Raw genomic sequence first — 111,951 nt, 5'->3', positions numbered from 1 at the left:
GGGAAAGACTCTGATGCTGGGAGGGATTGGGGGCAGGAGGAGAAGGGCACGACCGAGGATGAGATGGCTGGATGGCATCACTGACTCGATGGACGCGAGTCTGAGCGAACTCCGGGAGATGGTGATGGACAGGGAAGCCTGGCGTGCTGCGATTCATGGGGTCGCAAAAAGTCGGACACGACTGAGCGACTGAACTGAACTGAACTAGTGGTGGCCCCAGGTGTTGTGAACCAGAAACATATGAAACTTAGATGGCCTTTTTTTGAAAAGAATACGGAAATACCTAATTTTTACAAATTTTGCAAACACATACATACACGCAGGTGAACACATTGCCAGCCCCCTAAAAGACCTCTTTGAAGGGATGAGAAGGGCCATGGAACTTAAGCTCATTGGCTTCCCAGGAAGTCGGCCTCTGGGTCATCACAACCCCTTGGGAGGGCAAACAAGCTTCTGGACCCAGAACTCAAATCTGGGCCCTGCTGCACCTCAGATCATCTGAACTTGGGCAAGTCACTGCCTTCGCTGCTCCTTGCCTTCCCCCTCTGCAAAGTGGGGGTGCTGATCATAACAGTTCCTGGCCCAGGTGGTGGGTGCTCTCTAAGGACGGCTGCTGGCTTCTGGTCAAGTTGGAGATTAAATGAGAGGATTCTGTCAAGTGCTGGGCAGGGGTGGTGGGGGGTGGTGGGGGGTGGGGGGGGTGGGGCAGAGAGGAACACGCAGTGAGCTCACTGCTGCCCTGCACTGGGCTCCATCATGTCGGATGAGTCTGCAAGTGGCTCGGCCTGAGGGAGAGTCCAGGCATTGCTTTCCTTGGGTAATCGGAGCAGTCCCTGCTCTAAACAGACAGGGCAGCAGAGTCTCAAATGGGGCGTGCGGTTACCAGGGCAGGGAAGATAGCAAAATGGGGATCAAGACCAAAGTCTGCAGTGGGCAGCGCTTAGAGCCACAGTCCAACCCTAACCAGGCTAATAGGCATCCCCTTCACTCCTACCCACCCCAAATTCCCCCACCCCACCACAAGCCAAGCAAAGCCTTCTATGTTGAAGGACTCCTAGTTAAAACATAAGAAGAGCAGGAAAGAGAAGAAGGAAAAAAGAAAGTCAGGTGGGCAAAGAGAGAGAAAGAAGTCCATGCATGGAGTTCAGTGTATAACCATAGAAATTCTGTGGTTGAGAGGAAGAGCTAGCCTTTCTGTTGGAATGGGAGATTTCCAGTAAATTAAGCGTTAATTCCCATCAAAGGTAGAGTAACTCAGTTTAAAGGCAGGCAAACTAGAGAACACAGAGAGAAGTTAGTTCAGGAGTTTCTCAAGGAGAAGAACCATATGCATCCCTAATCCTCAGCTGGTGCTTAGTGAGATGTTTGTAGAAGAAATGAACAAGTGCGTGAATGGATGAATTTTAAAAATCAGCATTATCTAAAGCCACAAATGGACTCAGGAAGAGAAAATTTCAGTTCTGAATTCTGATTCCTGGTCTGTCCAGTGAGGGCTGTATCCAGACATGGACAGAACAGGGTGGGTTTAGAAAGAGTGTTCCCTTCCGGGTAGAAATTTGGTGGGCTTCCCTGGTGGCTCAGATGGTAAAGAATCTGCCTGCCAATGCAGGAGACCCAGGTTTGATCCCTGGGTTGGGAAGATCCCCTGGAGAAGGAAATGGCAACCCACTCCAGTATTCTTGCCTGGAAAATTCCATGGACAGAAGAGCCTGGTGGGCTACAGTCCATGGGATCATGAGAGTCAGACACAACTAAGCAACTAACACGTTTACTTTCAGTCCCATTGGAGGCAACAGGAAAATAATCAGACAGTCCCCACTCCCCACCCCTACACACCTCAGCAGCCATGGCAGAGCCAAAGCCCCCAGCCCAGCCTCCTGGGGGATCACCTACCTTAGCCAAAGCAGCCCCGATCAGCCCCCCGCACAGCTGGGAGATCCAGTAGGGAAACAGCATCGTCAGCTTGAGGCCTCCGACCAGCATGGCTGCCAGGGACACCGCAGGGTTGAAGTGTCCACCGCTGTCACCCAAAAAAAGCAGAAGGAGTCATGAGGCCAAGGCTTAGAGTCTGGGTCCCCACAGCACCCTGGCGCCAACATCAGTCAAGGGCAGCCCAAGCAGAAAACAGGCGCCAGATCATCCCCACTTTCCCTAAGGTGCAGGGTGGTGGAGGGAGGAGGGTAGAAAGGGAGGGCAGCCCCATTCCTGTCCTACCCCCAGACCCAGGATGGCCCAGAGGAAGACCGTGATGGAAAAGCATCTCGACCCCCGCAGAGCTGTGTCCAGCCCTTCAGAGCTGTGGCCACAGAGCACAGCGAGACCCCAGGCTTCAAATGCATAGGCCAGGAGAGGTATCCCGGCCTCCCCGTAAAAGTAGCCAGGCCCTGAACAATAGCCCCTGACTGGCTGAACTGCTCAACCAATAAAAATCCTAGTTTGGGTCTGAAAGTGTGACTAGCGTTGTGTGTAAAACTTGAGGTTAAAGGTTCCTGGAAATGGCACTGGTAATCGGGAGTGAGGTTAGAGGTTCATGATTATATTGGGGGTTGGGATCTGGGGTTTGGAATGTGCACGGAGGTTAAACAAAATCGAACCTAGGTCCAAGGGCTGGTTCAAGTTGGCTCCGTGGGGCAGTTCCGTTGGTCCTGGGTAAAGAGCCTTCCTCTTGAGCAAGCTGCTCAACCCGTCTGAGTCCCAGGGCCGGGAGGCCCCTGAATACCCTGCTACACCCACTGGCATCCTGTCCAGCCCCACACAGATAGAAGAGCTGTCCTGAAAGGCTGACTCAACAAGCCCTCAGGAGCATGGGATGGACACCCAATGAGAGCGACAGTGACCCCAAGACCCCCCATGTCTCCCCAGCTGTTCAGAGCCCACTAATGGGTCTGCCCACCCAGTGGGCACAGGACACTGAGCTGAGACTGGACAGAGGACCCTGTCTCTGGACACAAGACTTGGCCCAACATGCCGACATTTCAGGACCAGCTGCCCCAACTTGTCTGGCTGAGCCCTGAGCACAGGAAATCAGGGAGCTTCCTGCAGGGTCAGGAAGCACTAGCTGATCTCAGACTCAGTCAATGGAGAGGGGCCTCAATTCGGGTCTATGACCAAGCTTAGCCTGGGCTCTGCCAAAGCAGAGAGGTGCGGGTCAGGGGCAGGGGCAGCCGCCCGCCGGAGACTGCAGAATTAGAAGCCTGTCTGCCATCAGCCCTTCCACCAAATCACCCAGTCCAGAAGGCGTGAAAAACTCACTCAGAGCGTGGCTCGACCAGGAGAGGGCTGGAACACCACACGTGTTGAAGAAACTCACTTCACACTCATTAACAATAAAACGACCATCCATTGTTTGCTCACTAAAGGCTTATTGAACACCTACTCTGCGCTAAGTCCTGTGCTGGGTGCTCCAACAACCTCAAAGTCGGTGCCTGGTTTGGGGCAGGTACTAATAAATATTTGTTGACAAAAAAACAGATGGTTGGATGAAAGGCTGGCATTTCAGATAGGCAGTCTCCTGCAGCGCAAAGCAACGTCCTCTCTGGCCAGCTGGCCTGGGTTCAAACCCCAGCTTGGCCACAGAGGAGCTGTGTGACCATGGGCAAGTGATGAAACCTCTCTGTGCCTTAGTGACCCCTATCTCATAAACTCTGTTGCGAAAATAATTCATACATGTTCCTGTAGAGTAGTGGCAGCTAGTTGGTATTCAACAAATATCAGCTATTATTATCATCTCCCTTTTATTCCATCTAACATAGGTTCAGTTACTTGCCCTGGTCACCCTGCTAAGCAATGACAAATGTTGCCCTCAACCCTGAACCGATGAGAACAGAGGACACTGATTTTCATCGCACCTGCAGCTTCCCTTAGATATTTAAAGAGAAATGTAACAGTTCTCTTTCCATTCTGTTTTTCTGAGAAACAGTATTTTAATTTCCTTACTCAGATCAGTTTTCTGTGAGAGATTAAATACAAATGAACCAGATGCTAGATCTCCCTGCCAGACACCCCATCCACTGGGTCCTTTCTCCTGGGAGTCCACGACCTCCCGGTGGAGCCTCCATTCAGGGGAGGGCTATGCAAGGGGAGCCCCTGGGCTCTCCCTACCCCTCTGGTGGGTTCTTCTGTGAGGCATTGCCTTCCCCCAGGTTGGAGCAAAACCCTGTCCTAATGGTAACAATGGGCTTTCCAGGTAGCTCAGTGGTAGAGAATCCACCTGCCAATGCAGGAGACATGGGTTTGATCCCTGGATTAGGAAAATCCTCTGGAGAAGGAAATGGAAACCCACTCCAGTATTCTTGCCTGGGAAATCCTGTGGACAGAGGAACCTGGAAGGCAACAGTCCATGGGGTTGCAAAGAGTTGGACACAACTTAGCCACTAAACAACAACAACAAAGGTAACAGTAACACAGCAAGCAACAGTGATCGGGCGCTTACTATGGACTAAGCACTTTACAATATTTCATTCTTGTACCTCCACCAAGAGGTACTGGGTTTAGGCAACAGACAGCTTGGGTTTGCCTCCTGGCTCTGGCCTGGGTCCTTGGACGAATTACCTGACCTTTCCCCTTCACAGTGAAAAAATGAGATTAATAATGGTACCAACTGCACAGGGGTGTAAGGATTACATGAATTGCTATACCCAAAGTGCTTGGACTAGTTCATGGTAAGCATGAGCACTATACCTGCATTGGCTTGATAACTAAGATTTAGAAAATACTGCTCCCATTTCATAGGTGAGCAGTTGGGTTTGGAGAGTGACTTAACCAAAGCTGCAGAGCTCATGGACTGAAGAGCCAGGATTCTAACCCAGGCAGTCTGACCCCCCAGCCCACATTCTTATCCACACTGTTCTCGGGATCCTGCGTGTGTACCCCGGGATGCCTGCCCACCACGCCACTCCCCGCCCCCGGCTCCCCCCAGCTGGCACCAGGCTGAGTGCCCAGAGCTGTTCCCACCTGATATTCCCCAGCGTGGCAATGACCAGCCCCAGGGCCAGCCCGTGGGCCAGCGCCGGCTGCAGCCGCCCGGTGTCCGGCCCGTTCTCAATGACCGACAGGCAGCCGATGAAGATGAACAGAGCAGAGCCCAGCAGTTCCACCAGACAGGGCTGCACCAACCGCTCATACCAGCACCCACGCCACCGGCCCCTGTTGCTGGGCTCCTTCACCTTGACGCTGCCCGACTCCAGGTCACACATGGATGCAGCTGCCTGCAGGGGTGGGCAAGAGAGAGAGGGAGCCAGATGAGAGGAGAGCCCAGAAGAAAGCCCCCAGCACCTCCACCTTTAATGAATCCTCAGCCACCCGCCTGGAGGGCCAGGCTGCAGAGGAAGAGGCCAGGAGTGGACACACCTCTGTAAACATTGGGGCGGAGGTAACTCTCGGTGGGACTCTGTCCTGCCCTGGCTGAGAAACCCACACCTGCTGTCCCGGACAGGACACTCTTATCTCCAGAACCCAGGCTGCCAGCCCACTAACAGGCTCTGCCCCTTTTAAAGGGCTCCAGACGTTCCCGAGGGTGCCGAGAAAGCAATAAAGACCAGTGGGAGGTGGCCCTGATGTCATGGAGAGGAAGCCTTTTTTAAAAAAAAAAAAAAATCTCAGCTGGGCAGGGCAGGGGGGTGGTCAAGAATTGCTGAGCTTTCTACCAACAAAGGGAAAAGGCGTTGTCTTCACTGTGTCACCTGGAGAGGACTCTAGGTCTTCCCCAGCAGGAGATGGAGGGGTCCAGAGGAGACCCGCATGTTGTGAGTGAACACGGGAGGCTCCCACCAAATTGGGACCACACATGGGAAGTAAGGCTAAACTCAACTTCAGTGATTTTTTTCCACCAATTTCCAAGGACATCACCTCGTATCTGACGCCCTGACACCTCCACACACTCACACTGACAGGCTGATCCAGGGCTGAGGGTGTAGATGGATGACCGTCCTGGGAGATTGCAGAGGCAATGGTAAAGCCCGCGGACTTTGGAAGCAGGCTGCCTGGAGTTCAACCCCAGCTCCTCCATGAACTCCTGAGTAACCCTGGGCATTTGCTCACCCTCTGTGTACCTTAGTTTCCTCCCCTGTGTAACAGGAGGATAGTGGTGGGGCCAGTGAGATAGAGTTGTGTGGTTTAAATGAGTGAAGATCAGGGGACTTCCCTCGTGGCCCAGTGGTTAAGAATCCACCTTCCATCACAGCAGAAGTGGATTCAATTCCTGGTCGAGGAACTAAGATCTTGCATGCCACAGGGCAACCAAGCCTGCAGGCCACTCCTACTGAGCTTACGCGCCACTATGAAGACCCAGCATAGCCAAAGGAAATTTTTTTAATTAAAAAAAAAATTAATGAGTTAAGATCATAAAGTGTTTAGACACAGATGTTTATGATAGACACGGGATAAGTGCAATACCAGTGCAAGCTGCTTTAGAATATGTATTTATGTGAATTGATATTTACTGAGAACTTTCTACATGCCAGACACTTGGTTAAATACCTTATACATATTATCTCATTTAAACCTCACAATAACCCTATGAGGTAGGTACTATTATTACAGCCACTTGAACAGATGAGGAAGTGGAGATTCAGGAGGGTTAAGTTCCCCAGGATCACAAAGCTTTTGTGACAGCAGAATGTATGGGCTAAATCACAAAAGGACAAATACTGTGTGATTTCACTTATATCAGGTACTGGAATAGACAAATTTATAGAGACAGAGAGTAGAGTGGTGGGCCTGGGAGGAGAGGAAAATGGGGAGTTATTTTTTAATGGATACAGGGTTTCAGATGGGGAAGATGAAAAAGTTTTAGAGATGAATGGTTGCACACCAATATGAATGTACTTAATGTCACTGAACTATATGCTTAAATGGTTAAAATGGTAAATTTTGTGTTATACATATTTTATCACAGTTGGAAATAAAAACTTGTATGTTAAGCCACTACACTCACAATTTAAAAAAAAAATCTTGTGGGTTAAGCCTTTCTAAAGGGATGGATGGATGGATGGATGGATGATGGGTGGGTGGACAGATGATGGAAAAGATGCATGGAAGGTGGGCAGATGGGTGGATGGACGGATGGAAAGAAGGAAGGAAGGGAGGAAAGAGGGAAGGGCAGGGAAGAGAGATGGGTTTCCTTACTCATCCATTCAATAAATATCTAAATATCTACTGTGAACCAGCCACTGTCCTAACAGCTGGTAGGAAGCGTAGCAGTGAACAAGAGAGGCAAAGATGCTGTTTAGTGTTTATAACTATTATCTGCAAGTTGTATATAATCACAGAGAAGTAATATCTGGGGTAAGAAAATTTTAATGAAAATTTCCACCACTAACTGATAACTCTTATGTATCTAACGCTGTGCTAAGCACTCTGCATGTATTTACAGCTCAATAAGTCCTATGACTTCTTATCCCCATCTTCAGATGATAAAAACGAGATACAAAGATGTTGAAGAATCTGCCCAAGGTTGTATAGATTAAAAAAAAGTATCTACTTCAGGACAGAAGCAGATGCATCCGGACAAAGTTTTGACAATTTGCTGAGAACTCGTTTCAGCTCGCCGCCCGGGAACACAGTGCCTCTGTTGAGCATCTGCACGTCTTGCAAAGTTTCAGGGCTGCTCTCTTGCTGGTTATCTTGAGACTTGTTCTCTCCCAGCACATTGTACACATTGTTTCTTACTCCCTTCCTGCCGTGTCCCTGAAGCATGGGATAGCAGTCTAGCCCTCAACTCCCCATCTCCCTCACTCTTTGCTCAAGTCCTGCCAAGCGCTGCTTCCAGAAGATTCCTCTCCTATTTTCACCCAGGCCTTCATCAGTTCTTGCTTAGGCTCTTGAAAAGAAAATCAAATGTTTATTATACGCCTGCCAACTATAGACCCCACACTGGACACCTCTTATGCATTCCCTCGATAGTTAATATTCCCAATAATCTATTATTATCTCACTTCACAAGTGGGAACACCCAGCTGGTATTACAACAACTCCTCATCTGGCCTTCTTGCTTTAACCGATATCTTTTTTTTTTTCCAATTTTTCAATTGAAGTGTAATAGATTTACAATGCTGTGTTAATTTCTGCTGCTCAGCAAAATGACTAAGTGTATATATATACACAATCTTTTTCATATTCTTCTCCATGATAATTTATCCCAGGATATAGAATATAGCTATACAGTAGGACCTAGTGGTTTATCCATTCAATATATAATAATTTGCATCCACTAACCCCAAATTCCCAGCCCATCCCTTCCCCCCACCCTTGGCAACAACAAGTCTGTTCTCTATGGCTGATTTCTCAGCCAATTTCAATCCATTCCTTTAAAACTAGCAGCCAGCAGGGCCGAGTTTAGCATTTGGGTCCAGGTTTGGGGATCAGGTTTCTGGACCTGTGCACCCAGCTATTCTCTCTCAGCCTCAGTTTCCTCCTCTGTAAAAGTGGGCTAATGATGGTACCCATCCCCATAGGATTGATGTGTGGATTGAGACAGAGCCCTTAGCACAGTGCCCAGTCCAGAGCAGGAGCCCAGTAACCTGTAGCTCTTATGGTTTGCATTAGTTAGAGTAGACTCACCTGTGTAACAAATAGCCACCCCCCCCCAACATTTCAATGGCTTAACATAGTGAAAAGTGATTCATTATTCGCAGAATAACAATAGGCCCTTCATCACATGGTGACTCAGGGAGCCGAGTTACTTCCATCTTGAAGATCCACCATCCAGGTCCTCAGATTTTCTCCCACCAGGCTCCCCCATCCCTGGGATTCTCCAGGCAAGTACTCTGGAGTGGGTTGCCATTTTCTTCACCAATGCATGAAAGTGAAAAGTGAAAGTGAAGTCGCTCAGTCGTGTCCGACTCTGAGCGACCCCATGGACTGCAGCCTACCAGGCTCCTCCATCCATGGGATTTTCCAGGCAAAAGTACTAGAGTGGGGTGCCATTGCCTTCTCCGCAAATCTTCTCCACCAGCCAGTAAATTTGGGAAGAGAATGTGGAGGATTGTGCAGGGGGTTTTGTGGGGTAGACCTGTGACTCAGTCATGTCCAACTCTGCAGCTCCTTTGACTGTAGCCCACCAGGCTCCTCTGTCCATGGAATTCTCCAGGCAAGAATACTGGAGTACATTGCCATTTCCTTCTCCAGGGAATCTTCCCGTCCCAGAGATCAAATCCAGGTCTCCTGCTTACAAGCAGATTCTTTACTGTCTGAGCCACCAGGGAAGTCCTGCAGTAGACCTAGAAATGGCAAATACCATTTCCATTCCAGCTGATTAAATAGAACTCAATCACATGGCCACAGAATACTCTGGAAAGGACTTCCCCAGTGGTCCAGTGATTAAGACTCCACGCTTACACTACAGGGGCACAGGTTCCATTCCTTGCTTAGGAACTAAGATCCCGCATGCTGCACAGCATGGCAAAAAAAAAAAAAGTCTGGGAAATCCAGTCTGACTGTGTCCCTAGAGGGAAAAAGAGGCATTTTGTGAGCACTCAGATATTTCTACCAAGTGGTGGCCACTGTTGTTCCCCAGCCTATCAATCTAATCCTATCTTTCCCTGACTTCAAACTTTCTAGCACCTTCTGTGGCAGTCAGGGCAAAACCAAACTCCCTTACCAGTCATATCTGGACTCAATTCCTGCCACACGAATCATAGAGGATTTGTCAGAAGAGCCGTGCACCTCATCCCCTCCCTGCCCAGGCCGTTCCTTCTGTTGGAGCTCTCTTTTGCTCTCTTGGCCAACTTCTGCTCCTAACTCAAATCTCAGATCAAATATTTGTCCTTTCTCCTGGACCAACTACATGCCAAGTGCCCCTCCCCCGCTGGAGCCAGGCTTGGACTCAGGAGCTACAAAACCAGTGGTTCTCCTCAGAAAATCTGAATGTCATTCAAGCAGAACAACGTATCTCCACAACATGAGAATTTTTCTGTGCCTGAGGTCTCCATGTGCAATGTGGTGGTCTCCCCAAACCACCAGGATGACTAGTAAGTACACTGAGGAAATGGTGCCATCCTAAGAAATTGTTTTACTGGAAAACTCTTCAGCCTTCCAATCCCAGGTCTGGTTGACATGACCAAAGCCTCTAATTTTTATCTCTGCTTGGATGGCAACACTTTAAGACATCTCTGCATCCTTAGGTACCTGTCTGCCATCTACCATCAGGTCTAAACAGAGTATAAGAGCAGGTTGCCTTTTTCCTAACAAACCACTTTCTCCTCCTTTCTCATATTGATGGCTGTAATGTAATGTAATGCTGGTGCCATGGCAACCACCTTGGGATCATGAGATGCAACTTGCTAGACAAGTAAATCCTTGATGACATCACCAAGGCACCAGACTGTCCCAAGACCAGCTACTCCAGACTTCTTGTTAAATAAATACACACTTCCCAGAGAACACCCCAAAGAGAGTGAATTCATAAAGGGGCTGTGGGATATTTTAAATTTTCAAGGAAAATAAATTGATGCTCAGTATCTGTCAGACACCATGTAAATTACCAGCTAAGTAGTTCACACTTTTCTATTAGATGGTCCTACATTCCTTTCAATGACATCGTATCTTTGCAACCTGGTTTTATGGGGGTTGCTGTAAAAAGAAAAGTGCCACATGAAAACCAGTGTGGAAAGGAAGTGAGCTTGGCAGTGTTCAATCTGATTTCAAGCCCTGAGAAATTGTGCAGTGCTCAAAGGCATACATATCCCATGGTAAGCAACTGTAGTATTTAAGAATGAAAGTTATTAAAGAGTACAATCAGTTATTTGTGTTATTAAATAACAATTGAGGTATTTAATTATAGTTATTTAAGAATGAAATATTTTTTCTTTCAGTATATGTGAATTTTCTTTAATGGTGACTAAGTAGTTAGGCCATAAATATTGTGTTTTTTTGGACCTAACTAATAAATATAACTATTATATATTCTTTCTGGCCAAGGAACACAGTGAACCAAGAAAGTCTGAGAGCCTCTGAGTAAATAGTACATGTCCTTCTCTTTCAAGCACTGGGGGCTGAATTTTCTATCTTTTGCAGCAGAGAACATTTATTGCTGATAAGCTCCGTCCCAGTATACCAAAGATACTGGGCTTTCAGTTTAATAATTTCTTCTTAAAACAAGTCACTGTCAGTAGTAATGCAGATGCTTGCTCATTCAGGCTGATCATGAGATCTGTGCTCTGTGGACAGTCACAGAAGCACGCAGCAGAACAGTGACCAGCCCGGTTTTTGGACTCTAATCAATGGAAACTGATTAGAGACCAGACAAGAAAATCAGGCAACGCTTTACTGAGAATCCTACTCCAGCAGAAGGGAGTAAAAACAAGTAAAATGTCCCCTTGCTCACTCCCAGGTAGGGGGCTGGGGGGAGAGTGGCGAGCCAGTTCCCTAAATAAGGTGAAGGTAGGGGTGGATTGGTGGGTCAGGCCAGAAGGGCAGCTTAGGTGGTCTGCCCACCCCCTTAGCGGTGCTGTGTGCAGGTGTAAACACAGTACCCTGTTTTGCTCCCAGCACCTCAGAAGTGGCAGTTAGATTTTGGTCTTTTTATATCTTTTGTGACCTTAATTCGGCCCAACAGTGCATGCACGTGGTTATTGTTAGTCCCTTATATTTGTTTCTTTGTATTTTATTGCTCCAGGAGATGTTTGTCCAGGAGCAAGCACTGCAGCAAAGGGTCTCAGGTCCCAGCCTGTCTCAGAACTCCTCAGTGTCTTCTGAAACTGTGCCTTTATTTCTATTTAAATACCTCTGCCAGTTGTTTGCAGCTGATTGCTCACTTGGAGCTCAGGGAGGTTGGTTGGTAGAAATGAGTCTGGTTTTCACCTTTCTGGCTGCTTGGATCACAGATTTAGTTTGAACCTGAGCATCTTCCTTCCCTGGAGAAGCCACCAGCACCCTATTTTCTCCCCTGCCGTGTCAAGTTCAAATATCAATGTCTTTGGAGTAACTAGTAACCAGAATCAGACATGCGGGCCACCTTGTGTCGACTTAACAAAAAATGCACAAGGTGAGAGTTGTGAGTTTAGTTTTATTTGGGGCAACATGCGACTGTAGCCTAGGAGACCCCACCTGTGCTCTGAGAAGCTTCTCCAAAGAGTCAGGGGGAAAGGCCAGCATATATGTGATTTCAGTGAAGGGAGAATACACTGAATCAAGGATGTATTTTCCCAGAAGTTTCCTGCTGTCTCATGAAGCTTTAGCTAGTCACGAGGAACAGTCATCAGCATGAAAGATTTTAGTGCTTTAGAGGAGATACAAGGATTGGGCTCATAAAATCAGCTCCTGAAAATATCTTAACTATCTGAAGACCCATCCTGCAGGATTTTACCCTGAGTACAGACTGCCTCCTTCTGCTCTCCACCTTGAACTCCTTTCAGATAGTGCTGGAGGTCAGCAGCTGCAGCAGCACATGAGTTAATCCTTATAGAAGTAAATGAAGAAGGAAATGGCAGACTACTCTGTATTCTTGCTGCAAGAACCCCATGAACAGTATGATAAGGCAAAAAGTGCCCATTATTGCTGTTCAGTCTCTCAGTCGTGACTGACTCTTTGCAGCCCCATAGACTGCAGCACGCCATGCTTCCCTGTCCTTCACCATCTCCCAGAGCTTACCCAAACTCAAGTGCATTGAGTAGGGGATGCCATCCAACCATCTCATCCTCTGTTGTCCCCTTTTCCTCCCGCTTTCAATCCTTCCCAGCATCAGGGTCTTTTCAAATGAGTCAGTTCTTCGTATCAGGTGGCCAAAGTATTGGAGTTTCAGCTTCAGCATCAGTCCTTCCAATGAATATTCAGGACTGATATCCTTTAGGATTGACTGGTTTGATCTCCTTGCAGTCCAAGGGACTCTCTAGAGTCTTCTCCAACACCACAGTTCAAAAGCATCAAGTCTTTGGCATTCAGCCTTCTTTATGGTCCAACTCTCACATCCATACATGACTACAGGAAAAACCATAACTTTGAATAGATGGACCTTTGCCAGCAAAGTAATGTCACTGCTTTTTAATATGCTGTCTAGGTTGGTCATAGCTTTTCTTCCAAGGAGCAAGCGTCTTTTAATTTTATGGCTGCAGTCACCATCTGCAGTGATTTTGGAGCCGAAGAAAAAAAAAAGTCTGTCACTGTTTCCACTGTTACCCATTCTATTTGCCATGAAGTGATGGGACTGGATGCCATGATCTTGTTTTTTTAATGTTGAGTTTTAAGCCAGCTATTTCACTCGCCTCTTTCATCAAGAGGCTCTTTAGTTCCTCTTCACTTCTGCCATAAGGGTAGTATCATCTGCCTATCTGAGGTTACTGATATTTCTCCTGGCAATCTTGATTCCAGCTTGTGCTTCATCCAGCCCAGCATTTCACATGATGTACTCTGCATTTAAGTTAAATAAGCAGGGTGACAATACACAGCCTTGACGTACTCCTTTCCCGATTTAGAACCAGTCTGATGTTCTATGTCTGGTAATAACTGTCCTGTTCTAAAAGTGCCCGTGACAAGCGCCACCTTGTAGCTGACAGTCAGAACTCTTTACAGCCAGAAAGTCATTGGGCTGAAGGAGAAGTCCACTAAGTCTCAGTGTTGACAGGAGATCATTTGCTCACCATCTGCGTGTTTGGGACAACAATGAAAATGGTAGTAATGGACTTCCATGGTCATCCAGTGGTTAAGAGCACTTCCTCTGTAGGGGCCATGGGTTCGATCACTGGTCAGGGGAGTTCCTCATGCTGTGCAGGTAGGCCAAAAAATAAAAATAAAAAAATTTAATGGTAGCAATAATGTCTACCATTTGCTGAAGAACTTGACACTATGAGCATATTTCATACAAAAAAAATCAGAATGTTCCCATGTTGTCATTTTTTTGCTTTTATCATTTTATCTACTATTTGGGCAGTAATAACTATTAAAATTAAATAACTCTACCCAGTGTCTCAGCAGTAAAGAATCCTCCTGCAAGCCAGGAGCTGGAAGAGACATGGGTTCAATTCCTGACTCGGGAAGATCCCCTGGAGGAGGGCCTAGCAACCCACTCCAGGTTTCTTGCCTTGAAAATCCCATGGATAGAGGAGCTTGGTGGGCTATGGTACATAGGGTCGCAAAGAGTCAGACACAACTGAAGTGACTTAACAAGGCACAGAAGAAGAAATCCAAAATGTCAACAAACATGAAAAGAGAATAACCAGGAAAAAACTCAAAGGAAACAACAGAAGAGAAAATTTAAAAACATGATTAACATCCCATGCTGACAAAGAGGGAGAAAATAGGCAAAACCATATATTTCTGGGAAAAGCGTACCAAGCTACAATATTTTGTAACACAATTTTGCAAGATACATGAAGTCTTTAAATTCACCTACTGCTAGACCCAAGGAGGCTTATGTTTGAAAAGCGATCCTATAAAAACAAAAACTTTAGAACGTTCTTGGTGGTACAGTGGATAAGATTCCACCTGCCAGTGCAGAGGACACAGGTTTGATCCCTGGGCTGGGAAGATTCTGGATGCCGTGAGGCAACTAAGCCCATGCCCCGCAACTCCTGGAGCCCTCACGCTCTAGGGCCCATGAGCCACAGCTAAAGAGCCCCCTGTGGCTCAGCCACTGAAGCTGGTGCGCCTGGAGCCTGTGCTCCTCAAGAGAAGCCACTGCAGTGAGACGCCTGCACACCGCAGTGAAGAGTAGCCCCCACTCACCGCAACTAGGTAAAGCCGGTGTGCAGCAGTGAAATGCCCAGGGTAACCAAAATAAAGAAACAAACACTTACAAACACACAAAAGCTCCAACTGGTGAGGGACATTGATTTCATTATTCTTTACTGGTAGCAAAAGCTAAGGACTATCTGAATGGTCATAACGCTGGAAACAGTTGAACTAAATAGGAACCATCTGCCCCAGAAAGAACGTTTACCTTCAGTGTCCTGAACATCCCATTGCTTCACTCAGGATCAAGCCTCTGGACAGTCTGTTTCTTTTACCCAAACTGCTCCCTAATGCTGACAAAATCTTACTCATCCTTCAAGTCTCAAGATATGATCAGTTCAGTTCAGTTCAGTTCAGTCGCTCCGTGGTGTCCGACTCTTTGCGACCCCATGAATCGCAGCACGCCAGGCCTCCCTGTCCATCACCAACTCCCGGAGTTCACTCAGAGTCGTGCCCATCGAGTCAGTGATGCCATCCAGCCATCTCATCCTCGGTCGTCCCCTTCTCCTCCTGCCCCCAATCCCTCCCAGCATCAGAGTCTTTCCCAATGAGTCAACTCTTCACATGAGGTGGCCAAAGTACTGGAGTTTCAGCTTTAGCATCATTCCTTCCAAAGAAATCCCAGGGTTGATCTCCTTCAGAATGGACTGGTTGGATCTCCTTGCAGTCCAAGGGACTCTCAAGAGTCTTCTCCAACACCACAGTTCAAAAGCATCAATTCTTTGGCGCTCAGCCTTCTTCACAGTCCAACTCTCACATCCATACATGACCACAGGAAAAACCATAGCCTTGACTAGCCGGACCTTAGTCGGCAAAGTAATGTCTCTGCTTTTGAATACGCTATCTAGATTGGTCATAACTTTCCTTCCAAGGAGTAAGCGTCTTTTAATTTCATGGCTGCAGTCACCATCTGCAGTGATTTTGGAGCCCAAAAAAGTAAAGTCTGACACTGTTTCCACTGTTTCCCCATCTATTTGCCATGAAGTGATGAGACCGGATGCCATGATCTTCGTTTCCTGAATGTTGAGCTTTAAGCCAACTTTTTCACTCTCCACTTTCACTTTCATCAAGAGGCTTTTGAGTTCCTCTTCACTTTCTGCCATAAGGGTGGTGTCATCTGCATATCTGAGGTTATGAATATTTCTCCCAGCAATCTTGATTCCATCTTGTATTTCTTCCAGTCCAGCGTTTCTCATGATGTACTCTGCATATAAGTTAAATAAGCAGGGTGACAATATACAGCCTTGACGTACTCCTTTTCCTATTTGGAACCAGTCTGTTGTTCATGTTTTGTAAAGGTGTAAGAGAGAAAGCATCATGAAAATGTAAATCACATGGACGGGCCAGCAATTGAATGAATCTCACAAAGGGAAAGAAGTCAGACACGAAAGAGTGCAAACAGAGAAACAGAAAGTTCAAGGATAAGCTCTGGGAGGTAGTGACTGAGACGGAGCACGTGGAGACTTCCCGGCTCCATCACTTCCTGTTTCTTGATTGGGTTCTGGCTAAGGGTGAGTTCACTTTGTGAAAATCCATCAAGCTGTTAATGATGTATGTACTTTTCTGTATGTACATTGTACTTCAATAAAAAAGTTTAAAATAAACCCAATCTATTATATTTTAAGAAGTCACCTTCCGAACATAACCCAGAGGAAATCTGTAGGTGAATCAACGGTACCTAAGAAGAAGACACTGAATCTCGACATTGTTGCCTACAATGTTTAATCCCCATAAAATACAAAAATGTGCACATTTAGAAATTGCCATTAAGAATCAGAAGCCTTGGACTTTGCTGGTGCTCCAGTGGTTAAGAATCTGCCTGCCAATGCAGAGGACAGGGGTTTGACCCCTGGCCTAGGAAGATCCCACATGCTGCAGAGCAACTAAGCCTGAGGGCCGCAGCTACTGAGCCTGTGCGCCCTAGATCCTGTGCTCCATAACAAGAGCAGCCACTGCAATGAGAAGCCTGCATACCACAACTAGAAAGTAGCCCTTGCTCGTGGCAACTAGAGAAAAAGCCCTTGCGACAACAAAGACCCAGTGTAGCCAAAAAATAAATAAATAATTTTTTAAAAAATCAAAAGTCTTCACTCTGCTGTTTGTCACTCCAATAATTGAATTGTCATCAATAGCAATACAGGTTAACAGCCAGCAGGACCTCTTTCAGGCCTTGTACTGAGCATTTAACAAACATCACCCTGTTGGCTCTCATGACAGTCCTGTGAGGTGGGTGTTGTTTCCATTTTGCAGCTGAGGAAACCGCAGTTCAAAGATCTAGTGACTCACTAAAGGTTAGAGGTGATTAGGATCAGAAATAGCTAACTCCAGAGCCTATGCTGTTACAGGCAAAATGTCTCTGTAAGAGGTGAAAGTGAAAAAAGTTATGAAAGTGTTCATTGTTCAGTCATGTCTGTTTGTGACCCCATGGACGGTAGCCTGTCAAGCCTCTCTGTCCATGGAATTCTCCAGGCAAGAATACTGGAGGGGGTTGCCATTCCCTTCTCCAGGGGATCTTCCCGACCCAGGGATTGAACCCAGGTCTTATGCATTGCAGGTGAGTTCTTCACCATCTGAGCCACCACCAACTAGCAAAAAAAAAAAAAGAAACCAGAAATGCCTTTTGAGAGACTCATTTGGTTTTTTTATTATTTCTAAAAAAGTTTTATTGAGGTACAACTTACAGACAATAAATTACAGGTCAAGTGTACCACTGATGCTTTGACCTATGGTACACCCATGAAACTAGCACTGCAATCCAATTAGTAAACATGAACGTATCATCTCCCCAAGTTTCCTTCTGACCCTGTTCCTGTTCTCAGTCAATCACTAATCTGCTTTCTGCCACCATAAGCTAGTTCGAATTTTCTAGAATTTCCTAGAAATAGAATCTAATTTATAGAGAATTAGTGACAGAGGAGCCTGGTCTAGGATGCCGTCTCTGGGCTCGCAGAGTTGGACACGACTGAAGCGACTTAGCAGTAGCAGTAGCAGCAATGATTAACAGTGAGGAAGTGGGAGAGGAGCAATAAAGGGTTGGGGAGGGAGGTGCAAACTGTTGGGTGTAAGACAGGCTATGAGGATGTATTGTACAACATGGGGAATATAGCCAATATTTTGCAATCACTGCAAACAGAGTGTAACCTTTAAAAATTGTGAACATTTTTAAAAATTAAAAAAAAAAAGAAATAGAATCAAACAGCATGCGTTCTTTTTTATCTGGCTACTTTCATTCAGTGTATTTATTTTTGATTCATCTGTCTTGTTGTGGGTCCAAAATTAATTTCTTTTGGTGGCTGTGTAGTATTCTATTTTTTAATCCATTCATCCTGAATGAACATTATCCCAGTTTGGGGATGTTACCAGTAAAGTTGCCATGAACATTTTTGTATAAGTCTTGGTTGCTGCTGCTGCTGCTAAGTCGCTTCAGTCGTGTCCAACTCTGTGCAACCCCATAGACAGCGGCCCACCAGGCTCCACCGTCCCTGGGACTCTCCAGGCAAGAGCACTGGACTGGGTTGCCATTTCCATCTCCAATGCATGAAAGTGAAATGTGAAAGTGAAGTCACTCAGTTGTGTCCGACTCTTTGCGACCCCATGGACTGCAGCCTACCAGGCTCCTCTGTCCATGGGATTTTCCAGGCAAGAGTACTGGAGTAGGGTGCCATCGCCTTCTCCACAAGTCTTGGTAGTAATATATAATTTCATTTCTCTCTCTTTCTTATTACTTATTTGTTGGTTTTTTTTTGACTGTGCTGGGAAAGACCTGCTTTCTCTGGCTCCACAGTGACTGGGGGCTACCCTTCGTTGCAGTGCCTGGGCTTCTCATTGCAGTGGCTTCTCTTTGTGCAGAGCATGGGCTCTAGGTGCACAGGCTCAGTAGTTGTGGTGCATGGGCTTTAGCTGCTCCTCAGCACGTGGAATCTTCCCAGACCAAGGATCGAACTCATGTCTCCTGCACTGGCAGGCAGATTCCTATTCACTGTACCATCAGGGAAGCCACTTCTCTTGAGTAAATACCTAAAAGTAGAATGGTAGGTGTGTTATATAAACCTCCAAATTATTTTTCAAAGTGATTATAGATTCCCATATGCAAGGCTTTTAGTTGCTAATAGATGGATAGTGGTATCTTATTGTGGTTTTAACTTGCATTAATTATAACTAATTTTGTTGAACATCTTTTCATGTATTTATATGCCATCAGCCTATCTTCTTTGCAGAAATGTCTATTCAACTGTTTAAGTCATTAAAAAAATTTTTTTTTGGTTCTTTGTTTTCTTTTTACTGATTTTGGATAATACTATATATACTCTGGAGACTGTCAATTACATATTGGTACTTTCAAAGATCACTTGCCATCTACCTCTACAAAGATTAAAGCATATGCTGCTACAGCTGCTGATTTTCAGTACTACCTGAAAGGAGCTCAGTGTAGAGAGCAGAAATGAGGTACTCTGTGCTCAGGGAAAAAACTGGCAGGAGAGGTCTTCTGATAGATATTTTCAGGAGCTAATTTTATAGCCCGATTCTTGTATCTCCTCACATTTAGAAAAGCACTAAAATCCTTCATGGTGATAACTATTCCTCGTGACTGGCTAAAGCTTCATGAGACCAGCAGGAAAGTTCTGGAAGAATATGTGCTTGATTGCATGTATTCCTCCTTCACCAAAATTAAACATATACTGATCTTTCATCCTACATCTTTGGAGCAGTTTCTCAGGGCTATTTGAGGTGCTGTCTCCCAGACCACAGTCCTCATTGTGCCCCAAACAACAAACTTGCAGCTCTCACATTGTGCATTTTTTTGTGAACAAGACAAAGACTTCACCAATAATGTGTTTGGCAGCTTTTTCTCCTGGTCTGTGTCTTGTCTTTTCATTGTCTTGTAAGTCAAACTCACTTGGGTTTATCTCACTTGTGAAAACGAACTTCCAGATAAGAGAACTCTGCACTGGGGCCGAGTTAAGGAAAAGGTCTTGGCCTTAATTAAGGATCTTCTCCAAATTTATTTTATTCTCTGTCTTCTCCAGATTTTCTAACTTATTCAGAAAATCTAGCCTGAGTAGAAAAATATGTTTTTCTCAAAAGTTTAGAGTAGTATTTTACCCCAATAATAGGGGAAAAATTGGATGGTAAGCTGAGGGATAAGGTGAAGTTGATAAACAGCAAAAAAAGTTAAGTCTTAAGACCTTTTAAAAAAGGGTCTAGAATTCTGTGACAAACTTAGAGAAAAACATTCAGACTTGTTTTTACACCGAAAGAGGGGGAAAAATTATTTGGTGGGTTTGAAAATGGCTGAGCCTAACTCCTCAGAAGTAATTGGGTGTAAAACAATTAAAAGCAGTAGAGTAAGTAAAATTGTGAAACTTCTTTGATTTTGCTTTTATTTTTATGACTTTGTTGTAAAAGTGAATTTCTGTCAGTCAAATGTAACATTTAACTCCTGACTCTAATAAAAGTGGCAGACTGCAAATAATACCACCTTTCATGAAACATAAAAATGATAATATTTATATATTTCTCAAAATAAAATTGGATAACCATATTGAACATAGTTTTCCAAACAACATATATTCCTCTCCTCACCTCCAGCCCCCTCTCCAGCCTCCAGAAGGTCTGCTTGTGGGCCAAACTTGATTGACTGGTTTACATCTGTCTGTTGAGGTCAGCAGGTTCAAGAGAACTTGGTAGGGAGGAGAGCAAGGTCCTTTTCTGTGATACAGCTAAGTCCAAATGCCATTCTCCCTCCCTTTATCTGCTCTGTTATATATAAAATTCCAGGCACAGAACTAAATTCAAGACAAGTTTACTGCATGGTCCTTTGCTTTAAAGGATATTGAGCAAGAATCTAGTATTAGAAGTTTATTTTTATGCTATAAACTTCCTATAACTCACTGAAAATTAACAGAGACCAGGGAGATGTTTAGGAGGGCATAGGTGATGGTAGGTATGTATGCATGTGTCTGCCTGTGTCAGAGAGAGAGACAGATGGAGTCCTTGGAAAGGATTTCCAGACTGGCTCACACACCACAATATTGACACTTAGCACTGAATATTCTTGGTTGGGGGTTTCCCTGGTGGCTCAGATGATAAAGAATCCACCTGCAAAGCAGGAGACCTGGGTTCAACCCTCGGGTTGGGAAGATCCCCTGGAGAAGGGAACGGCAACCCCCTCCAGTATTCTGGCCTGGAGAATTCCATGGACAAAGGAGCCTGGCAGGCTACAGTCCTTGGGGTTGCAAAGAGTCGGACATGACTGAGCAACTTTCACTTCTCTTCACATTCTTTGTTGGGGGGCTGTTCTGTGCATTGCAGGATGTGTGTGCTCAGTCACATTGTAGGATAATCCCCAGCTTCTCTGGTCTTATACTTCAAAGAGTTGTGACAACTAAAAATGTCTCCGGATATTGCCAAATGTCCTCAGAAGTGGTGGAGTGCGGAACATAAGGGAATTTGAGTTACCCAATACCCACAGGGTGCTGATGAAGCCCCTGTAAGACCAAAGGGCCCAGACCCAAGCATTCAGGGCTGTGATATGGCATTTGAAGGATGATGACCTCAATAATTGCTCAGATATTATTGCTGGCAATGGGGCCCGAACATCTTATGTTGCTTTATAATGTATCCAGCAAATTCTTACTGATTTCTTCTGTTTGCAGAGCGCTGTACTAGGCAAAGTCTAGGAGGCATGGCGTAAAATGTTTCCTTTGTTTAGGAAAGAAGGGAAAAGTTTTCCCAATTATAAGTGGTTCTTTTCTAATTTAATTTTTTATTAAGGTAAAATACACATAACAGGAAATTTAACATTTTAGGGCTTCCCTGGTGGCTCAGTGATAAAGAGTCTGCCTGCTAATGCAGGAGACACAGTTTCCATCCCTGGCCCAGGAAGATCCCACATGCCATGGAGCAACTAAGCCCATGTTCCATAACTATTGAAGTCTGCATGCCTAGACCCCCTGCTCAGCAACAAGAGAAGCCACTGCACTCAGAAGCCCACCCACCACAATTAGAGAGTAGCTCCCGATCACTATAATTAGAGAAAAAACTAAGGTTTTCTCCCTAGTTATAAATAAATAAAATTTAACATTTTAAGGATACAGATAGCAGTGTTAGGTACATTCACACTATTGTGCATCCGTCACTATTATTCATCTCCAGAACTTTCTCAAACTGAAATTCTGTCCCCACGAAACACTAACTTCCCATTTCCCCCTCTCCTTGCCCCTACTAAGCAACCACCATTCTACTTTCTGTTTCTGTGAATTTGATGATCCCAAAGACTTCATATAATGGAATCATACAAGCTTTGTCCTTTTCTGATTGGCTTGTTTCACTGAGCATAATGTCCTCAAGGTTCATCTATGTGGTAGCAGGTGTCAGAATTCGCTCCCTTTTAAAGACTCTATGATATTCCATTGTATAGATAGACCTCATCTTGCTTATCCATTCCTCTGTTTATGGATATTGGTCTTACTTTCACCATTTAATTATTGTGAATAATGCTGCTATGAACATGGGTGTAATAATTCTTTCTCGATTGCTTTCTTTTAAAAAGGCACTTGTTTTCTTAAAATTACGTCTCTGTTTTTCTCTGTCACTGCTTCTTTAACAGTCTCTCTCTCTCTCTTGCTCTCTCTGCTGTCCTATTCCCATTGTGGATATCTGACATTAGTGTCTACTAAAGATCTAATTTCTCCTTCCTTTGGTAATCAGTTCAGTTTAGTCACTCAGTCCTGTCCAATTCTTTGTGACCACATGGACCACAGCACACCAGGCCTCCCTGTCCATCACCAACTCCTGGAGTTCATTCAAATTCATGTCCATTGAGTTGGCGATGCCATCCAACCAATCTCATCCTCTGTCATCCCCTTTCCTCCTGCCCTCAATCTTTCCCAGCATGAGGGTCTTTTCCAGTGAGTCAGCTCTTCTCATCAGGTGGCCTAAGTATTGGAGTTTCAGCTTCAACATCAGTCCTACCAATGAACACCCAGGACTGATCTCCTTTAGGATGGACTGGTTGGATCTCCTTGCAGTCCAAGGGACTCTCAAGAGTCTTCTCTAACACCACAGTTCAAAAGCACCAATTCTTTGGCACTAAGCTTTCTTTACAGTGCAACTCTCACATCCATATATGACGGAAAAACCGTGGACGGACCTTTGTTGACAAAGTAATGACTCTGCTTTTTAATATGCAGTCTAGGTTGGTCATAACTTTCCCGCCAAGGAGTAAGCATCTTTTAATTTCATGGCTGCAGTCACCATCTGCAGTGATTTTGGAGCCCAAAAAAATAAAGTCTGACACTGTTTCCACTGTTTTCCCAACTATTTGCCATGAAGTGATGGGACTAGATGCCATGATCTTAGTTTTCTGAATGTTGAGCTTTAAGCCAACTTTTTCACTCTCCTCTTTCACTTTCAGTCAAGAGGCTCTTCAGTTCTTCACTTTCTGCCATAAGGGTGGTGTCATCTGCATATCTGAGGTTATTGATATTTCTCCCCGCAATCTTGATTCCAGCTTGTGCTTCATCCAGCCCAGCGTTTCTCATGATGTACTCTGCATAGAAATTAAATTAGCAGGGTGACAATATACAGCCTTGACGTACTCCTTTCCCAATTTGGAACCAGTCTGTTGTTCCATGTCCAGCTCTAACTGTTGCTTCCTGACCTGCCTACAGATTTCTCAAGAGGCAGGTCAGGTGGTCTGGTGTTCCCATCTCTTTAAGAATTTTCCACAGTTTATTGTGATCCACACAGTCAAGGGCTTTGGCATAGTCAATAAAGCAGAAATAGATGTTTTTCTGGAACTCTCTTTGGTAATAGCATCTTGATTTCCTTGAAAGAACCACATGTCTTCGACTCTCTGTTCACACAAAATGGGCTTCCCTGGTGATTTAGACAGTAAAGAATCTGCCTGCCATGCGGAACACCTGCATTCGATCCCTGGGTTGGAAAGAGGCCCTGGAGAAGGGAATGGCAACTCACTTCAGGTATTCTTTCCTAGAGAATCCCATGGACAGAGGAGCCTGGCAGGCTACAGTCCATGGGGTCACAGAGTTGGACACGACTGAGCGACTTTCACTTTCACACAATTTGGGTAGAGCTGTCAGCACCGCCCCCCACCCCATCATTTAGCTCCCCAACCCTTCAGGGGCATCAAGCCAGTGAGACAGTCCATCTCCAAGACCATCCTGACTGGTTGAGCACTGAGCATACGATTCAAATCAAACCATGAACATGCAACCCTGAGAATTTTTCTGAAGATTTTGGGGACCTTTCTTTATTTATTGAAAGTCCTCTTTCAATAAAAAAAAGAAGTGCTCTTACTCTGGGGTTACTGAGGGGGACAATAGAGGCCTGGAGCCACTAACCCCCATCTTTGTCACCAGAAGAGATGAGTCCTAAGAGAACAGAGCCACGCAGAGGAAAATAAAGCCGAGAGGGAGACAAGACTGATGACATCTATGTTATGGCCCTGATCCAGACACTCTGGTCTGTCTTCTTAGATCTTTTCCTTTCTGAAGACAGTCAGAGCTGGGTTTCTGTCACTTGAAAGGGAGAAAGAAAGGGAATGAAACAGGAGAAATGAAGGAAGGGAGGGCGAGAGAGAGGGAGGAAGAAAGAAGGAAAGAAAGAAAGAAGCATCCTGCTTCATATACTCTTTTCTTCCACAGTTACTCTTTGCTTTTCAGAATTCTGAAATCTAAGCAAGCAAATATTTCCTTGGTGTTTCAGGACCAGAGAGAATTGTTCCTGTTCACGGGGCGGAGGGGTTGGGGTGGGGCTACATTTCAGTCACCCTGTGACACACCTATCCACCCAGAAAGGAGATGATCAAGAGATAATGTCTCGTGAACTTTACAGTCAAATCAGGGAGGTGTGTCAGGCACAAAAATAACTGTTGTAAAGGAAGAATGGGAGAGCAAAAGCCACCTTCACATGAACTTCCCCGGAGCTTATGGCTGCCCCCGTGTTGACCTGACCCTGGGCCAACAGACAGCGTGCGCCGCCTCTGTCACCATGCCAGAAATTATGACTGTCAGAGTAGTCACCTGCATTCCCGTTCCCTTTGGGAGTACAAGTGCCAAGGTGAGAATTACATATTGTCATTATCCTCAAAGGGAAGGGAAGGGTGGCAGGACCAAGCAGGACTCCGGCCAGCAGCCCATTGCAGCAAGTTCAAAGGTTATGGTGACCTCTGTTAGGAACTACAAGGTCTCGCCCACGGGTGGGCCAGGACTTTCTGGGCTGGGGCAAGAATGGAAGTCAAGTGATGCTGGCCTGTAATGAGAGCAAGACTGCAGGAGTCATGGGGTAGGAATGGATGGGAACAAAGCCAAAGTCAAGGACTCAGCTGGTGTACTCCACCGTCAGGAGCTGGCTTGTTACATAAAGGAACTGAAGCTTTAGGTGTTACTGTGTGTCCTGGGAGGGTTAAATTAAGGCCACAGGTCTGAGGGTACCTGGATATAAATACCCCAGGCATAGTGAGTTCCTGCTTTATTTCATTTAGTCCTCCTAACTTGTGTGAGGCAGGGTTTGTCATTACGAACCCATTTTACAGATGAGAGAACTGAGGCCAAGAAAAGAGAAGGGCTTTGCCATAAAATATGGAGCTGAAATTTAACCAAAACTTCTTCCAAACTGGTGCCTTTTTTATTGTCTGAACTTGGTGAAATATCATCTTACAATTTTTTTAAACTCTTTAGGTGTGGCAACTCACTCTGCAAACTATTTTATATTATTTTTTAAATGAAGCAAAGATGGATATTTTTAATGATAAAAGGTACAATTCACAAAGAAGATAGACATCATAAACCATTAGATACATAACAACAAAGAAACAAAGATACATAAAGCAAAAATCAGAAGAAATATAAGGGAAAAGGAAAAATATATAATTATAGGCATATTAACATTTCTCTGAGAATGTTTTATCAAGTGCAGAAAAAATAAGATTAGGAGCATCTTGAGTGATGTCATTAATAATTTAAATATGATATATATCTATTTATATTGATTTACATGAATCTTATGTCCTACACAAATAAATTTAAAATTTTGTATCTCATACATTGTTATTAGATGTCCATAGGACATTTGCAAAAACTGCCAAATAGATAAACATTACTAAATTTCAAAGAGTAGAATCCTTTTTGTGTGTGTGATTCAGTTATACACATATATTATTTTTGAAATAATTTTCCATTATAGGTTATTACAAGATATTGACTATAGTTCCCTGTGCTATATAGTAAACCTCTGTTGCTTGTTGCACATCTATTTTTTTTAAATTAGAAATCTTCTGCTAACTATTTTATTCCCACAATCATGGTTACACATACAGATAGATAGAATACAAATGGATAGCACTTGTTCAGTTATATTTCTCAATGCTAAATACCCTTATCTTTGTGCTTAGGAGCAATAAAAACAATCCTATCAACCTGAATAATAAGAGTTTTACCTTTGGTATACACATTGCTATTCAGGTAAAAAAGCTTCCAGTTAAAGATAAGCCATACATTGTTTTTTAAGAAATTCTACATGTAGGGCTGGGAGTGAATAACTTGCTGGAGTCATAATATTCAGTTCCTCGATAGCTTATAGGCTTTTAAAATGAATCCTTTTAAACCCAAATATATACATGGAAGGGCTTCCCAGGTGGTACTTAGTCATTCAGTTGTGTCCGACTCTTTGTGACCCCATAGACTGTAGCTCCTCTGTCCATGGGGATTCTCAAGCAAGAATACCAGAGTGAGTTGCCATGCTCTCCTCCAGGGGATCTTCCCAACCCAGGAATCGAACCCAGGTCTCCCGCATTACAGGTAGATTCTTTACCATCTGGGCCACCAGGGAAGCCCTCCCAGGTGGTACTAGTGGTAAAGAACCTGCCTGCCAATAAGGAAGACATGAGACTTGGGTTAGATCCCTGGGTCAGGAAGATCCCTTGGAAGAGGGCATGTCAAACCACTCCAGTATTCTTGCCTGGAAAATCCTATGGACAGAAGAGCCTGATGAGCTGAAGTCCATAGGGTCACAGAGAGTCAGACCCGACTGATGCGACTTAGAACACACACATGTAAGCATATGCATAGAAATATAAATTGGGGTTCAGAATCATGGATTAAAGATACTTAAATAGGAAAACTGGTTAGGCTTATTTTTTTAATAAAATATTTATCTCATTCTATACTTCAAAATAAATTCTAAATGAGCCAAAATTTAACATGTAAAAGAGAGGTCCATTTCTCTACAAGTATGGAAAGACCATATTGTTGAGCTGTAGAAAAGAAAAAATACCTTGTCCAGTTCTTTGATGAAAGCTTCTGGTCATGCATCTGTGATTTCATATGGTTGAAGCATTCATTGTCTCCCTGGGAGTTGCAACTTTCCATAAGTTTGCTTCTGACAAACCAAGGAAGGCGGCATATGCAGATTTCAACAGAAATTATGATTCTATGGAAGATTTTGAGGACATAAGGAAAGCTAATATCTTTCAGAGTGAAAAGTGAGTTTTGAACATAAAGAATTTCTTTGGGTTGAGTTCTATAGAACTTTGTCACTTACCTATGTTTCTGAACTATGAAATGATAAATATCTGGGCTAAGGAATAGTCTCTCTTGATAAATAAATGATTAACAAATACTATGCACACTAAAAAAAAATGTTAAAAAGGGATCATAAAAGCCCTAAAATAAAACATGGGTAAATATTTTTGTAATCATGAGAGGCTTGAAATGCATAGACATCTATTATACTGGAAAAGGAATCAACCTGAAACAGATAAAATATATAATTTCTAAACCAAGAAAGAAAAAAATGATGAGCATAGACAAGAAAAGTGAAAAACTGGGGAAAAATACTGCACATAAATGACAAACGTCACTGCCCTTACTGGGTAAAGAGCTCTTAGAAATCAACGTAAAAAAAATAACCACAGAGAAAAATGGGGAAAAGACACAAACAGGGAATTGGAAATAATAAGTTCACAACAATGTGTGAAAAGAGAGTCATGGTAATTAAAGAAGTGTAAGAACATCAACGAGGTGTCTTTTTTTCACTTATTTGAGTAAATTCCAGGAGATAGTGGAGGACAGAGGAGCCTGGTATGCTGCAGTCCATAGGGTTGCAAAGAGTCAGCCATGACTTAGCAAATGAACAACAACATCCTTTGGAGGTAAACAGATAGGTGTGAAAAGATTTATACAGAAGGATTGTGTATAATTGCTACATATTTATAATATTGAATTAATATGGAAGCAACATAGATATAGGTTCACAAAAGACTACTACTTAAGTAAGTGGCTTTTTATTTATTGGAGTATAATTGATTCACAAAGTAGTGTTAGTTTCAGGTGTTTGGCTTTTGGAATATGATGTAAGAAGCCTTTCACACTTCAAATAGTTATTAAGTACAAAATATCCTCTTGATCCACCGAGTCTAAAATATTAATTATCTGACCCTTAAAAAAAATTGTCCCGCCTCTGTTGTAGATCTCTATGTGTGCTGTGCATACAGAGCTCTATATATTGTTGTAAAACTTTGGGGTAAAAATAGTTTATAATACAGTATGTAGCATATAATTCCATTTTTAGGTAAAATCAAATACATATATTGGATTGGCCAAAATGTTCATTCAGGTTTTCTATAAGATCTTATGGAAATATGTGTCTGCACAGAGAAAGAGAGAGAGAGAAAAATTAATACTTCTATAAATTTTCTGTGAACAGTGACTCTAAATGTTTATTCCTTTATGGATTCAGTTATCATTACAATTATTATTAGCAGACAATTGATTGACAAACCCCAGCTATACTGTACATGTTGATAATTAATGATTAAACATAAAAAATACAATTTTATAGGAAATATATCTTTTAATGAGATGGATAGAGCAAGTTTTGCTTATTTATTCAATGAGTTCATATATTCCAAGATGACTCTAGCATATTTTTGTAAGACAGGGCTCAGCATCAACTCAATTTCTATTTTTCATTTTTACAGTAGGCAAGCAGAGAGGTTTCACAAAAACAAATAGAAAGAGGTTTCTATAGCAATGCTACACATTTCTTTGAACACCTTTTGAGTTATATGCCAAAAATAACCTATTCTTTAAAAAAACTTCTTTCAAATCTATTGCTTTAAAAAAAAAGTTCAAAGCATGCTAAGCTATTATATCCCCCTTCAATTTGGTTGAGAGCAAACAATCCTTCAAATCTAAAAAAGGACTTGTTTGATAGCTGGTCATTATTATTTATTCACTTTCTCAGCGCCAGCCAGTACCAGTATTTCTAATTGTTCTCCCCTCTCCCAGGTTTTAATTCCCAGAGCAAAACAGCAGCACAGATGTGAGACGGAGGAGAAGGATGCTCTTTGGAGAAGTGGGAGGGCGTGGAGAAAGGGAGCAGATTGCGCAAGGTAAGGCCCTGGATATGGATTCCCTTGAAACAGCGTTTCTCAACCATTGTTTTCCATGATCTCCCCTCTGTGGAGACTTTTTTAGCCATTAAAAAAAAATTATCACCCCTCTATTAAGCACTAATACCACAGGTAATATTTCATATCTGGGTGTGACTCCATGGACTATAGTCTTCCAGGCTCCTCTGTCCACAGAATTCTCAGCAAAAATACTGGAGTGGGTGGTCGTGCCCTGCTCAGGTCTCCTGCGTGGATTGGAGGTGGATTCTTTACCGTCTGAGCCACCGAAGCAGCCCACTAATGCCACAGATAATATTTCATATCTATTTACATACTGTGGTTCTTTGGATCCAGGGCTAGTGCTGCTAAGTCACTTCAGTAGTGTCCAACTCTGCAACCCCATAGTTGGAAGCCCACCAGGCTCCCCCGTCCCTGGGATTCTCTAGGCAAGAACACTGGAGTGGGTTGCCATTTCCTTCTCCAATGCATGAAAGTGAAGAGTGAAAGTGAAGTCGCTCAGTCGTGTCCAACTCTTGGCGACCCCATAGACTGTAGCCTACCAGGCTCCTCCGTCCATGGGATTTTCCAGGCGAGAGTACTGGAGTGGGGTGCCATTGCCTTCTCCAGGAGAGCTAATAACCACCCTCTAACCCTAAACCTGGGCTTCCCTGATGGCTCAGTGGTAAAGAATCTGCCTGCCAATGCAGGAGATTCAGGTCGGGAAGATCCCTTGGAGGAGGAAATGGCAACCCACTCCAGTATTCTTGCCTGGAGAATTCCAAGGACAGGGGAGCCTGGCAGGCTACAGTCTACAGGGTTGCAAAGAGTTGGACAACCCTAACCCTAAGCAATTTTTGCTCCAGTGGGGGCAATATCACCTCCATTGAGAATGGATGCCTTAAAAGTACGCCATGAGCACCCTGGGACATCTCCATGACCTCCCAAAGGAAACACTTGCCTTTGGGCAGCACACAGCCGGTCTCTTCTAAATGGTCCCACACTTACAGTCAGGTGCTGTCTCCTTTCTCTCTTTCATCACCCCGCCCTCCAACCCCCGCCTCCAGGGCCCACTCACCTGGCGCATCCTCAGACGTCAGCTCACACATCTCTCTCTCTCCCTGGAGCACCCTCCTGGACTTGCCACAGGGTACTAAAATAGCCAAGTTTTTGTTAGTGGGGAGGCGGGAGGCACTGATGGCTGGTGTTCTGTGAGTGCAGAGAGAATGCCTGCCATGTCCATCATTAGATCTCAATACATGGCAAACAGCTTGACACAGAACAAGCATTTGTGAAGTGAGAAATGGAGTATTTCCTATAAACAAAGGATGTCCCAGTCATCAGCGATTGCAGCCACCATGGATGGTGAGCTGGTGAGCCCTGAGGGAACTTGGGAAGGAAAAAACACCTGCCATCTAGTAGCCATCAGACTGCAGCCACCTCTTGGAGCAGTCTCTCAGAGCTATCTGAAATAGTGTCTCCCAGGATAAAGTGCTCATTTTTCCCCAAATAAAACTCGCAACTCTTACGCTTGCAAATTTTTTCCAACAGCAGGAAACATTCAACTAATACTTTGCCTTCTCCTCCCAACCTGCACCCCCACCTGTATGGGTTAGCTACTGCAGGGTAACAAACTATCCCCAAACATATTGGCTTAAGACAGGAACCAGGCATTTAGCTCACGATTCTGCAAGATGGCTGGGCAGTTCAGGTCAGGGCTCCCTTGTACGTCTGAGATGAGCCAGTGAGCTGCCTGAGGCCTGGGTCTGGGGAGGGCCTCATCCAGACAGCTCATTTCAGCTCCACGTGATCTTCTCATCCAACAGACCCACCCCAGGCTTATTTTCATTGTGGTCACCACGTGGTTCCCAAGAACAGTGAGAGAATGTGAACCCCAATGCACAAGCAACCTGTCAAGTTGCTCATGTTTTCTTTTTTTTTTTTTTTTGACCATGCCATGTGACACATGGGATCTTTATTTCCCCACCAAGGATCGAACCTGCGCCTCTAGCATTGGGAGAACAGTCTTAACCGCTGGACCACCAGAGGATTCCCCACTTACCTTTTCTTATCACCCTATTGGCCAAAGCAAACCATGTGGCCGCTCCTGATGCAAGCAGTGGAGACAGAGATTCTAGAAGTCTTTAGGGCTGTTCTTTGCAATCTACTGCGCTTCACCAGCATCAACATCAAAGCTGCCTTTGTGACTCCATTTCTAGTGGGTTTACTGTAATGTTCCATTTAGCATCATTTCACCAAGGCCATGCTCCCTGGTTCCCACTCCTTAAGAACCATCCCTATTTCTCCCTTCCATAATAGGTCCCCTCTCCTTATATCTCTAAATGATCTTTCTTCTGCTGTCTGGAAGCCATGATCCACCCTCGGGTTTCAGACCCCAGCACTCAAACTCACCCGCAGTTGGGACACAACACGTGGGTAAGACCAGAACAATGGGCTCTCCCTGCGTTCTCAAAGCTCTCCCTGGTAATTTAATTACTCACTTACCACTGAGTTCAGCAAGTTCTATTGGCAGACAGTGCACAATGATTTCCCCAGCACTGGGCTTAGCAAGCTCTTGGATCTTGTTCCCCGACTCCCTGCCTTTCCTCCCAGAGGTTCAGTGGGTCTGGCCTTGAGAGGTACCCCCTTGCAAACAGCACTTGCAATACTGCAAGCGTTGTTGCCACTTCTTCAGATTGACAAGGTGTGAAACAACACGTGTTATGAACCACAATCATAACCTACTGGGGTGTCCATCACTGGTGACAGATCCTGAGGCCCTAGCATCTGAATCTCAAATATTTTCATAGAGAGGTTAAAAATCAAATGTGCAATAAAGGTATGATTGCATCATCGTGTGAAGACATGGTGGCAGTCTTGAGTCAGCTGAGTCACATGAGCAATTATTGTGTTTTATTTGTTCACTTGCTCTATGTTTCTTAGTGCCTCGTACAGAGAACGTGCTTGATAAATACTTGCGGAATGAGTAAAAATGATGACAAGGACCATAAAGGCAAAAACACAGGATGCTGTTACAGCCCCAGGGGATATTTACACAGGGTGATGGGGAGGTGATGTTTAATCTCAGCTTTAAGGGTGAAGGCTGACTCAAGGAACAGCAGGTGCAAAGGCCAGCAGAGGCAAAGGGTCATGATGGGAGTTCTTGAGTGTTATGATCCCTACTCATCTTGTGTGAACCGTATAGGATTTAAGCTATGTTAAGTAGTTCAAAAGGGAGTCACGGGGCTTCCCTGGTGGTCCAGAGGTTAAGAATCTGCGTGCAAATGGAGGGGATATGTGTTCAGTCCCTGATCTGGGAAGATTCCACATGCCATGGAGTAACTAAGCCCGTGTGCCTCAACTACTGAAGCCAGAGCACCCTAGAGCCTGTGCTCTGCAATGAGAAGCCCCCCTGATCTCCACAACCAGAGGAAGCCCTCATGCAGCAACAAAGACCCAGAGCACCCATGTACAAAACTTCTAATCATCTTGTTTAAAAAATGGAGTTACAGTGGTCAATGTGAACGTCCACGTTAGTTGTCTCGAAACGTCCACAGTAGGAGTGTGAAGAGTCCTGGAGGGACAGACGAAGAGCGTTATCTCAGAAATGTGATGGGCAGCGTACCTCACCGGAACAGAGGCCCAAGACCTCCTCCCCTGGGGGAACTTGACTTCTCTGAGAGAGGTCACTGAGCCGAGTGACTTGCAGCCACTTTGCTGGAGGACCCGACTCTGCTCTGGGAGCCTTTCCAGATGGAAGCTGCCCGACTCCCTGTCGGAGCAGAAGGTGACCTCCCACCCACACCTACTGTGACTTGTTGCCAGTTGGGAGACAGCTGAGATGATGACTCCTTTCAGGACTTCTTGGAGTTGTCTGCTACCCCTTTTCCCTACCTTAAACCTGTGTTGTGTGCCATAAACCAAGTGATTAGTGAACTGAATAATAGCTATGTTTCTTACATCTCCAGCCCCCTGACTGCGGGGCCCTGTGGCAAACAGAGTTTGATAGGTTGGCAGAGCTGGGAGGAGGTCATGGTTAGGGCAGAGAGGAACAGAGGAGGTGGGGGAGCCCAGGAGGGATGCCAAGTCTTGGGTCTCATAGGCCACGGGAAGGAGCTGGATTTCATACCAAGAGGAGGAAGTGAAGTCGCTCAGTCATGTCTGATTTTGCGACCCCATGGACTGTAGCCTACCAGGCTCCTCTATCTATGGGGTTTTCCAGGCGAGAGTACTGGAGTGGGCTGCCATTTCCTTCTCCAACCAGGAGGAGGAAGTGGGGCTTAAAGGAGGGTTTTTAAGGAGGGTGTGGAATAGTTCATTTGATATTGGAAGTAGCAACCTTGGAATGAAGCTCTGCCTCTGGACTAGCCTCGCTTTCCTATGAAGACCTCTGCCCTCCACCGGGCTGGCCCTGATAAGCATTTTCATCTGGACCACTCAGTCAATTTGACCTCCCAGTCTTCATCAAAGGTTCTGACCTCAAACTTACTGTCACGGAATCTCGTATAAAGTATCCAGCTTTGAGACATTATTTTAGCACATCAGTTCTGCAGGCCTTTCATTTTTCCCAGGTTTTCTAGATCCTACTCTTGTATGCACTACAGCATCCCAGAGCTATGTACTTGGACTGCGCTGCTTTGGTCCAGAGTAATTTCACTTCTGTCATCAGCTTGCATCAAAGGAACCTGAAGCAGCAGCTGCAAAGCCAGGCCCCAAACATTCCCAGATCCCACTGATGATGCTCTGGAGAAGCATCCTGGGTCTCTGTGCAGGAAGATGTGTGCCTCTCTAGAGCATGCAGCTGGCTGTGGTTTGATGGAAGCGGAATCATTTCAATCCTCTCTGAGGACTTTGGGGAAGTCAAATTTGTAGCCCACTTCCAAGACCTGTGTGAGACAATAAAACATGCGCATCTCTGGGCCTTTTTCCCCCCTCTAAACTCACGTTCCAGTTGCCCAAGGGCTTTCTAGGTGGCTCAGTGGTAAAGAATTTGCCTGCCAAGGCAGGAGATATGGGCTCGATCCCTGGGTGGGGAAGATCCCTTGGAGGAGGAAATGACAACTTACTCCAGTATTCTTGACTGGGAAATCCCATGGACAGAGGAGTCTGGTGGGCCACAGCCCATGGGGTTGCAAAGAATCTGACATGACTGAGTAAGCACACACCTGATCTCTCCTCTCCAGCTCCCTCAAGGCATTTATTTTTGCCTTTTGTGTTAATGTAGTTTTATTAGTCACCTCAATTCCTTTTGTGGAATAAGACGGGATATACAAAAGCAGAATAAAATTATATATCCTGCCTATGACAGGCACTTTATTCATGACCCTCCACGCTTCCTCTCCTCCCCTTAAAAAAAAAAGTAAAAAACTCTAAGATGAAAACAGAGTTTGACTCTGCTTTGGACTTCATAAACTTTCCGATATTACGCAAACATAGTCTCTGTGCAGGAGAGCAAACGCAATCAAGATGACTCCACGTCGGGTGGCTGATCACCTGAAGGCTTTAGTTTCTTTCTCTTTTGCCCATCTTGCATTACAAAAACCAGAAAGTCAGACATTTCCCAGCCCCTCTTGCAATTGGACCCAGTTTTAGGGTTGCCAGATAGCAAAAATTATTCATATTTATATAAAATAACAAAATAACAGATACCCCAGTTAAATTTGGATTTCCTATGGGACATACTTAAGCTGAAAACAAAAAATCTGTGTTTACCAAAATTTAAATTTAACTGGGCAACCTGTATCTCATTTGGCAATCCTACTCAGTTCTTATCATAAGGTATAGATGAAAGTATGTTTGAGCACATTTGGGGACCACTTTATTCTGGATAAAAAGAGACTACTAAAGAAAAGACTTCTCTTTCCTACCATGAATGCAGTTGTGATGCCTGACACTCTAGCAGCTACTTTACCATTATGAGGCAACATCAAAAAATTAAAGCCAATACACTCAGCAAGACAGAGCACAAAGAGCAAACCCAGGTCCTTGATGGTATTCTTCAATCAATATTACTGAAAGCATCCTAGATACCCACTGGTGGTGGTGTCTTTTGGGTTTAAGTGTATCTGATGTATAATGCTGTGTTAATTTCAGGTATATGGCAAAGTGACTTAGTTATAAACATATATTACTTATAAATATTATATATAAATAGTTATATATTTTTTCAGATTCTTTTCATAAGATACTGAATATAGTCCCCTGTGCTAGATACTAACAGGTTTATTTTATATGTAGATATAGTAGTGTGTTTCTATTAATCCCAAGCTATCTACGCTCTCCCCCCTCATTCTCCTTTGACAACCATAAGTTTGTTTTCCGTATCTGTGAACCTATTTCTATTTTATAAATAAGTTCGTTTCTTTTTTTTTAGATGACACATATAAGTGTCATACAGTGACATACAGTGTCTGTCTTTCCCTATCCAACTTACTTAGTATGGTGACCTCCAGCTCCATCCATGTTGCTGCAAGTGGCATTATTTCATTATTTTTTTAAGGCTGAATAATATTTCACTATGTCTATACATCTTTTTAAATATAGTTTTTAAAAAAACTTTAGCTACCTTCAGCAACATATGGAATCTTTGTTCCCCAACCAGGGATGGAACTCGTGTCCCTTGCGTTGGAGGTGCAAAGCCTTAACCACTGGACCACCAAGGAAGTTCCTAGGCCATATCTTCTTTATCCATTCATCCGTCAATGGATATTTAGGTTGCTTCCTCGTCTTGGCTATTGCAAATAGTGCTGCTATGTACATTGAGGTGCCATGTATCTTTTTGAATTAGTTTTCATCTTTCCTGGATACATGCCCAGGAATGGAATTGCTGGATCATATGGTAACTTAGTCATGGTGTTTTTTTTTTAACATTATTTCTGCTAAATATTCAAAATCCTCACTAAAATTTCTGCAGAAAAAGATCACTCTTCATTAACGGCACATAGGGCAGCCCCCAAATGGGAAATAAGCGAATGTAATAAATGTGAAAAATTTATCAGAAATAAGGAAATGAGGCATCAGGGCAGCCATGGGGGAATTTTCTATGCTATTTGGGGCAACAGCAGAAGGGATATATATATATGCAGCAGTCAAAAGCACAAGTTCCAGAGCCAACCTGCCTGGTTTCAGATTCAGTTCCATCATTTACTGGCAGTGACAATATTTCAAGGAGAGAGGTGGTCACCCGTGTCAGATGCTACTGAGAAGTTGAGACAGCCAAGGACTGAGAAAGGGTCCCTGGATGTGACAGTTTCAACATCACTGATGTCCTTCCCAACAGCAGCTTCAGTTAGGCAGTGTGTGTAGAAAGGATTTCAAGAGGTTTTAGATGAGTGGCGGGGGAGAATAGGAGAGGCAGTGAATGACTATAAATCCTAAGTGAAATCAGTTCCAAGCTCCAATTCAAAAACTAAAACCACACTTTGGAACGCATGTCTTGGTTGTGGGAAGTACTGGGGGGCGGGGAGGGCATGAAAGTGGACCCCTGGCGAGATCCTCTAAAGTGCTGGGTCTGCTCAATGTCAGTATTTCCAAATGTATCACTGTCGCCATCTCTGCTGCATTCATTTTAAAATGAAATTTATAGGTACTTTAAGGGATATTTTACAACACAATCATCAACAGTAATGGTGTATCCTTAGCCTCGAACAGAACATAATCCATGAAAAAATGTAAGGGAAAACAGAAATATAACTGAAGCCAAGCAAAGTTTTAAAAACTTCAGCCAAATGCTACTGCTGCCACAGTTGGTGAAGTGCTATAACACTCTGACCTTCACTTAGGATCAAAACCAAAACCGATGCTGAGGAGGAGGTGAGGAGGAAGAGGGGTGGGTTGGGAGTTTCAGGTTGGCAGACGCAAACTGTTACATATAGACTAGATAAAAAACGAGGTCCTACTGTATAGTACAGGGAACTAGATCCAACTGTAATGAACCATAATGGAAAAGAAAATTAAAAAGAATGTGTACATATGTATAACTGAATCACTTTGCTGTACAACAGACATTAATACAACATTGTAAGTCAACTGTATTTCACCTAAAAAACAAGACCAAAACATCAGGAGCAACGCTAACATGGTAGGGCAAACACACATAAAAATGAAACAAGTTATAAAAAAGTACAGACCCTTACTACTGACAACGTGCTATGAACGTTTTCCATTCTATTCCTTATCTTTTAAAAATAATGGACTTGATTCCCCAAATGGATTTACCATCCATTAATGGCCAGTACATGGTTTCAAAAACAATGAATTAGTAAATATGACATTAGTGTTGAAGACCCATCAGTACCAGCCTGTGATCTTTTCCTTGAACTAATTCTTAAGATCTGAAAGATAAGTGAAAAGCAAAGTAACTTCCTCACTGGGTTATTCAATGTTATTTCACGCTGTATCACCACCGACTCCCGCCCACAAGCACGCTGTTGTGTAGTGGGACGCAGGTCACACTCTAGGGAACACTGATCTCTGATTCGGCAACCTCTAGGAGAGGAGAGGGCTGGGGGGCTGCCTTGCTGCCATTCTGCATACTCAGGTTCAAGTTCACAGCTCACTCACATAACCAAGAATGTTATCAGGCATGGACAGGCCTTATGATTCTGAATCTCCAGGGACCCTTTAATCTGTACTAGTATCGTATCTGTATTAGTTTCTTACTGCTGCTATAACAAATGACCACAGACTCACCGGCTTACAACGATACAAGTTTATTCTCTTCTTGTCCTGGGAGTAAGAAATCTGAAATTAGTTTCACTGGGCTGAAGTCCAAGTGTTGGCAAGACTGGTTCCTTCTGGACGCTGTGAGATATCCTCTTGCCCTTTTCAGCATCCAGTGGCCACTTATATTCCTCAACTTTCGCCCTTCCCTCATCTTCAAAGTGTATCACTCCGGTCTCTGCTTGTGGTGTCACACCGCCGGTTCCTCTGACTCTGCCCTCCCTTCCTCCCTTAAAAGGAAGGACTCTTGTGATTACATCTGGCCCACCTGGATGCTCCCACCTCAAGATCCTTAACTTAATCACATCTGCAAAACCTTTTGCTATACAAGGTAATATACTCTCAGCTGGGAGGACTGGGAGGGGACATTTTAGAGGGTCATCATTCAGCCTGCCACAGTGACCAAGGTGAAGGAGGACTTGAGCAGGCAAGGGTAGAAATGGGAGCAGAGACGAGCTCCAACCTCTGGTCAAGATGCCAAGCACAAGGCCGGGTGCCACACATAAGAGCACACGGGAGTAAATCCCACAATGGATGCAGGAGTCTGACTCATGGGGAGTGGGGCCAAGGTCAAGGTGGGGCTGAGGATCTTTGGTTCCAGCTGACAAAGAGGGGAACCACAGTCCCCCCAGGGGAGCAAAGGATAAACAGCAGAGGACCAACACACCGGCAACTGGCAACGAAGATTTATTTAAACTGTTAGCCAACAGGAACAGGAACTTGTACAACCACTCCAGTAAACGAGGCTTCTCGGAGACTGGCGGAGAATGGCAGCCGGGGCTTCCCCACCACTCAGGAAACTTGGAGACTCAGCTCCGGAAAGGTCGCTGGCTTCAGCTCTGGCTCAGCACGAGTCTTGAACAGATCAATAAGTTATTTCCTTCAAACCTGAGGGGAGGAAACGAACAGATGCTGAGAAGGGGCTGTCACAGGCTGAGGCAGAGAAAACAGTCAGAGGTGGAAGAATGTGACCCTGGGGCCCCAGGTCCATCGGGACCAGCTCTGGGGCAACGGCTGCACATTCAATTACTGCATCCGGGCCTCCTGGTTGTGTAAGATAAGATTCCACAAGCCAACAGGAGGCTGGATGAGACAGTGTTTACTGGCGGTTTAAAAGGGATTAAGAAATGTTATAGCGGTTTATGGGCTCTCCAGTAAAACCCACAAGTCCATTCTTTAAATGCTGAACTTTTTTTTTTTTTCTGAATTAATACCTTTCATTCAGACAACTTAACGAGTTCATTCTTGAGTGTTCTGCTTTTTACCTTAAATCCATTTGAAAACTTCTACTGGCCCATTTTAGGTGAGAAAGAAGTCAAAGGGTTACTGACTAGCCTTAGCAATCTTCACCCTTTTCTCTTTGAGTCAAATTCAGTAATAAAAAAGACTGGTGTGGGCAATTTATTTCTTCACATATCTAGTAATTTTTTAATCAAATACTAACCAGTCCATCCTAAAGGAAATCAGTCCTGAATATTCATTGGAAGGACTGATACTGAAGCTAAAACTCTTAATACTTTGGCCACCTGATGTGAAAGACTGACTCATTGGAAAGGACCCTGATGCTGGGAGAGATTGAGGGTAGGAGGAGAAGGGGATAACAGAGGATGAGATGGTTGGATGGCATCACAGACTCAGTGGACAAGGGTTTCAGCAACCTCTAGGAGTTGTTGATGGACAGGGAAGCCTGACCTGCTGTGGTCTATGGGGTCGCAAAGAGTTGGACATGACTGAGCGACTGATCTAAACTGAACACGGTGGGTGGTAAGCTGAGGAGACTCTGAATTCTGATATCTTCCTCTGAAGAGTGTTGACTTTTGTTTTAGCAGGCGATTTTATTATTGGAGAATCATTCTGATTTTCCAGAGTCTTGGCTGTAGGTTGTTTAGTATCAATCTGTTCGGATTTTGTCCTACAGCCTATTCTTTAGGAACTTTGCTTTTAAATGTTGAACTTCGAGCAAACACAGTTTCTCCTCTATACACATACAAGTTAAGTACAATAAGTCCCTTACATAGGAATGAGTTCCATTCCATTCCAAGAGTGTATTAGCAAGTACAATTTGCTCATAAGTACAACGAAGTTAGCCTCCATACCCAACTAACACAATTGGCTATATAGTACTGTACTATAATAGGTTTTTAATACTTTTCACACAAATAATACATAAAAAAACAAACATACAAAATAAACATTTTTAATCTCACAGTACAGTACCTTGAAAAGTACAGTAGTACAGTACAATAGCTCAGCATACAGGGGCTGGCAGTGAGTGAAGAGGCAAGAAGAGTTACTGACGGAAGGGGGCAGGGAGGTGGGAGGCTGTAGAGCTGAAGGACTGTCGGCAACAAGAGACGGAGGAAAAGCTGCAGTGTCACTCACACCTGACGCTGATGGAATGCACAGTCGCATCTTTAAAAGTTCGCAACTTGAAGGTCGTATGTGAGTGATTTACTGTACTGATACCACAAGTAGCTGGGTGAGAAGTGGGGAAAAGAAGCCCCTTACATGGAAAAGCTCAATGCATCATTACTTGACAGAATCTAGAATTAATTCTATACAAGTCACCTATATTTTTTAAAAGTGTAAGAAAATTAAGTAAATGCAGACAGAGCTTCATGACAGAATATTTATAAAGCCATGAAAATTATGCTCATGCAGAGTTTTTAGTGGCAAGGGGAAATGCTTATGTTATAATATTAAGCTTAAAAAGATCCAGAATCAAGGTTACATAGATAAATTAAACCCCACTAAAAACAAATCAACAGCTAGAAAAAGAATAGAAGGGAAAAGCTGCCAGAGGTTATCTCTGTGTGATGGGTATATGGGTAACTTTTTTCTCCTTTGCCATACTTTTTTTTGAGACCTTTCCAAAGTCTCTGCTTAAAATTATACTGTTTTCAAAAATGGGGGGAAACAGCAGTACAAAAACACAGTAATAAATGATTTTTTAAATAAAAAATAAATGGATTATGTGGCCTGAACTGCCCAGCTGGGTAAATTTATAAACTGGTGGAAAGATAAGCCAAAGGAGGATGATTAATAACCTGGAATTTTCAGACAGGAGATAATCCTCGACTCCCCTAAGCTCTTTGTTTTATATTCACTACTTGCCTAAGGCAGTATGTCAGACATAGCTACAGGAAGTCTGAGAGCACTTTAACAGCAAAGGCCAGAACTGGGATCTAAAACTATCTCCAATGGGCTGGAGAGACGCCCAGGGGAAGCACGGTCAGCAAGGGGCAGCTGTGAAGGAGGAACCAGGTCAAGATCAAGGCAACAAGGCACTGGGACAAGGCTCCGGGCTTTGTCCCCACGGCCCGACTCTTCCAAGCCAGGGGAATTCACCTCCAGTATGAAAGAAGATTAGAGAGAGAAATCCAACCCACAGCTGCAGGGGTGTTGGACAGAAACAATGACCTATGTGTCTTAACATCCAGCAAACCTGGTTACAAGCAGATCAAAAGGCTGAACATTGGACCCTTTCATTAAGATGATTTCAAGACTCAAGGTCTCTCATCGTCCAGTTGAGGAAATTCCACAAACACCCTTAAAGGGCTGCTTGTTGGTTTTCATACATGTGGTTCATTTAAACAGTTCTCCTGGGTTTTGTGCTATAAAAACAGAGGATATAACTGCTGATTCTCTATGTTCACAGATCCATATATATGAGCCCTAGTTCTTCCTGGGTAGAAAATTCCCATTGAGCGTTATGCTCTCCGGAGACAAAAAATTCCCTAGAAAAATTCCAATCAATATAAGTGAAGTCACCTACCTAGTTCGCTTCCTCCTTTGGTGGCCCAGCAAAGGCAGTAATGCTGCATGAGCTGTTCGAGAAGCTCCATTTCATCCAGGAATTCAAGGGACTCTATTCTGTGGAATGAAAAAACAACAGTACAAACGTATCCAATTAAAAATGAAGGCCATGACGCATACTGCCGGGCATGGAAAAGTGTTCAGGATAGACTATGTGAAAAGAAGTGGGCTACAGAATAGTACATATGGCGTGGGCCCATTTTAGCTTAATTTTTGAAAAGAAGAAAAAAAAAAAAAACTCCATAAGCAAAATCAAAAGTGACAGATGACAAACTAGAAGAGAATGTTTGTAACACAAATGACAAGGGGGTAGATTTACTTGTTATATAAACGAGCTGTTACACTTCAGTAAGAACACTTTTTAAAACTTATTTAAAAGATGGGTAAAAGACCAGATCACTGGCAAGGAGAAAAACAAGGGCTTTTCAATCTCATTTATGTGAAAAGAAATGTAAATTAGACCAGGACCGCTGCCATGTCCTGCCTGCTGTCTGCTGTACCCGGTGGGGTTCTGCTCCAAGACCTTGCTTCAGATGGCACGGACTGCGCTCCACAACCACTGGCAAAGAAGATCTTTAAAGGAGTTTTAGTAGTGGAACCTGAGGGCATTTTTGGTGTGTGTTTTTGTTTCAAAAGACGAACACAAGCCAAGATTTTAGGCAAACGATGAGCAAGAAATTTTCCTTCACCTTGGAAGTTTCTTACAAATCCACTGAACACTCTGGATGGAATGTATGGAGTCAGAAAGCGAGATGAAGAAATATGGTTGAATGGCAAAAATCAGGAGTCTGATTATTGATCAAGCTTTGCTCTATTTCATAGCATAGGGCAAGATTAAAACTCCAAAGCTGACATAAATGGATTTTAGAATATTTAAGGTTAAATGTAAATTCTAATTAAGCTGGAGGTTTTATTCTTCGGACTAACTGAAGAAACTGACGGAGGGTTTCTTTTATTACATTATAAACGGAGTTTTGTCTACTACTCAAAACAAAGTGGTTCTCCTTAAAAAAAACGTTGTGCACCTGAAACTAATGTTGTCAATTATATCTCAGTTTGAAAAACTGTTGTCGTTAGCATATATCCACACATCAATATAAATACCAGGCACCACTAAACAGGATATGGTAACCTGAACATCTTGACATGCAGAGATAAATATAAGCTATTGTTAAGCTTTTGAAAGGATGGTGGTTTAGAGACAAATACATGTATCAATCTACTTATTCAAAAAATACAAATCTATACGTTGATAAATATTTATATACACATAGAAAAAGAATATACTCCAATTTATTCACAGCACACAACTGCTCTATACTTCATGCACTTTACTTGAAAATTGTTTTAGAACAACAAGCATGTATTTCTTTTATAATGAGGGTGAAAGTCCACTTAAAAATCCATAAGCAGAGACTCCCCACCCACCCCCAACACCCCCCCGCCCACCGCTTAGGGCCCCTTGGGCAATGTGACTTTCCTCCTTTTCCAAAACACAGGGATGGTGCAAGATTTCCACTGCAGAGGTGTTAACTGCTTATTTTGACTAAAATAATCTGTTTGGGCATAAACCTTATCTTGGTTAATAGCTAATGAGTTACTCTCAAGGAGCTGGCAATGTTTAATCTATGTTAGCAGCAGTTAACTTGTTTCAAATAGGTCTAGTTTGGGGTTGGGTTGTTTTTTTTTTAAACATTAGAAGGTATGGACATTGATGCCTTTCATTCACAATTCTTTGCCATGGAGCGGACTCTTGTCAATGCCATACCTGATCACTTCGGCACGAGGCAACCTGCTGTACAATTCCATCATGTCGATGGCTGACGCTGACTCCCACCCGCTGGACAGGAGCCGTTCTCTCTAAAACGTGGGGCGGAGAGAAAGGGAGACGACAGGAGCTGTCACATGACCCGAGGCGCTCTTTGCACACACAGCTTCCCTCAGAGGGCTCCCCTTTCAAAAGCCCATTCTGGACCCTCTCATCTGTCTTTTCATTTTCCCCATTTTCTCTACTCAACAGGTACTGTTACAATGGGGGCACCCTAAAGTATAATATTTAAAGAGAAATAAAGGAAGAAACTGTTCTATATAAGCAACAGGTTTTTAAAGGGCCCTGGTGGTAATGACACAAGCCATGTAAAACCTAAGCCATTTATAAGGGGGTAGGGATGGGGAAGTGCCTCTTCACCAAAAAATTTCTAAATTTTGGGGGAACAATTACAGATTGCAAGAATTTAAGTCAAGTACAAAGTGGGAATCATGTTTGGATCCTGATTTAAATACACCAACCATGAACAATTTTTTAGACGACTGGTAAAAACCGAGTATGAATTGGGTGGGTGTCAGCTGCTATGAAGGAGCATGTCAACTTGTCAGATGTGATCATGGTATTATCATTATCCCGGGCAGAGGAAGGTCCTTACTGGTAGGAGATTCACACTGAAGTACTTACAAGGGAAATGAAACAGTGTCTGGGATTTGCCTTAAATATTCCAACGATATGCTCAGACACTCAGTCATGTCTGACTCTTTGTAACCCCATGGACTGTAGCCCGTCAGGCTTCTCTGTGCATGGGATATACAGGCAGGAACACTGGAGTGGGTTGCCATTTCCTCCTCCAGGGGATCTTTCTGACCCAGCGATTGAACACACATCTACTCGTGAATCCTGAACTGTCGGCAGATTCTTTACCACTGAGCCACCTTTCCAATGACACCACCCACAAAAATTTGGGGGAAGGGGTAACAATATGGCAATGATAAAATATGATTAATTACTGAAGCTGGGTGGTGGGACATAGGTGTTCGCTTTAATTATTCCCTCTACTCTTATGTTGTTTGAAAAACAGCATAATAAAAAATTAAAGTAACAGGAGGCAGGAAATGTAAACTTGTATTTTCCATGCCAAGATAGTAGCACAGGGCTTGGATCTCCCTCACACGATGAACCAGTGGCCCACGTGGAGCCCTGGCCGCCCGCAGGCAGATACTCCGGAAGGACCCTCACATTCTCCCATCTGCGTAGGGAGGAGGCCCTTTCTCATTTGGCCAGGGTACAAGAAGACGTCCGGGCCTCTGCCCTCTGACCTGTGACTCCAGCGACTTGCAAGTCTCCACCCCGGCCAGGTCACACTGTCGTCTCCGCAGGTTCTCGATCATGATCTGCCCAAACCGGTCACCCATGTTCACCTGGGAAGGGAGAGGGGAGGCTGGGCACTGCCTCAGGGTCTCTTTGGTTCTTAAAACATGCAAAATAAAATAACCACATCCTACTGCTAAGCAGTCAAGGCTCGTAATACCCAGCACAGGTCATGGAACCCCAAGTGCAGTGCTGATGGAGTACAGCCCTCAAAAGGCAACTGGGCAATGTTCCTCCATTGTAAACACTCAGCCTGGAACCAGATAACTCCACTGCCAGGAGCCTGTCTCACAGGTAGACTTGTGTGTGTATGTGAAGATGCAAGAACATTTACTACAGCACTATGTATGACAGAAAGGATCTGGAAAGAACTTAAATAGCCATTGCTTGGGGTTAAATAAATTCTGGCAGGTTTATACAATGAAATACCATACAGCCGTGAAAACATGAAAACATAAAAAGAAGATAGACAGATATGAGATGGCCCCTAAGATAAACTCTTGAAAAGTAATGTGTATACACATTAATGTGTACAAAGGAATGTGTATAGTATGCTCCCGTCTATCTTTGGGGGGGGGGGGGCTCTCTTCACATTTATATATGCACAGGGAAATTCTAGAATACAGCAAGGTTGCTTCCCAGGTTAGAGGCTGAGGTCCGTGATAGATGAGAGACTTTTCTCTGTTTACCCTTCAAACTATATGACTTTTTTTTTTAAATTTTGCATGTGGCATTACTTTCTGAATAAAGAAGAAAGGCAATGCCAAAGAATGTTCAGACTATTATACAACTGCGCTCATTTCACATTCTAGCAAGGTAATGCCCAATATACTTCAAGCTAGGCTTCAACAGTATGTGAACCAAGAACTTTCAGATGTATTTCAAAACAGGATTTAGAAAAGGCAGAGGAACCAGATATCAAATTGCCAAAATCTGTTGGATTACAGAAAAAGCAAGGGAATTCTAGAAAAACATCTGCTACACTGACTACGCTAAAGACTTTGACTGTGAGGATCACAACAAATGAAACAGTGCACATCTGAAACGTGTGGAAATGTGGGAAGTGAAATTCCTTCTTCCCAGGTATGGTGTCCCCAAAACAGAGACAGGTCACCAGGATTTATCCACGTTGATAGTACAGACTGATGAGGCCAGCAGCCATTATATTCATTTACCAGGTCAAAAGACTACATCTGCGGCAGTGGTTAAGAATCCACTTCGCAGTGCAGCGGATGCCAGTTCGAACCCTGGTCTGGAAGATCCCACATGCCTCGGAGCAACTAAGCCCATGAGCCGCAACTACTGAAGCCCGTGAGCGCGCTCCATGAAAGAAGCCGCTGCCACGAGAAGTCTGAGCACCACAGTTCAAGAGTAGTCCCCCACTCTGCAACCAGAGAAAGCCCACGTGCAGCAACGAAGACCCAGTGCAGTCAAAAGTAAATACATCAATATTTAAATACTTTTTTTAAAAAAAGACTGAATCTGAGGAATACTACCAATTAAAGAGAGGAAAAGAAGAAAAATCAACCAACCAAGAACCACCTATACCAGAACCTGGGCTGAGGTGGGGAAGACAGGAGACCAAGGTCCAGCCCCAGACCTGTTTGTAGCTATGTGACATGGGGCAAGGCCTTGCACTGCCCTTATCTGTAATAACATTTGAAAATAAAATAAAATGCAGTTAAAAAATAAATAAATAAAATCAATAAAGCGAAACTAAAATAAACAATAAAAGTAGCTAACATGTACTGGCACTGCTCATCATCAGGCCACTGCTGTTCAATATCTCAGGGGTTCCCATAATAATCCAAAGAGGCAAGTCTTTTTTTAATGAATGCACTTGCCAAATTTAGTCTGGATTATTTAGACCTGAGAGGCAGGTATTCTTATCCCTGGGGCTCCGAGAGATCCAAATAATAACTGAGTTAATAACAGCTTACTTAATGCTGTCAATGCTTGTGTACCTGTTAACTCGTTTATGAACTATGAGGTTGGGGTACTATTATCCTCATTTTTCAGATGAGGAAACAGGCACAGAGAGGTCAAGTAACTTGTCCAGATCACAGAGATGGGCAGTCTGTCTCCACAACACGAACTCCCAACCATAGAGCAATTCTGCTGCAGGTGACACAGACCCAGGACGAATTATTCCAAAACACTAAAACATAACCCTTTAGGCACTAGATGAGAAGAGAACAGCAAGCCATAGGCCAGACTCAGTGATTTTAGAAATTGGGAAAGTGAAGTGAATTCTCCAGGAATTCAGTCCTTGGAATTCTCCAAGCCAGAATACTGGAGTGGGTAGCCTTTCTCTTCTTTGAGGGATCTTCCCAATCCAGGGATTGAACCCAGGTCTCCCCCATTGCAGGAGCTGTGAGCTCACTGAATGAGCTCAGCTCAGCTCACTCCAACTGAGCCACAGGAAATGTGACAGTAAAATCCTAGATTTCTAATATCTCTTGAAAAATTGGGAGTTCAGGCAACTCTAGGCTCACTCCTAGCATGAAAAGCAGGCATCCGTGAAATGGGACTTGGGTGTCCCAGGTCACCATAGGCCCCACTACTTCACAACGTATGACACCTGGCCAGCTTCTTCCATTTACATCACTATCTGCCTCTGAAGGCATGTGAGTTAGCTACCCCTACCCTGATGACAGCCAAAATTCCCTCCACCAAGATCTATGACTTTATAGTAAACACAGTGATAAAGTAAGAACACAAAAAGCTTCCTTAAAGGCCAAGATGGAAGTTCCAGAAACTCTAGATAAAAGTTTACAGGCAGTCATGAACTCAAAAATACTAGGTTTAGGGCAGTCGTTAGGAATCCACCCTGGAATGCAAGAGACACCGATTCAATCCCTAGCCCGTGAAGATCCCACATGCCTCCTGGCAACTAAGCCCACGTACCACGACTACTGTGCCCTCGCTCTCAAGCCCGTGCTCCGCAGCAAGAGAAGCCACCACAACAAGCCCTGGAACCGAAACTAGAGAGTAGTCCCTGCCGGCTGCTACCAGAGAAAGCCCACAGGCAGCAACGAAGACCCACTTCAACCAAAAAAAAAAAATTTTAAATAAACCTCAAGAAAAGAAAAGAATACTAGGTTTGCTGGAACTGATTAACAAAGGAGCTACAGAGGCAGAAGGAAAATAATAAGGGAAAGCATATTCCAAGGGTGCTCAAGAGAGAGAAAGCCCGCCCTGGAGTCCTGCACAGAACGTGGATTTCTTGAGCTTCCTCTTACCTGTTCGTAGTTTATGAACATGGCAGCCTCAAAACTGTTGGCGGCCCACTTGAGGAGGTTTGCAGACTGCTCCGGAGTCATGTACACCAGCACACATTCAGCTATCAGGAGGGTTGGCAATCTTAAGGGAAAAAAAAAAAGGCACATAAACATGTTTTCATCCAGATGGGACTCTCTAAATGCACTCACGTTGTAGTTCATACCCCATGCTTTTGGTTTTCATATTAACAATCAATGTAACACGACTCTAAGTTTTACAATGCAAAAAGGTGAGTGATCAGCAATCATTTTTGTCTTGCAGTTGAAAATGCAGACTATAAAAATGGCTACAGGTTCTTCCTAAGTGTACATCCACACTGTGGCACGGTGCAGGCAGAATCTCCCACTCAGCAAGCAGAGTTTATTTCCCTCCCCCTAGAATCTGGGCAAGTCGTGTAACTTGCTTTGGAATAGCAACAAACGTGATACCAGCAGAAGCTTAGAAATTACCTGGACGCTGGCACTTGCTCTCTTGCTGTACTTGGAAACCTGAAACCACTATGGAAATGAAGCCAAGCTAGCTTGCCCTAGGACGGGAGGTCCTGTGGTTGAGAATGACACAGCTCCACTGACCAATCTGTTCTCCACACATGAACAAACCCCAAAGGACATGAGCTAAACCTGGCCCCTAGCAGATGAACCACCCAGCTAAGCCCAGGCCAGGTAAAGAAGGCTATTTGGGAATTTTTTTGTATGATTTTTGCAACTTCTTTGTAGACTTGAATAATTTAAAAAATGAAGTTAAACATATTTACAATATTTTGTGAAAGGTAGCCATTAGCAACATTAGAGAGAGGATTAACACTTTTCAAAATATAACTGAAAGAAAAGCAAACAAGACAGCCCATAAAGGAAAGCACAGAACACAAATGGGACCACAGGGGAGAATATGTAATCTGAATACCTGTTACACCAATTTGTTTTCATCTATTTTGTACATCTCCAAAGTCAGGCAAACTTCCTATGAAGATCTGGTCCGATTTATACATGATTACTTCCATGACCTACCAGCACATTTTCCAAACAGCTGGCTATACAGCTGCAGCTGTACTCAGAGTCAGATGCAGCTGACTCAGGGGCCTAATACGTGCCAATTTCTGCTCAACTGTTTTCACATGTGCTACCTGATCTTCAAAACCATTGTGTGAAATAGTTTTTATCACAGTTCATAAACAAAGACACTAAGGCTCAAAGAGATTAAAAAAACAAAACCCCAAAACCCTGCCCTCTATTAAACAACTAGTAAGCACAAGTAAGCTTCTTGGCAGGAAAGTTATGACAAACCTAGACAGTGTGTTGAAAAGCAGAGACATTACTCTGCTGATAAAGGTCTGAATAGTTCCCAGTAGTCATGAACGGTTGTGAGAGTTGGACTGTAAAGAAGGTAGAACGCCAAAGAACCGATGCCTTCAAACTGTTCAGTTCAGTTCAGTCGCTCAGTCATGTCTGACTATTTGCAACCCCACAGACTGCAGCACACCAGGCTTCCCTGTCCATCACCAACTCCCAGAGCTTACTCAAAACTCATGTCCATCGAATCAGTGATGTCATCCAACCATCTCATTCTCTGTCGTCCCCTTTTCCTCCCGTCTTCAATCTTTCCCTCCCGTCTTCAATCTTTCCCAGCATCAAGGTCTTTTTAAATGAGTCAGTTCTTCACGTCAGGTGGCCAAAATATTGGAATTTTAGCTTCAGCATCAGTCTTTCCAATGAATAGTCATGACTGATTTCCTTTAGGATGGACCGGTAGGATCTCCTTGCAGTCCAAGGGACTCTCAAGAGTCTTCTCCAACACCACAGTTCAAAAGCATCAATTCTTTGGTGCTCAGTTTTCCTTACAGTCCAACTTTCACATCCATACATGACTACTGGAAAAAACCATAGCTTTGACTAGATGGACCTTTGCTGGCAAAGTAATGTCTCTGCTTTTTAATGTGCTGTCTAGGTTGGTCATAGCTTTTCTTCCAAGGAGCAAGCGTCTTTTAATTTCATGGCTGCAGTCACCATCTGCAGTGATTTTGGAGCCTCCCAAAATAAAATCTCTCACTGTTTCCATTGTTTCCCCATCTATTTGACATGAAGTGATGGGACCGGATGCCATGATCTTAGTTTTCTGAATGTTGAGTTTTAAGTCAACTTTTTGACTCTCCTCTTTCTGTTTCATCAGGAGGCTCTTTAGTTCTTCTTCACTTTCTGCCATAAGGGTGGTGTCATTTACAGATCTGAGGTGATTGATATTTTTCCTGGCAATCTTGATTCCAGCTTGTGCTTCATCTAGCCCAGCGTTTCTCATGATGTACTCTGCATAGAAGTTAAATAAGCAGGGTGACAATATACAGCCTTGACACAGTCTTTTCCAGATTTAGAACCAGTCTGTTATTCCATGTCCAGTTCTGTTGCTTCCTGACCTGCATACAGATCTCTCAAGAGGCAGGTAAGGTGGACTGGTATTCCCATCTCTTTATAACAATTTTCCACAATTTGTTGTGATCCACACAGTCAAAGGCTTTGGCATAGTCAATAAAGCAGATGTAAATAAAGTAGATATTTTTTGGAACTCCCTTGCTTTTTTGCTGATCCAACAGATGTTGGCAATTTGATCTCTGGTTCCTCTGCCTTTTCTAAAACCAGCTTGAACATCTGGAAGTTCACAGTTCACATACTGTTGAAGCCTGGCTTGGAGAATTTTGAGCATTACTTTACTAGCGTGTGAGATGAGTACAACTGTGCAGTAGTTTGAACATTCTTTGGCATTGCCTTTCTTTGGGATTGGAATGAAAACTGACCTTTTCCAGTCCTGTGGCCACTGCTGAGTTTTCCAAACTTGCTGGCATACTGAGTGCAGCACTTTCACAGCATCATCTTTTAGGATTTAAAATAGCTCTACTGGAATTCCATCACCCCCACTAGCTTTGTTTGTAGTGATGCCTCCTAAGCCCCACTTGATTTTGCATTCCAGGATGTCTAGCTCTAGGTGAGTGATCATACCATCGTGATTATCTGGGTTGTGAAGATCTTTTTTGTATAGTTCTTCTGTGTATTCTTGCCACCTCTTCTTAATATCTTCTGCTTCTGTTAGGTTCATACCATTTCTGTCCTTTATTGTACCCATCTTTGCATGAAATGTTCCCCTGGTATCTCTGATTTCCTTGAAGAGATCTCTAATCTTTTCCATTCTATTGCTTTCCTCTATTTCTTTGCATTGATCACTGAGGAAGGCTTTCTTATCTCTCCTTGCTATTCTCTGGAACTCTGCATTCAAATGGGTGTATCTTTTCTTTTCTCCTTTGCCTTTAGCTTCTCTTCTTTTCTCAGTTATTTGTAAGCCCTCCTCAGACAACCATTTTGCCTTTTTGGATTTCTTTTGCTTGGGGATGGTCTTGATCACTGACTCCTGTACAATGTCATGAACCTCCGACCATAGTTCTTCAGGCACTCTGTCTATCAGATCTAATCCCTTGAATCTTTTTGTCATTTCCACTGTATAATCATAAGTGGAAGCTAGAAAAAACTTCTGGAAGTCCCCTGGACAACAAGGAGATCAAACCAGTCAATCTTAAGGGAAATCAACCCTGAATATTTATTGGAAGGACTGATGCTGAAGCTGGAACTCCAGTATTTTGGTCATCTGATGCAAACAGCTGACTCACTGGAAAAGTCCCTGATGCTGGGAAAGAGTGAGGGAAGAAAAGGGTGTCAGAGGATAAGACGGCTGGATGGCATCACCATTGCAATGGACATGACCTTGGGCAAACTTCAGGAAATGGTGAGGGACAGAGAGGCCTTGCGTGCTACAGTCCATAGGGGCGCAAAGAGTCAGACTCGACTGGGTGACTGAACACCAATAATAACAAGCAGAAGTAAAATAGGGATCCAGGGTGAGATCCCAAGACTTGTGCTCTCTTCATCCTGAGCGGGCTCCAGGCCCCTGGCATCAGCTTTAACTAACCTCCTGCTGACCTCCACAAACCCACACACTCCCAAGAAATCCAGCAACACACCTTTCAAAGTCAAGACTTTCCTTCTGCTAAAAGAATACACACTACTTGCTCAGCATCGCTAATTATTAGAGAAATGAAAATCAAAACTACAATGAGGTATCACCTCCTGCTCACTCAAAAGTCTACAAATAACAAGTGCTGGAGGGGTGTGGAGAAAAGGGAGCCCTCCTGCACTCTTGGTGGGAACATAAGTTGGTGCACCCACTATGGAAAACAGTATGGAGGTTCCTCAGAAAACTAAAAATAGAATTACCATATGAACCAGCAATCCCCCTCCTAGACATATATCTGGACAAAACTACAATTCAAAAAGATACAGGCACTCCTATGGTCAAAGCACCACTATTCACAATAGTCAAGATGTGGAAGCAACCTAAATGTCCACCGACAGAGGAACGGATGAAGATGTGGTGTATACACAATAAAATGCTACTCAGTCAGAGAAAAGAATGAAACAGCGACATCTGCATCAGGACCGATGCAACCAGAGATTATCATACTAAGCGAAGCAAGTCTGAAGAGAAAGACAAATACCATATGACATCACTTATGCGTGGAACTTAAAGCATGGCACAAATGAACCTATCTACGAATCAGAAACAGACTCACAGACACAGAGATCAAATCTGTGGCTGCCAAGGGTACAGGGGGCGAAGGAGGAATGGACCATGAGTCTGGGATTAGCAGACATAAACAATCATATATAGAATGGATACTCAGCAAGGTCCCACTGTATAGCACAGGGAACTATACTCAGTATCCTGGGATAAATCATAATGTAAAAGAATATAAACAAGAATGTAAATGTGTGTATAACTGAGTCACTGTGTTGTACAGCAAAAACTAACACAACACTGTTTATCAACTATACTTCAATTAAAAAAATAAATTTAAGAAAACACACCATATTCTGCAATTTGTGAACCATGTAAGGGTCTCCCCAAAGGACAAAAGAAGTATAAATACTCTTGGCAATGTATGGACCTTACTTCTGAACACTCAAGTGAGACAGATTCAGATAGTAAAGCTGGAGTGACAAAGCCCATTTTGACATTTGGGCTGGTGGGGACGTAAATCCTGTGAATGACAACCTAGTTGATGATTTCAGAGGAAATGTGAGCAAGAACTTCAATACGCTGAGATGACAGCTATCGCCAAGCCGATGCGTCAGGAAGACCACTCTTCCACCCTCTACACTTCCCTCACCCTCCATTGCCCAAAGCGCGTCTGTATTTGTATCTGTCCGTACCTTTCTTCCCCTCTCGGAAGATTGAGAGGTGTTTCTCTTCCCTCAAAGGCGAGTTAACTCAGTCCATGCTCTTCTTCTTCCCTTCCCTGTCCTCCAATGATTTCCCTCATTGTTCATTTTTCATTGTTTGCCACTGATTCCTCGCCTTCAATTTATTTTAAAAATAACTTTCCCTTTCCCTTCCCTTCCTTCCAAACCTCTCCCTTGAGTCTTTCACCTCAAATATCCTGGAAAGTGTTATCCTCACCTACAGCAGACCAAGCAGATATGCCTTTTCCTACTAGCTCTTTATCCACTTGACCAGCATCACTGTGCTAAAACCACACCTCCCACTGCCCTCCTCTGCCTCCCAAAGGTACCCACACTCAAGAATCCGGTGTGCTCCCTTCTGGTCCATTTTAAAAGCACTTCCTTGATGTATACACGTAATCACAAAAATACAGTATTTGGGGGAGGAGTTGATTTTACACATTTGGTATCACACTCTGCATATAACTCTGCCATCTAGTTTTTAAAAACTCAACATTAAACTTTTGAGCTCTCTCCAAAGTCATGCATTTTACGTCTCATTCATCCATTCTCCTCCTGATGGACACTGCAATTGTTTCCAGTCTTCTGCTACTAAAACTGAAAGCCGCAGTGAACATCCTCCTTGTACGTACATGTAGACCTTCTCAGCAGAGATACACCCAAACATGGAACTGCAATATCACATGATACCAGCAATTTTACTAAATTCCAGATTGCTCCTTGCAATGTCATACCAAGATCACTTCTACTAGTGGTGTATGACCATTCCTTTCCCCCAGTATCCGTGCCAACACTTGATACTGTCAGGCTTCTATCTTTCTGCCAACCTGGTGGTAGTGGTAGTAAAGTAGAATTTCATCTGATTACTACTGAAGTTCAGTATCATTTCAACATGATACCCAGTTTCCTCTGAGCTGCCTGGTCATCTGTCCTTTGCCCATTTTTCCACTAGACTTTTAAAAATAGTAGCTATTCTTTTATACCCTGGATGCAAATCCTTTCTTTATATGTTACAATTATATGTTTCTATGCATACAATTATCTTCCCTCAAACTTATGATATTAGGAATCAGTATTTTGCAAAAGCGATACAAGCGATTCTCATGGGAAAACAGACTTAAGGAACACTGCTTCTTAAAAAACTTCAGAAAACTACTCTAAATAGCAATGAAATGATAAAGATTACAGAGGACAAAATGGTATATGTAATTATACTGTACTTCCAACTGGCCTTATCCCCAATTAGCATGAAATCACAAATGTAAGAGGTTAAAAAAAAAAATCTCACTGTGTACTCATGTTACATTTCTTTAACTTTTCTTCCAGGTCAGCTGTATCTCGGAGATCTGCTCCAATGATGGCATATCTTGTTGAATCCAACATGTGCCCATCTGTAAATGCAAGAGGAGATGGTAATTTCAACAGAAACTGATCAGGAAGAGATTGTAACTTCAATGGATGTGGATTTTCAAAACGAAAAGTAAATGTACTGTTTCTCTCCACTATAAAAATGCATGCTCATTATGGGGGAAAAAAATCAGGAAGTAAAAATTAACTAAAATCATACCTTTCAAAGATAACTATTAGTGTTTTAATGTATAACATTCTATCCCTTTTTCTATGTGCTTAAATTCATATACACAACTCAGACACATCCTCCCCCCCTCCCTTTCTCCTCCCTCAAATACACACACACAATAAAAGAAAATGGGACCACCCAATACTTGTTCTGAAAGCTTTTCCTATTTAACAACAGTATCAGGAACAAATGAACTTACTTACAAAACAGGAAGAGACTCACAGGCTTAGAGAATGAACTTATGGTTGCTGGGGGGAAGGATGGGGGAAGGGACAGTTAGGGAGCTTGGGATGGACATATTCACACTGCTATATTTATTTATTTATTTATTTTTTATGAAGAAATTCACTTTAACACTTATAACTTTAAGACTCTGCATACATTACAACAGTGCATTAGAGATACAAGTTGTAAAATACTTTTCCATTCCTTTGGATTTTGCATATGATGGTTCTGCATCAGTCACTGCAGGTAGATTGAGCAAGCTTTGTGTGTGTTGTGTGCGTTTTTTTTAACATGCATTCAACTAGATATGATTCAGAATAGATTAATACTCCCTTTTATCATTACAGTTAGCTAAAAAGTTGCCTGGCAGCCCACCAAACAGGATTTGCTGTAAGACGAACCCAAAGAGTCAGCTGGAGACTGAGGGCGCTGGGACCTGGTAGGCTGCCTGCAGCAGTGTTTAGCCAAGTGTCGAGAGCATTACGAAGAAAGTCCTGGTTGGAGGCAGAAGGCCTGCAGCACCAGCTGTGGAACCTCCATGATGTGACTGCACAGCTCCATCCACAAACGTTTGCAGGGTGATCACCACTGAGGGGGCACATAGCTGTAGGTGGGCGTTCCTGGGGCCCGATACGTGGGCACAGTGACAGGGTGGGGAGCAACAGGAGTTGGGGAGTGGGCAGTCAGCAGGGTACCCGCTGACATGGCCATAGTGGTGCCCGCCACCATGCCCATGGTGACCCCGTTGCCTCTCGGCGGAGGGATGGGAGCAGGGTACACCGTCGCTGGCATGCCGTTGGGCTGCACCACCGTGGTGTGGTGGATGACGTGAGGGGGTGCTGCATACAGGGGCTGGGTGTAGTACATGCCTTGCTGTGCATACGGGCTCTGCTGGGGGTAGGCACTTCGCACGGGGTACACAGCAGTCTGGTAAGGGTTGGGGGAGGAGGAATACGGTGGCACTGCCCCGCTGGTGGGGGAACAGGACACTTTGTAAGGTGTGCCAGGAGTGTAACCTGCTTGGAAGGTAGGATTCGCTCCAGGGTACATGTTGGGAGAGTAGGCAGGAGCTGCTGCTGCATAGCCCATTGGGAAACCAGCTGGATAACCAATTCCTTTGGCATTTGCATAGGGTACCCCAGAAGAACCCGGGCTATAAACAGGATTCATGATTTCAAGAACGCGCCGCGAGGGCAGACTGGGCCTCAGTGATCAGAGCTCGCCGGCCCAGGGCGGGCTCAGCGGTCGGGGTCGGTGAGAGACGCGCGCTGCGTAGGCCTGCTCCGTTGCGGGGCTGAGCCGCGAGGCCCCGGTCGCCGCCGCCGCCGCTTACCCGGCCCGCGCTCCCGCTCGCCCCACTCTGCCGGCCCGCCTCTCCGCAGCCCGCGCTCCTCGCCCCACACTGCTATATTTAAAATGGACAACCAATAATCACATACTATACAGCACATGGAACTCAGTTCAATGTTATGTGGCAGCTTGGATAGGAGGGGAGTCTGGGAGAGAATGGTTACATGTACATGTATGGCTGAGTCCCTTCACTGTTCACCTGAAACTATCATAACACTGGCAATCGGCTATATTCCAGTATAAAATAAAACGTGGAAAACAACAACAACAGTATGAGGGACAACGTTCTCTGTAATGATTTCACAGTGCTTCACTGAGTAGGTAAAACAACTTACTTAGCCAATTACTCAGTATTAGACAGGCAGTATTTCCAAATTTATTTCATCTGAGGCATTGCAATGAATATCCTTATCAAAGGACTTGCCCAGTTATGCTGGTTATGACGAGCAGCATCAGGAGATCAAAGAGGAAGCCTATTTCAATATTGGTACTAATTGCTCTCAAAATGTTTTGTCAATTTGCAAGATATTACATTTAAAAGAAAACAGTTGATGTACTAAAGAATTTACAGATAAAATAATATTTTGTTGTTCAGTCGCTAAGTTGTGTCTGACTCTGCAAACCCATGGACGGCAGCATGACAGGCTTCCCTGTCCTTCACTATCTCCTGGACGGAGTTTGCTCAAATTCATGTCCGTTGAATCAGTGAGGCTATCTAACTATCTCATCTTCTGCCACCTTCTTCTCCTTTTGCCTTCAATCCTTCCCAGCATCAGGGCCTTTTCTAGTAAGTCAGCTCTCCACATCAGGTGGCCAAAGTATTGGCGCTCCAGCTTCAGCATCAGTCCTTCCGATGAATATTCAGGGTTGATTTTCTTGAGGACTGACTAGCTTGATCTCCTTGTCCAAAGGAGACGAGAGTCTTCAAGAGTTTTCTCCAGCACCACAGTTCAAAAGCATCAATCTTTGGCGCTCAGCTTTCTTTGTGGTTCAACTCTCACATCTGTATATTACTGGAAAAACCACAGCTTTCACTATATGGACCTTTACTGGTAAAGTGATGTCTCTGCTTTTTAATATGCTGTCTAGGTTTGTCATAGCTTTCCTTCCAAAGAGTAAGTGTCTTTTAACCACCATCTGCAGTGATTTTGGAGCCCAAGAAAATAAAATTTGTCACTGCTTCCACTTTCCCCTCTTCTATTTGTGATGAAGCGATGGGAACAGATGCCATGGTCTTAGTTTTCTGAATGTTGAGTTTTAAGCCAACTTTTTCCCTCTCTTCTTTCACCCTCAGTAAAAGGCTCGTTAATTCTTCTTCACTTTCTGCCATTAGAGTGGCATCATCTGCATATTTCAGTCTGTTGATATTTCTCCCAGCAATCTTGATTCCAGTTTGTGATTCATCCAGCCAGGGATCTTGCAAGATGTACTCTGCATGTAAGTTAAATAAACAGAGTGATAATATACAGCCTTGTCATACTTCTTTCTCAATTTTGAATGAGTCTGTTGTTCCACGTAACAAATTTGCTTCTTGACCCACATACAGGTTTCTCAGGAGGCAGGTAACATAATACTCCCTTTAAGATATTCCAACAGAGGTTGGATGAAATGGTATATATTGTGATTCTCAAGCTTTGGCAGGAATCAGAATCACCCAGAGGACTTGTTGAAACAACTGATCAGGCTCTACTCCCCGAGTTTCTGATTTGTATTTTTTCAAAATGTTAGTTATCTAGTCACTAAGTTGTATCTGACTCTCTGTGACCCCATGGACTACAGCATGCCAGCCTTCCCTATCCTTCATCATTTCCCAGAATTTGCTCAAATTCATGTCCATTGAGTCAGTAATGCCATCTAACCATCTCATCCTCTGCCACCTTCTTTTCTTCTTGGCTTCAATCCTTCCCAGCATCAAGGTCTTTTTGAAAATAGAAATCCATATTTCTAGTAAGTTTCCAGATTGTGTTGATGCTGTTGGTGTGGGGCTAGACTTTTATTTATTTTTTCAATATTTATTTAATTGGCTGCACCTGGTCTTAGTTGCAGCATGTGGGATCTAGGTCCCTGACCAGGGATCAAACCCAGGCCCCCTGCATTGGAAGCATGGGGTCTTAGCCACTGGACCACCAGGGACGTCCCATGGGACTACACTTTTAGAACCAAAGGTAGATGAAATGACACTAGCAATAAAATTAGGCAATGGTACATGGAGATTCATCAATCTAGTCACATTATTTTTGTGTAGCCCTGAAATTCTTTTCAATTTAAACTTTCCATTTTTAAAGATAGATTAGAATAAAAAAGAAATTAAATTGCTTATTTACTCCAAGCACTGTTTGCTCAACTTCCTCAAAGGTACAAACCATGGAAGGCTCTGGGACATTCGACAGCCACCCTGCATTACTGCTGAGAACTCAGTTCTCTCCTGAGAACCCACAGCAAAAAAGTGTGAGGAAGGAAACAGCATGTGAGCTGGTTTTCCCTTACTTTCCTGAGAACCCCGCTGAGCTAGTTCAAATACCCTTGGCCACATCCCATAAGCTAACAAGAAATACCTTCTAGGAACCTGCTAGGTGTCAGGAAACCACTCAAGGACAAAGCCAGGAGACCCAGAGTCAGTCCTGGGCACTGCAACACCCAAGGCCAGAAAATAATATGAAGGACGTGAAGGCACTTGCTTGCCCTGCTGCGAAAACAAGCAATGACTCAAATGCCTGTGTGCCTTCTGACAACAGATATTAAAGCTGAGGTTTTCCATCCCTGACCACAAAAAAAGAGAGGCCAAGAATGCTGAAGCATGTGGTTCCCTCGGACCATGCAACTCACAAGAGACCCGTCTTAGTAAGAGATGTGGACTAGAGGTATACGCAAGGGAAAAACTGCACAGGTCGTGATTACTCTTAAAAATTGAGGACAAGGCATGGCAGAGCTGCAAGGGGCAATGACCTAGGGTGCACCCAGCAGTGGCCCCGCTGTATTCCCAGGCAAGCTGGCATACTACCCGGGAAGCCCTAGACACAATGACCCCAAGGTATCATCAACAATATAATCTGATGCTCTAAACCACACAAACGCCACACCTGTCATGATCCTCAGAAGTCAGGGGCTACTCAAGCTGTGCAGAAATAGAAAGTCTGTTATCCGCCCTTGAAGAATGCCTGATCCTCATTTCACAAGAAACAGAAAGAAGGTACAGGCCCAGGGTAAGTTTCAAGGGAGATATACTCTTCTGGGACTTCCCAAGTGGCACAGTGGTAAAGACTCCACCTGCTAATGCAGGAGACTCAAGAGACTTGGGTTCAATCCCTGCGTCAGGAAGGTCCCCAGGGGAAGGAAATGGCAATCCACCCCAGTATTCTTGCCTGGAAAATCCCATGGACAAAGGAGCCTGGCAGGCTACCCTCCATGGGGTCACAAAAGAGCCAGATGTGACTGAGCGCACATTACTATTCTAGGAAAATGCACCATTTTTAGAAAATCTAACAGTGGCAAGAGACCAAAAAAACAACAGAAAAACCTTGGTGCCGTTAGAATGTTTCTGAAAACAGATAAGAAAAAGACCTTCTCACCAAAATGAGATTCAGAATCCTTTCCTTTATTTCTATATTCTACTTCTGAAGAGAAAAATAGAAGGGGACTTCAAAGCATTTTGTGTGATATTCACATAAGAACAACTTTCTAAAGGAATAGCTGGTACCCACCCAATTCTGGAAAGCAAATTAACATTGATTTAGAACCTTAAATTGCTACCAGTAGCTCTCTCTGTGATCAGTCATTACAGGACTGACTTCTAAGAGGATTTAAGAGGGAGAAGTCCTGAAGACATAACACCACGACATGGTTTTTTTTTTTTTAATTAAGAACAAATTAATACCAGGCCAGAATAGCAAGACAAGTATAAAAATCCTATTCCTCAGGCTTGGTCATCATTTCATTCAAGCAGCAGCTTCAGCTTTGTCCCTAGGGAACACTGGGTGGTGTCTGGAGACATTTTTGGTTGTCACAACTGGGGGATGTTAGAGGCGTCTAGTAGGTAGAGGTCAGGGATGATGCTAAAACATACAATGTGTGGGACAGCCCCCCAACAGGGAATTATCCAGCCCCAGATGTTAGGAGGACTGAGGTTGAGAAATCCTGTGCTAGACTTACACACAGAAATTCGAAGATCATTAGTTGATGTTGAAGTTTAAAAAAAAATCCTTGAATAGTTCTAATTATTCCCAGATAGGGGAAACTTAACGTGCTGTAGCTTGGGAACAGGATATGGTTCCCAAGATGAAAATTCTCTGGATTGCGTCAGTAGAGGAACGGGCTTTGGAGTCAAAACAACCCTAAGAGCAAAGTTCTATTCTGCCAGTTCCCAGTCACATGACATACCCCTCACGCCTTTTTAAACATAAAATTCAAACAAGGGCAACCTCATGTGGCTATATCGAACATTAAGGGCAATGTAAAAGTGTGAGCTCCAGGACTTCCACGGTGGTTCAGCGGTTAAGAATCCACCTACCAGTGCAGGGGACATGGGTTCAATCCCTGGACTGGGAACTAAGATCCCACATGGCACAGGGCAACTAAATCTGTGTGCCACAACTATGGAAGCCTGTGCTCTAGAGCCTGCAAGCTGCAACAAGAGAATCCACTGCAATGAACACCCCAACGAGAGCAGCCTTCACTTGCAGCAACGAGGAAAAGCCTACACGGGGCAACAAAGAGTCCATGCACCACAACAAAGACCCAGTGCAACCAAAAATAATTATTTTTTTTTTTTAAGTGCAAGCTCCATGGTTTCCAAACTGTGTACCCTGAGGTGCCCTGGGACAGCACAACCAACTTGGCAGAGCAGGATGTTTTAATAAATTTTTGAGGGAAACACAGAAACCCTCCACATGGATCAGACACAGCAAACCACCAATCCAAGCAGTCACAGTGTCCACTTGAGACTTCTGTGCACTCACTTTTAATGACACCCTATCTCTGCAAAGTTGACCTCTGTGATTAAAAAAAAAAAAAAAACACGCCACTACTGCTCAAACATCACTTGCAATATTGCAAGAGGAACAGGTGGTGGTCTCCCACCTGCTCTCAGGTAAGGTCATGACGTGCCTGACAGGAGCACGCATCCCATTGGAAGTAACTGTGGTTATTTAAGAAGGAAATTAAAAGAGCATTTGTTCTTAAACTGTATGCGTCTTTTTTTTTCCAAATGATCAAGAAGCTGTTAGAGTATAAATGCTTACAATGCTTCAGCCTAAACTTATTAATAAACAGAATTGTTGATATGTTTTGTAACCTAGGGTCACTATGAAAAGTTTACTGAGGCGCTTAGGGCGCTGTGATCCAAGGAAAGTAGGGACTCCTTGCCTGACCTAATGCCTGAGATGTCACGGAGGTCTTCTGTGAAGACCAGACACAGATGATTAAATCCAGGTCGGTGCTGAGAAGATCCACCCAGATGAAAAGTGTTAGTCGCTCAGTCGTGTCCAACTCTGCGACGCTATGGACTGTAGCCCGCCAGGCTCCTCCGTCCAAGAATACTGGAGTGGGTAGCCATTCCCTTCTCTGAGGGATCTTCTCGACCCAGAGATCAAACCTGGACTTCCTGCATTGCAGATGGATTCTTTACCATCTGAGCCACCAGGGAAGTCCCCAACCCAGATGAACCCAGCTCAAACTGGCAAGCTGCAGGATGGTGAGCTAAACAGACAGTTGTTATTTTAAGCCATGTGCTTTCCAGTGGTGTGTTTCAGAGCAAAAGCTCACACAGGCTTTAATTATCTGCCTCATTAAGCTCGTGCCTACAAAAGGATGGGCTTCCCTGGTGGCTCAGAGGTTACAGCGTCTGCCTGCAATGCAGGAGACCTGAGTTCAATCCTTGGGTCAGCAAGATCCCTTGGAGAAGGAAATGGCAACCCACTCCGGTACTCTTGCCTGGAGTATCCCATGGACAGAGGAGCCTGGTGGGCTACAGTCTATGGCCTCGCAAAGAGTCAGACACGACTGAGTGACTTCACTTTCACTTCCTTTCTACAAAAGGCATGAAGAACTGTAAGATTTACATGATGCAACAGGGTAAACACACACAAACACAGAGTCCACAGGGCATACAAGTCATGATCTCTTCCATCACCTCCAAGTCAGCATCTCAAGAGAGATGGGTTCCTATGTGCTGTTAAGCTGGAGTGAGGCCCATCAATCTCATTCATTGTACGCCTTCAAGGACAGACGCATTATTAGGACTGCACGGTGTTTTTAGGTCTACAGATTTTCGAGAACACTTCAGTTTAAAAAAGGCAGGGGGGTGGAGCATGTTGTAAAACAGATTCAGCCTCAAGTGGATTTCTGGACCACACAGAAGTTTTGCTGGTCTGTCTGTCCATCAGTCCACCTGGTAATACTTATTGAGTTCTCACTATGGCCGGGGCACTGAGTTTTGGGAATAAGCGAATGAACAGGGAGATAACTGTCCTGCCTGCATGGGGCCTGTGATCTAGCAGGGAAGATGAACACTGGGCAAGTGTGGAGAGCACTACAAAGATGGAGGCGGTCTTGTGGGAAGAGGATCCCACTTTCCTTAGAACAGAGTCCCGATTTCTTGACCTGGCCTACAAGATCCGAGGCGATGCAGTCCCCGATGGCTTCATCACACCACCCCACTGCGACGTTCAGTCACACTGGGCTTTCAGCATCCTTGCACGCTCCTCCTTTGCCTGCACTTGCCTTGACTGAGGAAACCTTCTCGCTAGAGTTTCTCCTTCCTAGGGTTCAGCTGAAATGCCTGATATTTGGAAACGCTTTCATTGGGCTGCCCTTTTTATATTCATCCAGTTCCACACAGGAGTTGAGATGGATTACAAAAACATAAAATGTTCGTTCATTCAAGCCTTCAGGTACATGTTTATTCCATTAACAATCTCTGTGTCCCAGGCACTGTTTTGGGTGCTGGGGATACAGTGATGAATGAGACAGGAAGGGTCCCTGCCCTCATGAGGCTTATCCCCTCAGAGAGGGAGACAGTGAGTCATAGACCAAATGAAGAATCAAGATAACATCTGAATATTAACTGCTATGAAGAAAAGAGGATGGTCAATCTAGATAGTGTATTACAAAGGAGAGACATCACTTTGCCAACAAAGGTCCATATAGTCAAAGCTATGGCTTTGTAAGGAGATCAAACCAGTCAATCCTCAAGGAAATCAGGCCTGAATATTCACTGGAAAGACTGATGCTGAAGCTGAAGCTCCAATGCTTTGGCCACCTGATGCGAAGAGATGACTCATTGGAAAAGACCCCGATGCTGGGAAAGATTGAGGGCAGGAGAAGGGGGTGACAGAGGATGAGACAGTTAGATGGCATTACTGATTCAATGGACATAAATTTGAGCAAACTCCAAGAGATAATGGAGCCTGGTGTGCTGCAGTTCATGGGGCCGCAAAGAGTTGGACACAACTGAGCAACTGAACAACAAGAGAAGAGTATGACGTGGCAGCTGAAATGAGACGTACGTGATGACATGGAGCTGAAATGAGACGTACGTGACGACATGCAGCCCATCAAGCAAAATTAGGGCAAAAGAGTTCCAGACCAAAGGGAGAGGAAAAAAAAAATGTTTGAAGATGAGAGAGAGCTTGGCACAGAGGATAGCAGGAGGGCAGTGTGGCGAGATCCTAGTTACTGTGTTTGAAAATAAAATGAGGAGCCATCCATTTGACCGATTAACCATGTGGATTTCAGCTCTGGGAAGATTTAAGCAGAAAAGTCATAGAACCTAATTTACTTTTGAAGAACTCATCCTGATTTACTTTTCATTGTGTATCCATTATATACTTTTAATTTATTACCCTATGAATATTCAGCTTAAGAAAACATCTATCATTAATTCTAAGATGCATATTTTTTTTAACATTTTAACATGTCTGAAATCAGGATGCATCTAACAGTTGTTAATGCATCTGTTTAATTTGTCAACACTTTTTCTTATTGATAGACAGTGGTGATTCTTAAAATGACAGACCCACAAGTTTGAAGAAAAAGGATAATTTTTATATTTTTGTTACTTTTATTATCACCTATCACTTTTCTCAGATTTTCATTTTAATTTTAATTTTTATTTATTTTTTATTCAATTTCTCTTTTCTCAATACAATGGCAACATCAACAACTATAAAAGACTGGAAAGACAACAACTATAAAGTCTGGAAAATTTACCCACATTAAGACACAGAGTTAAGAAAACAAACAAGAATAAGAAAAAAAATCTGCAATTAAAAAAACTGACAAAAGGCATTTATCAAAGAACTATCTTTATAAGTATTCTTATAAACTGGAAAAAAAAAAAAAGGAAACATTGCAACTGAATAAAAAATTGGGCAAAGGAAATTTTCAAAGAAATTCCCAAAGGCTAATGAAATGAAAGAAAGATAACTCACTAGCAATCAAAGTTATATAAAATTTTAAAACAATAGGACATCATTTCAGCTAATCAGACTGGCAAATCTCTACTAATATTTTAAAATATTTAATATATGAAAATATCCAGCATTAGTGAAGATCTAGAGAAAGAGTATCCTCATCTACTCTTAATGAACACATAAATTAATAAAAAGAATTCCGAAGATCATCCTGGTAGTAGCTATTAAAATTCACAATGCACAATCCTTCAACCTAGCAATTCCTGCAAATATGCACATATACAGTCTTCTACAGCACTGTTGAATATAGAAACATAAAAAGGCAGCAATCTAAATGACCATCAGTGAAAGTGAAAATCACTCAGTGGTGTCGAACTCTTTGTGACCCCATGGACAGTCCATGGAATTCTCCAGGCCAGAATATTGGAATGGGTAGCCTTTCCCTTCTCCAGGGGATCTTCCCAACCCAGGGATCGAACCCAGGTCTCCCGCATTGCAGGTGGATTCTTTACCAGCTGAACCACAGGGAAGCCCAAGAATACTAGAGTGGGTAGCCCATCCCTTCTCCAGCAGATCTTTCCAACCCAGGAATCGAACCTGGGTCTCCTACATTGCAGGCGGATTCTTTACCAACTGAGCTATCAGGGACCATCAGTAGGGACTAGATTAAATAAAATGGAATTTCCACACAGAGGAAATGGCTATAAAGCCACTAGAAATAATAAGGAAGGATTATATACACTGACATGAAAAGACAGTCATGATTTAGCAGGACATGAAAAGAGCAATTTATATATACAAAACAGTATGTATAAATTATTTATTTTCTTAAAATTACATATAAACCTATATTCATATATAGAAGCATAGATCATTCAACAAATACATGTTAAACTACAAGCTATTTATTCAATGTGTTTAGACATTCATTCAACAAAAATCTACTGAATCTTTTATGTACCAGGCACTGGATTATATTTATGTGTATACTTTATTATATGTATATTCACCTTTCTCTGGGTACACTGTTCATCTATAGGAGAAAATACTCAGAACACTGGTTATCTTGGATAAGGGCAAGGATTATGGAAGGTCCTCTCTCCTTTGAATGTTTCTAAACTGATGGATCAAAGTTCCAGCAAAGTAGTAGACAGTTCACTATAGATAATCGTTCTGACTCAAATATTAACCAAACATATAGAAAATTATGATAGGCAAAGTGTGGAGAAAGCAAATCGGCCAGCAAATGATAAAGTTTGAACAGTTCCTACTTATAATCTGTATAAGGGAAACAGAGGATGGGGGAGATATTATTTTCTGTGGAAACTTTCTTAGTAATCTGATCACTAGTAGGTGTCTAAGGCACTGTGGGTGTGTGAAAGAGAAGGCGTACCTAGTTATCTGACATTTGTTGTGCTAGCTACGTCACCCATCCGAGAAGGCCATCCTCTCTAAGCCCATTTTCTGACCTGCATTTTTATTAAGGCCCTTGAGTGTCTCTATCAGATACAGACTGAGAATGATGAAACATTCTGGAAGAGTTTTACTATAACTTGAGAGGCTTTAGAAATGAGGAAAGTGTTGTTTGCAAGCATTCAAACTTAAAACCTAGAGGAAGGGACTTCCCTGGCGGCCCAATGGCTAAGACTCCACACTCCTAATGTAAGGGGCCCAGGTTTAATCCCTCTTCAGGGAACTAGATCCCACATGCCACAGCTAAAAAGATCCTGCATGCCGCAGAAAGACGGAAGATCCTGAGTACTGCAACTAAGACCTGGTGTAGCCAAATACACAAATTAAAAAAAAAAAAAAATTTGAGGGGAAAAATGAAGGCAGGGGCCAAGCAGGTGACATAAACCAGGAAGCAGGTCCAGCGTGAGACAAGAGCGGGTGGTGGGGTCAGAGCTGGGGAGGACACGACCTGTCTTACCAAGGCAGCTGCTGCCCAGTGACCACCAGGCAGGAGTCAGGGCCTGATGTTTTCCAAGATCTGATATTTCCAAGCAAAACTGGAAATCAAGACTTTCATGAAAAAATCTCCTGTTTTTGAAATGCTGCCAACTAATTTAAATTCTCTTTAAAAAAAAGATTTAGGATTGGGGACCTATGGACATCTAAGGTGAGTCATATCAAGTGGGTGAAAGTTGCTCAGTCGTGTCCGACTCTTTGCGACTCCATGGACTATACATACAGTCCATGGAATTCTCTAGGCCAGAATACTGGAGTGGGTAGCCATTCCCTTCTCCAGGGGATCTTCCCAACACAGGAATAGAACTGGGGTCTCCTGAATTGCAGACAGATTCTTTACCAACTGAGCTATCAGGGAAGCCCAAATCATACCAAAAATCATTTTAAATTTCTTCCTGGTAACAGTGGTGGAAGAGAACACTGTAGCAACAGAAGGATAGATGTAAGTGTGCGTGCGCACACACAGACACACACACGCACACTAACTCACATTCGATCTTTAAAAAGAAAAGGGGAAAAAAAGAGCTGACATGGTCCTACAGCCCAGGTTGTATGACTCAGGTTATGGATACTTGCCCATTTGAAGTGTGTCCTCTGAATGCAAGTCTAAAATGGGTTTTGATAGGAGAGGTTTCAGTCTGCAGAAGATGGGAAAAAGAAAGATGAGGCAAGTAGCTCATTTACCACTAAAACACAGACACTCATACAGACAGAGCAAACAGATATTGGGTTGGCTAAAAAGTTCGCTCAGGTTTTTCCATCAGATGTTATGGAAATATCCAACAGACTCCTTGGCCAATCCAACATCACTAGTGTTCAAAGGAAGGACCACACCAAATGGTCATCTGTTTAATCACACTTGACCTTAGACACATTCAGTAAAAGTCTAGGGGATATGAGTCTCAGGTTAGGTCAGCTAAGCTGAGAATCTGCTATCAAATCACAAACGGATCACAACACACTTACTTAGAAACAGCTACAGAAAGGCTAGCAAGAATCGTTCAAATGTTCCAGTATTTTTCAAGTTATCACTAGTGTCTTGCTTCTTCTCAAACAGAACTTTTTAAGATAGCTTATTATTTCTCACAGACAAACTAAAAATATTGACTCTGAGACCTAAAGTTCAGTAACATTTATGTGATAACTCCCTCAATCAAGAATCTGCAAAAAACTAGGGAATTCCCTGGTAGTCCAGTGGTTAGGACTCTGTGCTTCCACTGCCAAGAGCCTGGGTTTGATCCCTGTTTAGGCAACTAAGATCTCATAGGCCATGGTATGGCCCCCAAAAAAAGAATATGTGAAAAATCAGAAATCAAAGAACCAAGTTCAATATCCCAACAACCATACACAAATGTCAATGCTTTTTAACCCCAGAAAACCACCCTGGGCCTTAAGCCTACCTGCCCTGATTTCACTCAAGAGTTCCAACAAGTTTAGTCACACTCTGTATTTAGTCACACTTCGTAGTGTTCCCAGAACATCAGAATTACATTATAGCACCTTCAAAGCATATTTAATATAAGATATAATTTTATATTTAGAAAGGGTAAAAAAACTTATTTTCATGTACACACAGTCATATCTGACTCTTTGTGACCCCTTGGACTGTAACCCTCCAGTCTCCTCTGTCCATGGAATTTTCCAGTCAAGAATACTGGAGTGGGTTGCAATTTCCTCCTCCAGAGGATATTCCTGACTGAGGGATCAAACTCCTGTCTCCTGCATCTCCTGTGGTGGCTAAAGATACAAGGATAAACTAAAAAAAAAAGTTTGAAAATGACCTCCAATTCTCTCTGGATGTCTACAGAATTAGACATCTCTAAAGGATAAGCAGAAACTTTTGTGCTTATCAAAAATTTGATTAAATGTAAGAATTGGGATTTTATTTATATGACCACTATAAAAAGGAGAGTGGATCTGCAGGTTATAACTGCTGGAAAACCTTAACCTTGATCTTGAAGTCAGGGTTTAAATTTCAGTTCCACCCCTTTCTAGCTAGATGACTTTAGGCAAATTAACTAAACTTCTCTGAGCCTCAGTTTTCTCATCCTGTAGAAAGGGGTCAATCATACCACTTAATTTACAAGTCGGCTCTGAAGACTGAGGAAGACCATCCAAGTGAAGCATTTAACATGGGAGAAGGCAAACAAAAACTCTTGGCAAAGATTAGCAAACTCACCACTTACAACTTGGCAAATTCCTTGAAAACTGAACTTAGAATGGCCCCTGTAACATCTCTTATATAGTAACTGTTAACTTCAGCCTCCCATTCATTCATTCAAAAAATTCTGAATGGACTTCCCTGATGGTTCAGTGGTTGAGAATTCATCTGACAATGCAGGGTACACAGGTTCAATCCCTGGTCCAGGAAGATTCCACTAAGCCCGAGTGCCACAACCACTGAAGTCCAACTGCCCAAGAGCCTGTGCTCCCCAACAAGAGGAGCTACCAGAATGAGAAGCCCTCAGAACACTAGAGTAGCCCCTGCTTGCCACAACCAGAGAAAGCCTACACAGCAACCAAGACTCAGCACACAAATATATATACATATATGCTATTGTTATTTTTCACAAAACAAATTTTACTACATATCTATTCTGGGGCCAGGCACCTTTCTATATCCTAGGGATAAAGAAGCAAGCAAAATACACACCAAAATCCAGATTAATACACAGCACTGTTAACCAACTATCCACAAATTTTTTAAAATTCAGATTACTAATCTACTGTAATTCACTTTTTTGTTAATGTTCAGGGGAATTACATAAAGAGAGAGAAGAGTCACAAAGGACGGTATATTTCCTGTTGATGACTGCACAATACATTGGAATGAGGGTCCTGGGGCAAGAAAGAGAGTACGGAGGGGATGAAATGTGAGGTTTCCCACATCCAGATCTGCGGTCTCCCAGGAGCTGGTTCTGAATCCCACCAGGCTCTTGCTTCTGGCCAAAGCCACACTTACTTGATGCTGTGCAGCTTTCTCGTGACTATTATCGGAAAGTCAATTTCAAAATATTTTCTTGGTAGAAGATCTTCATCCTGAGGAAAAAAAACAGAGAGTAATCTTTATACAAGGTTTCCCCAGTGGCTCAGTGGTAAATAACCTGCCTGCTAATGCAGGAGACACAGGTTTGATCCCTGGAGAAGGAAGATCCCCTGGAGAAGGAAACGGCAACCCACTCCTGTACTCTTGCCTGGGAAATCCCATGGACAGAAGAGCCTGGTGGGCTACAGTCCATGGGACACGACTTTGAGCACACCTGCAATTTTTATATAACTATTACTCATACATTTACCGATCACTTTCATGTACCAAGTCCTAGGGACCCAAAGAACAATGGCGGTGCTTCAGGATTTAAAATCAGGGTAATGAGGACTTTCCTGGCAGTCAGTGATTAAGACTTACACTTCTACTGCTGGGAGCAAGGGTTTGGTCCCTGTTGGGAGAAATAAGATCCCACATGCCTCAAAGAGTAGTCAAAATAAAAAAATTAATTAAAATCAGGGGAATGATATAGTCAGAAGTGTTCTCTCCAATTTACTTGGTCTCAGCATCAAGAACAGGTGGAGGGGGAAAGGAGATTATTGTAGTCATCCAAGAGAGAAGTGATGGGGAGTCTAAACCAGGAGAATGGTCACATGGATGTTACGGGTGGTCTGGAAGGAGGACATGAGAGTATTTCTCAAAAACTCAGCTTGACACCTATTAGAGAGGGTCAAGAAACCAATATGGTGGGTTGTAACCAGCAGACTAGGGGTGAAATAAAATAAAGTAATATACATCAGAAAATTTCACATGGAATTAGGGTCAGCATTATTTTGTGATATATAGTGGGGTGGGGTGTGGTAAGGTGGTAAACAGCAGGTACTCTGGAGCCCAGGGGTGTGTGAAAGCTTCAAATCCCCACTCCACCACTTGTTTGCTGTAAGGCCTTGGGACAGCCACTAAAATCCCTGGGCCAATGTTTCCTTATTTGAAAAGTAGAGAAAACGATTAACACCTCATAGGGTTGTGAGGCAGAGAAAGCAATGGCACCCCACTCCAGTACTCTTGCCTGGAAAATCCCATGAACAGAGGAGCCTGGTAGGCTGCAGTCCACGGGGTCACTAAGAGTCGGATATGACTGAGCGACTTCCCTTTCACTTTTCACTTTCATGCATTGGAGAAGTAAATGGCAACCCACTCCAGTGTTCTTGCCTGGAGAATCCCAGAGATGGGGGAGCCTGGTGGACTGCTGTCTATGGGGTCGAACAGAGTCAGACACGACTGAAGTGACTTAGCAGTAGCAGTAGCAGGGTTGTGAGGATTAAAGAAGAAACACATGAGTAACACTCAGAATGGAGCCTGCCCTTAGTAGGCATCTTGGGTACCCTTATATCTTGTGTGTACAGACATATGTACATAGATTTAGGTCCTGGCTAGGGGTGTACATTTTTTTTACTGTGGCTATAATTTTAAAAAGTGTGAAACACACACACACAGCCCTGCTTCCCTCTTTTGCTTTTTCTCGCTTCCTCAGTGGTTATACCCCCAATCCAGTCACCTACGGTTGTGCTATAATTCTCTCCAGCTTCTCCTCCCTGTCCAATCAATAACTTAGCCCCAAATGTATGCAAATGGGTTTCCCCAGTGGCTCAGAGGTAAAGAATCCACCTGCAATTCTGGAGGCACAGGAGACTCAGATTCGATCCCTGGACTGGGAAGATCCCTTGAGGAAATGGCAACCCAGTCCAGTATTCTTGCCTGGAGAATCCCATAGACAGAGGAGCCTGGTGTGCTACAGTTCATGTGGTCGCAAAGAGTCGGACAAGACTAAGCGATTGCACACACACACACACACACAAATGTATGCAAATATGAGATCACTATGTAATAATACTATGAATCATAACATGTCAAATTATATGATATCACTTATATATGGAATCTAAAAAAAAAAATGATACAAATGAACTTATGTACAAAACAGAAACAGACCCACAGACACAGAAAACAAACTTATGGTTATCAAAGGGGAAAGAAGGGAGGGATAAATTGGGAATTTTATATATTTATACACTGCTGTGTGTTTAGTCACTCAGGCAAATCTGACTCCTTTCGACCCTCTGGACTATAGCCCGCCAGGCTCCTCTGTCCATGGGATTCTCCAGTCAAGAATACTGGAGTGGGTTGCCATGCCCTCTTCAAGGGGATCTTCCCGACCCAGAAATCAAACCAGGGTCTCTTGCACTGCAGATGGATTCTTTACCAGCTGAGCTATCAGGGAAGCCCATATATACACACTGCTGCTGCTGCTGCTAAGTCGCTTCAGTCGTGTCTGACTGTGCGACCCCAGAGACGGCAGCCCACCAGGCTCCCCCGTCTCTGGGATTCTCCAGGCAAGAACACTGGAGTGGGTTGCCATTTTCTTCTCCAATGCATGAAAGTGAAAAGTGAAAGGGAAGTCGCTCAGTCGTGTCCAACTCTTAGCGACCCATGGACTGCAGCCCACCAGGCTCCTCCGTTCATGGGATTTTCCAGGCAAGAGTACCGGAGTGGGGTACTATGTAGAAAATAACAAACAAGGACCTACTGTAGAGCACAGCATACTATACTAAATATTTCACTAACCTCTAAAGGAAAAGACATATATGTATAACTGAATCACTCTGCTGCAACACATTGTAATTCAACTGTACTCAGATGCATCTTCAGCTGTGAAGACAAAACCACCACCCCCATTTGCCTGTAGCAGCTCGTCACACCCTAAGACTTAGCAAGAAACAAGCGCCCCACAACCTGGCCAACATACCCAGAAAGGGGCTGATATCCAGAGCCTGGTGGAGGCTTCTTTGGTGTAGAATAGGACAAACAAAAAGGCGGGGTAAGGATGATACCCTTGTTCCTGACTTGAGCGATTTGGCAGGTAAGAGTACCATTTATTAAGACAGTAAGGAGAGATGGCCCCTTCATGGATCACCGCCTTGTTGTGGGAGAAGGGGCTTACGTAACTCAGTGAAGTTATGAGCCATGCCATGCAGGGTCACCTAAGATGAACAGGTCAAAGTGAAGAGTTCAGACAAAACATGATCGACTGGAGGAGAGAATGGCAAACCACTCCAGTATTCTTGCTGCAAGAACCCCATGAACAATATGAAAAGGCAAAAAGATATGACACCAGAAGATGAGCCCCCGCCCCCCGGGTCGGAAGGTGTCCAATATACTACTGGAGAAGAGTGGAACAAACTCCTGGAGACAGTGAAGAACAGGGGAGCCTGGCGTGCTGCAGTCCAAGGGGTTAGAAAGAGTCGGACACGACTTAGCAACTGAACAACAACAGCAAATGAGAGACGGAGGACAGGTAGGAAGTGGGAGCAGACCTGCCCAAGGACAGAGTGATGGGGGCAGAAACCATGAGCATGCACGTGACTCCTACGGGCAAGGAACAGAATGAGGAGATCCACCCACATGGAAAAGGGTCCTCAGTTAAAATTTCAGGGGATCTGGTTTGGGAGAAGGAGGGGAAGAAGACGGAATGAGGAAAAAGGAGAGGGAAGGAAGAAGGAAGAAAGAAACAAAACAAAGGGATAAGATGGTTTCCTGCCATCAGAGGAAACCTGGGCTCACCCACCCTCAGCCGTTCACTCTCGGAACTGCAACACACACCTGCTGCATGACTGCAGAGCAGGGCTAGGTAAACGCTGTCGGAAGATATTCGGAGGATATGTTGAAAGGATACACCAAAATGACTTTTGCTAAGAAATTCTACAACACCTTTTAAGAACTTGTATTCACAAGGTACGGAGCAATAAGTACACCCTAAAATTGGGACTTCCCTGGTGTTCCAGTGGTTAAGAATCTGCCTGACAAGGCAGGGGACTCGGGTTCGATCCCTCGTCCAGCAAGATTCCACATGCCATGGGGTTACTGAGCCCATGCACCACAGCTATTAAGCCAGTGCTGTAGAGCCTGTGCTCTGGACCAAGAGAAGTCACTACAATGAGAAGTCTGCACACTGCAACTAGAGAAAGCCTGTGTGCAGTTGCGAAGACCCAGGGCAGTCAAAAAAGCTACTAAAAAAAAAAAAAGGCCTAAAATTCCAGAAGACCACAAGGACAATCCAAAGCAAATAAATGAAGGACAGCATAGAGTCCTACATCACTTCTTACTTTTTAAACAGCTTTGCCAGGCACTCGGGCACTTGATCCTCCTAAGAATTCTGAATAAGGAATCACTGTCAAAAGAAAGTTTCTAAAAGGCACACCAGGAGATATTAACAAATGGCCATCCTCTTTCTCAGCTTTCAGAAAGGGGAAAAATGGCTCTGGCAAGTGATGCTTCGACTTTTCATTCTGCGATTCTCTGTGGCTCTTCCGACACCACTCCCAAGTAGCTCACAGGGCACAGGAGGCAGGGAGACACCCAAAGCTGAGCATGGCCACTGGGAGGCAGCCAGGAACAGCCACGAAGAAGGGGGGTTCCTCAAAGATCCAACGTGATCAACTGCTTCACAGGTGGCCAAAACTGAGACTGCTTCCCATCCACACCCGAACCTCTGGTTGGGCAGAAACAGAATCCAAGGGCCACCAAGAACCAAGGCCCCTCTGTGATGACATAGAAGGGTGGGCTGGAGGGTGGGAGGAAGGCTCAAGAGGGAGGGGATATATGTACACTGATTCGCTTGGGCTTCCCTGGTGGCTCAGACGGTAAAGAATCCGCCTGCAGTGCAGGAGACCCGGGTTCAACCCCTGGATTGGGAAGACCCCCTGGAGGAGGGCATGGCAACCCCCTCCAGTATTCTTGCCTGGAGAATCCCATGGACAGAGGAACCGGGCAGGCTACCCATAGTGTTGCAAAGAGTTGGACACGACTGAGGGACTAAGCACAGCATAGCTGATTCACATTGTTGTACAGCAGAAACTAACACAACATTGTAGAGCAATTACACTCCAATTAAAAAATAAATAAAAAAAAAAGAACCGAGGACCCTTACACGGTTTCACTTGCCCTTTATTTCTGGCTCATGACAAGATCAACCTTCCCTGTTCTTGCCTGCTGCCTGAAGACGGGCCTCTGTGACTGCTCAGTCTTGAGCCCCTGAGATTATACGGAATGAGTTCACATGGTCGTGGCCCCAGAAAGCCTGTGACTTGCAGCTGAGCCTCTGCAGGGGCAGCTGGGGGTGCCGTCCCAGGTGGAAAGAGCCCGAGACAACGGACAAGCCCACGATCAATGGACAAGATTTCCCTGCTCTTTTATAGAGGCACATACAGCTCTAAAGCAGGGATTAGCAAACTTTCTGGCAAGAAAGTAAGCAGGTTAGCCTTGGCAGACCCGAAGATCTCTGTCCTCACTACTCAGCCCTGCTGTCCAAGTGCCAGAGCAGCCATAGGTAAGATGTAAATAAATGTGCGTGGCTGTATTCCAACAAAACTTTATTCACAAAACAGGTGGCAGGCTGGATTTGGCCTGTGCAACCTTTGCTCTAAGGGAGCAAATAAGACAATATTTGTCTTAAAAAGAAGAACTTAAGATTTTTTTTTTAATCCTTCAGATCAATATAATTATCAAATAATTACAAATTTCCAAATTTCCACATAGGACTTTGAGGCCCTGTGCCAGTCCCCTTTCTCGCCTCTTTTTCTTTTAATAATTCTATTTATTTTGGCTGTGCTGGGTCTTCACGGCTGTGCTGGCTTTTCTCTAGTTTCAGTGTGCAGCGTCTACTCTCTAGTTGCTGTGCCTTCTCCTGTTGCGTAGGACAGGCTCCCGGGCAGGCAGGCTTCCGCAGCTGCAATCCATGGGCTCAGTGGTTGGGGCGCCCGGGCTCTAGAGCACAGTCTCAATAGTTGGGGTGCATGGGCTTAGCTGCTCTGCGCCATGTGGGATCCCCCCTGGATTGAACCCGTGTCTTGTGCATTTATTTGGCAGGCGGATTCTTATTCACTGAGCCACTGGGGAAGCTCCGTGTCTTTGTTTCTTGCAAGAAGCACATACGCCTCCGTGTACCTTGCTCAGAAATTAAAATCCCAGATTTATTAATGATTAACCCACCTACAAGATGGGGGTAAAAGAAAAAAAAAAAAACATGGCCAAGTCCAAAGGGTGTCAGGTCGAAGGAGGGATCTCTCCAGCAGCCTGTATGAATGCTGGCAGTACACACTCTTTTACACTGCATTCTGTTCCAGTTGCTTCCACCACACCAGGGTCACAGTGTTATAGGGGCACAACTAACCCAGAAAAAAGACCCCTGAAGCGACCACAGGGCTGCGTGCAGAGGAAAGCGGAAGGAATCGGGAGTTTGATGAGCTGCAGGCCAATGTTGGTCCACATCCCAGTGCCACTAGCTGTCCAATCTGGGGGAAGAACTTCCAAGACCCCGTATTCCCCATCTGTGTAAGCTCCCTCAACAGAGTCTCATGTTAATTCCTGAGGTCATGTATGTAACCGCACTTCATAGGGACTTCCCTGGTGGCTTAGTGGTAAAGAATCTGCCAGCCAATGCAGGAGACACAGGTTCAATCTCTGATCCGGGAAGACCCCACGTGCCACAGAGTGGTAGCTATTGAGCCTGTGCTCTAGAGCCCGGGAGCCACAACTCCTGAGTCTGTGCCCTAGAGCCCCTGCTCTGTAACAAGAAGCCCCCACAATGAGAAGCCCAGGCCCTGCATCCAGAGAGGAGTCCCCACTTGCCGCAACTAGAGAAAAGCTTGCACCAGCGAAGACCCAGCACAGCCATAAATTAATAGATTAAAAAAAAAAAAAAAGCACGTCATAAATATCAGTTATCTTATCCAGAAGGAAGAATGCAGCAGCAAATGATTAACACCAGGGCTGTGTTGAGGCCACTGATTTTTGAGTAAAAAAAGGTTGAGAGTTCTTACAACCAAAGACCTTCTTATCAGGTGACAGGGGACAAAACAGATAACACAGGCTGACTTATGCCTGTACCCTCTGATTTACCTTGCTCTCTGTCTGCACGAAATCTAGAGAATGCACATACCCATTACTACCACCTGATAGAAGAACCAAGAAAATCGGTACAAACCTACCAAAAAAAAAAAAGAAAGAAAGAAAGAAAAATGCCACCAGTGAGATATTTGTAGGGAAAAGGTTTGGTGATAAAATCCAGTCCAGGAATCAAAGATCAGAACTTCAGCCCTGGGTCTGCCACTAACCAGACCCAACTTTCCTTTACCTGTGAGTGAGTGTAATCACACCTGCCCTTGAACAACCCCAAACAGAACAGTTGAGGAATCAAATCAGAGAATGACTTCAAAAAGGCTTTGGATCATGTTATCTTTACCCAGTCTTGCAAATCTCCCAATGCTACTACCTAAGACACTGTTATTCTAACAATAAAATCTTCAGTTCTCATCAAAATTACAAACGTGTTTTTTTGTCTCAGCAGTTCTACTGGTAGAATTCTTTCTCCTGATACATTTCCACACATGCAGAGGAAAATGTACCCAAGGAATTGTATTATAACCCGGTTTGTGGCAGCAAAATGTGAGCAACAACCCACATATCTTCACTAGGGCCCTGGTGGGATAAAGTACGGAGCTGATCGAAGTTGTGCGGGATGGGAGACAGGCTGTCACCCCATTTTAATCTATTTTTTCAAGTTTTTGAACCAGGTGAACATCTTCAACAAACTAAATTAAAACGACTGAAGGGGGAAAATTTACCTTTAACATCCAGAAGGTGGTATCCATCCCGGCCCCAAGATTTAGAATTTGACAATTACATTCTGTCTTCCGTAGAAATGCCTTTGTAAGCTGACTGACGCCATGGACTCGAGCAAAATATCCTAAGTGACAGACAGAGAAGCAAGCTATCACTTGGTGACAACAGGAATAATCCACGCAAAGCCCACAGTGCTAGGGAGAGCAGAACAACGCTGTGCCCTTCTTCAGGGTCAGGAGAAACAATGACTTCCAAATTCTCCCTTTTAAGAAAAAAAAAAAAAAAAAGCTGGTCGGACCAAAATAAGTATAATAAGTATAAACTACTTAATGGTAGTTTAAGAAAAATAAGATGCCCTGTCCTGTTACTTGGGAAAGACGAGTGTCTTTTATCAAGACATCTGATCCAAATGTACTCTTGGAAAGGTGCTTTTTCACGGCTCCAGGGGAGGTTAATGAGTACTCTGCTAAAACTTGTTGCAATGCAAGAGAAGCAGGAGATGCTGGTTTGATCCCTGGGGTTGGAAGATCCCCTGGAGGAGGGCATGGCAACCCACCCCAGTATTCTTGCCTAGAGAATCCCAGGGACAGAGCCTGGTGAGCTACAGTCCATAGGGTCCCAAGAGCTGGACACGATTCAGGGACTGAGCACACATGGAAAGTAACATTTTTAGGTCAGGAAATTGAGCAGATGGACGTCAAAGCAAAAAGAGCCACGAGTCTTCCCTTGTTGCTTTCACCTCGATCCGGTGTGGGTTACAGCCTCTGTGTTTACAAAACGGCCTCACCAACATGAGGGTGGCGAAGCGGGGAAGCAGAGATGCCAGCAAGTGGTGGCCTAATTAATGGATTTGTTACGCTCTAGGGTGAGGAGCTGGAACAAAGGAGACGGGAAACCCAGAAGGGAGACAGGAAGATAACAGCTGTCTGTTCTAATGGCCTGATACTCAAGGTGTAAATGCTTTAAGAGCAAAATTTGAGAGTAGCATTCAGAAACTTTGGCATTCGACAGAGAAATTTTAGTGAATGTGCTGATAAATAATTTGGGGGGATTCCTTAACAGTCCAGTGGTTAGGACTCTGTGTTTCCACTGCCAGGGACCAGAGTTCGATCCCTGGGCAGGGAACTAAGATCCCACAAAGCTGTGTGGTTCGGCCAAATAAATAATCAATTGATAACCCCTACATGACTTATAAACAAACAAATACTTTGGGCTTGTGTTTGCATTTTATTTTTCTAGTAAATCACTTTTTTTTTGGCTGCACCGTGGACCACGCAAGATCTTAGTTCCCCAATCAGAGCTCAAACCCGTGCTCCCTGCAGTGGAAGGATGGAGTCTTAACTGCTGGACTGCTAGGGAACTGCCTCTAGTAAATCATCTTTATTGTATTCTGCAGAATATCATCCACAATGGTTTCAATTTGAGGAAAAACTGTCCTCACCTCAGACGTTTGGGCAGTGCCCTCCTCCTGGGCTGGAGGTCCCCAGTCTAGAGGTGTGGACCCGGGAAAGGAAGAAGGGGGCTGCCACGCGGCCCAGGGCTACGAAGAACGGCGGCTGCCTGCCTCCAGAACATTCCCTGGGAAATCTGTCTGGACAGCAGCGGAGGCGGGCTTCAGGAAGGCCTCTTGGCCAGGCCTTGCCCGGGCTAACTGCTAACTGCTGCCCAATTTTACCCTCAGTTCAATGTTAACTACCAAGTCCTTCTCTTCAGAAACCACCATTTACACATTTCTTTGCAGTTCTTACAGAACCCACCTACAGGACCCATCTTTAGGGCCAAGATTCCCCCCTACCCACAAGAATCATGGTCCGTGGTCAATTTTTCAATCTGGCTGCAGCTAAGTCACACTCCTGTCTCAAACCCTTTGACTTCCTTGCTGGAAATTACTTGCAGAACCTTACAGTGTTACTAACAAAATAGGGCAACAACAACAAAAATAACCCCCTACATGAACAGACAGCTCTCAGTAAAAGATATGTAAGTGGCTTTTAAACACAGAATGAGTTTCAACCACACCTTAAAAGAAGAGGAATGTAAAACACCATTTTTCATGTACCAGAGGAATAAAGATTAAAAATTTCATAACACACTGTGCTAGTGTGGAAGTTGGGAAACGAGCACTCTGGTGGAGACAGTACACCCCAGAACTCTCTTTTTAAGAATGCATTCCTAGAGCCCCAGGGATTCATGAGATGTAGGGAAGGGAGCTGGGCACTTGCCTCTGTTAATTTCAGGCGCCTTCCTCTCTTTAGAGAGTCTCACCAAATGCTGGATGTAAGGGTCCTGCCAGTAGCCAATGCTCACTGCAAACCTGAAAGAGATGAAAAAGGAAACAGGTGATTAGAGAGCAGGGTCAGGCCAGGTTCCATGGGCAAGTTCCCAGGAACCAGGTCAAGGATCCAAAGATTCATCTCTGGCCAAATCATGCAAATGGAGATTATCATAATAAGCAAAGTCAGAAAAAGGAAGATAAATGCCACATGATATCACTTACATGTGGAATCTAAACTATGACACAAATGAACCTCTCCATGGAACAGAAATGTTTGCCAACAAAGGACCGTCTAGTCAAGGCTGTGGTTCTTCCAGCAGTCATGTTTGGATATGAGAGTTGAGCTATAGAGAAAGCTGAGCACCAAAGAACTGATGCTTTTGAACCGTGGTGTTGGAGAAGACTCCTAAGGGTCCCTAGGACTGCAAAAGAGATCCATCCAGTCAATCCTAAAGGAAATCAGTCCTGAATACTCACTGGAAGGACTGATGCTGAAGCTGAAACTCCAATACTTTGGCCACCTGATGCAAAGAACTGACTCAGTGGAAAAGACCCTGATGCTGGGGAAGATCGAAGGCAGAAGGAGAAGGGGACGACAGAGGATGAGATGGTTGGATGGCACACCGACTCAATGGACATGAGTTTGAGCAAGCTCTGGGAGCTGGTGATGGATAGGGAGGCCTGGTGTGCTTCAGTCCATGGGGTCGCAAAGAGTCGGACACACTGAGTGACTGGACTGAACTGAACTGATGGAACAGAAACAGATCATGGACATAGAGAGCAGACTGGTGGTTGTCAAAGCGGAGGGGACTGGTGGAAGGATGGAGAGGAAGGCTGGGGTTAGCAGATGTTGGTTATTACATATAGAATGTATAAACAACAAAACCCTACTGTATAGCAGAGAATTATATTCAATATCCTACATTAAACCATAACAGAAAAGAATATTTTAAAAAAAGAACGTATGTGTAGGAGTATACACACATACACACACAAATATATATGTATAACTGAATCACTATGCTGTCAGCAGTAATTAACACACTGTAAATCCACTACAGTTCAATTTTTAAAAATGAAAGGTTAAATAACATTTAATGCTCCAGCACAAGTTTAAACAGACTCATCCATCCATCCACCTTTACATTCACAGTCACTCCCATCACACTTCCCACCACAGTCATTTCTTACCTCTCTCTTCCCACACATCATTAATTCCTTTCCCAGGACCCTAAACAGCAAGTAAGCTCATCTCATATTTCATACAGCTCTTCGAACATTTATTCACACAGCAAACTCACTGGCCGGAGCTAGTCAGGTAACTCTGCTCAAACAAGAGTTTTGTGTCCAGGGGAAGGGAGACCCAAAAATAAAGAGCAAGTATCACTACTAACTACCAAAGTATTTCTCCTGACTCTGTCAGTCCTTTCATGCCCCTTAAGGAGGATGTAGTGGAGAAACCAGGAACAAATAAAACAGCTACAATTTGGAAATTGCCAGGGTAGCCTAAAGGTTATCAACCCTAGTCTACACTACAAGCAATGACAGATGCTGTGGTCCAAGCCTAGGAGCTAAAGCCCTGCTTACCACTGGAAATCTCCTGGCAAACAAAAGTGGAACCAGCCTCAGGATAAATGAGAAGTCAGGGAAGGAATCTGGATCTCTAGGGCCATACCACACCCCGCAGGGGCCCAGAGCCTTTCTCTACAATGAAAATTTAGTGAGATAATAAATGTCTTTACCACTTACATCAAATTGAGTCAGGCTTCTGTTACTTACAACCTTAAGCATCCTAAGTGATATCCCGCATGATACATCCACTCCACATTGCCTGGTAAGCTGAAAATGCGTGCGTGTGTGTGTGCATGCGTGTATGGTGTCACCCAATTAAGTTCTAAGCTCCCAGATGCACAAATTACATCTTTTCTTTTCTTCATACCTACCAACAAGGCTTACGGGCTCAGTCGCTCAGTCATGTCCAATTCTTTGCGACCCCACTGACTGTAGCCCCGCCAGGCTCCTCTGTCCATGGGATTTCCCAGGCAAGAATACTGGAGTGGGTTGCCATTTCCTCCTCCAGGGGATCGTCCCAACCCAGGGATCGAACCCGTGACTCTTGAGTTTCCTACACTGGCAGGTAGATTCTTTACCACTGCGCCACCTGGGAAGCCCCTACCAACAAGGCTTATTGCTGCCTTAACGGTAACAGCTGCTGAATTCCGTACAAACGTGCCCCCAGTCACCTGCACCCATGTCTGCACATCCAAAGGCATTCACAAGGAAGCACACATGAGAAACACCCAAAATACTAAAGAACACAATTTGCTAAAAGCCCAGACTGCCCAAGGAGAAGAGCAGACCGAGTTTTACAAAGCAAAGTTGCTCAGTTGTCTAAAACAGTGATTCTCAGGAATTCCCTGGAGGTCCAGTGCTTAGGTAGAGAAGGCAATGGCATCCCACTCCAGTACTCTTGCCTGGAAAATCCCATGAACAGAAGAGCCTGGTAGGCTGCAATCCATGGGGTTGCAAAGAGTCGGACACAACTGAGAGACTTCACTTTCACTTTTCACTTTCATGCACTGGAGAAGGAAATGGCAACCCACTCCAGTGTTCTTGCCTGGAGAATTCTAGGGATGGGGGAGCCTGGTGGGCTGCCATCTATGGGGTCGCACAGAGTCGGACATGACTGAAGCAACTTAGCAGCAGCAGCCAGTGCTGAGGACTTCACTGCTCAAGGTGAGGGTTCAATTCCTGATTGGGGAACTAAGACACACATCTCAGCCAATAAGAGTAGTGCTTTTTGAACAATGAGTTGTGACCCATTCATATCACAAAATCAATGTAATAGTTTGCAAATCTCCATTTTAAAAAATGAAGTAGAACACGGTAAAGCAGAAAATAGCAGCATCATACTATATTGGAGAAGACAGGACTGTTTTTGTGAAACTTTTGTTTCAATGTGTGTTGGGTATATAAGCGCTATGAAAAAAGTGTTCTTAAGAACTCCCTGGTGGTCCAGCAGTAGACTTGGAATTCTGAGCTTCCACTGCAACAGACATAGGTTCAATCCCTGGTGGGGGAACTAAGATCTCACAAGCAAACAATTACCAAAAAGAAAAAAAAAAGAAACACTGATTTAGGAATCACTTCTTGCCATCTAGTGGTAAAAGTCATATGTGCAGTTGAAGCAAGACCGGCAGATGATGTAGATGTGATGAGAATACAGGTCAAACTGTTCCTGCCCCATCATCCAGGGCAAGAATCCTGTCGACAACACAGAACCACTGTTGACTGCTCCCCACAGAAAAGGCACTCGCCCCACCACCAAGAAGCTTGAACTGCTGAAAAGCTGATCAATTTGCCTCCCTCTAAGTGTTCCCTGCTGGATTCATTAGTGGCCTCTTGGATAAAAAGAAGCAGTTTCTATTCCTTCCAACTCTGCATTATCAGCTGATTTAAAACTATTGATTCAGTCCAGCAATGTTTATTGGGTGTCTAGCAGTATTTATTGTCTGCTAAGTACCAGGCATTGGATTACAGTGGTGAACAAAACAGAGAAGTGACAGAGACAGAGATCACAACAAACCAGGGATGTAATTATATGGTGAATGGAGGAGCTAGAGTAGAGGTTAAAGAGAAAGCCTCTCTTACAGGGCATGGCTGAGCTGAGTCCTAGAGAATTAGGGAAGGGCAGTTGTGCAAAATTCTCCAAGCCAGGCTTCAGCAATACGTGAACCGTGAACTTCCAGATGTTCAAGCTGGGTTTAGAAAAGGCAGAGAGAGGAACCAGAGATCCACTTGCCAACGTCTGCTGGATCATCAAAAAAGCAAGAGAGTTCCAGAAAGACATCTATTTCTGCTTTATTGACTATGCCAAAGCCTTTGACTGTGTGGATCACAATGAACTGTGGAAAATTCTGAAAGAGATGGGAATACCAGACCACCTGACCTGCCACTTGAGAAACCTATATGCAGGTCAGGAGGCAACAGTTAGAACTGGACATGGAACAACAGACTGGTTCCAAATAGGAAAAGGAGTATGTCAAGGCTGCATATTGTCACCCTGCTTATTTAACTTCTATGCAGAGTACATCATGAGAAACGATGGGCTGGAAGAAGCACAAGATGGAATCAAGATTGCCAGGAGAAATATCAATAACCTCAGGTATGCAGATGACACCACCCTCATGGCAGAAAGTGAAGAGGAACTCAAAAGCCTCTTGATGAAAGTGAAAGTGGAAAGTGAAAAAGTTGGCATAAAGCTCAACATTCAGAAAACGAAGATGATGGCATCTGGTCCCATCACTTCATGGGAAATAGATGGGGAAACAGTGGAAACAGTGTCAGACTTTACTTTTTGGGCTCCAATATCACTGCAGATGGTGACTGCAGCCATGAAATTAAAAGACGCTTACTCCTTGGAAGAAAAGTTATGACCAACCTAGACAGCATAATGAAAAGCAGAGACATTACTTTGTCAGCAAAGGTCCATCTAGTCAAGGCTACGGTTTTTCCAGTGGTCATGTATGGATATGAGAGTTGGACTGTGAAGAAGGCTGAGCGCCGAAGAACTGATGCTTTTGAACTGTGGTGTTGGAGAAGACTCTTGAGAGTCCTGTGGACTGCAAGGACATCCAACCAGTCCATTCTGAAGGAGATCAACCCTGGGATTTCTTTGGAAGGAATGATGCCAAAGCTGAAACTCCAGTACTCTGGCCACCTCATGCAAAGAGTTGACTCATTGGAAAAGACTCTGATGCTCGGAGGGATTGGGGGCAGGAGAAGAAGGGGATGACCGAGGATGAGATGGCTGGATGGCATCACTGACTCGATGGACGCGAGTCTGAGTGAACTCCGGGAGTTGGTGATGGACAGGGAGGCCTGGCGTGCTGCGATTCATGGGGTCGCAAAGAGTCAGACACGACTGAGCCGCTGAACTGAACTGATACATACACTACTGATACTATGTATAAAATAACTAATGAGAACCTACTGTAGAGCACAGGGAACTCTACTTAATGCTCTGTGGAGACCTGAGTGGGAAGGGAAATCCAAAAGGGAGGCAATATATGTATATGTAAGGTTGATTCATTTTGCTATATGGTAGAAACTACCACCACAATGTAAAGCAACTATATTCCAATAAAAATTAACTTAAAAATAAATAAAAAATAAAGTTAAAAGAAATAGTACTGAACTGTGACGAACCGCTTTGACAATAAGGGACTCACCAGATGGCAACATTTAGCAATGAAATAACTGAGAGGAACATTTGCCATTTTTAAATGATGCTATTCTGTTTCTTTTTAAATTAATTTTTCCCATCAAAAAATTAATATTGTCTTTATAACAAGAGCAACAGTAAGTTTGGCCATGATGCAGCTGATGCCTTGTGCTGCAACTACTGAGTCCTGAGTGCCCTAGAACCCACGCTCCACAACAAGAGAAGCACTGCAATGAGAAGTCTGCACACCACCACTAGAGAAAGCCCGAGAGCAGCAACAAAGACCCAGGGCAGCCAAAAATTAATTAATAAAAGAAAGAGCAACAGTAACTTTGGACTTCATATACAAACATAAAAGCCAATCATTACACTAGAAAAATAACGTGTAAAAGTGCTAATATCCTGACAATATAAAGGATTCATTAATAAGGGAAAAAACGAGTATCACAGAAGAATAGGTAAAGGACAAAAGTGAACCATTCACAAAAGAAGAAGCAACAGGCCAGTGAACCAACAAAAAGCTCAGCCTTACTGATGATCACAAAAAAAACCAAAATGAAGATGAAAGCAAAACCAGAGAGCAGCAGTGCTCCTATCAAATCTGAAATAAAACTCATTTTCAGTAGAACTTGGCTTTGGAGAGGGATGAGAAGAGGCCCCTGGGGCACCACTGCCCAAACTGGTAACTGGCAGTCATGCTTCAAGGCACTGTGGCAACAGGTACAAAAAGCCAGTTACATGTGAACACAACGGCCGACAGTCCCACTTACAGGGATTTTATCCTTAGGAAATAATTAGGAATGAACACAAAGATTTTCTTTTTTTATAAGACCACTGAACCTGGACTTGCAGTATCAGGTCGACAAGATAGGCTACAAGATTACACGGCCAGGACACCCCCAAGTTTGTTAGAATGAATGCGTAAGACATATAAAGTAGGTAGTGAACTGTTAACAGCGGGGATCTCCCTGGTGCTGTGCACCTAGCTGTCACAGCCACGATCGTATTCGTTTCCCAAACTCAGAAAACATCCCTTCCATCTGAATATCATGATTTCATGTTTCAAACTCAGAATCTAAGAGTCAAAAATCTCAGATTTGGAAAGACCTGAAAGAGTCACTCAATCTTCATTCAGTCCACTACTGCTTTAAAAATGTTCATGACATTCAGGTACTACCTAGTCAAAGGAATATGTCTTTTTCAAAAATTTATTTTACTGAAGTATAGCTGATTTACAATGTTATGTTAATTTCTCCTATACAGCAAAGTGACTCAGCTATATATATATATTAATATATTCGTTTTCATACTCTTGTCCGTTATGCTTTATCACCGGATACTGAATACAGTTCCTTGGGCTGTAGGACCTTATTGCTTATCCATCCTATATATGATAGCTTGTACCTGCTAACCCCAAACTCTCAATCCTTCCCTCCCCCACACCCTCTCCCCAAAGTAATATGTCTTTAAATAAACTCAGTTTTCTTAGTACTCAGCTCTGACGTGCTACCTAATATTTCCTTCTAACACACACTGTAACAAATATCTAACTATTAACATTTAAAACAACTATCTCCATCCCGCCTAAAACCATCTCACATTCCTCCCGTGGGAAACACTGATCTGGCCCAACCACCTATTCATTAAAGAAACATTTATTGATTCTGTCCAATTTGCATGAGTGTCGACTGCAATACTGGAAAATTCATGGAAAGTTGTGAAATGTCCTCCAACAGGGATTTCTTCATCTGAGGATTCAGGGAATGGGAAGGGACCCTCCCTGCTGTCTCAGACTAGCAGGAACAAGGCAGCGGCTGGTTTGTTTCACTTCTACAGACTCACCATGCGCTTACTGCGTGCCAGGCATTACTCAAATGCCTGACAAATAGAAACACACAGCACCCTCAAAACAACCCTAAGTAGTTTGTTCAAGCTGTGGAACCTTCAGGGAAATTAATCTGACTACTTTACAAACCTACTTACCCACGTGGATTCAGACCCCACCCCCAACATTTCAGGGCTTCCCCAGTGGCCCACAGGTAAAGAATCTGCCTGCAAGGCAGGAAACACAGGAATTTCAAGTTCAATCTCAGGGTCAGGAAGATCCCTGTAGGAGGGTGTTGCAACTCACTCCAGTATTCTCACCTGGAGAATCCCAAGGACAGAGGAGCCTGGAGGGCTACAGTCCATAGGGTTGCAAAGAGCTGCACACAACTGAAGCAACTGAGCATGCATGCCCACCCAATGTTTCAGGTGCTTAAATGGTACGTATTTGTCGCGCGCGTGTATGTGTGTGTGTATTGTTTAACTAATTATAGACGTATATGTATGTGTGAACGGAGAAGGCAATGGCACCCCACTCCAGTACTCTTGCCTGGAAAACCCTATGGATGGAGGAGTCTGGTAAATTGCAGTCCATGGGGTCGCTAAGAGTCAAATACGACTGAGCGACTTCACTTTCACTTTTCACTTTCACGCATTGGAGAAGGAAATGGCAACCCACTCCAGTTGTCTTGCCTGGAGAATCCCAGGGAAGGGAGAGCCTGTTGGGCTGCCGTCTATGGGGTCGAACAGAGTCGGACACGACTGAAGTGACTTAGCAGCAGTAGCAGCAGCATGTATGTGAAAGCTGCTCAGTTGTGTTTGACTCTTTACGACCCCATGGACTACACAGTCCATGGAATTCTCCAGGCCAGAATACTGGAGTGGGTAGCCATTCCCTTCTCTGGGAGATCTTCCCAACCCAGAAATCAAACCCAGGTCTCCCACATTGCAGGCAGATTCTTTACCAGCTGAGCCATGAGGGAAGCCCATAGATGCATATGTAGATATGTAATTCCATATATATGCAATTGCAAAAAAAAAAAATTAATGAGTATTCTCAGCATTAATTTTCAAGTTTGGGGGACTTTCCCAGCGGTCCAGTGGCTAGGACTCTGCACTCCCAATGCAAGGGACCCAGGTTCGATCCCTGGTCAGAGAACTAGATCTCACATGCCTCAACTAAGAGTTCTGATGCCGCAACTAAAATAATAGATCCCTGGTGCTGCAACTAAGACCCGACACAGCCAAAAAATACATAAATAATTTAAAATATTGCTTTAAAAATTTTTTCAAGTTTGGGATTTTTCTCTTTTTTTAAAAAAGCAGAGAAAGGTTTATTACAGGGCCAAGAAAGGAGAACAGGTGGCTCATGCTTGAAAAAACCTGAACTCTGCAGTTAGGGATTTTAACTGTACACTGCTTGTGGTCTTTAAGTGAAAGAGTTAGTCGCTCAGTTGTGTCCAACTCTTTGCAACCCCATGGACTGTAGCCCGACAAGCTCCTCTGTCCATGGAATTCCCCAGGCAGAATACTGGAATGGGTAGCCATTCCCTTCTCCAGAGGATCTTCCCAATCCAGGGATCCAACCCAGGTCTCCTCCTTGCAGGCAGATTCTTTACTGCCAGAGCCACCAGGGAAGCCCTGTGGTCTTTAAGGTACTGCTCTAATTTTTAAATTTATTGTTGTTCTTTTACATCTTTTAGTTGCAGTTTTTGGTTTCTATTTCCTGTTGGTTTCATTCTTGGTTTATAAATGGAAGACAGGAAGCAAAGTCTTGAGGGCAACAGACTCTGTACCTAAACAGAGTCTGGATTCGCTTCCTTCTTGGGAACTCTGGAAAGCTTGTTGCTTGCCTGAGTAGATCGGCAGACCTTAAGGGATCCATCACCTGAAAAACTGGGTCTGAATAACTAAGGAGACTCACAGGATAGTTTCCGCCCAAAGACTACTGGCATGGCCTCTTGGCTTCGTGTAACATCTAACTACTTTACAAGGAGTAATATGATCTACAATCTACTGTCTTGCTTGTGAGAAGTCATTGAATAGTGGGCAAAGTGTAAACAGAAGAGGAACCTACATTCACAGAGAGTGAAATAAGTAGGAGAATCAAGTCAGTCCCCTGGTGTAATGTCCCACATCTAACTTTTTAACAACAACCAAAAAAAAAAAAAAAAAAACACCAGAAAATGTAATTAATATAACACAGAACATAGTTACAGGATGCCATGGACCTGAATAATGCTAAGTTTCTAACTCACTCCCAGTCAAAACCCTAGCCATCTTTTTTTTTTTTTTTAAAGAAACTAACAATTGATTCTACAATGGAAACACAAAGGATCTAAAATAACCCAAACAAATCTTCAAAAGAAGAGTGAAGTTGGAGAACTAAAACTGCTTAATACTACTTAATTTTAAGACCCACTATAAAGCTGAAGTAATCAAAACAGTGTGGTCTCAGCATAAATGCTCAAACTACCACACAATTGCACTCATCTCACATACTAGTAAAGTAATGCTCAAAATTCTCCAAGCCAGGCTTCAGCAATACGTGAATCGTGAACTTCCAGATGTTCAAGCTGGTTTTAGAAAAGGCAGAGGAACCAGAGATCCAATTGCCAACATCCGCTGGATCACTGAAAAAGCAAGCAAGTTCCAGAAAAACATCTATTTCTGCTTTATTGACTATGCTAAAGCCTTTGACTGTGTGGATCATAATAAACTGTGGAAAATTCTGAAAGAGATGGGAATACCAGACCATCTGACCTGCCGCTTGAGAAACCTATATGCAGGTCAGGAGGCAACAGTTAGAACTGGACATGGAACAACAGACTGGTTTCAAATAGGAAAAGGAGTACGTCAAGGCTGTATATTGTCACCCTGCTTATTTAACTTCTATGCAGAGTACATCATGAGAAACGCTGGGCTGGAAGAAGCACAAGATGGAATCAAGATTGCCAGGAGAAATATCAATAACCTCAGATATGCAGATGACACCACCCTCATGGCAGAAAGTGAAGAGGAACTCAAAAGCCTCTTGATGAAAGTGAAAGAGGAGAGTGAAAAAGTGGCATAAATGTTGGCATAGAGCTCAACATTCAGAAAACGAAGATCATGGCATCTGGTCCCATCACTTCATGGCAAATAGATGGGGAAACAGTGGAAACAGTATCAGACTTTTTTTTTTTTTTGGTCTCCAAAATCACTGCAGATGGTGACTGCAGCCATAAAATTAAAAGACACTTACTCCTTGGAAGGAAAGTTATGACCAACCTAGATAGCACATTCAAAAGCAGAGACATTACTTTGCCAACAAAGATCCGTCTAGTCAAGGCTATGGTTTTTCCTGTGGTCATGTATGGATGTGAGAGTTGGACTGTGAAGAAAGCTAAGTGCCGAAGAATTGATGCTTTTGAACTGTGGTGTTGGAGAAGACTCTTGAGAGTCCCTTGGACTGCAAGGAGATCCTACCATTCCATTCTAAACGAGATCAGCCCTGGGTGTTCTTTGGAAGGAATGACGCTGAAGCTGAAACTTCAGTACTTTGGCCACTTCATGCGAAGAGTTGACCCACTGGAAAAGACTCTGATGCTGGGAGGGATTGAGGGCAGGAGGAGAAGGGGACGACAGAGGATGAGATGGCTGGATGGCATCACCAACTCGATGGACGTGAGTTTGAGTGAACTCCGGGAGTTGGTGATGGACAGGGAGGCCTGGCGTGCTGCGATTCATGGGGTCGCAAAGAGTCGGACAGGACTGAGCGACTGAACTGAACAAGTCAAAATCAACATTATCATCATCAGTAAAAATAGGCAAGGGCTTTAATAGGTAATTCACAAATGAAGATGTAGGAATAGCCAATAAGTATACATCTGTCACCAAGGAAATGCCATTTAAGGCCATAATGAGATACTATTGCACTGACGAATGTTAAACGAGGATATGGAGCAACCGGAGCTTTGACACATTGCTGGTGGGAAGTATAATCTGATAAACCACTTTGGAAATTAGTCCGCAGTTAAATGCATAATCACCCTATGACTAACCAATTCTACTCTTGGATCCAAGAGAAATTTAAGGCTTATATAAGAACGTTCATTGCAGTCTATTCAGAATGGCCAAAAACTAGAGACAACTCAAATGTTCGTCATCGGCTGAATGGAGGAATAAATCATGGTGTATTCACACAACACACAAAGGAGCAAGCCATTTTACACTGACAAAGATTCTCTCATTGACCAAACTCTAGCCAGGCTCCAATGAGCCCTCCTGGACTAGACCTTGATCTTGGCCTACAATATAAAGACCTGAGCAAAAAACATAGTTTCTAACAGCTCAAGGCCACACCCCTAAGGATGTCTCCAATCCCCCTTAGGGTGTCGACCTGAGAAAACTCAAGAAGAATTTACTGTTTGTTCCAGGCAACACCTGAAGATAGAGCCTTGCTGTCTCCCAGTTAGCAAATCCAGATGGTTTCACATGGACTAACCCCCCCTTTTCACACTTTCTATAATTTTTCTCTGATTCTACTGACTCCTGGCTCGTTCCCCTGCTTCCTCCCTCATTCTCACCTTAAGATACCCTCTATACAAATCAGAGTTGAATTCAGTTCATGCTGGATTCTTTTCCCTGTTGCAATAGTTATTAAAATATCTGACCGTACCACTTTAACTGGCATCCAGCTTTATCTTTGAAAATGTGCACAACATGGATGAATCTTGTAAAGAGACCAACTAGAGATACAAGGGAACTTTCTGGAGTCTCAGACGTATTTTATATCTTATTTCAGGTGGTGGTACACAGATATATGCAACTGCCAACACTCATCAAACTGAATATCTCACTCTGTATAAAGTATCTCCTTCTCCTTGCCACCCTTCTAACAACATCTGAGGGAGCTTTCCCTGGTTGTTCAGTGGTAAAGAATCCGCCCACCAATGCAGGAGATGCAGGTTTGAGCCCTGATCTGGAAAGATCCCACATGCTGCAGAGCAGCTAAGCCTGTGTGCCACAACTACCAAGCCTGGGCTCTAGGGCCCAGGTTGGGCAACAAGAGAATCCACCACTGTGAGAAGCCGTGCACCGCAACTCGAGAGTAGCCTCCACTCACCGCAACCAGGGAAAAGCCTGCGTAGCAACAGATACCCAGCACAGCCAAAAGTAAATAAAGCTATAAAAAACGGTCTTTAAAAAATAGGACTATCTGAGGAAACTCTCGAGGGGAAAAAGACAGAGGATGTAGCACATCCTCCCAGTGCTTTCTGCGATGCGCACTCGCCCCTTGCCTAATAGGACCCCACTTTGGTTTGAGGCAGCAATCTGCCCCATTAGGTGCACACTTTGCTGCACCCAGGAGCGGAGCCGTGTGTCCTAACCTTAGCTGATGAGAAACACATGCAAGTCTACAGGGTAGGCCTTCCCCAAAAGCTACTGCTTTCCTGATGAAAAGGGGCAGTGTTTAGACACAAAATCTGTCTCTTGCTAGCATTCCTTCATTTTCCTTCTTCCTAGACCACAGCTGCTCAAATGGACTTAAAAAATTCTGATAACCCTGCTATAAATCTACCCTTCCCCTGTGAAGCAAGCTATGGAAGCTCTGAATCAATTCACAACAAGTAATTTTGTTACTCAGAAGTTTTCAGACATAAAAATGAAAAAAAAAAATTTCAACTACAAGAATGACATACGCATTCAGTTAGTTCAGTCGCTCAGTCATGTCCGACTCTTCACAACCCCATGAACTGCAGCACACCAGGCCTCCCAATCCATCACCAACTCCCGGAGTTCACTCAAACTCACGTCCATCGAGTCAGTGATGCCATCCAGCCATCTCATCCTCTGTCGTCCCCTTCTCCTCCTGCCCCCAATTCCTCCCAGCATCAGGGTCTTTTCCAATGAGTCAACTCTTCCCATGAGGTGGCCAAAGTACTGGAGTTTCAGCTTTAGCATCAGTCCTTCCAATGAACACCCAGGGCTGATCTCCTTCAGAATGGACTGGTTGGATCTCCTTGCAGTCCAAAGGACTCTCAAGAGTCTTTTCCAACACCACAGTTCAAAAGCATCAATTCTTTGGTGCTCAGCATTATTGCATTAAAATATATATAAGAATTTGGTATATGATACAAAGGACATTTCAAATCAATGGGGAAAATACAGACTACTCAATAGATGGTGTAGGGACAACTGGCTAATAATTGCAAACAAAATTAAGGTAAGGGCTTACCTGGTAGTCTAGTGGTTAAGAATAAGCCCTGCAATGCAGGGGACCCCGGTTCAATCCCTCGTCCAGGAAGATCCCACATGCTATGGGGCAACTAAGTCCAGGTGCCAAAACTACTGAGCCCAAGTGCCTAGCGCCTGCAAGCCACAACTACTGAACCCACATGCAGCAACTAATGAAGCCCTCACGCCCGAGTCCAAGCTCCATGACAACAGAAGCCGCCGTAATGAGACACCTGTGCACTGCAGCCAGAGAGTAGCCCCCACTCGCCCACAACTAGAGAAAGCCCATGCACAGCAAGGAAGACTCAGGGAAGCCAAATAAATAAGGTTTGAAAAAAATAAGTTAAAACTGCCATCTTATGATGTACAAAATAATAAAGATAGATGAATGATCTAACCATAAAGCCAAAGCCACAGAAGTGCTAAAAGAAAATGCTATAAGGATTGAGAATGGCCTTTCAAAGCTTTACCCAAAAGCCACAAGCCATAAAGTTACATTGTCAAGACTACAACCTGAAGAGTCACCATTTCTGTATTATGAATGGACAGTACAAGCTACACTGAAAGACAAGCAACAGCTTGAAAGAAAACATTGCAACAAATAGTGAAGCAATGGATCACTACTGCAGATACAAAAGGTCCTTACAAATCAGTAATAAGAATACAAATAACCAAACAAAAAAAGACAACAACCCAGTAGGGCAGTGACATAGGAGAGTGGATTCTCACTATAAATATCCACAAGTGTGAGCAGACAGACAATGCTCAGTCTCACTTGTGATTTTAGAAATGCAAATTAAAAATAGGAAAGCAGCTTGGCATTTGCCTTCAAAATATTTCAGATCAGAAGCTGGGTCCTGCTCTCTGGGGTACAGCTATAAAGATGCAATCAGTAGGCTGTTCAGGCCAGGGCCCTCAGGAAAACACCAGCTTTCCTAAGAGGTGATCTTGTGACCTGCTTTCATGACAGTGGTGGCGGGGGGGTCGGGGTGGGAGTGGATTTTTGGATTCAGTTGAGAAATCAGATGAACTTCTACAATTTGCACAACAGAATTTCAGCCTTACAGGCCCTGGTCTGGTTTCTAACACATACAGATGGCTGAAAACCAGCAAAGCAGAACACCAGAATTCTAAGACCTCATTAGGAAGTATCATCTTGAGCACTTGTATTCAGGTCTAATCATTTTCTAGGGAAGGGAATGGCAACTCACTCCAGTACTCTTGCCTGGGGAAATCCCATGGACAGAGGAGACTTGTGGGGAAAAGAGTCGGACCTGACTTAGTGGCTGAGCATTAATCACTTTAACCATCCAACACATGCTTGCTATGTGTCTATACTGTGAAGGGCACTAAAGTAGACAGGTCCCTGCTTTGTTTTCATTCTGAGGAAAGACAAACATTAAACAACATGTCTGAACTACACCTGGGCTGATTCCCACCAAGGAGACACATAAGAGGGTCCCAAGAACATGGAAAAGGGGCTATATATTGTCTGCAGGTGCCTGAGAGGCCTCCTTTAGAAGTCATATCTGACACAAGCCAAAAGCCTCGGTGCCATCTATGACTCCTCAGTCTTACCGTATATCTGATCCGTCAATACGCTCTATCAGCTCGGCCTTCAGTGTATCCAGAATCATGGATTCCCAGCATCTCTACCACTACAATCCTCATCCAAGCCCCCAGCGTCTGACTTGAGCTATTCCGAGGGCATGTCTCCCTGCCTCCATGCTGCCCCCATGCTGCCCTCTACAGCCTGTTCTCAACACAGAGGCTGAGAGGATCCTGTTCCACCCCAAGAACCTCGGCGGCTCCCATCTCGCTGACACTGAAAGCTGGGTCCTCACAAGAGCTCCTCTCCTCCTCTTTCACCTGGGTCTTTCTACTTCTGGACCAGCTGGGCCAGCTCCTGCCCCAAGGCCTTCGTACCCTCTGCCTGGGACACTGCTTCTCCAGCTGTCCATCCTTGGGCTCACTTCCTCCCCAGCACTGACCTTCTTGGTGGGACTGTCCCTGGGCATCCCAGCTCACGGGGCAACTCCCTCCAACACTCCTGCGGCAGCGCCCACCAGTGCAGGTGCCAGGTATGTTGCTGGTTTGTTTCCTGGCTGCTTCCCCCATTACATGCCCCATAAGAGCGCCACTTGTGCCTGCTTCATTCACTGCTACATCGTCACTACCACAGGGCCTCCGTAAACCGAGCAGGGTCTCAATAAAGAACCATCAGGTGGAGAAATTAGTCTGAGGGATGACGTGGAGCTGATCAGACAAGGGAGGGAGGGAGAAAGCATTTCGAGAGGGGCTGGCCTGCTGAAAGGCCCCAGGGAAGGCAGGCACAGGGCACGCTGGAGGAACTGAGAGGGAGGTGGAGAGAAGGGCAAGAGTTAGGGGAAGCAAAACTGGAGAAGCAGGGTGGAGCAGGCAGGGCTGGGTGGACCACGTGAGGAACTTCGCTATTTCTCTAACAGCAATAGCGTGTGCGCACTCAGTCGTGTCCGACTCTTTGCAACCCCATGAGCTGAGGCCCGCCAGGATCCTCGGTCCGTGGAATTTTCCAGGCAAGAATACTGGAGTGGGTTGCCATTTCCTACTCCAGCAATAAAATGCCATTAAAACAGGGAGTGACATGGGCCCGGGCACCTTTCCCAAACCTCTGGCTTCGGTGTGAGAACTGGATTTGGGGAGGGAAGCACCACTGGGGAGCTCAGCTGGCAGATTAGATTAGTGCCCTGGCTCAGATCACGCATGACCTGAGTGTGGACTGAGACAGCAGCCGTGGAGGTAGAGGGAAGGAAACAGATTCCAGAAATATTTTCCAGGTACATTCTAAGGTCTGAGTAATTGATCGCAGAGAAGGTAAGTGAAAGGGCAGTTCCATGATGACTCCAATCTTTTTCACTTGTGAGCCAAGTGGAAAGGGGCACCATCCACTGACTTGGGGGCAGGGGGTGGGGGAGGGATGGCTCGTCAGAAAATTGGGGAAGATGATCTAGAGTGCAGTTTCGGAAATAATGAATTTGAGGTCATTCTGAAAGTGAAAGTTGCTTGGTTGTGTCCGACTCTTTGAGACCCCCATGGACTGTAACCTGCCAAGCTCCTCTGTGCATGGAATTCTCCAGGCCAGAATACTGGAGTGGGTAGCCATTCCCTTCTCCAGGGGATCTTCCCAACCGAGGGATCGAACCCAGGTCTCCGTCTCTGTAGGCAGATTCTTTACCAGCTGAGCTACCAGAAGCCCGAGGTCATTCTGAGACAACCAAACAGAGATTTCCGGTTGGCAGGATTAGATCTGGAGCGGTGTGATTTGATCAGGAAAGGTGAGGCGTGTCCTACCACCGACTGTCACGTTTTACCTTGTGGCGGATAGAGAATCAAAAAGGTTCAAGTAACAAAGTGACAGGGTAACATCTGTGATTCTGAAAAATCACCCTGGCCACGGCATAAACACTTGGGACAGGGGAGGTGGCCAGACTAGAAGCGGGCAAAACAATAAGGACGTTCTGCGCCAGGTCAGGTGAGCAAGGGCTAAGGCCAACAGGAAGAAAACGGAACAGACTTTCCATCCGTTGCCAGCCTGTCTCCCCCACAGCTGCTGGGAACTTTTGTTTAAATTTTTATTTAGCTTTGACTCGGGTAGGTCTTCAAGGCTGCACGCAGGCTTTCTCGAGTTGCAGCAAGCCGGCTTCTCATTGCAGTGGCTTCTCTTGTTGCAAAGCACGGGATCTAGAATGTGGACTCAGTAGTTGCAGCTCACAGGCCTAGCTGCCCCACAGCATGGGGGATCCTCCTGAAGCAGGGATCGAGCCTGTGTCTCCTGCACTGGCAGGCATTGTTAACCACTGGATCACCAGGGAATACCCTGGGGATTTTTCTAAAACACAAACTCAGAGCATGTCAGTTCCCCCACTTTAAAACCCTCAGGACCTTTCCTGCTTTGTTCTCTGACCACCTCTTCAGAATTCTTTCTACCTAGCCCCCACCAGAGGTCAAGTTCCCCTAACACTTCAATCTCAAGAGCTTCAATCTCTATGCTCTTCAACGTCTCTTATTTTCTTCTGCCTGGCCAACACCTGTCTTTCTAAGACTCAACTCCTCCCCGATGAAAATAAAAAAAAGTGGTGCTAACCCCTAGGAGCAGGCCTGGCACCGTGAGCCAGGCTTCACTGCTGTTAGATGCTTGCCTGGTGCTCAGAGGCCACGCTGTCCTCCGGCTGGACAGAAACAATCTCACAGGACGACCTGCACAAGGTCACACTAAAACAGTGATGAAGGGAGACAAAACCAGGACACCTTCACCATTTTGTCCAAACAGACAAAACCAAGGCCCACTGCACAGTCCCAAATACTCCTCTCCCCCAGCTGACGTTGACTGACTGTGGCTTCTTTATTAACCACAGCGTGTCTGACTCTAGTCACGCCGCCTCCTTCCTTTTTATATAAATTTTGTAATTTATCTTAATTCTCTTTTTTTTGGAGTTTATTTCAGGCTGCGCTAGGTCTTCATTGCTTTGCGCAGGCTTCCTCTAGTTGCGGTGAGCAGGGGCTACTCTCTGATGCGGTGCTCGGGCTTCTCATCGCGGTGGCTTCTCTTGTTGCACAGCGTGGGCTCTACGTGTGCAGCCTTCAGCAGTTGTGACGCTCAGGCTTACTTGTTCCACAGCATGCGGGATCCTCCTGGACCAGGGATCAAACCTGTGTCCCTTTTATGGGCAGGTGGACTCTTATCCACCGCACCACTAGGGAAGTCTGTCACACCTCCTCAAAAAGACTAAGCTACCTACACAATCACAGAACTGTCTCTGCCTCTTGTGAGCACCCAATCCTGGGCAAATCCCTGCTTCCTTGAAACACCCCCCACCAAATTATCCAACCAAAGCCTAAATCCTGTAAGTTCTTTCTAACACCCCTTATGGAGAGACCCCAAAGCTCCCCATGAGGTGAGCTGTCTCTCACGAGAATGAGTCATTAAATCCGTTTACCATAAAAAGGAACAAAATTGTGCTATTTGCAGAGATGTGGATGGACCTAGAGACTGTCATACACAGTGAAGTCAGAAAGAGAAAAATAAATACTGTATATTAATGAATATACTGGGAATCTAGAAAATAGTTCAGATGAACCTATATGCAAAGCAGAAACAGATACAAATATAGAGAACAAACATGTGGACATCAAGGTGGGAAGAGGGGGTGGGATGAATTAGGAGACTGGCATATAGACACCACAATGTATAAAACAGACAAATAATGAGAACCCACTGTATAGCGCAGGGAACTCTACTCAGTGCTCTGTGGGATCTAAATAGGAAGGAAATCCAAAAAAGAAGGAATGTACATATACATATGTCTGAGTCACTACGTGGAACAGCAGAAACTAACACAACAGTGTAAAGCTACTATGTGTGTGCACGTAGCTGTGTCCAACTCTGCAACCCCCGGGACTGTAGCGCGCCAGGCTCCTCTGTCCATGGGATTTTCCCAGCAACAATACTGGAGTGGTTGCCAATTTCTCCTCCAGAGGATCATCCCGACGTAGGGATCAAACCTGAGTCTACCTGCGTCTCCTGCATTGCAGGCAGGTTGTTTACCACTGAGCCACCTGGGAAGCCCCTAAAGCAGCTATCAGTTCAGTTCAGTTCAGTTGCTCAGTTGTGTCTGGCTCTTTGCGACCCCATGAACCACGGCACACCAGCCCTCCCTGTCCATCACCAACTCCCGGAGTTCACTCAGACTCACATCCATCGAGTCGGTGATGCCATCCAGCCATCTCATCCTCTGTCGTCCCCTTCTCCTCCTGCCTTCAACCTTTCCCAGCATCAGGGTCTTTTCCAATGAGTCAGCTCTTTGCATCAGGTGGTTAAAGTACTGAAGTTTAAGCTTCAACATCAGTCCTTCCAATGAACACCCAGGACTGATCTGCTTTAGTATGGACTGGTTAGATCTCCTTGCAGTCCAAGGGACTTTTCAAGAGTCTTCTCCAACACCACACTTCAAAAGCATCAATTCTTTGGCACTCAGCTTTCTTTATAGTCCAACTCTCACATCCATACATGACCACTGGAAAAACCATAGCCTTGGCCAATGGACCTTTGTTGGCAAAGTAATGTCTCTGCATTTTAATATGCTATCTAGGTTGGTCATAACTTTTCTTCCAAGGAGTAAGGGTCTTTATATTTCATGGCTGCAGTCACCATCTGCAGTGATTTTGAAAGCAGCTATACTCAAATTAAAAGAAAAAAAAACCCTGTTTAACTAAATTAGATATATTTCTAATGGTCTCTGCTAGAGGACACTGACAACTCTCACAGTAGGAAAGGATGGTAAAGTTTCTAGGAGGGAAGTTAACTGAGTGCCAATCTGAAGGCTTCCACTTTCTGTGACACAATACCCTGGCATCACCCTGGTTATCTTGAGGATGAAGGGAAGGTGGAGTAAATCAAAAGTTGGAGGAAAGTGAAAAATGTCTGATTTAAGTCTCTGGAAAGTGGGAAAGGGAGCTAGCCAAAGCATCATACTGGAATGAATGAGTCAGCTCTGTAAGGGTGCAGATGAGGTTGGCTGACACAAATCCACACAGGGCCAAGTTGCCCTGCTGTGTAATTTCTACCATCAGTATTCAAGCTGGAAATGGAGAGTCTGGTTCAATCCAGGGTCTGAGGTTTACTAGGATGAAGGGCAAGGGAGATAAAGGCACTGCCAAGAGTATTACCAGGGAATGGACTATGAACTCTGAGCTCAACTGACAGGCAGGAATCTATAGGGAAGCATCTAAAGGCTGGAGAAAACCATGGACATCCTAGGGTTTTGAAGGCAGAGGAGAACTGATCAAGCATGCTGAAAAGAGACTGGGGTTGGAGGGTGCTGCACTGTTTATCTGTGAGGTGGTATACACAGCACCTGGAAATCCAGGGGATTACAGCAGGAATGGTAATAAGGCGAATGAGCAGAGGTATCACTGCAGGCGAGGTGTTCAAGAAAGTGAGTGCCCCGCCTATAGGGTGGGTCCTGCACACACACACTGGAAAGTCAACTAGGATGATGGCATGAACTGAGGCAGAGGAAGGCTTGTGGGCCAGGTGCCCAAGTCGTCAACGAATTAGGTGAGTAACCAGCAAACAGATAGAAAACACTAATATGGAGCAGAGGATGCGGGGACATGGGTCTCAAAGAAATGAGGGGAGAAGACAAAGGGCAGTAAGGACACAAATTTTGACCGTCCTACTGCTAGGACCCTGGGGAAGGAAATGACAACCCACTCCGGTATTCCTGCTTGGAGGATCCCATTAACAGAGGAGCCTGGCAGGCCATAGTCCATAGCGTTACAGAGAGTCACATACAACTGAATCGACTAAGCACGCACGCGTGCTAGGGCAGGCGGGGTATGAGAAAACAGAGGTGTGACTTTGCTTCAAGTAAACGATGCTCTCAGGGAAGGGCCAGGGTCAGTGCAAAGAGAGGGAGGGAACGACTAAAGAGAGGCTAAGGAAATAGAGGTGGCTGGTGATCAGAGTAGTAATTTCAAAAGACTCAGTGGGGGCTGCAGGAGGGGGCTGGGGGTCAAAGGTAAACAAGAGTGGGAAACTGACTGAGGGGCACGGGGTGAAGTGGGCAATAGGAGAGGAGGAATGGGGAGTGAGGGTAAGTTAGCAAGAATGCTAAGTGCTTTATAGATAGCTGTTGAATCAGACGGGATTCTTAGACAGAACCCTAGTACACCTGATCACGAGAGTTCTAACTATTGGACTGTAGGAGGGACAGAGTCTGTGGTAGTGACGATGATGAAGAATGGGGACAATGGGATGCTGCTGATGACAACGACTACCGATTTTGAACACCTACTATGTACCAAGCACTGCTGGAGGCACTCCACATTTAATCCTCACAACAGCTCTCTAACACCAGGAAGGGCCCCATACCAAAGAAGAGAGCAAATTAAAACAAAAACAACAGGGACTTCCCTGGTGGACCAGTGGTTAAGAATCCATCTTCCAAAGCAGAGGAACTAACGGCTTGATCCCTGGTTGGGGAACTAAGATCCCACATTCCACACAGCAATGAAGCCCACAAGCCACAACTAGAGAATCTGTGCACTGCAATCAAGAGCCTGCATGCTGCAATGAAAGATCCAGCATGCCACAGCTAAGACCCAATGCAGCCAAATTAATAAATTAATTTTAAAAAAAAGAAAAGAAAGAAACAGCCGAGCAGTAGGAGCCCTGGGGAGCTAACTGGCTCTTTGAACATTATTTTAGGGATCTTACAGCTGTAACTCAGGGTGGCAGGAACCAGTCTAACCCATAGCTATTTCAGTAACTTCAAACAAGTAACATTCAGACTGGTGGCAAATTAAAACTAGCAATAAGAATTTACTTTAGGCTTTTCTTCATGCCAGATCCTGTGCTAACCTCTGCATGATCTCATTTAATCCTTAATCCTCCCATCCAAAAGGCCAGTGACTATTACTATTCTCATTTTCAAGATGAGGAAACTGAGGCAGAAACACAGTAATGTGCCCACAATTCACACAAGGAATCCCTATTTAACAAGATGAATCTGTGTCAAGACTTATGGGTTCCAAACGTTACAGGGAAGATGCAGGTCACAGTATCACAGACTTTGAAAGTCCTTGAATCCTGCAAAACATTTTTAAAACATTAACTTATGGATTCTCACCATCTCATTGCCTGTTTTTTCCAGATGAGAGAAAACCTGGTGCAAAAAAAAAAAAAAAGGCTCTGAAGAAATGCATCCAGATGGCAAACAGGTCTGGTTTTTATAGACCCAAGACCCATCCCGGAAGGTTCTGATTCAGTGGGATCCAGAATTGGGCCCGAGTAACTGCATATCTTTTAAAAGCTCCACAGGCTATGCTAGTGTGCAGTTCAGGCTGGGAACCGCTGCCTTAGATTCTCTGCAGTTTCAAACCCAAACTTTCTCTACAGTGTTGACAGATGGCTGAAGAACACTGAGGGCACTAAAAACCAAAGCAGAGAGGAGCTGAGATTATAAAACTATCCAAGAGAGAGCCAAGGAAAGACATGCTCTAGTTACATTATTTCTCTGTACTTTTTGTGTCTGAACTATTTCATAGCTAATCTGCTTCTTTTTAAAATCATTTTTATTGGAATATGGTAGATTTATAATGTTGCATTAGTTTCTGCTGTTACAGGAAAGTGAACCAGCTATACATAGACATATACCCACTCTTTTTTAGATTCTTTTCCCAGAAAGGTCATTATGGAGTACTGAGTAGAGTTTCCTGTGCTATAAAGTAGGTTCTTCTTAGTTATCTCTTTTATATATAGTAGCTAATTAGCTTTAAGTAAGCAAGTTGGCCAGACTTCCCAGGTAGTGCTAGTTGTAAAGAACCCCCTTGTCAGTGCAGGAAACCTAAGAGACGTGGCTTCAATCCCTGGGTCGGGAAGATCCCCTGGAGAAGGGCATGGCAACCCACTCCAGTATTCTTGCCTGGAGAATCCCAGGAACAGAGGAGCCTGGTGGGCTACAGAATTGGGGTCACAACGAGTCGGACACAAGTGAAGCGACTTAGCACACACACGAGCAAGCAAGTTGGCCACAAATGTCACCAAGAAATATTAAATAAGCCAATCATTAACAATTGATATTAAGTAAACCTCTATGGGGTCGCGCAGAGTCGGACACAACTGAAGCGACTTAGCAGCAGCAGCAGCAACCCTAACCTGCTCTTGAAAAGTATTTTATTTTCCTCTGATAATTCGGAAGATACTTCTGATTTTCTTAGCAAACAGCAGCCAATATGAGAAAAACTGCTCTTAATTCAACAGTGCCACGGATGTAGTCAACAGCAACCAAAAGCTGGAGAAGAAATAAGTTGGGTATAGTTCATTTAAGTTCACAAATTCCACCAAGAACTGCCTTCACGCCTTTAATACTTATGAATGTATTTATTTATGTAATCAACCACCACTAACACCTAGTACATGCCAGACACTGTTTTAAGTGCTTTACTAATATTGAATATCATTTCATCTTTACTTAACAGATGACTGAATATCATTTCATCCCCACTTTATAGATCAGGAGATTGAGACAAGAGTAGTTTAGTAGCCTGCGCAAGTTTCCACAGCCGGGACCAGCCTGACAGTCTGGCTCGAGAGTCAGTGTTCTCAATCACTATGCTTGGTCTCCAAGAACCTACACAAAGTGCCAGCCCTAACCCAAAACTTTGGTTTTCTGGACGCAGTCCCTACAGGGCCCCAGCTTCCAAAGCATTTATTCAGTTCCTCTAACAGTCCATGAGCCTTCTTTGCTCTGCCTGAACACCCTCCTACATGCTTATTCTCTCTCTCTCTTTTTTTTTTAAGTCTTCTGTTCCCAGCTCAAACATTATCAACTAAATTACAAACTCTAATGGTGCACTGGATTTCTCAGAACACAACACAAAATTGTAATTATGCTACTTCCTGAGTAATTACTTGCTTCCTGCCTTTCCCAAGCAGGCAGGTGAGTTCAGACACCATGTCAATCTTGCTCATCTTTTGTTCTAAATCACTGAATACCTATCAACCAAAAGGAAAAGCCTGACACAAAGTAAGCTCTCAACAATTTTTGCTGAATGAATGAAAGAGTAGCATACACTCAAGCCTCATGTTTTCTTTTTCATGCTTTCAGGTATTTGACACATACCTCTGCTCACAGAGTCCCCACACAGCCCTCACCACACCCCTAAAAGTGTAGACGCCCATAACACACAGGTAACAGCTCTGGAAAATACTGGCTTTGCACGCAAATATTAAGCGGCCCTGGACAGGTCATCTCCCCCATTAACTGGCCTGAGTTTCAGGTGCACAATGGGGATCACGACAAGTCCCAGTGAAACGTAACCTATGAAAGAGGGAGGACCTGCACTTCTCCTCATAACCCATCAAAACTGCAGTTATTACTTGCTTCACGTGTTTCCAACAAAAATGTGGCTCCGAGAAGGCCAAGCCCATGTCTGCCTGGTTCGGCGCCATGTCCTAGGCACAATAACCCCGTGCCTGGCAAACGGCAAAAGTTGGATAATTAAAAGTTAAGTAGGTGAATCCCTGCTCTGAGCATTTCACAGATGTCACACGAGTTGACCGACGCCTTTTGGCGTGAAAGCGTATTCCTCAGACACAGCCCGCACCCCCGACCTAGGCCCCAGACCCCGGAACGCTGGCCCCTAACCCCGCGCCGAGCAGGCACCTCTTGCATATAGAAGCATCTTCGCAAGTGCCCCGCACGCCCTCGTCGTCCGTGTCGGTAGGGGAAGAACAGGTGGTGAAAGAGGGCCTCCTCAGGCTAGCAGCCATGGGTGTGGAGGTTTCGGGGTGGTGCGTCCACCGGAGACATGGAAGCCGAATCGACCGACGCCTGAGGAAAGAGGGAGCGGGAGAGAAAGCAGGAGAGAGGGGCTGGGCTCCACCAGGCTCACCTGGCGCAGCTCAGTGACGCCACCCGCGGCTGCCCCAGCTTCCCGCTGATTGGCCCCTCTATGGAGATGCTCATTGGACAATTTCCCACCCCCTCAGCCTGAGGAGATGCCCATTGGATCACTCCTTTGACCCCGCCCACACAACCCGGAAATTCCCTGAGGGGAGAAAGTAAACTGAAATTGACGCAAGAGAGCACCGCAATGCTCTCCGGGAAGTGTAGTCTTCGCTGCTTTGGAAGGCCACCTGGTTCCCACAGCTAGTCAGGGAATTTTATAACTGTAATTAACTCAAGGCGGAAGAGATGGCAGGATCCTCAGCGTTGTGTGAAGGACAGAGTATCCAGCCAGAAACAAGTGTCAGTGTTAACAGTGAGTTGGGGCTCAGTCTTATTCAGCAACTCAACAAATATTTATTGAGCGTCTACTCCACACCAGTCACACAAAATCACCCTAGCTACATTTCAAGTGTGTGTGTGTGAAGTCGTGGTGGTGACCAGGTTGGTACAATCAGAATGAATCCCAGGAGTTGGATGGGAGTCGCAAAACCTAGAAAAAGCTCTCTTTTCCGGCAGACTTAAACGCAGGAGGCTGTACCTTTGGAGCTACCGAGAGCCATTCTGCTATCTCGTATCGCCTGAGAATGATGCTTATTGGAACGGCCCATGGAGTCTGGAGGACTGTGTGCTCAGTTAGGGGTGACCTGGCTTTGCAGTGTGGGAGCTTATGGGAATATCACCAGAACCTGTGACGCTAATCAATCAGAAGAAGCTGAATTCAGAAAGATGAAATAAACCGTTATCCAGCACTTGGAGCTTTCATCCTGAGCTGAGTGTGCATTATTTCTCCCTACCCATCACCACCCGATAGAACGTCAATGAAACCATTATATTCGTTCTTCGCTGGCCCAGTATTCTAAGTTTTTGGCCTGTAAGGTCATATCTGTAGCCTATTGAAAAGTCTGTCTTTCCTCCTTTGAACTACTTTCGCACCTTTCTCAAAAATTAGTTCAGCATATTTGTGTGGGAGTATTTCTGGGTTCTGCGTTCATTGATCCACGTATCTATATCTCTGCAAATACTACACAGTCCTGGTTACGGTAGATATACATTAATAATAAGTTTTAAAACAGTGAACTGACTGCTCCCATTTTATTACTTTTTCAAAGTTGTTTTGGCTATTCTAGTTCCCTTATCTTTCCATAAAATTTTGAATTAATCTTGTCTATATCTAGGAAAAAGGCATACTGGGTTTTGATAGGAATTACATTAAATCTATCAATTTGGGGAGAATTGACATTTTACTATGGTTTGTCTTCAAATTCATGACCATGGGCATATCTCTGCATTTATTTAGACCTTTGATTAATTTTATCCGTGTTGTAGAGTTTTCAGTATACAAGTCCTGGACATACTTTATTAGATTTACACTTGATTATTTTAATTAGTGATTGTAAATGTATTGTAATTTTTGGCATCCACATGTTCATTGCTAGTATCTAGAAATACCATTGATGGTTGTATTTATTTTGTATCCTGTGACATTATTGAGCTCAATTACTTTTTAATAACTTCTTGTGGCATGAGGCCTGCAATTAGAGTTCTATTGTTTTTTCTTCTTTTTGCTGTACCTCACAGCATACAGGGCTTCCCTTGTGGCTCAGCTGGTAAAGAATCCACCTGCAATGTGGGAGACCTGGGTTCGATCCCTGGGTTGGGAAGATCCCCTGGAGAAGAGAAAGGCTACCCACTCCAGTATTCTGGCCTGGAAAATCCCAGGGACTATACAGCCCATGAGGTTGCAAAGAGTCGGACACGACTGAACGACTTTCACTCACTCACTCTCACAGCATACAGGATCTTAGCTCCCTGACCAGTAATCGAACCCATGCCCCCTCCTGTAGAAGTTCAGAGACATAACCACTGGACTGTCAGGAAAGTCCCAAGATTCAACATTGAGAGCTGTTTTAACATCTAGTAAAGTTGAGAGGGCCTCAAATGGCTTAACTGCAATTCCCCACTCCCTCTTCTCCCACAGGTAAAGTTCCCCTAGCCATATTATCCTTATCATAGGAACCAGACACAGTACCTGCTCATTCCCAAGTAGCAGACTTCAGTTCTGTTCAGCCCGCTAAATTATCCAAATAGGCAGGAACCAGGGCTCATCCCCATTCTTTGGTATTACAAAGTCTGCCTCCCAAGCCCCGGCTTGTTAATTCTGTCCCCAAGTGCAACCCCCTGTGTGGCCCTGCGTTATATGTGGTGTCTTCCCCTGGGCTTGTAGGTAAATGTGGCTCATAAACTGCTGTCCATCCCATCTTTTGGGGTCGAATGTTGAGTGTCAGCCAACCCCATTAACCTAAGGTTGGAGTCTCTCTTTCCCTGATGGATTGAAGAAGTAAAACAATTTGCATCACAAATAAGATGGTCTAACTCAATTGAGGACACCTCGTTAGGTTTAAGTATGGGTTCCTTTGCTAGTTAACTGGTTTGCGAGGCAGCAGTTACTATCTTGGATGTTTAAGTGCCAGGTGCTGGCCAGCTTGGGCTTTAGCTCATGTTCTGTTATCTCCAATGGATTTTGCCATCTCTTCCCACTCTGTGATCTCATGCTGGCCAACTAGGCAGAAACTATCGTTAACTGACCATATCCCAGAGTGAGGTGCCATCGAGTGTGGCTTGTGTCTGGCAGGTGGTCGCTGAGACTCCTCCTTGAGATCAGAAACAACATAAAGTCCTAACTGATGGATGCTAGAGTTCCACAGCACTTTGCTTACTGTGTCTAGCCTGATGACTGTCACTGGCTGCTTAGGGCAGTCATAGGGACTCTGTTTGGGAAAGTAGCACCCCCCTGGGGCACTTGTGTTTGTAGTCCTGGGGATGAACCTTTGTGTTGTTTGTAGAAAGGAAGGAGGTCATGACCTCAGGAAGATTTAAGAATGACCACTTGATTGACTCCTGAGTCATTGCTGTTCAGGCAAAGGTAGTGACTTTGCCCATCTCCTGTGCTTCAACTTCTTGCTCTCCTGACCCCTAAGGGTTTGGAGGTGCACATCCATGGCAGTTCATGGTCCGAAAACTGATTTAAAAAAAAAATAAAAGTAGGGGGAAATGGGCATTGAAGCTCAACTGCTCTCTCAGTGCCAAACCCCCAGTCAACACCTGTGAGTTTTGCTTCCCATTGTTACTTACCAGCACGCCAAAGGACTAATCTTGTCATCTAGGGCTTGAGGTCTCCACCCAGCCCATAGACAAAATGATCTTACTGGATGTGGATTCTAACACTCTGGAGATGGACTGGCATTCTCTGGAGGAAGGGAATAGCCTTCTATAGGGCCCGCCATCCAGCTTTCTTTCCCCATAACCACCCAGAAGCTCTGCACCACCTGTGATTGGATGGAGACAGGAAACAAAAACCTGTGACGTTAGATGGTTAGAAATCAAAAATGTCCTGAGACACTGTGCTCCAGGGGTTTGGGGGAACAGTGCGTATGGGGGAAGAGGGAAGGCTGCAGCAGAAGATGCTTTTGATCCACCAGCTTCGGGGCTGTGATCTTTCACTGACTCCCTGCTGCCTACCCCAGTGTGGCACAAAATCCATGTCATCGGGGTTATGAGCAAAAACATTCACAGTGGCCCTGTGTCACAATGAAGGGATTAATTCAAACCTGACTTATGTCCAGGTTGCTAAACTCTATAACCATTGTCATGAGAGAGGCCCTAATCCTGAAAATACTGATCTGAGAGATTCTCTGTAGGAAAAAATAAAAATAAAATAAATGTGAGCAGGGTAAAAAGACCCCCCCTACCCCGGGACTTCCCTGATGATCCAGTGGTTAGGACTCTGCCCTCCAGCTCGGCTTCAATCCCTGGTTGGGAAACAGGTTCTGCCTGCTGTGAGGTGTGGCCAAAAATTTTTCAAAACAGACCCTCCCCTGTCAAGCATATCCAGTGACAAAAAGAAAAAAAAAGAATGAATGAAAGAAACCTAGATACAGGGAGAGGTACCAAAAGTTTCAATCAAACAAAAATTCACCATTTGACCCAAATGGAAAACCAAAATTTACTAAAAATACCTTTTATGGCAAAAACATAAAGGGAGCTGATTGGCTTTTGTGCATCTGCAATATATAGGTTTGGGACTAATTTTAACATCTGCCAAAAATGCAACAGTTGGCAAACTTTCATGGACTTTATACTAAAGCATCAAATTACAGTTATACCCAGTGTAATAATCATGCTTTCTAGTTCCTGTATTTAATGCTTTGACATCTGAGGCCTTGCTCCTCTTGGAGAAACTGCCCTGCCAGGGTTAGCTAATCCCTAGAGATAGCAAACAACTCACCTGTGAGTGTACCTTTCACATATAAACTGGCCAATCAGAGCCCACACTCACAACCACCTCCTCTATGGGGATCTTATAATCTAGACCACTATCCCTCTGCTCTAATTACCCCAGAGGCGGGCACCAGAAAACTAGGAACACCACTGTGCCCCAAAGCCCACTGAGATTATTCAAACTAGCCAATCCTAAACCTACTTGCCCTGCCTCACCTTCTCCTTCCCATGGAAACCATGAGAAAGACTCTTGCCCTCGTCTACTCCTTGCTCCCTCTGCCTCCTGATGGACCCTTGTGCTTCCCCAAGTGGCCCTCCATGGTGAGCTAGGCCTCCTGTTTATCAGGATCTGTAGGCATAAAAAGCTTTTTTCATTTCTATATCTCTGTGTCTTACCATACCTGATTAAAATGAATCTCAGATACCCTTAAAACACCTGCGGCTGCTAAGTCACTTCAGTTGTGTCTTACTCTTTGTGACACTATGGACCGAAGCCTGCCAGGCCCCTCTGTCCATGGGATTCTCCAAGGAAGAATACTGGAGTGAGTTGCCATGCCCTCCTCCAGGGGATCTTCCCAACCCAGGGATCGAACCAGCATCATTTATGTCTTCTGCATTAGAAGGTAGGTTCTTTACCACTAGCACCACCTGGGAAGCCCTAAAACACCTAAATTTAAATGTACTAAATATTTTGCTAATTATAGATGTGGCTGCTAGGTTTCAATGCCGATTTCAACATCCTTTCAGCCAGTTTGTGGTCATCTCCAAAGGAGCACAGTACATTTTCACCTTGTTACCCACAGGGTCCCGAAACAGCTCTGCTAAGACACACAGTCTTTGCAGACAGTCTTAACTGCACCCACCTTTCTCCAGGAGTACAGGTGTGACATTGCCTGTATTTTATTAGTTTTTATTGCAGTATAGTTACTTTACAATATTGTGTTAGTTTCTACTGTGCAGCAAAATGAACCAGCCATCCACATACATGTATCTCTTCCCTTTAGGATTTCCCTCCCATTCAGGTCCCCACATACCTGAAGTATGTCCCCTTCAGTTGTCTATTTTATACACAGTATCAATAGTGTGGGCTTCTTAGGTGGCGCTTGTGGTTTAAAAAAAAAAAACAACCACCTGCCAGTGCAGAAGACAAGAGAATTGGGTTCAGTCCTTGAATCTAGAAGATCCCCTGGAGGAGGAAATGGCAACTCACTCAGGTATTCTTGCCTGGAGAATTCCACGGGCAGAGGAGCCTGGTGGGCTACAGTCCATAGGGTCACAGTACACACGAATGTCAATAGTGTATATGTGAGGGATGACATTACCTTTATGACGTCCTCCTTTGCGCACATTTGTTTGACACACTTGTTAAGGACACACGAGTCCATCTTTTAGTCCTTTTTGGATTCTTGAGAAAACATATCCCTTGTTTACAAATTTTACTTAAGCCCATTTATGCTGTTACTTTTAAATGAGCCCACCTTGAGTGGAGACCCCTCCAACAACAGGCTCTAGAACCTAAAGTCAACAGGCACTTCCCTTAGTGCCCTCAGAGACTCCTTCAGTGAAGAGGCTTGAGCAACTTCCCCTCCTGCCTCATGGAGTCTCTGGACTGCCCATGTTGTCTATAAGTCATCCTTGGGCTTCTGATGCAAGAAATTGCCCTCTTTGGCCCTGTGTCACATACCATCAGAGCAGGAATCGCTGGCCACACATTGAAAACTGTGTCTCCCCCAGACCCCGAGTTTCCATACCCAGCTGCCCATGATTCCTTGACATAGGAGCAAAGGTATGGGTCCCCAAGCTCAGCATGGGTAGCAGGCCTCCTTGCTACAGGATGGAGCCAAACCTGGGCTGTCTGGCACATCTTACTTGTAGGTGGGCGTGGGCTCCAGTCGTCAGTCCATTGCCAGATGCCATGGAGCTGGAAGATGTCACCTCTCCCTCAGGCCCTTTGGGATCAACTGAGTGAGTATCAGTGAGTTCAGACACTTTATGTTGTAGAGGACCATCTCTTCCTCTTGGTCAAGCACCAACTTCACGCCTAGGAAAGGACTTCACCTACTACCTAAACGTTTTATCGTCAGCAAGGTTTAAACTGACATCAAGGGACTTCCCCAGTGGTCCAGCGGTTAAGACTTCACCTTCTAATGCAGGGAGTATGGGGTCAATGCCTGGCTGGGAAACTAAGATCCCGCATGACTCACGGCCAAAACACCAAACATAAAACAGAAGCGATATTCCAACAAATTCAATAAGAACTTTAAAAACAGTCCATATTAAAAAAAAATCTTTAAAAAGCAAACAAACTGGAGAAGGAAATGGCAATCCACTCCAGGACTATTGCCTGGAAAATCCCATGGACAGAGGAGCCTGGTAGGCTACAGCCCATGGGGTCAAAAAAAAAAAAAAAAAAGGCAAACAAACTGATGCCAAGGTATCAGTCAATTGTGGTATGAAGCCATGAAATCAAGTGTTAAGGGTTTTGCCCTGACATCTGATCAAATCAGAGGTCTTCAAACGACCTGACCTCAAACTCCCCTTCCTTTCTGCTCCCACAGGTAAGGTCCCCTAGCCAAGCCACTCTCCTTATCACAGGGACTAGGCACAGTTTATCCCCAAGAGCAGTCTCCAGGTCCCTGCCAGCCTGTGAAGTCATTCAAACAACCCTCCAGAGGGGGAATTAAAGATACCTCCAATCTCTTGTTCCTCCAAAGTCCTCCCTCTAAAGCCCCTGCTTGTTCACTCTTTCCCAAGTGCAGCCTATGGCCATACACGGTGTTGGAACGTCCTTTCCTGGGCTACAAGTATAGTAAAGAGCTGGAGGGCTTATAAAGAGCTGGAGGGCTTATCTGTTCAGGGTTGGGCCCTCGCCATAACTCTAGAGTGGGAATGCCCTTTCCCACAATGAGTGGAAAGGAAGTAAATGAGACACTTCTTTGATCTGCACTTTTGGGGAAGCATTATCCTGCTATGATCAAGCTCGTGGGCTTGAAGTTATCCAGGTAATAGTCTGTCTGAGTTTGCAAGAAGTCACATATAGCTGGAGGGTGGCCTGTGGGTGGTTGAGGAGTAGGAAGTAAGGTTATTTTGGTAACCTTTGCTTTGGTTACTTTGTCAAAGTTTGGTTCC

The 111,951-nt window shown here is 44.3% G+C and overlaps 3 protein-coding genes across 3 annotated transcripts in view; all 3 read right to left on the bottom strand.

Annotated features, from left to right (window-relative positions):
* The window catches only part of AQP8 (aquaporin 8), an 11,010-nt gene extending 5,551 nt beyond the window's left edge, over window positions 1-5,459 (bottom strand). Inside the window, exons 1-3 of the mRNA XM_040258161.1 lie at window positions 5,350-5,459; window positions 4,954-5,207; window positions 1,894-2,020 (exon numbers count right to left, since the gene is read on the bottom strand). Of these exons, the coding sequence (XP_040114095.1) occupies window positions 1,894-2,020; window positions 4,954-5,207; window positions 5,350-5,361 (393 nt within the window). The 5' untranslated portion in view covers window positions 5,362-5,459. The remainder of the gene's footprint in view (window positions 1-1,893; window positions 2,021-4,953; window positions 5,208-5,349) is intronic.
* Window positions 5,460-38,468: 33,009 nt separating this feature from the next.
* On the bottom strand, window positions 38,469-104,521 carry LCMT1 (leucine carboxyl methyltransferase 1). Its single transcript, XM_040258133.1, has 11 exons — window positions 104,260-104,521; window positions 79,733-79,824; window positions 77,513-77,634; window positions 69,807-69,883; window positions 67,421-67,482; window positions 54,603-54,705; window positions 47,996-48,116; window positions 44,702-44,803; window positions 43,383-43,474; window positions 41,574-41,671; window positions 38,469-38,686 (listed from the first exon to the last, which is right to left on the bottom strand). Exons 1-11 carry the CDS (start codon window positions 104,364-104,366, stop codon window positions 38,664-38,666), a joined length of 999 nt encoding a protein of 332 aa, XP_040114067.1. The 5' UTR covers window positions 104,367-104,521; the 3' UTR covers window positions 38,469-38,663.
* LOC120876337 (myelin-associated neurite-outgrowth inhibitor-like) lies at window positions 55,254-56,504 on the bottom strand. The gene has a single exon (XM_040258147.1). The coding sequence runs from the start codon at window positions 56,286-56,288 to the stop codon at window positions 55,701-55,703; it is 588 nt and encodes a 195-aa protein (XP_040114081.1). The 5' UTR covers window positions 56,289-56,504; the 3' UTR covers window positions 55,254-55,700.
* Window positions 104,522-111,951: the final 7,430 nt, after the last annotated feature.

The sequence above is a fragment of the Oryx dammah genome, unplaced genomic scaffold (genome assembly GCF_014754425.2).
Source record: "Oryx dammah isolate SB20612 unplaced genomic scaffold, SCBI_Odam_1.1 HiC_scaffold_2, whole genome shotgun sequence".
Taxonomy (NCBI): Eukaryota; Metazoa; Chordata; class Mammalia; order Artiodactyla; family Bovidae; genus Oryx; species Oryx dammah.
The sequence above is the reverse complement of the archived record's forward strand: the minus strand, read 5'-3'. Positions and strand labels throughout refer to the sequence as shown.

Coding starts and splice junctions, on each gene's coding strand:
- LOC120876337 (XM_040258147.1), bottom strand. CDS start 56,288: ATGAATCCTGTTTATAGCCCGGGTTCTTCTGGGGTACCCTATGCAAAT.
- LCMT1 (XM_040258133.1), bottom strand. CDS start 104,366: ATGGCTGCTAGCCTGAGGAGGCCCTCTTTCACCACCTGTTCTTCCCCT. Junction 79,825..104,259: donor GATGCTTCTATATGCAAGAG/GTGCCTGCTCGG, acceptor CATCTCTTTCAG/GTTTGCAGTGAGCATTGGCT. Junction 54,706..67,420: donor AGAGGACACACTTCAAATGG/GCAAGTATCCAT, acceptor TTGCATTTACAG/ATGGGCACATGTTGGATTCA.